We start from the raw sequence: 108,596 nt of genomic DNA on the forward strand, positions 1-108,596 counted from the left end.
CAAGCGTTTATGGATCTCGATTTTATGTTAGGGGATGATTCCACTGTGACACCGACAAGCAAAAAGAGAAAGAGAGGGAGAGAGAGAGTCGGGGGGGGGGGTTGTTGATTTCTAAATAAATGACCTGAATACAAACAAATAAATATCTATTGTTTCGTTTATGAAGAGAATCTAAGATGTGATCGGGAGGGGAGGGGAGTGAAAAAGAAGAAAGGGGAAACAGAGAAAAAAGACAATATTGTGCTGCCTTTCTCCTTAATCAAATAAAGTGGTGTAAAAAACACACACACACACACACACACACACACACACACACACACACACGCTCGCGCGCAGACACACAAAAGCATTTCCTTCCCTCTGAATTTCTCCTTGAATTATATGCCATCACTAGTGTGTGTGATTGCGGAATATTAAATTAAAGTGGGATAAGTCCGCACCGAGGCGGGCTGCGTCCAATCCGCAACTCATTTCCCCTGTTGTAGCACCGCATCACTGCGCTCCTCTCTTTTCAATGACAATGTGCCAAATCTGGGCATTTTGAAAACACTTTCCATATGCTATTATCGGATCGCTACTGAGCAAGAGAAAGACAGGAAAAAAGAAGGAAAACGGAATGCTTTATACCAAAGGTACCAAAGAGTCTACAGTTTTATATTGCTTTTTTTCCACTTTATGCTTTTTTGGGGGAATTTAAAAAAAAGAGGTAAGAAGAGGTACATTTTGGAAGTTTTTTTTCTCTCTCTTTTTTTATACGAACGTTTCTTTTTCTTTTTTTTTTCTTTTTTTTTTGGCGCACCGCTGCTGGGTGGCTTTAAGATTCACTTTGAAAATATGGAGACACTTTATGTTTGAGCTTCATTTGTTTTCATGGTTTTTCTCACTTTTTCGAGTTTCGTTGCTGAAACAGTCAAAGGTTGAAAGTCACTTATCTCTGGAGTGTCCCGTCTGTAGAAATGAAGTCTACGTTCGGTAATTTTTTATCGGTTTTTATTATTATTATTATTATTATTATTATTATTATTATTATTATTATTATTATTACTCATTTTGAATGAAATTGTTTTAGAACAGCGTGCTTTGAAAATTATACATTTTGTCTTTGATTTAGGGCAGTTCTGCCAGTTTCTTTATTCATTTGGCTTAAAGGACAGTGTTGAGGGGAAAACTGTAATTTTGTGCTTTTTGGGTGGATTTGGTGTGTCTGGTGTGTGTCAGACGTTGAAAGAGTTGCACATAACTTCTTGTCTGCTTTATGGGCCTTTATAATTTGACGCTTCCTTTTGCATGTGCTCTTCCTGGAGGATCTGTGGGGCAGGCTGCGGGTCAGATCTGGTGTTTTTGTGTGTGTGTGTGTGTATGTGTGTGTGTGTGTTTTTTTTTTTTTTTTTTGGTGAAGCAGAGGGGTCAGCTCTGCAACCCCATGAGGGCGCCGACGCATAGGACTAAAAGAAGGTGTAAACCTGACTTTGATTTCGGAGGAAAAAACAAAAGAAGAAAAGATCTCCAGGTGTTTGTACGTGAATGCAAAAAGAAAATGACAACATGATTACTTTTATGACTTTTTTTTTTTTAATCAGCCTCAGCATCAATTGAGTTTTCTAGTCTGATCTCAGAGAACATATTGGTGGATTGACAATAGTTCCATCCCGTGGCATCTCCCAGTGTGTCAAACCAATATGGTAATGTCTCCGGACAATTCAAAGGTATTGATCTCCTGATGTGACAGAAGATCACTGAAGGTGTTCAGGGCTACCTTTTAAAAAGCAGTTTACAAAACAGACTAAAACACATTTCCTTTTAGGGTTTTCTTTTTTTTCTTTCTTTTTTTTTTAGCAAGTACACATTTACTGGGATGCTTAGTTTTAATTCCTGCTGATTTACGAGGATATTTCTAAGACGACAATTTTCTTTCTTCTTTACACGGTACACTCGCGCGCACACATGTACTCTCTGCCTCTCTCTCTCTCTCTTTCTCTCTCTCTCTTTTACACACAAACACACACACTCCCACCCACACTCTCTCACACAGATGCGGGAGTTTACTGATAAAATCTATAATTAATTGAGGATCGTACTGATATGGAAATGGGGCAAAAAATATTAGTTAACGCGCCCTATTGTCAAGCTGCGTCCGGAGAAAGAGCATCGTCTGCCGGGAGAGAGGGAGGGTGGAGACCAGAGGGGGGTGGGGGGGATTTACAAAAAAAAAGAAAAAAAGAAACGCAAGATGTTAAGATAAGTGCTAGCCTGTATCAGCCGTCTAAATCCGCTTTGCACTTTCTCATTTTCTAGGAGAAAACAAGCAAAAAAATAGCAAACGCATCTCCGCAGAAAATGTGGACTGTGCGCACCAAGTTAATCACTATAAAGTAGGAAATAAGCACATCCTCTCAGAAACGTAGAAAAGCACAGAGAGAGAAAAAAAAATCACGCCGTTTTATGTAAAGTCCTCCATTTAGGTGTTACAAAGTCGCAAATGATAAATAGGTCCTTTTCCTGCAGCTTTTGGGTAGGCGCACGCAATGGTCCCTGCGGACTCTATATGCGCGTTTCGCTGCAGCAGCGGGGTCGACTCGACTCTCCAAGCCGTCTGTGAGCGACGCCTCCCAGGGCGGACGGACTAGAAAACCCCCCTGGAGGACAGGGAAGCAGCTGCAGCAACAGCAGCCACGGCAGCAGCAAGCGCCTTGGATCCGGGTGGAAAGTGACGCCTCCGTTCATCACCTCGACCCACCCACCCCTCTTTGTCAGAGACCTCTCTAAACCCAGAATAAACAGCCTCGGGTCGGGTCGGGCTCGGATCTCTTGGCTTCTTAAGGATCCAGTTGGTGTAAGTGCAGTGCAGTCAATGTGGCTGCAAAGCAGACCCTAGTACTTCACTTGCCAGCAGCAGCCTTATCATCACATCCCAAGTCCCGGCTCATGCAGTTCAATTCACCCCCAGCTTCGATTTTTTTTTCTCCATGAAGGCGAACAAGATCTCTTGATTTTCTCTCCCGTTTGAGAATGTGAAAAGTCTTCCTCTAAAGCCCCCCTCCCCTTCACCCACCCCCCCCCCAAAAAAAAAAAACCTCTATTAAGGGACCCGATGGGGGGAAACACAGTAAATGGTTTGCATTGAAAAAGAAAATACGGTCAAATAAGCGGGTCACTTTGATAGAACAGTAAACATAAACCGAGCTTTGAACACGTAGGGGGATTTTTTTCTTTTTTTTTTCTGTTTTTGGGTGACCCCATATTGGATCTTTTTCAATTTGACTCTATTGAACCCACCCGGGGCCTCAGCGGTCTCGAAAGGGCACAAGATGTCTTTCAGACACGCGGTGGATTAGTGTGAAGCTCTGTGGCTTTGATTTTTTTTAAGCTTTAATAGTCATACATGTAGAATTTACACAATACGCAATTTTTTTTAATTTTTAAAAAAAAATTTTTTTAGAAAAATAAAAGTAAAAGGTAGGATATAAGCTTAGATACACGAGTTTTGTCACATGTTTTGGTATGTGTTGATGTGCGGCACAGGCCAGTTTTCACCGTCCGATTCTGTTTGATTTCTTATCTTCACTCACATTATCACTTTTACTTTAAGTCAGGCTCCGTCTGTTTTGTCAGAATGCTTAAAATGCAATCAAATAAGGACATCAGTAAGACCTCAAAAAAGAAAAGAAGAGAAGAAAAAAAAAACAACATCCACATAATCTGCAGTCAGTCTCATTCTGAGCGTAATTCACCTGTGGTGTCATAATCAATAAAAATCAAGCTGATGACAAACAGCAGTGCGCAAACTTTAAAGGTAATCTCATTCTCGGAAAAATAAAAATAAAAATATTCTAAAAGAATCATCTTTTTAAAGATGGTTTTCAATTGTGGGATAAAAGCGGAGGTTGACTTCTAGCGTCAGGGTGGTTATTATTAGTAATAGAGGGAGGCGTTTTGTCCATTGTTCTACATGTGATTTGGTCCCTCAGAGAGCAACTGCACAAAAGGGATTTTCTGAGCGCATGGACCTCTGCGGCCGCCAGGGCTCCGTGTGCGCGTCATTTGCAATGTGGAGACTGTTGATCAACTCACTAATTACACTTCTCTCCTCTCTCCCTCCCTCTCCGTCTCCTTTTTTTTCCTTTTTTTTTTGCTCCCTCCCTCTCCTCTCTCTCCTCTCGCTCTCTCTCTTCTCTCTCTCTCCCGTTCGCCCTCTCTCTCTCTCTGTCTCTCTACCCATTCCCAGAGTGCATATCGGGAAATAGACACACAAAGACATGCGCACTCAACTTAATCAGCCATTTTTTTAAACAGGGCTAAAACGATAATAATTAGCAGAATAAAGACATATCGGATTTTCATTTCCTTTCCTCCGTTTCCCCGACCTCCCGTCCAACGAGAGAAACTGCGAGGCAGCCCCCGTCGACACGTCGTTTCCACCGCCACCGGAACCAAAATAAGGGATAGCTCTCCAAAAAAACGCTTGTCATTTGTGATTTTTACCCCTTTTTTCCCATTATAAAGTTGGAGGATTATTGTAATTTTCCACGTTTTTATTTCTTTTTCTTTTTTTTTCTTTTTTTTTTCTTGTTGTCTAATTTCGCAAGCCGCTGGATGTGACTGTTTTATAAAACCAGGAGCAAAGAGTGGAGCGGAGGTGACGCTTTTGGAGGGGGAAGAAAGTAAGTTTTTTTTTTCTTTTCCTTTCCACCTCTCCCTTTAACTTTTATTGAGTAGTTTTGGGGGTGCGTGTGTTTAAATTTAGGGGTCGGGTATCGATTATCTATCTGAGTGGAGGATCTTTGACACCTTGGTTGCCCGGATAACAGGTGCTGGGTGTTTTTTAACCCACAACACAGGGGGGGATATGGTGATGTTAGTGCAACTCCAGCGCTTTGGCTACAGTAAAAACAGGCGACTGTCAGGATTGGAGACGCTCTTTTTTTTTTTTTTTTACGCATGTGTCCGTGGGAATACGTGCCGAACACGACCGGTCTTTTGCAAAGTTTTACACGAATTGCAGTCCATCTCGAGTCGTGTGCGGATTTAGTGATAAAAGCGTGAGACGAGACGAGCGTCCCTGTGGCTTTGCAGTGCGGATGTGTGTTGCCTTTTTCCTGGAGTCCGATTCCTCCTCGGACATGTCCGCTTCCAGCTTCTTTCCCCTCGATGTGTCCGGTTTTTGTCGTTTCCACACATCGTACTGGCCCATTATGAGTCTTTAACCCTCAGAGAGCCCGGTTTGAACCGCCGTTTTGGATCCGCCGCGCTAAAAACCCAGTTTCTTTCTTTTCTTTTTTATACAAGTCGGCTTTCTCGCACTGAAGTGATCAGTTTCTCTCCCCCGACACGATCCTCTCTCATCTGCGAGAGTGCAATTCTTTGAAAGCAACCGGACTGAAATGTTTTATTTTTTATAAGAGATCCGCAACTTAAGCACACGGTATTTGCTACTACCTGCTGGACTTAGAGATCGGTCTGTGTTTTTTTTTTTTTTTTTGTTACCGAAGCTCGGGCAGCTGCGTCGCCCGGAAGGGGGAGAGCGATCGCCTGTCTCCTGATTGCACGGAGTCCCTTTAGAGATGACTCCTGGTGCTTCTGGTTTTCCCAAACATTGGCATTTGCAAAAATCAGACTTCATTCTCAATTTACACCATTAATCCCATCAATAAATTTAAACAAACTTTTTTTTAAATAATCATTCTCATTTAGCTTTTGTTGTTGTTGTTGTTGTTGTTTTTGTTTGTTTGTTTTGTTGTCATAAAAAGTCACGAGTTCCATGACTATCATTTTATTACACAAATTCACCTTCCACCAATAGTCCTGGAAGATGCTGGTTGCAACACCTTCTTAAAGTGTTGTTTAGTAATATTTTACAGGAGGGAATAGGAGTAGAGATGTGGATTCTCTGGCGTTTTTGCGTCCTGGTTGCTGTTCTTTCTTTTCTTTTCTTTTTTTTTATATCTCAAAGGGGTGGTCAGTGACAGGGGGTGGGGGGGGACATCGATCGCACAGGAGGTTGGGAAAAAAACACACACACATACACACACACACACACACACACACACACACACACCAGGGCCAAGGGTCTGGTCATTCTCCACCGCGGCTATGCAACGGTCCAAAGAGAGTGTGTGTACGGGAAGAATGAGTAGTCGCTCTGGGTGAACGATGCGCTAATATGAGCGACCTTATTTTTATAGGACTGTTTTTGTTGTCCTTTATTATTCTCCGAGTGTATCTACTTACCCTCAACAATTTCTCTAATTATTTTAGACGGCTTAACACCGGTGAAATGTGTTTGATTGGTGGATGCTTGTAGTTATTCAATACGAAACCAATAATTTTAATAAAAACAAAACAAATAATAATACAAATGTAGAATAAATAAAAGACAGATTAATAATAAAAAAAACGGTCTCCTGTCACAGTTAGCATAGTTGTTGTAATAATAGTTAATAATAATAATAATTATTATTCTTAATATTATTACAAAATTTTAATTTAAAGATGAAAACAGAATTAACTCGACGTCTCCTCTTCCACATCGTCTGCATGATTTTGTTGCATTTGCCTGCTTGTTTATTAAGCCAAGGATTGATGTTTATTAGACAGGATTAGATCCTCAGTTCAATCAGACAATCCAGCTCCATTTGCACAAAAGCCTCTACTTCCACACGAAAACACGCAGGCCAGGCCCTGATAAAAGAATTAAAATTATTATGAAACGAGATGATCCTGTCTAATTGCAATGCATTTCATCAGTTAATGATGGTGTTGTCTCACGCTATATTATTCCATAATAAGACATTTTCTCTCCCCCCATAACCCCCCTCGTTTTATTTTTATCCTTTGTCTTTCATATATATATATATATATATATATATATATATATATATATATATATATATATAATTTTTATAATTGTAGAATTCCAGGCCTCTTGTTTTTGTTTTTCTGTGCTGGGTGCACTTTCAAAGACTGACTGTGTATCTCTTTTCTTGTTAGTTAAGCAATTCACAACATTCATTTTACCCATGGCAGAAGGAGGGATTAAAACACACACACACACACACACACGCACGCACGCACGCACGCACACGCGCGCGGGCATATATAGTGTAAAAGATGGGCAGACAGCCCTCGAAGGACAAAAGCTGTTGGCTTGAAAATGCTTCTTGATTATTAAAAGCTAATGCATTTCCAGCATTGCAGCCTTCATTAAGGGTGTGGATGGAGGGGGGCAAGAGGGATGAGAGGGTACTGGGAGGAGGAGAGAGGGAACGAGAGAGAGAGAGAGGGAGAGAGAGAGAGAGACAGGGGCTGAGTCTGTCCTATAACTCCTGGGTCTAAGACACATGCAGCTAGAAGATTGGCTCGGGCCTCTCCTAGGGGTCGACAATGTGTCATTTCCACCCGGCTAGATTGCCCTCTGCCTATCTGATATTAATGTGCAAATCAATATTTCAGGGATTAAATTTCCCTTCTTCATTTTTTATGGTTTCTACCTCAATAAGTCTCCCGTCTAATAGAGGAGGCTGGATGATTTAGAAGCCGTTGCTGCAGAAAGAGACAGAAAGAAATAGAGAGAAGCTTTGCAACAAGGCTATCGCTGCATTTTAATGTTCCTCTTCGTGGATCCCCCCCTCACCCCCATAGGCCTTTGGTAAAGAGGGGGTATATCGCTGCTTTACAGTGTAAAGACGGCCAATTTGACTAAAAAGGCAGAATAGGGAAATAGGAGCATGGTTGAATACTTAAGACGCTGTGGTAATCCGAGAAGCAGGTATTAGTAAAGGGGGAGCTTCCCACTGCCTCAAAAAGACACACGCGGAGCTACATCCGAACCTGCATTACCAGCTGTCATGCTCCAGTGAGCAGTATAGCTCACTACACGCTGGACTGCTGGAGCAATATCCATTTTTTTTTTTCCCCTCCTTCTTCTTTATTTTTCATCTCTTTTGAATAGGCAACCATCGACACCCACTGGAGAGATTTACTCTCCTGCATAATAACATCTGGCGTGCGCGTGTGATTGAAATGAATAACTCTGACACAATGACCTGCGTATGATTATCGGGGAAGGGAGGAGCGTATTACCATAGCCATAATGCTGCATCTCATTTGAGAGTCAACTAAATGAGCTTGGACCTTCTGACTACCAATAGACATTCATTAAGGGACAGTGCCCATAGAGGCCTCTGTCTGGCTATAGGTGTGTGTGTGTGTGTTTATTTAATTTGCCTTGCTGTGCCATCTGGTGCGTGCATCGTGCACGCATGTGTCCGTGCGTGTCCGGCAGCAGCGCAGTGTGAGTTTTCCTCCATTCAGCCCAGATTCTCCCCTCATTCGCCCTCTGCTGCAGAGCAGTGTGGACTGTTTTAACGTAGCCTCGATAGGTAGAGTGTCAGCGAATGAAAGCAAGAAAAAAAAAAGAGGGAAAAAGAGACAGAGGAAGAGGCACAAAAGAACTCTAATTGTAGCTCGACCGCTTGGCTTCCTCCCTGATTCATGGCCATTACAATGTGAAAAGCACAACCGCCTGTCCTCCATTATCAAAACGGCAGGCCTACACACTCTCACATCCAGGCACACATGCTCCCTGAAGGGAATCATGTTGTTTTTTTTTTTCTTTTTTTCTTTTTTCTTGTCTTTTATCAATAGCTCCAATGACTGTTGTCCTTCCTGGCACCTGTTTTCTGTGGTTTCGGTGTTGGGCAAGTCCAGTGTGTTCCGTACGTAAGAGGTGTTTGCTTTTATGTAAGGGTGGAGATAAGTTCTTCAAGTTTAAACTTCAAGTACCTGCACTTGTTTTTCTTTTTTCTTTTTTTTTTTTTTTTTTTACAGTTAGCGTAAATATGTCCCGTTTCAAGCTGTCTCTTTTATACCTCTTCTTCTCCCTTAGATTTTCTTTTATGCAACATCTATTACGCAGCCTTTCAAAATGCAAACTTTTTGATGCAAAGATATTCAACCTCTGAACCTTTTGTTTGCACTCGTGTGTGCGTTTGTGATGGTTGACGATGTGCAGTAGTCGTCGTGTCAGGGTCTTCTGGCCCAGGGAGGCCTGAACAGGGGAGAAGCTAAGAAGTTCACTGCAGCTCAGCATCATGTCTGAGAGAGGGGAACTTCCTGTGTCAGCCCTGGGGCACCACTACTAACTCGCAGTTTCTTTCTATCACACACACACGCATACACGCGCACAGACTCGCACACAAGCAAGGCACGGCGGAGGGTTAAAGACTTGGAACGAGATCAAGCTCGTGCATAGCTCCCGGGGAGGGTACTTGTGAATATGCGAGTTTTAGTGTAATTAGCACTTAATTATATTAACATATGCAAATTGTCAGGCGGAGAGCTTGTACTGCCGGTGGGTATCGGCTGAGATACAAGTGCGTCTATTGTACCACGGTGGCAGAAAAGAGAATAACGGGTGTGTGTAAGGCAACAGGCCAGCAGCAAGCAGCCAGTCCCCAGCGCTAGCACCTAACCAGCTAGGGTCATTTAAGTCTATGGATGGCCACTTTGCCAAATTTCATTAGTCGCCATGACGACATTTGTAATTGTCCAGACTAATGTCCTTGTCCCTGATCTGTCATCGGTCGGGATGGGTGCACCGACCACCCTCCCACCCCCAAAAGTTGGGGGGGTGGAAAAAAGGCCTGATTGTCCGAGATTAAACAAGTCCACACCGACTCTTGCTTACAGCGTTTCGCTACTGTGAGCATTTGCATATTCAAAAACACTCTGTCTGCCCTGCGAGTGTGTGTTTGCATGTGTGCAGGCCAGTCTGTCTGCATGTGGAGACAACATGTTGGGACGGGGGAACAGTAGATAATCTGCGTGCCACATATGTAACACACTTACAGACCATGTAGCAAGACAAGTGAGAAACGTGTGGGACCGGCGTAGCCCTGTGTGGTGTAGTGCCGCTGAATTTGTTTTATGGGGATTTCACAAAGCTGAGACTCTGGCTAAGGAGGTTTTGGAACAGAAGAACAAGGACGAGGAGTTCTGCCTCTGAAACTTCCAGACCCTCTCTTCATTTCATCTAAATATCTAATTACAACACATTAAAAGCCATACCTCCAGCTGAGCAGCCCGACTCCCTTTATTGGGAATAGGGTGGACAAACATTTCATGTGCTGTGCTTTCTGATAGCCAAAGGTGGATAGAAACTAGGCCTAGTTTGGTGCTACTAGTACTTGCATGCTAATCCTGTTTTTTGACAGGAACGTAAACTGATATAATTGCTTTTCAGAGGCAGGAACGGCAGTTTATACAAGTGTGAAAGCACGGGAAAAGGGATTAGCATTATTTTGCATAATGCTGGGCAGGCGCTGAATGGGGCATTGAACGCTTGACTGGGTGACAGAGATGAAAGAGAGATGAAATGCTCTACCCCTTTGCTCTTTCTCTCTTCCCTCTCTCTCCTCCTCTCCGCTTGGCCCTGTCTCCCAGGCCGCTACCAGTACTTGACTGTCTGTGTCGGGGAGAACCCCGGAAACACAAGACCAGTGTTTTCAGGTGTTTGTTCAGACTCCAGCAGAAGGAAGTTGTCATGTGGAGCAATATGTATGATAATAGAGTAACAGTGGAGACTGGTAAAATCCCTAAGCCTCCATATATATACTAAACTGGATCCCTAAAGCACTGGAGTGTACAATTATGTAGTGGATGGTCGAGGCTCAGGTAGTATTTACATGGAAGGAAGGGAGCGGCTTTCGTGGATCAAATCAAACTACACTGCTCTTACATTTTTCTTTATTGAGATGTTTGCCGAGGATTTGGTGGGATATCATCCAGACTGAGGCAACTGTGAAATTTCGAAGCAGGTGTGTTTTATGTGATCGCCCGCGAGTGCGCGTGTGCATGTGCATGTGTGTGTGTGTGTGAGCGAGCTCGGAGGGACTGCCAGGGTGGTTTAAAATCGCCACCGTGACTACCATATGACCCAGCTCGACATAGTAAGTAATTTATGATCAACCGTCATCTTCTGGTGTATGGAAATGATCCAGGGTTAAGGGAGGGGCATGAGGTTAGACGGTGGAGAACATGAGCAGCACAAAGGCCGGTGTGGCCTGTTTTTGTTGTCTCTCATTGGATGGGATACTCTTTCTTTGACCTTTTGCACGCCTTCCTTCGCCTTTCATATGCTAATCCCCCGGACAGACCCGAGGAGGAAACACGCTGGAGCTGAGTGGAAGAGGACAAAGACTTGCTCTCTTATTCTCTGCCTCCTTTCCACGCTATATCTCCTCTTTTCTTGCCTCTTCCCCTCTCGAGCAACTTGACAGATTTTGGCTTGAAAGGAAGTGAGTGCTTAGTGGATGAGAAAGGTGGGGATGCCATTCTCGCCGTGACCCACGCCACCTGTGAGGATCAAGTGTGCCGCAGAGATCCTGAGTTATGTGTACGCGGACTTTTATCTGGAGTGGCCCTTATGGTGTGTATTGACATTCGGTAACATTGCGAGCCACGCTGCTGGTAGTGCTACAGCACAGGCCGAGTCAGTTAAGGAGAGATTTGTTGCTTTTCTTGTAGCTCCAGTCAGATTGTTGTAAAGGCTCTATATTTTTCCCTGTCTCTCTCAGCTTTGGCAACTTCTTTCAACCAGTAAAAGAACTGTCTCTGGCGGGGTAAAAGGATACTAATATAGTTACTAAAACCCTCCCCTAACATAATACTCCAGTGCACCACTCTTCAGCATGACGTGGTTTCAAGGCTCTTTTGACTCTGTTATGGGAAGGGGGCATGTTATCTGTAGGAAATGTAATTTTTGTCCTCATTGAAATCGTTCATTATTGAGCGCGGTTATCTAAATGTTTTTGTTGCTGTTGGTCCAGCGCCAGCCAGGATTGCGTTACCCTCTCTCTCATGTCTCCATCGCTCTCCCTCTCTCTCTTTTTCTCTCATCTCGACAGGCCTTCATTGGTCTCTTAAGGGAAAATAGAAAGTGGGGGATTTTTCTCTACCCTCTGTGCTCTGTCCCGTTCTCAGGCTCTCCTGCCTATTTTGCATCGGCCATCCCATACAGGATATTAGCCATGGAAAAACACGGGTCTGAGTATTTGGAATAATATGTTTATTCTTTTCATTTCAAAGTGGAAGTGGGGTGGGTGGGGGGGATTTCGGAGGGTGGGGAAAGAACAATCAGGGCCGTGTGTTTGAGTATTCTATCTGTTTGATCTGAGGTCCTGAGGGCCTCGGGGGTGGCAGAGATTCTCAGGTTTAGGTCAAATAAAATAGACTGATGGAAAAAAATGAGGCCTCTCTCTTGTGTTGCTGATTGCTTTCTCTGGGTGTCCTTTTGGTGTGTCTGTCTCATGTTCTCCTTTGCTTTTTGTCTCATCTCTCATCAGTGGATGTTCTTCTTTTCCTCTCTGACAGGTGCTCTGATACTGGGAGTGAACTGTAAATTACCAGGCAGTTTGAATGCAAAGAGAAACTGCTAATCTCATACTGCATATCATAATATACACAGTATAATATGCGCTGCTTTAATTTAATTTACATTCAAGTCAGTTTATTTTCACAAATTATCGAACATATGAAGCAAAAGCAAAAAGATATGGTATTCGATTCATTTACGACTAAAAATCTGAAAAGAAGTGTGCAGTTGTGTTCAAACCCCCTTACTCTGTTCCTCTAAATAAAATTCAGTGCAACCGTCTGCCTTCTGAGTCACGTAATTAGTAAATCAAACTTTTTTGGTGTGTAAATAATTCTCTGTATTAATCCAGCTGTTCTGTGGAGACCTTAGGAGGGAGAAGGAAACTGGGCAGGGTCAACAAAAAAGATGAACGGAGTTAAATGTAGGCCAGTCTTAGAAATAAAAGTGACAGATGCTAAAGACTTAAACTTGAACAGCAGGAACAAAACACTGAACCACATTGGACAGGTTTAGATTTAAGCATACCCATCTGTTAAAATGACCCAGTCAAAGTTCAGAATCAAATCTGTGGCTGGACACAAAAAGAGCTCAAGCTATTTTGCTACGAAGAATAAGCGGGATATTTTCAGATCGAGGGCCGAATGCGAATCGGTTCAGTTTAAAATTTTCACCGTAAAATAGAAAGTAAAGACACGTATTCATGTTAAAATTCTGGAAGAATACAGTACGTGGTATTGTGTCAAGATGTAAAAAAAAAAAAAAAAAGTTTATGCCGGCCAGACTGTCAGGCTCTGACATTGATTGTCCTCTGCAATTCAAAATACATTCACTGTGAAGGACACTTCCTCAGCTCTTCAACTCCATGCGAGAGCCTCAAAGTCCTTACCTCACATATATTCACCAAAGTGTTCAGCAGCCTTTTATTTTAGAAAGGTTTGTCCCTCCTGTACTTACCAAGAAAACAATATGCGGTACAAAAGGTTATATGCCACGTTCTATCGATTGCTCTCAGAAGTATTTTCAGAGCTATGAAAGCTGGCAAGATAAAAACAAAACCATGACAAATATGCACAAGTACTTCATTCAAACAGAGGAGGCAGCAATCTCTGAGCTTGGAAGGGGAAACAATAAAAAAAAAGTTGATGAATGACTAAGTCTCTCCAGGTTTGAGAAAAAAAAAAAAAAAACACCCCACAATAGCATAAGACATCTCATGACAAATGATACATTCTTTTCCCCGTTGGCCAAAGACAAAGGAAAGGATTGAAAAGGCAGAGAGCCCAGTCACAAGATGTGTGCGCATTAATAGACCTTAAGGAAAGACTGAAGTCTGAGAAAACACGGAGACTGTGTCAATAGGGGATAATCATTAAAATGTATAAATCAGATAAATCCTGCTTTCTTTTTAATTCACTTTTTTTCTTTCCTGTATGTGTCGGTGTTTGAATTTGTTTTGCAGGTTTGTGACATGATTGACATTTGGTATTCCTGAAGGCAATTGCACATGGATATCAAGGCCATTGGCAAGGTTTGTCAGGGAATAAGTGGCTAATTAATTATGCATGACTTGTGGCCTTAAACAAACAGTGTAATGAGAGTTGAAATGAAGAAACTAAGGAATTTGATTTGGATTGCATGGAAACGCTTGTTCTGATTAGTATTAAATTCCAGATTCCACTGACATTTAAAAAAAAAAAAAAAGCCCTATGCATAATTTCAGGAATGTATTTGAAACGGCATTAAAATGGCGATATGACTGCGCATGATGTCCCTGCGAAAAAGAGTTTCTCTATGGTATCCCAAGGATTAAATTACAAATAACACTTTTCTATTCCAGTTGCTAAAATACTCGCTCGTAAAGGCCGCCCTAAGAAAGTCTGGTTGCGTCCAATTTGTATTTGCTGGATTAATAGCAATAAAATAAATTGTAAAACGATTTATTTTCCTTGTGTTGGTCTCAGTCTGTTCCAAAGCAGAGAAGCAAACATGTGTCTCCACAACTCCCCAAGGAAGGTTTAAGCCAAAAGTATCCCTCTCAGAACCCAACTTCTTTTTCTGGCCTGGCACCAGCTGTGGAATAATCTTAAATTATTTGCTTTTTCAGAAAGTGGGGGGTGGTGGGGGGAAGGGAAAAAAAAAGAGGGAGAAAGAGACAAGACTCCTCTTTTCTGTGACAGTAAAAGAAGAAGAGCAGAGCAGGCACTGGAATGTTCTTGTATATGAAATTGCAGGTATTAACAAGGCTCGTTTTGTCAGCGGTTTTCACTGATGTATCAGTTCTCTGCACCTAGACTAAATAGTGAGGGGAGTTTTGCTTTGTTTCACCACGGCAAAGATGAGCAGATATTAGAGAGGCTTTGGAGGAGCGGCTAAAAAAGCAAAGTATTTTGAAGAATGGACCTCTTCCTTAATGTTATACCTAAACAACTGCCACTGCGCGGTGATGGATGGTCTGTTAGTGTTGAGGCTGTTGGAGACCCTCACTTATCCTTTTAGCATATTTTGAAATGAGAAGCAGAACTTTTCATCTGCACTTGAAACATTGTATTTCTTTTTTTTTTTGATAAAACCTCATTTTTCTTTAGTATTCACATTCTATGGCGTTTGCGCATTTTGCTTGTCGCGTAAAGAACAACGCTGAGGGTTTTTTTTTTTTAAAACAGACAAGATGATTTAAATTTGATTCTATTTTGCTTATATATATATATATACATATAAAAAAAAAAAAGAAACCGAGGTAATGGGTCCAATTTTTTTATCTGGTTCTTTCTCAGCAGGCTGGCCTAGACGGGGTGTTTATTTGATAAAAGGAATATTGTGGCGTTAATCTAAAACTATGCTAATTACATGTGGCAGTTGTTTGTTTGTAGTGAAATCCAATTAAATTGTACACTTTTCCACTTCTCTGCTCTATTTTGTGTGTGTGTGTGTGTGTGTGTGTGTGCGCTTCCTTTTCTCTCGAAGCTCTCTTTCTATCCTCCTACAGAAAAAGAGCCTGTGATGGCATAAATAACAACTGAGCTTTGCTTGTGGGTTTTTTTCTTTTTTTGTGAGAAGAGGGCAAACTCACAACAGCTGTCAGAAAAAGGGGGTTTGTTTAAAAAGCAAATGGCTTTGGTCTAAAGTTCATTTGGAGACCTCTCTAATTAAATAGAGAGCCGAAAGCTTAAGTTAATTAGTAATTCCCTGGGTCCAGAAATTAGACCTGTCACGAGTAGTCAAGCTCTTGGAAAGCCCAAAAGGTATTGTGTGTTTTTCCATACACCCCCTGTTTCCTCTTCCATCTGTATGAGGCTAAATAGGTGTTCATATGTTCGTTTTTTTTCTCTAATGTAAGGTAAGGACTTCTTCGTCTTTTTTTTCTTTTTCTTTTTTCTCCTGTTGAAAAAGCTCGAGACATTAATGATCTTTTTGTGGCGTGTCAGAGAGGTGTTCAGGAGATGTTTTAGTCAGCGGCGCATAGCTCGTGGCGTCAGTCAGGATACCTGCCCTATGATTATGTTTATGAAAATAATGACAGGGCCAGGGTCCCGCCGAGTGCCGTCTTTAGAAAACAGTGGGGACCTGAACTTTAAACTTTGTTTTCAAAGGAAGCGGAAGATTTGCGGAGGATTCGGTAAGCACGTCTGAGAAATGACAGTAAAATATCCGGGGACAGTTTTTGGGTTCGTCTTTTCTCTTCCCCCTGGGACTGTATAATCAGCCTGATAAGGACGGGTTCAGCAAACATAAATCAGCTGACTGCGACACGCAGGAGAGACGAGGTGTCCCTACCTGCTTAGGCCATAATTGAGTAATAATAAGCATCTGAGACAGGCGGCAAACACACGGCTGCTGTAAAACCTGTTGACTTGTCCGGGCTTTTTCTGTCTTCAGACATATTTCCATGTTGTCGCTTGGTTCCGATAGAAATCTTTCACCAGTTAGCTCAACATTTGTGACATTTTTTTTCCTTAAAAGGAATTTGGCAACAAGTAGCAGGAGTTGCTACATTAGTTTGTAGTGCTTAATAATAGCCTTCGGAGAATCAGCAGGACCTACTGGTCTTGCAAAAGATATTTGAGAGCTGGAAAATTACATCATGTTTTTCTTTTTTTCTGCTTTCTCTACTCGAGGATATTGTGTCAAGTCATAAACATACACACAATCTTACATGCTCACGGTGTTTTGCAATTTTTATTTTGTAACATTAGCAGAGAGCCTGACTCTGGTGTTATTGAATGCAGCATAAACCCTGTCATTTATATTTGCCAGGTGAATATGAAATGCCTGCGTCAGAGGCTGCTTTCTGTGTCTGTGCACACTATCCTTGACTGACGTGGACTGTGTTTGCTTAACCTCTTCTGAGCTGCACCACCAAGGCCTTGTCGATTTAAGTGTGTGTGTGTGTGTGTGTGTGTGTGTGTGTGTGTGTGTGTGTGTGTGTGTGTTTGAGTTTGGGATTTCACCAGTGACAGCTTTCACTTTTTATGGTCTCAAATGTGTATTTCCAAACAAACTGGCTGAGAGGCAGGGTGAGATATATTTAAAAAAAAACAAAAAAACAATCAATGCAACTTAGTGATATTTGTGTGTTTCTATGCACCTCTAAAACATGTATTTTAGAGATTTTTTTTTAAGGATTTGTATTTAGCAGGATTATTAATTTCAGTGGCAAATAATCCCACACTGTCAACCCCTTCAGCCTGATGTGTTTTTGTAGAGAGGAGGTGTGTGTGCATTTGCATGTGTGTGTGTATGGTCTCATGATTTGGTCTCATCCAAAAGATAAGGCTATGATTTATGTAACAGCTTAACCCTCTCATATTGTGTATGTTGTACCTTACAAGAGCATGATGAGCAGGGTAGATTAATATTTATTTAGCACAGGCAAATCAAGGATTAAGCAGTCATCATTTTAGCACTAATCCACGTCTCTGGTGAGATGCAGAGACAAAGCGAAACAGATTAGCACAGACATAACACTGCAACACCGCAATTAGAAGGTGACTTGCTTTCGTCGGTTGCCCAGGAGTTGACAGTAGATGTGGAAAGATCTGCACAAACGCGCTCCCAAGTTGAGTTTTGCTCCCCTCGACTGCTAGCTTTTCTCATTTTCACAGCCGCCCCATCCATCCTGAGAAGAAGCCTTCACTGAAATTAGCAGTGGTTTGCCTGAATCACTCATCTGACGTAAATGCGTCTCATGATCGTTCCACTGTGTGAACACACACACACACACACACACACACACACACACACACACACACACACACGCACACATGCACGCACGCTCTCGCGCAGCCACACACCCAGATTCACTCGCGCCGACACATACACACGCACGGGCGATGAATACTTCTTTCTTAGCTCCAACCACGTGGGAGAGGGACAGTTTGCCTAAACTGTGCAAGTCTGTGTGCGCGAATGCGTGCGTGCGTGCGTGTGTGTGTGTGTGTGATTACTTGGAACTCTGTAAATAAAATTACATTCTTTGCTAATTGAGTTTTGTTGCTGTTCTGGAGATGTGGCAAAAAAGATGAAAGCTCCCTGTGTGTTTCTTTGGGATCGCATATTGCAAATGTTTGCATGTGTAAGCATGCGCTTGAGGGGTGCTAATTTAGTTTGTCCTTAGCGCTCTCCAGTGGTATCCAACCAGGCTGCCTTGTGTACCTGTCAGACTTTTCTCGGATGCTTCAGCCTGAAGACAGAACGTGCAGACAGTCGGAGGCTCGTTTGAAACTGTGTGCGTGGCTGAATGTGCTTGGGGGAATCCCCTCACATGACAAGGACGAACACCCACCCAATGAAGGGACCTGAAACAAAGCGAAACGGAGCTACTGCATATGGGTAGGAGTGGTGATGAGGGAGGAACAGGGGGGTCCATGCCAGCTGTTGGGCTGATTGAGGGGAAAAATAAAAATAAAAAGAAGAGAGATAAATAATGCGAATGAACGGGCGAGTCATGCTGCGACAGAGAAAGACGGGGAAGCAAAAAGAGAACGAATGCCATCCTCAGTTCCCCTTTGCCCTCGTTCCTCTCTTTCACCCAGCCCCTGAATGTTAATGGCTTTTCTGACCCCCACCCTATGAACCCCTCCCTAACCCCCCCCCCGTCCAACGTGCACACACATATATCCCTCCCCATGGACACTGCCGCATTGTTTGTGGTACTGCTTCTATTCTTTCAAACTTAATTACCTTCTTGGCTTTTGTGGCATCAGGGGCTGGAAGTTTTGCTCCCTGGCAGTGGAGGTCGTCACACATTCTTCACAGCACTGGGCTCCGTTGGAGGAGCAATGGGTGCGTGGGGCGGGGGGTAGGGGTAGAATGGGGAAGTAAAAATAAAAAATAAAAAAAAGTGAGAGGAAGAGTCCACATCATCAAGCTGCAAGCATCTTGCACTCCCAAGGTAGCTTAAGTAACCTTTGGTGCACGTGCACACAAGCATGCCTGGTTGTAATAGCCAGGACATAGGCTGCCCTTTGTTTGTGCGGTTCATTTCCAATCAACTCTAATTAACTAGAGAGTGTTTCCAGATTGTCGGCAAAAGAAAAATCCCCAGTTTTTTTTTTTTTTTTCACTCCGCTCGGTCTTTGCTGTTTTCACTTCGTGCGAAGGGAGGGGAAAAAGTGGAGGCATTAGCTATGTAGATTGGCTTCTCCTTTGATGCCAGAAAAAATCTTTAGCAAGGCCAGTAAGTGGGGACTGTGACCCAGCAGTGTCTCACTGTTTATTTTTGTGTTTCACTTTGAATTTAGTCTGAAATATAGCCTCTTCAAAGCCGCGAGGCCTGGGTATATATTTAAACTGGCCCGCGTAAGCCCAAAGTCCATTTGTAAGAATGTTAAATCCAGTCAAAGTTGCCTTTAATCCATTAAACTTTGTCTCTATGAAGCTGTGCGAGCGGCAGATAATCGCCGACACTGACCTTTGGGGTAAGCGGTCTACACAAGTATCGCAAACTGAATTGGAAATCTTTGGAGTGAATGTCTTGTTGACGTTTGGACAGAAGCTGCTGTAATCAGTTCTCAATCAGATCCAAAAAGATTCAAATAGCCATGGATTGTTAAGAAGGTCAATGATGACAACAACAACAACAAACAATAAATTCTGGTCTGCCTATGCATTTGCAAACTCTTCAGTACAACTTTATTTCTCTATTAGTTCTATAAATCTCATTTGTTTCTTTTCATCTCCAGTGTCAACCAGTTTTTTTTTTGTTTTTTGTTTTTTTCTCCCTAACAATGAAATATCAGCCTGAGGGGAGTTAGGTGTAATGTTACCTGAGCAACCAATGAGACCAATTTACTTGTCATCAACCTGAGGGATAGAACCCACATACCTGGTCTCAGAAAAGGATAAAAATGCCTCTTCTGTCCTCTACATTCTTCCCTCATAACCCCACCTCCTGGAAGTCTTGTCTTCCTTTCGTTCGTTCGCATTTAACAGTCCCGTATCGCTGTTGATGTCAACCCGGCGTTAGGTTTTTCCAGATTTTTCTAAAAGACATTTTAGCAGTGTGAGTAATTTGTTTAACAGGATCACTGTGTTAAAGTGGATCTTAAGATGTCTGGGCTGCCCAATGCAATAATGACAAGGTGGCTCTTGGTAATGAAGGCCCTTGCTCACAAAGGAGACACAACGGAGAGGGGGAGGGGGGGTGAGGGGTGAGGGGGGGGGGGGACAAAAAGGGTGTGGGGAGGCACTGCTAAGATCTACTGAAACTTGTGTCTAATATTACACCTTTAGGCCACAAACAGAGGCTGCATTAAAACCCTTTGTGTGTGTTAAGGAGCAAAGAAGACAAAAAACAGTTGGTCATGCTAAAAGCCCTAACCCCCCCGCCCCCCCCCGCCCCTCCTATCCTTTCCCATTTTCTCCCTCTCTCCTTTCTTTTAAGATTTTAAACAGAGCATTAGGCTCTCCTCTGTGATCATGTGCACATGTGCATATGTGTTTGCGCATACATGCACCGGGGCTCTTTGATGGCAACCGAAGCTTCTCTTGCATTGTGAGGAAGGGAGGTAATTCTCCTCCTCCTTTATCCAGTTCGTTTTTCATCCCTTCATCTTTTGCATGGCAACAAATAAACAGGTCTAATTAGACAGAGTAGGCCTATTCATGGCGCTGACAGTGGGAGATGGATGCGGCGACATTCATTCCGTCTCTCCCCTTTGTCTTTGGTTAATGCTCGGTGACATTTTGATAGAAGATTTGGTGTCGGACCGAGGGGCCACATGCGGGGAGAGGGCTAACCTTCGTGGAGACCTTAAAGAATGGACACACAGCTATAGTTTCACGCTGTCCTCTGACTTTGTTGTTTGACATTAGCCGTCTTGGGTCGCGTCGGACATTTGGCCTGGTTGTATTCTTACCACTCATTAAATGTGTTCTCACATTCCCTCAGCCAAACAAGAGTAAAAAAAAAAAAAAAGTACTTTTGAACTTTGCCGTCCGCCTCACAGATCAAGGATATGTCAAATCCCAGTATTTATAAAAGGCTGTAAATATTCACCACTGCTTTAATAGCACTTGTTGCCTTTGAAATAAAATGTCAAGACGGTAAGCGACGAAGAATTTGAATCCGGCAGATCGCGGCGTAAACAAAGACGGCAGTGTGGCGACACTGCAATTACAGGTTTGACATATAACAGGCTGTGACTCCGGCTAATGCGCGATAGCCTGACAAGACAGGGAAAACAGGAGGAGACCGTGACATCAGCACCTGCTCAGTAGCTCAGGTCTGGAAGGTTTGCATATTGTTGTAGCCCTGTCGTATCAGCGAATCAGCTGGACACGTAAGAATCTTAAAAAGACGTACTTTAGCATATTTGGAAGCCGTTATGCAACTTTGTTTTTGGTTAGACTATTGCATTTAGCTTCTGTAGCTTCAAGCTGAAATGGAAGCACACTATGATTAATTTGAGTCTAAAAGATGTAAAGTTGTAAAAGACTAAAATAAAAAAAGAAATCCCCTCCCACTGACTGCTTCTCGGCCTCTCAGGGGGCTACTGAAAAGCAGATGGAAGGATAAGGGAAAGAGCAAAGGGGCGGGTGGAGAAAAACAAAAGGCTAAGGAGTTTCTTAGCCCCTTTCACCCATCAGAACTTGCGGTGTCCAAAGCAGGCATTCCTGGGCTATTATTTGCCTCTCAGTGGATCTGATCTGCCACTTTAATTACCTTAATGTTATGTGTGTCTGTCTCACTGTGTGTGCGTGCGTGTGTAGGTGTGTGTTTGTGTCAGCCAGTGTCCGTGCGTATATGTGTGAAAGCAAGGGGACATGCTTAATTAAAAAACAGAGGTAGGAGCAGCTCAGGCCACCTCCTTTGTTCTCCTGTTAAAAGAAGGGAACTGTTTCTGCATTGTGGAAAAACAAAAAAAAAAAAAAAAGCCCTTCATTGTTAGTTTCTCTCTATGTATCTGTCTGTCTGTTTCTCTCCTGCAAATGAAAGTAGTCTGGTTGGTTAGCAGAGCGGAGGAAAGCCAGTGGGGGAGAGAAACAGGAATGTTTCTTAGCTGGTAGTAATATGATCTGCCTTAAAAGAAGGACAAATGGGTACTGCTGCTGGAAAAGGTGTGAAAGCATAGACACTGAAGAGCAGTTAGAAGGGAGCCGACTACAAGTACTTTGTGGATTGGCGAATGTCGAGCGTCTTTGTATCTAAAACTCAACTTTAACTTCAGATAAGCTGGCGATGGACTTGTCTGGTTTGTTTACTATCAAGAGAATGCAATGAGTTATCTGTAACCATAACAGCACACTCAGCTGAAGAGACAAGACGGCATAATACTGAGTTCACAGGAACAAAAAAAAAAAAAAAAAAGATGAGAAATGCTTATTGTAGAATAATCCACTCCAGGTTTTACTAATCCATATATTGTGGTTTTTAATTATGGCTAATTCTAACTAGGTCCTCGTGCCAGAAAAGCAATCAAAATGCAGCTTTTTTTGTGTTTTCACAGTAGATAATTTTTTACATAAATTCTACTTGCATTTCGAGCTGTGCTTTTAAAATTTTGAAATCGAACTGAAATAAATACAGTCAAGCAGTTTAGTTTTCTTTTGCTAGGAGTCGCTTATACAGACCGCAAAGTTTAGCATTGCTTAACCAGCCGAGGTCTTCTGACGATGCTTACTAGTTGTTTGTCTTCTTTGTTTTAGAAGGTGCCTATACTGCTGCCGCTAAAGAAAAACAAAAAAAAAAAAACATTTAGTGACTGTGGAGACTCTTTGAATGCTCGTAGTATACTGTCAGCCCAATTACATCTTTAGTAGTGTACTCCATTAAAAAAAAAACCCTCAGAAACTTGTTTGTTTTATGCTTCAGAATAAGAGTTTTGAACATAGGGGACAGAGTGTGAAGCCAGAAAGAGTTAGTTTGTGTAATCTCTCCGCAGTCACATGCAGAAATATTGAGACATTTAATCATTGAAAGATATTGTGCCATATTTAACCTCTTCCTCTCTGAGAAACTATGACAACTTTCAACATGTGGAGTCAGTCATAGTGAATACAGAATTAATAGGTGGTTTATGGGCCCGTTTGATTATTCTGCGTTTTTATTCATTTTTACTTGAACAAACGCTTCTTGTTAGCTGTTTGCCTCGAAAGAAGCGAGAGTCAGCGAGCACACCCAACTAAAAGCAAAAAATGATATATTTAACACTAAACGTTTGTCACAACGTGTTCTGGTCATTGTTAGTGCTTTATTTATGGAAAAACGTTGCGGGGTCAATTGGAATCAGAGGTAAGAAAAATAATTGACTCTTATGTTATTGTTGGCAGGCAGCGCACATGTAAACAGCTCTTAACCTGTTAGCATTAGGGGGGATGATGTGTCAGTTCCAAGTGCTTTACACACTGGCTTAACTGGAAGACATAATTCCATTCTTAAAGAGATGCATAATTCATAAACCGCAATGTTTTATGTCCGAGCTACAATTCAAAGAGGTCGCTCCCCCGATGAACTAAGAAGCAAAATGACACCACTGACATGTAGTAAATCCTGTTGTATGTGTCGCATTACCCATCAAACCCACTGCTGGGGAGAGGCTTTACCCACAATCACATGTTAAACAGGCTCTTTGGAAGACAGACGCTGGAGAAAGATATGAAAACAACCAACTGTGGGTTTGTGAGACATCACGAAGAAGCACAACATTTTATTTTAGTATTTCTGGGATGCAAAATAAGACTGATGTCAACGACAACAACAACAACAAAAAAAGTTGAAACAAATTGTTGGAAGCCGATTTTTTGGTCAAACGTTTTTCTTTCCGTACACCACCAGCAAAACATTTCACTTGTATTTCAGACAACCACGCAGCAAAGTCTATGCTACGCTGATACATCAGTGTAGGGACTTCGTGCGTGCGTCATTACCATGCGTGCTTGTGGCTTGATGCAGTTGCCCCGTTTCATCTCCTTGTATTAGAATGCAAGGCTAATTGCTGCTAATGCTTTTGCAATTACAATTAGAGTTAACATAAAAACATATGTGTTTGCATGTTGAGGTACGTGACGTGGCTGACGACAGCAGTTATCGTTGCCTAAAGCAGAAAAACAACAGAAAAAGGTTATTAAAAACCTATCCCTAGATGTACACAATATATGTGTACATATATATTTTTAGATACATTTTTTTTAATACTGTTGTGTTGGGCTTTTAGTTCTTGTGCTTGGTAGTCGATGATGTCATGAACATATTACATGTTTACTTCTTTTCCTTCTGTTGCATCCACGCGTAACTGATTGGCGCATTGCTTGTCTCCTTTTTCGTATTTTTGTCTTTAATCTGACAAACATAAATATGCAAAGTGAGACAGAAACACAATTTCTCTAGCATTAGTGGTCCAATGGAATTACCTCTCGGATGTATCAGATTAAACCTGATTGTAGCAAACGTACGCACACACATGCGCCCTGAAATGATTTCATTCCTCACGCTTTTACTGTCCCTCCCACCAGCTTTGTTTAGCCCTGGATTGTTGTGGATTAATCCCCTAATTGCTTTGTGGCTTTGTTATGAGGAAAACGCAGTCAGAGAAAAAAGAAAAAGCGAGTTAAGCAGCAGGTGGATTGGGTTAAAGGTTAACATAGCTCTTTAAGGTTTTCTTTTAAGGGTAGCTCATTTACACGCAAGCTTAAATGAAAGAAGCCTGGTACTGTATCAAGAAAGAAAAGGAGCAGGGATAGTTCTCATTTAAAGCAGGTGTCTTAATAACAATGTATTTTAGTCGAAATATAGTTATGGATCTTAAGCTTTTTGACAGAAATTATGCTTGTGATTACACCATGTAGTTATTTGAGTGAGTGCTGCTGGATTTTGGATGATATTTTCTGTGTTGTGTGTTTGTTGGTGGCTTAGCATTTGTACCTTGTTGTGAAAAGCCAAGGGAAAGATGTGAAGCGGGGTTGAAAGATGGGCTGCAATCCAAGATTGATAACATCTCACTGGTATTCCAAACATCATTCCTCATGGAAGCTGGTCCTTTGTGCTCTGCTCATTCTTTGTGAATCTTTACTTCAAGTTGTCCTAAGTTACATGAAAAACAAGTAATTATTGTAGGTGGAGATCATCTTTGATTTCTGTTTTTGTTTCTGTAGTGTTTTGCTATATAAATAAATATATACTCTATGTTGTGCTTCACTCTGGTCAATGTGATGACTTTCCTTTGCACATTCTCCATTAGTAACTCCAGACTGGTGTTGTTCTTCTCCATTTTTTATTTCTCATAAAGAACAAGATTGTTGTTTTCTAATTTTTTTTTCTTTATGTCGTTTTAAACTGTCAAATTGTTTTCAGTAATTGAACAACAGCTAGTTTTGAATAAATTCATCTTATGCCTTCTACATGTAGATGTACTGTATCACAGTTCTAAAACACAACTTGGATGATAAATCTTCTCTTTTCTTTCTCTCTTCTTAAATCAGGTCCCTGTTGGGCTCGATGAGATGAGATCCCTATGTAGTGGTCATCATGGCAACTTGTGACTCTCCCCCTATGGTGTCATCCCGGCAGCAGGACTATGGTGGCCAGAGGTTGGATGCTGCTGCTGAGGACAACTCAGTTGTCTCCACGGAGACCACTGTCACAAACAGCACCAACAACCAGTCGTCACCTGTTGCCATTGGAGAGTCGGAGAATGGCCTGGGAGGGCCAGTTGTGAGTCCGCGTAGATCAACTACTACCCCTACCACTGTCAGTGCAACTATCGACCCTGTAACTGATCAGAGTCGGAGAGAAAGCTTTACTTCCGGTAACAAAGGGAGTGTTACCGGAACATCACCAGGAGTAGGAGGAGGAGCAGCTCTGGGTTCGGACTGTTCTGCCCCTGCCACATCCCCTGTGGCACCGGCAAAGGAGATCCCCTGCAACGAATGTTCTAATTCCTTCTCCAGTTTACAAAAATATATGGAGCACCACTGCCCTAATGCCCGCCTGCCTATTGCTGGAGATCATGAAGAGGATGAGGAGGTTGAAGGGATGATGGGGGAGGAGAGTGAGGATGAAGGAGAACGTGAGGTTGGTGCCGCAGATGTAGGGGATATGAACAGTGAAATTGAGATGGAAGAGGATAGTGATGTGGAGAACCTGTGTGGCGAGATCATCTACCAGCCCGATGGCTCTGCCTTTATCCTGGAGGACTCCAAAGAGCAGCGTGGCAACCAGGGGGGGCTCTCTGGGGCTCTTCAATTCAGGCGCCTGTTGTCACCCCAGACCTTCCCTAGTGCCCAGGGCAACAGTGGCCAGAGTGGCCTCAGCCCAGGAGGGGAACGGTTGGAGCAGCCCGCTGCACCCATGTCCTTCTACCCCCAGATCATTAACACCTTCCACATCGCCTCATCCCTTGGGAGCAAATCACTAGCGGCTGACCACCCCTCCTTCCCAAATACCTCAGCTGGAGGGCTGGCGGGCGCTGGTCCTGTGTTGCACAGTTTCCGTGTCTATGACCTCCGCCACAAGAATGACAAAGACTATCTAACGGCGGAAGGTGCAGCCAAAAACTCCTGTGTGTCCAAAGATGTCCCCAACAATGTGGACTTGTCCAAATTTGAGGGCTGTGTGGCTGATGGGCGGCGGAAACCTGTTCTGATGTGTTTCCTGTGCAAACTGTCTTTTGGCTACAGCCGTTCCTTCGTGACACATGCTGTCCATGACCACCGTATGACCCTGAATGAGCAGGAACAGAAGCTGCTGAGCAACAAGCATGTTTCTGCCATCATCCAGGGCATCGGCAAGGACAAAGAACCTCTTATAAGCTTTCTGGAACCAAAAAAACCCCCAAACGCTGTGCTACCCCACTTTCCCTCACCTGCCAACTTCCTGGGGCCAGACACGGGGCTCCGTGGCTTGTGGAATGCTTTCCACAATAGTGGGGAGAATGCAGATTCTCTTCAGGCAGGGTTTGCCTTCCTGAAGGGCAGTGCCAGCAGCTCCTCTACTGACCAAACCCCCAGAACCCAAACCATGCCAAAGGCTGAGACCAACCCAAACCTCGGGGGAGGGGCTGGTGCCCACAGGACCCTCAGTGGGAGTTCTGCCGCTGCTGCCACTGGTGGTAGCCTAGAAAGTCGGAACTCTGATAGTGACTTCAAAGGCCACGTTAGGGACACATGCACTTTGCAACCCAATGGGCCGGACCTGAGCCAGTACCCGCCCATTAAGCGGGAACCCGGTACAGTGGGAGAAGAAAGTCCAGAACAGGATGAGGATGCTTATTCACTTGGTGGAGGAGTCGAAATGGAGGCAGATGAGGAGGAGGAACAGGTCATGACCATGGCAATGGCGAGCCAGCGGGCCAACAGCACCAGTAGCAAAGATTTCCCTCTCTTAAACCAAAGTATTCCCCCCCTTTCCAACAGTGTGCTTAAGTTGAGCAGTGAAAGCAAAGGCCCTGCATCCACCTCGTCTAATGTCCTGCCTGTTTCTGAGAAACTGGAGATGGAAAAGAGCCTTCTGTCCACTGCCCTATCAGCTGGCAGAGAGCGTGAGAACAGCAATGACTCAACCACTGATGGCCTAGCAGGACGGGACGGGTTATCACCATCCTCCAATCCACTTGACATGATGATGTTGCGCAGAGATGATGAGAGTCCAGGTCCGCTACATCAAAACACAGGAAATGCTAGCACACCTGGAACTCCAGGGACTCCAGGTACCCCTGGTCCAGGTGAAGGGTCCCCAGGCAGTGGGGTGGAGTGCCCCAAATGTGACACAGTCTTGGGATCCTCTCGGTCTCTAGGAGGACACATGACAATGATGCATTCACGCAATTCCTGCAAGACACTAAAGTGTCCAAAGTGTAACTGGCACTACAAGTACCAGCAAACACTGGACGCTCACATGAAGGAAAAACATCCGGAGTCTGGTGGATCATGTGTGTACTGCCGCACAGGACAGCCTCACCCTCGTTTAGCTAGAGGCGAAAGCTATACGTGTGGATACAAGCCTTTCCGTTGTGAGGTCTGTCCATCCTTTATTTCATCTAATGGATTTTGTTTGACTTATTTTTCTATTTTTTTATTTAAAATAATGTATATTTGTGTTTACTTCTTTCTACCCTTTTTGACAGTTTGACCATAACATTTCAATCTGCTTACATGACATGTGGTTAAAGAAAATTGGGTAGTTTCTACAAGGTTAATAAGTGAAATTTATTTTTAAGGTGTTTCATCAGGCATGTGTCAGTTAGGATATGTAATAATAATAATAACACCACAGTTTTCAAGACAGTCCTCAAAGGAGAAGACACAAGAAAGTGCCTGTGTCAACAAAGCGTACTTGAGATAATCTAAAGCTGGTCTCAATTTAACTGATTATTCATTCATCAGATACCTCTCGGTGTTTGTCATAAATGCTTTGAATGTTTTTTTTTGTTGTTTTTTTTTGAAACAATCCCTCTCTTTTAGGTATGCAATTATTCAACTACCACCAAAGGAAACCTTAGCATCCACATGCAGTCAGACAAGCATCTGAATAATGTGCAAACACTCCAGAATGGTGGCAGTGAGGCACCATATAATCACAACCATGCCAACCCAGTGTCTAGTGCCAGCCTTGGTGGAAGCTGCAGTGCACCCTCTCCATCAAAGCCGAAGCAGAAGCCCACTTGGCGCTGTGAGGTATTGGAATAAACAGAGCATCATTGTAGCATAGTGGTAGGACACATGCCAATTAGCTTGTTGCACTGTCTGCACAATGAGCCAGTTATTTCTCTGTGCGTCACTGTGTCTATTATTTATTTTTCCCAGCCAGATCATCTGACCTCTATAATAAAACAGTGTCTTATATATTTTCAAGCGATATCTAACAATTCAAAACGTAGTATCTTTGCACCAGCACTATTAACGCATGGATAAGTTGTGTTTTGTCGGCTACTATTGAAATTTTGCCTCGGATTTCTTAAGTTTCCATTCCAGACGTCATGCAGCCGTAACTCATCTCTTACTTGCAAACTGTTTGTTATGTTGCAGTGCCAAATAATGTTGAGGTAACCAGTCATGCTAAATATGACACCTTCATTTGTTCACCAGGTGTGCGACTACGAGACCAACGTCGCACGGAACTTACGAATCCACATGACCAGCGAGAAGCACATGCACAACATGATGCTGCTGCAGCAGAACATGAAACAGATCCAACACAGCCTCCATCTGGGCCTGGCCCCGGCCGAGGCAGAGCTCTACCAGTACTACCTGGCTCAGAACATGGGGCTCGCTGGGGTTAAACTGGAGAATCCAGCTGGCAGCGGTGGACCAGATGCCCAAATGATGATTAACCCGTTTCAGCTAGATCCTGCAACTGCAGCTGCTCTTGGATCTGGCCTAGGTGATATAAATGTTGCCTCATCAGATTGAGATTGGCTTCCCTAACAGCTCTTAGAGATGAGTCAATTACAAACCCAGAAATTCCCTTTTTGAATTGTTGTTGCTCATAAACTTCACTTTTATGATTTTTTTTTTGTTGTTCATTGTTCCCACAAGCAGTTTTTATCTGTAGTATCTAATTTATCTGATGGCATCTTGGTTTGCTCTTTTTTATCTATGTGTGTTTCTTCTAGTTGCTCTTCATCAATCTTTGTGCCCTCTCACCTTCTTTGTCACGTTCCATCGTTTTTTTTGCCCAGGCCCCCTTATGCTTATCCTTTCCTTGATTTCTTTCTCTCTTATCTCTGCTCTCATATGGTGCCTCTGTCATTGTCTCCGTTCTTTGACCCCTCTCGCTGATTAAAAAATGATTATGAGATGCCACACGAGAATTATTCTTAATCTTTCATTTGTAATTTTCTTAAATCAGCTTAATCCACCCCTCTCTACATCACAAGCGCCGTCACCACAACATACACACACCGTCCAACCTTTACTCATTCTGCCGAGATAGAGTCGCACACGCATGCACACGCACACACACGCGCGCGCGCGCACACACACACACTAACAAACAGCAGGAAGCGGATTCCCGTAGGAGTGAGAGAGATTTAACAATGACCCTGCAGTGCTGCACACCCACTCCCTCCTCTAGTGTGGAGGTCACAGCCCAGCTAGCAGATGTACTCTCAGTGAATTACACTGATAACTCACAGCTCCCCATAGTGAGTGCAGATGTACATAGGTATAAATGGTGGGAGCAGGAAACTGATTCAAATTCAGATCCATATTCAGCATAATGCATACATGCATGAACGCATATTTTCCGTTTCACCTTACCATTTAAACCTGCCTTAAGTTAATTTTACTTGGTGAAGTTCTGTTTGTTTACACATCAACTAAGTGGACAAATTGCTTTGTTAAACAATCTGTTTAGATGTGATATCTTAAATTAAAAACCATGATTAACTTTGGTAACATGCAGGGAGGGACAATGAAGGGATCAAACGCACGAGTTAATTACATTTGCATGAATTTCAGATCTCGTTTTTTTTGTCCCAGGGTTTGGCAGGCAGAGGAAAAAGGAATGTGTGTGTGTAACGCATTGATCAGCTTTTTCAAATCTTTGGTTGATGCAAGAAAAGCCCGCAGCCCTAAAACCATTGTGCCACTGTTGCTGAGAGCAGTAATTAAAGCTACCTGATGAGCGAGTTAGCAAGTTGAAAAGGATGATTGTAATTGATCCTGATTCAATCCTATTAGGGTTTTTTATAGACAAGACTTTGTAAGTAGCCTTAGTTCTCTGCGAGGCTTTATTTTTATCAAACCCCTTTGTGCAGGAGAGGCCTGCATGGGTGAAGCTTCTTTTCCGCTCTAAATTTAATTTAATAAAAAAGCGTATCTTCCTTTTTTTTTTTTTTTTTTTCCCATACGCATGTTAACCTTTTCACTCTCACCTCAGCTTTTGTATGGCTGGCATATTTCTTTTTTTCTTTTTTTCATTTAACCTGTTACCTTTCTGCGCTGTGGAAAAGCAACGTTTACCTTTTTACACTGTCTTAATTCATATCCGGTTCGCTGCCTAACTTGTGTTTTCACTCATTTTCTCTGTAGTGAATAATGACCTATCAGCAGAGTTGCGCCTTGCCAGCGGTCAGCTGATGGCAGACGATCTATCCATGGTGTCTTCAGGTGGAATGGGGGGCATGTCCTCAGCAGACCCTTCCCTCTCTGCCTTGTCGCCACCCATCAGCGACCCCTCGCTGCGCCTCTACCAGTGCGCCGTGTGCAACTGCTACTCCACAGACAGCCTAGAGGCCCTCAACGCCCACATCAACGCGGAGCGCGCCCTGCCTGAAGAGGAGTGGCGCTGCGTGGTGGGTGACGTCTACCAGTGCAAGCTCTGCAGCTACAACACGCAGCTCAAGGCCAACTTTCAGCTGCACTGCAAGACAGACAAGCACATGCAGAAACATCAGCTGGTGGCGCACATCAAGGAAGGAGGCAAGGCCAACCAGTGGAGATTAAAGTGCGTGGCCATCGGCAATCCGGTGCACCTCAAGTGCAACGCCTGTGACTACTACAGCAACAGTGTGGATAAACTGAGACTACATGCCACCAACCAGAGGCACGAGTTCGCCATCCGCCTCTACAAGGTAATGAAAAAACAAAAAACTCTTTTCTTGCAATCAGTTATGGAAAAATCATGCTCTTTCCAAAGCACCGGGATAAAAAGTCCCAGATGTTATTGATCACATGAGAAATATTTCTTAAATAAAATAGATTTTACCGCTTGCTTCCATTGGAGGGACTGGTAAAGTGCGGTAATACGTAATAAACTGACAGCTTTTTGTTTTAAACAAACCCTTCCTGTCCTCTTAAGTGCATCGTCACACAGATAAAAAGTTCCCATGAGAATGGAATGACAAAGATAAAAAAAAAAAAAGGTCACTGTGAGAGTACCGAATCAGATCTCCATTTGATACAGTTCCATTTCCTGCTTGCTGTTCAGCTCCTTTACACACACGGTCATGTAATATCGGTGATTTTAAATCATCCTACATAATTGACCACATTCAGCTATCTTTGATGTAATAAATAGCTCTAGAATTATTAAAAAATAAATAAATAAATGTAACGTTAAGCATAGCCAATGCAAATTAGTTTTCTGCTGGGCAAAGGGGAAGGCAAAAATGTTGTGAATGTTACTCTTGATATTTAATCTGCGTTTTAAATTTCTGTACACAAAAATAAGCAGTTTGAATGCAGTGTTTATGTTTGCGAAAACCGTTTTTAAAATATGCATTATTAGTGGAATGGGCTTTTTTTTTTTTTTTTTTTTTGCCTTTATCTTGATGTATCATGTTCCAAGTATACATAATGTGTCTCCTTAGCAGACAAACATTCTTTTTTTTTTTTTTTTTGCTTGAAAAGAAGAAATGTTAACTAATCATTTACTGATGACATGCTTTATGGTTTATACGTTTGCTAGCTATTACAGAAGGACGCAACACAGCAGGAACTCAGCTAAATAAGTAATTAAATGTTCTACACTTAAAGGAATAGAGAGCTTTTACGAAGAAATTCCAACATGTCCAGTATTTGGCAATGTTTTCGGGTAATTTGAGCTGTGAGACGTCTCCTTCAGCTTAATAGGGTGTTGCTACATTTCCGAGGCCTCAACGTACAGGATAGGATCAAGTGCATTACAATAATGAGGTCTCCTTTACAGCAATATGCAAGATTGGGCACTGAGATGCAGTTGTGTGTAAATGTGTATATGTGTTGTTACGCCGTAGATGCAGGAAGAGTATATAAACATGAATGAGTGATAATTGGCTAGAGTTTTATTTAGATGATTTGCACAACTTTAAATAATAATAATAAAAAAAGAAATCATCGTTTTTTTAATTTTCATTTTCATATCAAGAGGTGATTTACTATATTTAAGCTAAGGCACACAGCATAATGCTGAAGATGCACCACTCAGAGATTTGTTACTGCCTTTTTAAAGCTATACTGACTGTTCTATTCAGAACTATATTTACCGGTATTTAAAATATTGTTTCGTGAGCAGTTACTAATTATTTAGATTAGCAGCAGAGGCTGGATCACGCAGTGTGTGCGAGACAGCAGTAGCTGTAAATTAGGGTTTTACTTATTTAAAACGAAAACAAAATGATTACGGGTGACGTTGTGGACTGTCGTTAGCATCTTATATTAGCAATTAGTGTTTTTAGAATTACTAATGATAAACACCTGTCCGTGTGTATATTCCCTTGAGAATGTACGGCGTCTTTACTGCCCTGCTTTGATTTTTTTTTTTTTTTTTGTGACATTGAAATATTTCAGATCGTCAGACATATTTCAATATCTGACAATGATAAACCCAGGAAATCCAAAGTGCATTTTGCAAAAGATTAATATTTATCAAAAAGCTCATCATGGTTCCACTCTTTTAAAATATAATCTGAAATTTCATCAATACATATCTCCAAAAGAAAGCAGCAGAAGTAGTCTAGTCAAAGTTTGACACAATGCTAAAACTCAGCCTGTTTAATGCCAGAGAAAGTAATTAATTAATGAATAAAACAGCAAAAGTATGAAATGGGAAAGGGACAAAATTGTCAGAATTTATCATTCCATTTGTTGCAGCAGCCTCAACGAACAACTACAAGATAGTAAAAAAAAACAACAACAACAAAACCTTGCAGATACCAAAGCTTTGAGTCTTCTTCTCTTAGTAACACCTTTAATAACGAACAGTGTTGTATTTCAAACAGTTTTAGTAGCACTTTGGCATGGTACATTCAGCAAACAGAAAAAGCTAGTGTTGATAAGTGGAAATTGGCTAATTATGGTAAACCGATTTTCCCCCACCAGCCAAATTCGCAATGCATTTCCACATGTGAATCACATTTCTTTAGCTAAATACTCAACAGTCATTTTGTTTTTTTAATTAGCCACATCACCCATTGAATTTTACATCAACATTTTTATTTTATTTTATTTTTTAGTTGTTTTTTTTTTTTTACTTTTACTGAAATATTATTCCTTTTTTTTAAGGATTTGCATTTACTTAGGAAATCTCTTGAGTCCTAACTGTATTAGACTAATTGGCATTCTCAGGGCTATGTAAAACAGTCTTTGCTAACTTCAACAGGATGTTCATATTAACACAAGATTGTCAACAGTCTGGCAACTTGGCATGAGATGAACTGGAGATGTCTCTGCTCGGGGGAAATTGAGAAATTCTTAGCGAACGTGCAGCTTTCACATTATACTACATTACCTTAGGCCACAGCATATTGAATCAGCATGATTAGTTGACTCAAATCACAATCTCCTTTTTGTCAAAGGAAGACTTGAGCGCTAGTCCATGTGTCTTTGTTTCCACACATGTACAAGCATTTAAAAGAGTGGAATCACGTTGGACTGCCTTTTCCGCTGAGTTCATACGAGCCACTTTTAGTTACCAAGGTTACACTAAATATTGGCAGCAATTTAATCATACAAAGAGGTAACAATATCAATGTAATGTGTACAAACTGGAGAAGTCTTAGAGGTCTGTTCAACTTTTTCTTTTTTTATATTCAAGACAGTTTGCAGAATCAGGAAGTGCATTTTAAGACACGCAAACGCCAGCTTTGCCAAGGCAAGTGAGGGTCATCCCAATGTCCCCTGAGTGCACCCGAACGCCCCTGTACCTCATCTACCCACCCACCCACTCCACAGGCCTCAACAAATCTGTTCCACAGATGACGCTTTTAATGCCTCTGGCAGAAATTCCACTATTTTACCCTTGGACATGTGGTGGTAAAACAGAGAAAGAGAGCTAGAAAAAGTGTAGACGGGGCTAAGTGAGCTGCAGAGCAAAAGCGGAGGGAAAAAAAAAAATCATTTCTTTATTTGACCAGAAAAACACCTCTCCTTTTATGTATTGGCAGAGGTGAGAAGCACATGGGGATAGAGGTAGCTTGGCCGCACGCATAAAAGATCCGAGTGTTGACGACTTTACCATCTGGCTTTTTGGAAACAGAGAATATCTTTATGGCATGGGAAACCATTTGAAGATACAAACAAAAAGCATATTCAGGAGATTTTATGGCCGCTTTGTAGCAGCCATTGAGTACTTCTGAGGGGAAGTGAGAGTTTGAAAGTCATTTTTTCTTTTTCTTTTTTTCCAGACTTTGAAACAGCAAAAGGGAAATGACATTAGCAGTTCATGGACATCAAGTCATCTGGTGTCCAGGGCACAGCAGGTGGCGAAGGAGCTCATAGGCCTTACATGGAAAAAAAACAAAGGCCTGCTACTCACCACTTATCGGAAATGTGGGCGGTCTGATTGGCCCTGCATTATTCATCATGGGAATAATTGCAGCCTAGAGTTTAAACATTGTATTTTTGCATTTAGATTTTAAACAGCGTCTGTTGAACCTTACTTTGAGGTTATTATTACAACTGTCAACCGCGTACAAGTTTCCATCCCTCTAAGAAAGTTGACAAAGCAGGAGGTGTTATGAGAAAGTGTCTGTACTACCAGCCTATGAGGTGTAGCGTAGCATGTCCATAGCTGACCTGGCTCGTTTTTAGTTTAGACTCGAATATTATGATATATGGCTTCGTTATGAATTTCGCTAACAAACACTGGCCTTAATGCACACGGAGTTGAGAGTAAATCTGTCAGTGCCATTCACAAGTGCTGCCTGGATAAGTAGGGGGTTTAGTTTGAGGTGAACATATGTGTTTGTGTGCATGTGTCCCAATAGGGCTTTGAGGTTGAGATCTACGTTGTGCTTGTCCCTGGGTCATTAGGAGTTGAGAATGTTCATGGCCAATGTGGCGCAGTCGAGGACCACACACACACACACACACACACACACGCACACACACACACACACGCACGCACACACGCATACACACTGTTTTAGAGACCATGGCACCTGTTTCTCAGATGGCTATCCAAATAAATCCCAAACGGTTCTAAAACCACTTCTACTCATTCCAAGTTTCCGTCATAATTCAGACGGAAATGGACATGCAGGATCCACACCGTTTTTCCATAATTACTTTGTTTTCCTTTTTATTATTTTTTTAAATCATTTTACTCTTTACTCATTTTCTCCTAATCTCCTTTTAAACTAAGCCTGAAAGAGTCTTAAAAAGCTTTCACAGTTTTTGACCAACATGGACTTGAGGGTGCTAGTCATTTTTCCCCTGTGTGCCTTTTTTCATACTTTACCAAGTTTATTTGTTTCATCTGCTGCCAGACATTTTCTACCAAACAAGCATCAGTTTATACCGTACATGGGCACGTTGCGTACCGGTTTGGACAACTGAGCATTTAGGTAAATGTTCTGTAATCTAATCGTAGTCAACTGTATGGAAATGGAACGATTTGATTCCATTGAATTAAATCTTGCACAATGAGTCTCCCTTCAATTATTTTGGTTTGATGAGGGGTTTTGATGAACCCCCGTATTTCATAAGAGTCAGTTGTTCCAAAGGGTCATAATTAAAATTCAAAGAAATATGGCATCTGATAAAAATGTGGTAAAATAATATACAGTTAAATTAAATTAGAAATGAGTTGAGAATATAACTATATATAACTCTATATATCCATTCCTCACTTTACTGACAGTAAAAAAATAATAATAATAAATAAATAAAAAGGTATCCAATGGTTTTAGTACGCAACTATAACATGGTTTACTTCCAAACACAAAATGAAAGGAGGAAGGGAAAATTACAATGTATGGCTGTGAGATAAATATATGAACTGGCAATAGTTTGAATTCAACTGGACTCTCAAGAACATTTAGATATATTCTTTTGCCATGTCTCTCCCACTCTTTGTTGAGTTCCTTTCATTCTGCCTCCCTCTTTCTGTCCAACTCCTGGGGAGTGGTAGGTAGGGCATCTCATTACCTATGATCCTCTTGGCAACACCATGGCTTGGAGTCATGGGGTATGGCTGAATTAATCTAAAGGAGTGATAAGAGGAGAGAGAAAGGAAAGGAGGCTACATTTTTAGATCAGGCTTTCTGTGTTTCACTGTATTTTTTTTTTTTTTTTTTTCCCTCGCTCTTGGCCCTGCCTTTGAATTTAATTTTTGTCCATCTAGCTCAGATGGAGGTAGCTTTGCTTGTGCATCAGCGATATTAGGTCCACCACTGGGGCCTGGACTATTAGCAGGGGTCAAGCCTGTCTCTCTCATTTAAAAATCAAATGGCCCAATATATATGCAGCTCAAATTATTGGACTGTCATTTGGACTTGTGTGATGGGGAAATGGACAGGAGATTGACTCCCACAGATTTGCATAAAACATCATTGTGCTGGTCCGTATAATAGAAAAATGTCTGGGTCTATTTCAGACGCATGGCCCCATTTATGGCACAGGCTCTCAGCCACACACACACACACACACATCAGTGTACTGTATATGCACATGCAGAGGTGTGGTACTACATAGATTCATACAGACACTCACAAATGTGGGTATCAGGTTACTGTTTTTCCACTTGAGTCCACGTACGCCTGCTCCAGACACAGGCTGTTGATAACGGCGTCCTTGTCTTGCACTCCTAGACAGACGTAGAGTTGATATTCTCTTCAAAAGGGGAATCTTGTCAGACACTTCACGCAAGATGCTACTTGACTGCAAGATATAGATTTTCATCTTCTGTCACGGAGACATAGGATGGCATGAAAAGTTCAGAGCTGTAAACCCGATCAGGCAAATTTTCACACTTTTTTTTTATTTCTTTTCCAAGCCAAAAAAAAACCCAAAAATGGTTGTCTGTTTAACGGTTGCGCTTCATCCCTCTCTTCGGGGCAAACTGATGCCGGCTGGTAGATTAGTCAAATAGTCTCCTGTTTCACCTGCGCTGTGATTACAATGGAAATCTTTCAGAGGTCAGGGGGCGGGGTGCTTGGGGTGGTGGCTAATTAAAGCATAAAAGCAGGTGTGTGTGTGTGTGTGTGTGTGTGTGTGTATGCTGTGCCAGTGGCTTTGTGTTTGAGACAGGTTTGAATGGACGAACGTCCCCACCCTCGCCCGTCTTCTTAATAATCCTCATAGATATTAATAAGAGTTGCACCCATTCTCCTACTAACGCCTTTACCAGATGGTCGTGTGAGCTGCTGTGTGTGTGTGTGCGCGCGCGTGTGTGTGTAATGTCCAGCTTTGATCCGGCTTTTGGCTGACACTCATAAATGATGCTTAATTACCCTAGCCACCCCCCGCCCCTCACCTCCTCTCTACCTCTTGACTCCCCAGTGAATTAGTTCAGGCTGCAACGTAAATGCTTTTTGTGTTTTTGATTATAAAAGGTGAGTTTCTGTCTTGGCGAAACGGAGAAAAAGACACTGCCGGTTTTCTCGGATTAATAGCCAGATGTGATCCTTTTAATAACCATTCCCACCCCTCACTGTGGGTCATTTGGGCTGTGTCCATGTGCAGGAGACTGTGAAGCAGATCTGGGCTGACAGGTATGGGAACGATAGCAGAAGGGGGTGGAGTGGAGACAGAGGAAGGACGAGGGTGGTGGTGGGGGGGCGGAGGGGGGTTGTGAAGGCCTTGGAAGCGGGGGGGCGGGGGGGCGGGGAGTAGTGTCAGGGATGCAAGAACAAAGAAGCTGGCAGGAGTTTGTCTTTGCTTTTCTGTCTCTTCCCCGTCTCCTTAACCCGCTCATCCTCACTATATCCTGGCCAAAATACACACTCCCCTCCTCCACATTCAAATCATACACCCCCTTGCTCAAACCCATTTTGTATATACCTCCGACTCCGTTCTATCCCTCCGTTTCTCTCGGGGTTTGATTATCTTGCTTTCACTAAGACAACAGACACCGTTTGTTTAAAAAAAAAAAAAGTCATAAAGAAAGAAGGTGCTTTGAGCACAAATATGACCCCTGGTGGCATGTTGTCTCCACTTTTGAAGCATTGATTTGATCAGACCAACTTCAGACAGATCACATGGCAGGGAGATCAGATGAATTCTTTAGTGGGAGTTAATTAGATTTACTGTTGAGATCACCTGACATTAAAACGTGCGCTTAATTTGTATGGAAGTTGTCATGAAATTGTTCGATTCGGCTGTTTCAAACGTTGCATTAGCTCTGCAATTGTATTTAGATAGCACCATCATGCTCTAACCGCCTTATGATTCTATCAGGATATTGATATGGACAAAGTTGAACTGAAATACTCCTCAACGCCCTTCCAAATCAATAATCAATCGATTGGAGGTAATTGTGCTACTCCCTTGGAACAATCCCAAGTCACTCTCTTTCTGGGCCCATCACCACCACCACCACCATCCCCAGTCTCACACTCTCTCTGTCATTATCAGCAGCATGTGTAGCCGTATTCGGCATTTCAGCATACCAGCTGTAATTGATTTTAACCATTAGGTGCTCAGTGAATAGATAAGTAGTGGGAGATATTCGATTATACGGTGAGAGAGAGGGAGACAGGGATGAAAAGAGTGTGGGGAAAGAGGAGGGAGAAGGATTTGGGGATGTTGTCAGAGAGCTGTGGAAAGGGGAACTGACCTGTCCTGCTGTCTATCCGCCTCTACCACAGGCCCTCCATCTTTGCAGCAGCACAATACCGCTGACCTCCTGTGAGTTCAAGCAGCTTAGTTTCTGCGAGGTAATCCCTAATGCTTTGAAATAGACCTGATAGAAAGCCCACTTACTTGTTCAGGATTAATGTGGTTTGTGTGGGGGTGAGTGGGTCCCGAGTTCTCCACACATTCTGTTAAATTAACCCATTGGAATTATTATAGTCCACTCTAATTGTGGATGATAGCAAGTGCTGTAAACTCGCACTACCCTAAGAAGTCGGCTGGTAAATAAGGATCAGCAAACTTATGTGACGCTTGGTCTGTCACGTCTGACTGTTTCTGCTGGGATTTACCTGCAAGTGGTTGGTCCGCAACAAAACCTCGGTTGCGCCGTCGCTTACAGGAGAACGTCTTGAATCCGAGTGCTTACGATTCGCCACTCTTTCCTTTCTCATCTTTTCCTCATTTTGGAAGCGCTCTAGGTTAAGACTGGGAATAGGAGCGGAGGGGGTGGCGGGCAAAGGCAAACATTTGAGTAATCTTCAAAGGCCCCATTGGTATGTTGAGTGGACGCTGGTATGCGGACTGTGGCTGAGGCTTTTTCAGGGCAAAACAATATCTTTCTTTTCGACGGCTGGGGCCTGGGCAAACACCACCAGCCAGGCCATTCTGCCCAGTGTAGCCAGTGCTATTGGCTTAACCCCTCCAGTGACTCCTGCAGAAAACATAGAGGTCCCCGTGTTCCTAGCGCAGCTCATCGTTACGGGTTTATGGGACTGATTGGAACATCCGAAGGCTGCTTCGACTGTACGTTTCCGTGGGTTTATGTAAGGAGTCGGTAAATGTTCTCTCAGTGTGCTCGGTGATATGCAGTTGCTATATAAATCCTTGAGTTTTCAAAGAGGTGGGCAAAATAGACAGAGATGGCTGCCTTTTGTAAAGAGAGAGATCAAGTGTGCCATCTTGTAGGTCAACTGCAAGGTATTTGATTTCCTGTGGAAATATGCAAAATAGCTCCACTGAAGAGGCGCTTTCATTGTGCTTTTTCCCTACAGAGCGCCACTCTAGCATGGGCTTTACATTTTTGCTTATTTAAACGCCGTATGCCCAACAAGCGACACAGAAAAAGCGTCAGCCATCTTAACTTTACTTGAATGTGCTGAAGTGCAATAATCACGGACGTTGAGAATTCATTATGAGTTGATTCCAAAGAGGCATCTATTGGAAGTTATTTTGTAGAGTCGTTCCGTGTAAACATATGCAGTGAAAAGTCTGTAAAGTGTTAGACGGAGCGGTTGTTTATTCGAAAACCTTATGAAAAGCAGTCTGCCATTTTCTGACAATTTCAAAATGAATTCCCTTTGTCCAGTCATCGCCAGCCATTTTCTCACAAGGATCCACCACGGGGATAATTTCCCCCATTTCTCTGTCATTAGCAGGCCCTGGTATTAGGCTTGTGTTTTGTTCCCTGTACCTTTTGTTTTGTGCTAAGTAAAACCATGCGACAGGGTAGGGGCTAAATGGAAAACAATACTCCCCTTCACAAGCCCAGGAATGTGTAATTAGTGATTTGAACCCAGCTATGCTCGTCTAGATTCTCCCCTATCTTTCCCTCTCTCTATCTTTCCACGTCTTGTTCTTTTGTTCTTTCTGTCACAGATTTTCCTGTTTTGCTTCACGTCGGCCTATGTGTATGTCTCTCATTGTTTTTTTCTTCTTCTTTGGATACTATGCAGCAGCAGGGCTTCATAATGTACAATGCGAACAACAGGGCTTTGCAAAAAAAAAAAAAAAAAAAAAGCAGTGCTTCTTCTTTTTCTGAAGTGTTTTTTTATTTGTTAAATTGAACAAAAATACCAAATTTGAAGCAGTGTAAACAATGTCTCTTATACTGTCGCCCAAAAACGTAACCCTCATTTCCCCCCGCCCCCATCTTTGACCTCTCCTTGGTTTTTTTCGTGATATGAAAATAGTTAGGCTTGTATGAAAACCATACAAGCCTGTGTGCTTGGAAAGTGTTGAGGAAAGAAATGCACTCCAACTAGTAGTTCAATAATCAAGGATTTTGTGATCTCTGTCCCAATGTGAGTCAATGGAGAAGATAATTGCAGCCGTTGATAGTGTAGGAAAATGGTGAAGTCTGGTCAGTCTCACCTGCCAGCGATGGAGACAAGCGGCAGCTTTTAGACCCTAATGGGCTAAGGTCAGGATGGTTAATAAGGACTAAGTGGCTGAGCCACGCTGTCTAAATCTAATGCTAATGTAAATACTGATCCATTTCCAAGGGGTGATGGAGGTGAGTTGACTTTCAAGACTCCATACACACATGAGCCAATGAGGAAGAATGCACTCAGGTGTGTCTTTTTTCAAAGATAGATTATTTCCATTTGCATGGCATATAATTGGTGTGATACATGGAAAATGCAGTCCATGAACTACAACCAATAACCTTAGTATTTTTACAGCATTTCTTTTTGTTTGTTTGTTTGCTTATTTGTGAGAAAGATCAGAAGAAACTAGCACCTCATTACGAAGTGGAATAAACAGAACAAATGGTTTTGTTTTAGTTTTTACAAATAAAAATCTGATGTGAGGCATGATTTGCATTTGTGCAAAGCCCTAAATACATTCCAGTGAAACCAGTCGTCATTAGAAGTCAACTACTGAGGAAATAGGGTCCACATGTTTCATTTAATTTCTTTATAAATATGGCTGTTATGTGAAGGGGCACAGAGGTCACAAATCTTTCTTCATGTAAAAGCATGAATAAGAAAGCAATAAGCCACGAAAGAGACGCCACAAGAAGGTGCTCTTTGCAGATGAGACCAAGTGTTATTTTGGCTTGAATGCAAAACACTATGTGGAGGGACATTAACACTCCTCACTACATACAACGTATTAACCCCACTGGTAGCTGCATCATGATTCTTTTTTTCAGAGGTTGCAGTTAAATTGGACTGAGTTGATGAGAAAATGTGTGAAACTAAGTCCTAGAAGTATTTATTTGTTGATTTTTTTCAAAGATGGGCAAAAATAAAAATGCGCTTCAGATATTTCAGCTTTTATTTTTTTTCATTTGAAAAACTTTCACTTTACAAATATTCAGTACTATATATCGGTAGGTCAAATAAAATCCTGATGAACTTAAAAACTGAGACAAAATGTGCAAAGGAGTTATTAATATGCTGTTAAATTTCTTATGCTCTGGTATGGGTTGGTTTTATGGGATATTGTGTTTGCCTTGGCTAGAGACAGTGTAAGAAGACAGATATATAGTAATTCAACCAGAAGAGAGGTTAGAGGTCAGAGAACTATGGCCTTCACCCTGGATGTCAGGGCAAAGATACTGTACGTTAGGGCTACAAGTGTGTGTGAATGACTGCGTGTGCATGCATGTGTAGGAGTCAGTGAAATAGAAGTGGCCTGCATGTTTGTATAATTTTCAACAAAAGTGCGTTACCGTTCTTTGCTGACAGGTAGCAAAGTAAACCGGAGACAGACTGGGAAAATTAGATAATATTTAGAAGTAATATTCAGCAAAACTTATTATAAATGACATTGTGATAAGTCATTAATTTCTTTGCCCAAAATAAAGCTCCTACTTCGCTTTGGGTGACCGAAGCGACATTCACCACCCCGCCGGGTCTCGCAGACGAGCTCCGAAACCCAAATCACATGGTGGTTGCTCGGAGGCAGAGCCGAGGAAAACAGGAGAGGCAATTGAGCAGCACAAAATATTATTCTCTGCATTTCTGAAAACGCCAGGCAGTGAAAAGTTCAGCAAAAAGCCAAAGGTTGGGACGTTGAAACGGTTTTTGTGTCACTTCTGTGTTTTGAGCACACATTATAGCTTTTAAAAGCAAAGAGAGAAAGAGAGAGAGAGAGAGGGGTAAACTTTGAAAATGTGTATACAAATTCAGCAGTTTATGCGCCGTGTTGTTTTTGTGCCTGCGCAGTGCCAAAACAATGTCAACATACGTCTGTTACCAGAGTGAAGCAGGGTGGCACATACCTGGGCCTTCAGTGTATCCTTTCAGCGGTGCAGGCTGCCAGCGGTTCCATTGGCAATGATCTTGTGTTACATCTATGTCTTGGGGGCTGAGTGGCGGTTAGCAGTAACATGTGTTAGGGAGGTGGTAGCACTGATGGAATTCTACTCTTGGCAGTCTTCCAGGCAGTGCTGGTATGTGTTTAAAATACTTTCAAGGAACAATGCACGCTTTTGTAGTTTACTGGTCCAAGTGGGGCTGTTTTTGTCTCTGATGGCCCCCGGGGGCCCGAGAGGGTAGCACCGGAAGCTGGTAGCGCTTCTAAAAGAAAGGTATACTCAACAACAAGCTCCAGGGTTCTGCTAAAAAAAAAAAAAAAAAAAAAAAAACACTGATAAAAGTCTGTAAAGAGGCTTTTTTTTATTTCCACGGTGTTCATGTGTACGCTTTCAGCAAACTCGAGACGACGGCAAGAACGCTGATTCTTTACGTATAAAACGTGTACGCACATGCTCCGACACTCACACTGGTTATTAAGACACAGCTGCTGTTGAAGAGCATTCTTACTTTCAGTATGTATTCATTAGCTGCCTGGTTCTACACTTAATGACAGGAGAGACTCATGTTTGTACTGAATGCGCTAATTTGTCATTTGGTTTATGGAGGAAAATGCAACCCCACTGCTCTGCGCTGCTTTCAAAATATGTTTATGATGGTGGCGAACAAATCACAAGCACACAAAAAGACACACACACACACACAAACAAAAAAAAGCAGATTGAAATTATAGACCAGTGCCGAAATACACTTATGAGGTAAAATGAAGAGTGGAAATTACCCATGCATAAAAACCAAACACACAGAGCCAGAAGAATGGATGGATTGAAACCTTATCCACACACACACACACACACACACACACACACACACAAACTCGCGTTTTTGTGTGCACGGAGAGATAAAAGAAGTTGTGAAAAGATGTCTTTTGGCTTGGCTTATTAAGAATTCAGTTAATGAGGCAGCTTTGTCACCCCAGATAGAACAAATGGATATCAGACAGCGGCGCAGAGACTCTCCCCACAAATCCTCGTGAGTGAGTGAGCGAGCGAGCGAGCGAGTGGAGAGGAGGTGCGTGCGCGCATTTTGTATGTGTGTGTGTGTGAGGAAAGGTGTTTTGTAAACATTTCATTCTGCATAATGAATGCGGTCCTCTGTCATCCACACATAAACAGACACACAGCAGCAGCAGAGGTAAAAAAGGAAAAAAAAAAAAAAAACTACACAGGGGAGCCTCCTTTACCTGTCATATTGGCTCCCCTCCCCTCGCCTCACACACGCTGCAGTGAGTGCATGCGTGTATGTGTGTATGATTGAGTGTTGACAATATTGTGCTTTTGACAGGCGAACAGGAACTCACGAGAGTTGTAATTTGTATTTCATTTATACGATGGGTGTGCATCCTCCTCCTCTGTCATCAGTAGCCATCTGCGCCATGTGTAGGTTCACCCGGGGAACGCTGTTTAGCTGATCTTCATTGGCCCACAGGGAGTGTTAGCTTATTTGGTTGTTTGCCAAACACTAATCCACAACAATTAACCACCAGCCACTTTGGAAAGGTGCCATATTGACATCGATGGCCCTTTTTTTTTTTTTTTTTTTTGAGCCATTCTACCACATAACACACAAAGACGCTCAATACAAATGTTCGTGCAGCGCATTTCCAAACAGACAATCCTTCCACGGCATAAATTACACACACATTGCGAGCAGACGCACAAAGACGCAAATCCAGGAGCAGAAACAGTGTGTTTGTGTGTTTGAATATGCGTTACACAGCCCACGCCTGGCAGGAGTCAAAGTGCTCCTTTAAAAGTTCATAAATCATGGATGGTTCTGGCCTGTGATCACCAGGCCGCCTGCGTTTCTGGCCCGCAGAGTTCCACGGAGCGACAGACAGCCTCTAGTTTTGGTCTTAGACAAACCCTCTGGAATGTGCTGATGGGGAGAGAATTAATATTTAGCCTAAACCTATCCGGCAGCCTGGTTCAACACCAAGTATATCATTCGACTGCTCCCAGCTGACGCCTCACATCCTAAAAACCTTACAACATAAGTTGAGGGATGTGTGGTGTTTTAGACCGCAGCTGATGGATATGAAAATGTTAATTTTGACACTGTGAAAAAATCTCTCTGTGGCCATGCCTTAAGGGGTAGCTGTAAATAATAAGTTGGTCTTTCAATAAGAATCTTACTGGAGGCATCTGCATGGAACATGACTGCCTTTAAAAACAGTTTTACAGCATTAATCCTGGTCTCTTGTCTCTATAGTAAAAATAATGTTTTAATGCTGTTTTTATTTTGATTATGTAAAGCACTTTGAAATGCCTTGCTGCTGAAATGTGCTATACGAACAAAATTTGATTGACTGATTGATTAAATCTAAGGTGTACAAATATACGTTCTTAAATGAAAGCATGATTAAGTGGTGAGACAATTTAAAAATGCACACTTAAGAAAAATATTGTAGTTTTCCAGTTTTGTTTTATTTTTTTTGCTCTGCCAATTCCGATTTGTGAAGAAATGCAATTTATACCACTTTATTGATCTTTTTAAAGGAAGAGAAAATGACTATGGAGTGGACATCGCACAGTATTCAGCATTTTACTTTATCAACAACATTAGAGGTCATTACTCTAAAATTTTCAAAGACTTTCCAAATCTTACATGATGGACACAATTTAAATTTTGCTGAAGTCCGTTTACCCTTCGTGTTATCTGCTGAAAATCTTGCTCTCTCATAGTCGGAGTGAAAGAAAGTACAGTCTCCTTTTAGAAACCAGCTTCTGAAACCTTATTATGCTGCCTCTGACCTGGTAGCTTCTACATACAGCCTCAGCAATGAGAAACTGCAGAGTTTTTACTGTGTCGCATTTCTCGTGTCATAATAAAAAGATTAAAGGTGAAGATATTACTGGTTCACTTTACGTAAAACACATTGAAAGAGTGTCCATCGAGAAAACTGTAGTGGCATCTTTTTAGAGTCTAGATTCTTATTAGAATCCATTGCCGTGCTATTTGGAGTAGTTGATAAAAATTTTGATTTCAACAAAAGCACCGAAAATGTATAATATTCTTGCCTTTGCCAGTGATAAATGCTTGTTTGCTAACGCAGCACACGTGTGTGGTTCCTACAGAAAGGCTCAGCAGTCCGGGTCTCCTGTAAAAGAGGGAGGGGATGAAAGAAAAGAAGCAAAGAAAGAGAGGAAAAGCAAAGGAGGACTCCTTTCACAGAGAAACAAAGATAGCTGTAATTAATGGCCCTGAGCTCTGGACTAGGGGAGCTTTCTTCTGACAACTCCGACTTAATTAAAACTTAAGACTTCTGAAAGGGCCCTCTGACTGCGAGGGGACGTCCCACCGTCTCGTGAGAAAAAACCTCGCTAGATTCCCTACAAAAGGAAAGAAAGAGGGAGAGACAGAGAGAAAAGATGTGTTAGCGGCTGTAGCTATGTTGCTAATCCCTGTTTGTCAAAGGGAAAAATGGGAAAAGGGGAGGGGGGTGTTGAACTCACACACCTGCGCCTCACTCCTCCCTCCACACACATGAACATCCAAAGCACACACACACGCATACGCACACACCCTCCTCCTTCACGTGCATCTTTTTTAAAGTCTCTCCTTGCTCTAAATGAAATGATGCAAGAATATGAAAATATTACCTGTCTAATTTTTAATTGCACCATGAAAGAAACATCTTCCTATAGGAGGATATGAGAGCCAGTTCCCGCACATTCACACACTCGCGCACACGCACGCATACCGCTGTACGTATTAATTAATGTATGAAGCTCTGCACCTGTTTCTCACAAAGCACTGTGAATAAATCTTAACAAAGTAGAACCAACCTTCATGAGCCACCTCTGTGTATCTGTCTCCACGCTTTGCTCTCTTCTGCTCCCTGCGTCCGCGCTCTCCGTCCTCCCCCCCCCCCCCCCCCCGGCCCCCCTCCCTCAGCAGAGGATCAGATAATAAAAGCTTGGCCTGCTCTTTTGTTTTTGTGCATTGTTCATTAGCCCGGCAGCAACAACAGAAGCACACTTGATATGCTTGGCTTGACTGGGTGTATGGGAGCAGGGCAAGGTGGGATGGGTGGTGGGGGGGGAGGGCAGGGATGGGTGAGGTGGAGGGGGTTGGCGTGCATGTGGGTTCATGCACCTACACAACACAGAGGGCGGGACAAGAGGTAGGGGGTAGCTTTGCATGGCTGCAATGCCATTAAAGAGGCAACTGGAAAATTAAGGGCTTGCAACTGACAGCACACGTTGAATGAGAAACCCCCACAGCTGCCGACAATGAGGAGAGCCGGACAAAGTGCATGTGGCAAAGACAAAACACAAACCCGGACTTTAAAAAAGAAAAAAAAAAAAAAAATCTTTAAAGTCTTTCAATCACAGGAAATGTGTGCGGTTCGTTATAAACGTCTGCGCAAGGGGCCGCTTTTGCGGGTTAAGCATATTAACCAGGACTCGGTGTTTTTGTGCGACTTGCTAATACCCGTTCCTCTGCTCTGTCCCGCAGCACTTGCAGAAGCAGGACAGCGCCTACAGTCAAGAGTCATGTGTCTACCTCTGCACTCTGTGTGACTACTCCACCAAGGCCCGCCTCAACCTGGTGCAGCACGCCCGCTCTGCTCGCCACCAGCAGAACGAAGGCCTGCGGAAACTCCAGCTGCACCAGCAAGGCCTGGGAGGGGATGACGATGGACTGAGCCTGCATGAAATGTTTCAAGTCAAGGAGTACCCCGCCAGCCCAGGTCTGTGCTTCACGCAGTTAAACCTGCTTTCTTATGTTTTAGTCGTTCCAACTTGGATTTATTAGGTTGTCTCAATGGTAGCTTATCTTTTACATACTTTCTTTTTTTTTTTTAACGTGCATTTTTTTTTTTTTTGGTTCTATACACAGTTTTGTCAGGAATTTTTTCTTTATTTGCTCATATTGCCCATCTTTTCTTCTAAACATGGACTAATCAGAGTTTTGTGGCCAGTTTCCAGCCTGTGGTTTTTGTAAAGGTTTTATCTGCCAATACAGATTTTGGCTGGTTCCTATTTTTGTTTGAGGAGAATAATGTAATACAAGACGCATTCACTGTGTTCTTTTTCTACCACTTATGCCTAAGCAATCATTGACATCACAGTTTTTCCTGAGAGACAGTCGCTCTAGGTAAAACTTATTGTTTTACCCTTATATCTCTTTATTAAATTTAAAGACAAACACGCTGTGAATTTGTATGTCAAACTGGGGAACTCTGGGATTTTCAAAAGCCTGCCCATGTTCCAATTTCAGCATGTTCAGTGACAGATAGCGGTCGGAATCCAAAAGGATAAAAAAGAGGAAATGAGCTCTTCTACCTTCAGCCTTCCTGTTACCTCCTTTAAATTTCTCCATCTTTCCATCTCTGTTTCTCTCTTTCTGCACAAACATAACCGCTTTATTTTTTTTAATTTTCTTTTTTTTTTTTTTTAACTAGATTACCATCCTTCGGTTTCCCTCGGCTTAGTTAAAAAGAAGTCACTGAAACAGAAAATTGACAAATTCAACCCTGCTCCTCTCAGTCACAACTTCAACACACTAGAGTTGTCGGCGAGACCCGGCTGTGATTTTGTTTACTGATTGGGTAAAGTTTCCGTCATCCGCCCCTCGGTCTGCGACGATGAAGATCGAAATCAGCTGATTCCGATCAGATGTCAGTTTCTCAGTGCACCTTTGTGTGTTTTTTTTTTTTCTGTATTAATTGTTACATGCTCCTGCCTTTATCCCCTCTTTTCTTGGGCCTTCACAACCAGATCACGTCTCTCGATGCAGACCCGTCCGTTTCTCCCTAATCTCCCCAAAATGAGCATGCTGTTCCCATTAGGCTGCCGCACTTATATTTGAAACACACAAGCACACACCGTCCCATGCGTAGGGACATCCCAGGCCGGCAAGCAGTCGGCTTATGAAATTTCACCTTGGGAGGATCTCACAGAGGAAGGCCCGTACGCACACACACACACACACACACGCATACGCACGCATGCATTGCTGACACACACTCTCATGTATGCTATGGCTACACAGTCTCTCCCTGGAGTGAGCTTTCATTTCCTTTCTCATGACCAAAGCAATTTGGCTTTCATTTAAGAGTCTCCGTCCTGCCAGCAGCTAATAAGTGTAACAGAACTGTAAAACATTCAGAGAGACAAAAAAAAGGAGGAAAAAAAAGATTAATCGTTTTTTTTTTTTTTTTTTTTCCCTTCTTTGAGTGGGGGTTGGATGGTTGGTGAGGGGTTGCAGGGTGTAAGAGGAGGGGGCTGTGCTTTAATTTAAACCAGAAGACTGAGTCAGGGTCCATTATTTAGTCATCCCTATGTTAATGCTGCTGGGAGAAAATGAGTGCTTAACTTGCTTTTGCTTTGCTTGACCTGAAGGAATGGGTAGAGTGAGGCGGAGTGTTGGTGCAGGGGGGTCGAAAGGGGGTCCCACGTTTCCAGCAGAACTTCTGCACACCATTATGCCATCCATCCATTTTGTGCGTGTGTGTGTGTGTGTGTGTCAGTCCATGTGCATATTTAAAGCAGTGCACCCCAAAGTATCCTGTTTATACTGTGCCTTTACTCCCAAAAACAGATGGAGGCTGAGACTCACTAATATGTATGAATCAGAACACACACTCACACGAACAGGAGAGAGGAGAGGAGATTTCAGTCCTGAAATAGGAATGATGCTGGCGGACGTTTGGTTTTAATTACACTTGGATCAAAGCTTTGGTGAGAAACAGGGTGCAGCAGCAAAACATGCTTAGATAAATCATTACCTTACATTTTAACTTGGCCCCGCCATCCCTCCCTCTTTCTCCCTCTCTCCTTTTTTGTCCTGCTTGTTGAGTCTCCCTCCGACTCCTGCTCATGTCCATTTTTTATTTATTTATTTTTTTTCAGTCCAAACAGAAGCTTTAAGCCACTTTTAACATCACTGGTTAGGTAACACAAGCGGGTTTTGAGGCTGTCAAAAGCAATGTTTGCCTTCTGCACCTCTCTCTCTGATAAAATGCGGCACATTTGTTGCTCGGACGTTTGCTTTCGCCACAACTTTGAAGACAAACAGATCCAGATTGCAGCACACAGGACGCTAAATCAGGGTTATTTAGATGCATATTTTGCTGTGTATTTTCACTGAACAGATTTTCACATGGTTAATGTTTCAGTTGCATTATTGTATTGGCATAAATACTCAGTTCTGGATATAGATCAATTAATTATAAAAAGCAAAGTCTAACTTAAAAAAGAGAAGAAAAAAAAAGATTAGATTTTCTGACAATTTCAGGCTAAAATTCAGAATGTCCTCTTTTGTTTGTTTTGTAGAGAGACCACTTCAGTTGAGTCTTGACTACATATTTTGTTTTACTGCTTGTGAAAATCTAAAATGGATTTACTGCCAAAAGCTATTTTGGAACTATTAAATGTTTCTCAAATCTCAAATTGTTCTTTACAAAAATCTGTCCCTATTGTAGAATGGTCTAGTTTAGAGTTGATCAGTCTCAGTGGCTCAAATTTCGACCAGTTACCAAACCGTCAAGCTTTGATGCAGATGCTAACTTTAGCAACAAAAGTGTCGCAGTAACAATACCCAGATACGGTATTTTCACATTCCCTACAAAGTACTTCACTCATTTATTCTGTCAATGTTTCTTTTCTCCACGGTAAGCCAAAACGCTGCCACGTACGATTTAAAAGTGGTGAAGGATCCCGGGGTGCTTTTGAAACGGTTTGTGGTCCAGTCAGACGATGATGTCTCTCTATTAGCCGACTCTGACAAACAGAACAGTGCCACTCAAGAACTACAGTACTTCCTGTTTTAGCATCGAAATAAGAGTCGCAAACAAGGATGCAACGAAATGTTGAGGTTAACTCTCTCACACTTGCACCCAGATCCCGCAGTAATTAGTTATTTCACCAGAGGAAGTTGCATCTGAAAAGCGTTTAACCAGACAGGACTTGATCAATACGGTGAGAACTAGCGGCATGAGGTCTCATTACTCCCAGACGGAGAGTTGATTGTAACATATAAGGATCACCTTCTTGTCTTATAAAATTAGTCTAGTGGGTTTTTTTTTTCTACAAGAATTCACAAATTTTGCTATGATAAAATATCGTTGCAGTTTACTGCTGTATGTATCCATAATGATAGATGATGTAACTGTTTTAAAGGTGGCAAAAGTTTCTATAGTCGGCAACATTTTTAACCAGTCTTGGGTTTGAGGGTGATGCGTGTTTTTGTGCATGTGTGAACGTGGGCTGTTAGTTTTCTGGGGCTGCAACTCCTGACTCGAGCATTTTCTGTTCATTAGAGGCCGGTATGAAAAAGATTAATTTAAGTGCTGACCGGTATCTTTCTCTTAAAGCCTGGGACTTGGAACCCAGCCAGATAATTATAGGCTCATTTGGGAATAAGAGTTCTAATGCTCTGGACTTTATGTACATGTGAATGGCTTTCATTAAACAATTTGGATGCAGATTTTATGGCCCAATTAGGGATACGGCAATGCGGAGACACTGTAAGGGTAAAAAAGTGTTTTCAAAAAAGACAGCAGCAACACTAGTGGTGCATTGTTTGATTATGTTTGTGAGTACTGTTTTATTTATTTTTGGGGGGGGAATTTCACTATTGTTTACCCATTTAAGTCTAATTTTTGGAAATGCGTCTCAAGATAAACACAGTTATGTGAATGAACAGTGCAGGGAGTGAATAGCCACTGTGCACACGCTAAAAAGTTTTCATGGTGATCTTTCATCTCGGTCCCTTTCATACAAAAAGCCCCACTGTGTTCACATTTCTGAGCTAAACTGTCTCTTTGTGTACAATTATAAGCGATGAAGTTAAATTGAGTTTATAAAAAATGCCAGTTTGCATCAGAAGAGCGAGCATAAATGAATTCCCTCTCAACATGGAGGACGCGGATGCCATTTTTCTTTGAGGGTCGTCCAAAAGTGATTAGAAGAATTAGATTTTTTTTCTCTCTCTCTCTCTCTGTTCTGCAATGAACCCTGAATGGAGCTGCTTAGTGTAATTCAAGCAACCAAAAAAAAAAAAAAGACAAGAAAGGAAAGAAAACTATGATAAATGGCAAGTCATGGGTATTCCATCATCAGTTTCATAATTTCAACAATTTGTTTTAGGTGGATTTTTGGAGACATTAAGACTCTCTGAAGTTCGGTTGTTGCAGTGATTTTTCTGTTGTCGGCTCCGTTTCAACCATTTCACCATTTGTTTAGCCACAAAAGCACATCGCTACGAGGTGCAGTTGGCGTGTGCATGTGTGAGTGTGTAACCTCGACCATTAGCCCTGCTCTCCATCATGTGTAAAGCTCCGCATAAGTCAGACCGAGCAGAAACATGGGGCCTTTTCTGCATACTTTCTGTCATTTCCCCCCCTTCTGTGTTCCCTCTCTCCCTCTCACCAAAAAAAAAAAGAAAAGGAAAACGAGATGGGATCTTATGGAGGTAATTATTTCAGAGAGCCCAGCCTGTCATCCATACTCCACCAACCCACCATCCACACATCTCCATCCCGCTGTACCACCCCATCCACCCACCACCCGACATGCATTAAAGAGGGAGGGAGAGGACCCTCTTTGTCTGATTTCCCCCCTTTAAACAAAAGACCTCTTCTGACTTAGAGAGACCAACAACACTTTTATCATGTGCACGACCCCTTGTGTGTACGCGAGTGTGTGCATGTGTCACAGTGTTTCTGTGTTCCGGATCCCTTTGTTTTTTCCTCTGAGTGATAAGGCTCTGGGACATTTTTTTATTTTTTTGTTTTTTTTTTTGTTTTTTCTTTGGTCCTTGTCAAATTAGTGTAGCCGCGCCAACCATTTACATAGCAGCTGTAGGCTAAAAAACAGAGCCTAATGCACTCCTCTTATCCCTGCGCTTGTGTGAGGATATAGGCGTGTTTGTGTTCATCCAGAAGGAAGTGATGGAACAGGGGCACAGCAGAAGTGGGCTCCAGCACACTCCACCCAAGCTGCATCTCGAGCTGCGTCCGAATCGCTACGAACACATAGAAACGATCGTCTGATTCTCGTTGTTGGAACGAGCTCTGCTGTTTCCACAAGGAGCATTTTAAGAGTCTTGACTCCAAAAAACCTTTGAGGTATTAGGTTTTCTCTCCCGCCTTACTTTCACTACTTAATTTCATCCTTTTTTCTCCCTCTGGGTGGTGGAGGTGGTTTTTGTCATTCCAGTGGTTTTTGTCTTCTTTTTTCTTTTTTCCGTTTTGGGCAAGGTCTCTCCTCAGACAGAAGTCTATTTCCAGGGTTTGTCTCAGTAATTTGTGGCCATTACATAAACATTCACAAATGCCCACTAGAGTGACAGAAATCATAGAACATACTCCCAGAGCTAAATAATTACCAGCGTTCGTACAGGGGTGGCCATTTTGTCTTTATAAGTTTACCAAGAGAGGATTAGATTATCTTCTAAATATCAACGTTTTTACTTTGACAAATATATTAAAGGGACAGTTCTGGAATTTTAGCATTCTGTTCAAAGCTTTTAAGCAATAATAAGTCAAAATCCACTGACTTTCACTGTGGTGCAAGCAGTAGCAAAGATTACGTAGTATTTCTGTTAGCAAAAGCTGTATGAATTAATTAGTATGTGGAAGGCTGGATATATGTGTTTTGCACAAATAATAAAAATAGTTTTCATAATTTTTTGTGAGTAACAAGAGTAAAAAAATTGCTGTACTCTGCTACTTTAGTTGATTCTTCTAAAAAAAAAAAAAAAAAAAAAAAAAACAAAAGCCAGGGACTGATCCAAAGTCAAGTTTCCAAATGTATATCTAGATCCGCATTACATCTTGATCTGTATCTTGTATCCCGCAGCAGACAACCGCCTTGGGATTTTGACTTGGTAGCAATGCGAAGGCTGAAATGAAAATAGAAGCCAAGAATAAGGTCCACCTATTTCCCTGTAAATCCATTGTAATCTCAAAAACATCATGCTAATGCAATTTCATGAAAATTTAAACGGTTGTCATGTTTCCGTTGGACAGTTTTTTGCATAGAAAGTGATAATTGTTGGCACAAAGCATTGCGAACAATGCTATGTGCAAACAATTAAACCACTATATCATTAATATTATTTTATTTTATATTTTTTTGTGTGTGTTTTACTTTAAATCTGACAGTTACTCTAACAAGAAGCACTTTAAATGTCTTGTTTTTTTGTAGCTTACGTTTCTAGCAGGTGTATTAGCGGTGACGCACTACTTCCATTTCCTGTTAAATAATCATTGACTTCTGTGTATTCGCCTACAACAAAATTTCCATTGGCTAAAGACATCTAAGGCCTAATTTATACTGGCTTTGCAGTCTGTGAGTCTTCTGTGACATCAATGAGGAAATCTGTTCTCCACTTGCTGGGGTTCTTTAGGAGCATCTGCGGATGTTTGTGTCCAGCGCAGGTATTTGGGACCATGTGCACAGCAACAGGGACAATGATAATGTCAGTCGGTGGGTGTCTCCAAACAAGCAGCAGATACGGAAAACTAACATCAGAATCAAGAGCAGGAGAAGAAAAACGGCAACAAAAATTGTTTTAAAGAAATACAATGAGAAGAGATCTCCTGTTTTCGCAGTGTGAATGATTTATCTTTCAGGGACTGTGATGAATTACTTTATTTCTTCTTTTCAGATTTATTTTTATTCCCTTTCATTTTATTTTTCTGAGCATGGGTTACATTAACTAGCACATTATTGGCCCCAGTTACTCATCAGTAACATCTAATCTAGATCCATATTTTAAAAAATGAGATATTCGCTGAAGATAAGTCATTCACTAAAATCTTTGTGAAAATTATGGCCTTTGTGCATTAGTTTTTATGACATTGTATGCTCATTAGTTGTGCCGTCCATTGTAATGAACGTTATACAATTAGCAAAAATGTTTTTTTTTTTCCATATTTATATGCTTAAGAGGAGGAAAAATCAGTAGAATATATTTTTTTAGATTGTTAAAAGCATGTGAATGGGTTAAAAACCTTTTAACAGCGCCTTACTTCACTGTCCCCTTAAGGTACACAAATATTCTGCCTGTTTGTCAGCTTTGATTCAAATGAATTAATTACTGAAAGCCTTTCTGTCTCTTCTAGCGAGTTTACGGACTGTAAGTCCACACATTTCTGTCAGATTCGTTCCTCCCATCATCAAAATCTTGGAATGTTATTTTTGCATGCCCAAAAGGAGCCTGAAAAAAAAACAAAAAAAACAAAAAAAAACGTAGTCCCTGATGAGACTGAGGGATCTCACTCCAGAGGTTCCTTTTTTCAATCACTGTGCAATTAGTTGGAGACAATGTGCTGCATTTTAAATCATTTGTCAAATCAAAATGAGACACATTCATATATGTATATTATTATATTTTCGTCAAGTAGCAATTTAGCCCATATTTCCCAAAACCATATTCTCTTGCAGTGGGAGTAAAAGATGTGGTCACTTTTTGAATAATTCCATCCAAGCAAATTATAATTACTTTGTGGTCTGTGTGTGCGCATAGAAGAAAAAAGGGCAGCGGCCTGACTTGTGCTTCAGGGGGAAAAAAAAAAGAAAAAAAAAAAAAAAGAGCTTCATTCACCATAAACTATTTTTGAAATGGTGTGTCGGGGCGGTACGGGCTCAGGCCGATTGTTTTTCTTTTGGAGCTGAGCAGCTCTTTGGTGAAGGGGTATTACCCGAGCTAAATTGTTCCCTCATGTTTTCCGCCAAGGTTCTGTGCCCACCACACTGACAGTTATAATTTGCAGAAATTGCACTGATTATCTGAATTAGCATACCTGACCAATGCCACATTAGCCTTATTTACAATACAAAGCCATGGAACTCTGAGGACGCATACTAAATATGACTTAACCCTTTGAAGAGGGGACTGGCGTCACGGGGCCATGGTGTCTTTTATATTGGTGATATCACAAAGAGCTCAAGGCCCCCGCTCCATATGGAACTGAAAGCCACCGAAGGCTCCTGGAGCAGGAAGCGGTCTATGTAAAGAACCACATTAAAATCACAGGGTCATTGCACCTTTATCCTTATCCGCAGGTTCTTTTTGACCTTTCGCTTTCCATATATATATATATATATTTTTTTCACCTTTTAGCTGTTGTTTCCATCTTTCTTTCCTTTTTTGACTGCACACCACCCCTTCGCCCCCCCTCTTTTTTTTCCTTCTTCTCTCTCACCTCCATTCTCTTCCCTCCCTGATCCCCTCATACACCCCCTGTCCATTGACTCTTAACCACAGATGGACAAAACAATGGGCCATGTCACACAGCATTAAGACAAACAATCCAGTGATGGGAGGAGGGTTGTGTGGAGCTGGAGTCACGGTAACCAGGCAATGCACTCGCAGGGTCCAAGCAGCCACTAATCTCTGACGGCAATGATACAATTCACAGATGAACATTGAAAGAAGTCTATATGCGGCAAAGGAAGAAAAAAAGAAAGAAAAAAGCAGTTTAATCAGACCAGTCCGAAGAGGTAAAAATTGTCCCCTTTTGCAGCTATTTTTCCTCACTCTTCTTTCTCAATCCTTTACCTCATCCATCAATAACAGTATGGAATTGATAGCAGCTATTGATTACCAATAGGCTAAGGCTAATCGTCGCTAACCAAAGGAAGCTTTGCAGTAACAGCAGCTGTCAGAGGCTTGTTGTGTTTTTGTGTGTGTGCATGCGTGCCTGTGTGTGTGTGCGTGCTTGCGTATGTGTGCGTGTGCGTATGACCCTTCAGGGTTTCACCAGCAATAGCTGTGCCTCTCTATTGTTTGCTTACAGCAGGCTAATGGTCTAATAGCAAGGCATAGTATGGGGGGGTGGGAGAAACATTCAGAATCCTGCTTCTCTTCCCAGAATAAGAAAAATTTATGTTTTGTCTGTCCAAAAAGGGAAAAAAAGGGGAAAAAAAACAGAGGTATGTCAAGTTTCACCTCCCTACCTATCTGAGCAAGACCCATCTCCCTCTCACTTCTTTTCTTCATCTCCCTAATAGGAAATTTGAGCACACTGTGCGAGATTAAAGCAGAGAATCAATGCCTTGTGAGCAATCATTTCCAGACAAATCTCTTTCATCTTTTCTCTCCCCCCCCCTGAAGTTCTCTCGTTCGCTTTTTTTTTTCTCTCCCACCTCCTAATGCTAACAGGGGGTCCTGTGTCATGACATCCCTTTTGCTTTTATCATGTCCTAATAACGCTCTGAAAATAGAGAGGGAGAAAGAGGAACGTGACAGAGGGTTAAAAAAAAGGATGCTGGGAAAAAAAAGAACAAGAAATAGATAGACTGATAAAAATCTATTGAGTGAGCATGGAGCTTGATTTGTGCTTTGATGTGGATGTCTTTGTGCAAATTAGACAAATATGCCTGCTGCTTTAGTCATCTTGAAGCTCTTCCTGAGGCGCTGTCTCGCTTTGCTTTTCCTCAGGTTGGAAGGAACGGAGGAAAAATGAAGGACAAGTGCATTGTAGGTCATGAAAATATAGATTTTTGCCAAATTTAGGTGACTGCACTGACAGAATGAGATATGCTAATGAGGAGTTGTTACATAAAAACACAACATGAAAGAAGTGCAGTGTCTGGGCAAAAGTCGCCGTACACATTGGACGTTTTAACGTGTTGCAGCCTCGCAAGTAAATCATATGGAAGGAGATGCTCTGGTCAGAAGAGACCAAAACAAAAATGAAAGTGGTTTCTTCTGCCTTTATGGGGAGAAATATGAGACCAAAAAGTATGCCCCCATGTCTCCCTGATCACACCATCCTCAAAGAGGAAGATGGTGATGGCAACGTCATGCTGCAGGGACTTTTCTGATTAGCAGAGGCGAGGAGATTGATCAGATGAAGCTAAATAAAAGGGCACAACAAAACCCTACTGATAACAACATAGCGAGGGGTTCAGAGGGCCTCTTCACCTAACCCGGTAGAGCTTCAGCTTACAGAAGAATGGGCAAATACTTCAGTCTCTAGACGTTCACAAATTTCTGCGACTTACCCCAAAAGACTTTCAAGCTGCTATTTTGTGTTGATCCGTAACATAAAATCCCATTAAAATATCTTTATGTTTGTGATTACTGCTTGTGAAAATATCTACAACAACAACAACAAAAAAGAAAGAAAACATTCAAGAGGCATGAATGCTCTTCAAAAGGACTGCAGCCTTTGGATGATGGTATATCTCCCCGTTAGACGCTGTGGACGGTGCGAACGTTCCACGCGCAGCACACGCACACGTCTCGGCCCGGCCCTTTGTTTCAGAAGCAGGTTAATGGGGAGTGAGGAAGAGGAGCATTGCAATTTTCTGCTCTTTAGGCACCAGAGAATTCTCTTCGGTGTAAGAGAGACCAGACTCTCGGTGTAATAGGCATTTTACACCCTCATCACCCCTCGCGCATGCACACAAATATAAACCTGTGGAATGAAATAGGCATTCTGTGGTGAGCATAGCCAGTCCCTGGAGTGCCAGTAAGTGTTAGACATGCATGGAGTTGGCAATGAGACAATCAGCATACTGAAATTGAAACCTTGTCTGAAGTCACACAGGAGAGGAGAGTGGAAGAGTGGAGAGGAGAGACGTAGTCTGGAGGAGCAGAGATTGGAGCAGATGGTATGAGAGAAGAGAGCCACCGAGCAAGTGGAGAGGAGAGAGACAGAGGGGGAGGAAATAGGAACTGATGTTTGTTTAATTGCCTCATAAGTGATGACACAGATAATTATGTCGAAAAAGGAGATGCTCCTCTTAGGCAGGGCCAATGAACAGTTAGATCTGTTTTAGTCATCTGTGCGTGCACGCTCGTGTGTGTGTGTGTGTGCGTGTGTGTGTGTGTGTGTGTGTGTGCGTGTGTGTGTGTGCGTGTGTGTGTGTGTCATGCTGTCTGTCCCTATAGCCCCATCAACTGTCGTCCCCTCCAGCCACATCAAGTATAGGACACCATTAAAACCCCCGTATGGTTTGTGTCACATCACATCTCTCAGCTTAATTAAGAAAAACAGAAATAAAATGCACCCACAAAGCACACTCATCACTCGGAATCATTTTAATTACTCTATAACATCCAGATTATTAATATCTCTGCTTCACATACCCGGGGATATGAAGATGAGCACGCTCAACCTGATTTCCTGCCGATGCGTGTTAGCAAGGGGTAGGGGCAGGGGGTCTTTTTTTTTTTTTTTTTTTTTTCCTGTGTGTAAGCGACGCTCCCCTGACTTCATATCTAATTGTCTTTTTTTTTTTTTTTTTTTTTTCCCCTCAATCGCAATATTCTGCCATGTGCCGACTGTACGTAATGAGTCAGGGCGTGTCAAAGTACGGGCCTGAGCTGTCCGACTGAGTTAAGCTCTTCCTGTCTGCTGTAGAAGCCTCCGGCTTCTGCGCTCGCACACTCGCACAGTATCAATGTGGGAGTTCCTGTATCTGACACGAGATTAAGAGGGCCAAGTGGAGGAACGTCGAAGAGCTGCCCTGTTGCATTTGCGAGAGGGGAAAAGGACCATCCTGTCACACGTGCGCGCACACGCAACAACACACAGGCCGAGCATCCTGCGCTGTAAGTGAGCAGTAGCCTGCCTTGCATTATTCACAGTGGCCGAGTGATCGAAGCCCGGTTCAATAGCACTAAAGCGGCGCACGCTGGAGAGATTTGTCTTACAAAACCTTGACACACATACACAGGCGCACATATGCTCTCACACACATTGATTTTTAGGTGGTGGGAATCTCTCAGGCTTTGGACGAAAGACAGGGACGTAAGAGGGGCTTCCCCCGTCAGAGAAGCCCCCGCCCCGCCCTCCCCAAGCAAACTCTGCGCGCCCGCTACACTCAGTCACATAGAGAGATGCGGGGGAAAAAAGCTGTAAGGAGAAGCTTAATTCTCGCAAAATAAAGACGCGGTGATGTCCGCTGCGAGCATTAATATTAAAATGGAGGGGGGGAGAGAAAAAAAAATGGGAGAGGAAGGATCTGTTTCTTAGATCTGATGTGGTTTCATTTACTATGAGATGAGCTGATGGTAAAAATAAAAAGCAAGGAAAAAAGCCTAACTGATCATATTTCTTTTTTGCTGAGTCTCCTCTTTTGCATTTTACCATCAGGGGGCTTTTTGCAAGCAAGGCAGAAAAGAAAAATCACGCAATGCCCGATATGTCACATCTTTCCTCCGTGGTGTATGTTTTAATGTTTTCTCTCTCTCTCTCACTTTCTTTTTCTCTCTCTCTCTCTCTCTCTCGCTCCCTTTTTTTTATTTTATTTTATTTTTTACTTGCCGAAAACTGTTTAAACTTGAACTGAAAAGCAGTTTTTTTTTTGTTTTTTTTTTATCATACGTCTGTCACTTTATTCAGTTCCCCAATAATTTTCTGAGACTCAAAGTCACTCCAACTCCAGCTGGATTTTTTATTTTTTTTATTATTTTTTGTTTCCTCTGGACAAATTAACATATTGACAAGTAAGCACTTTTGCGTCTGTAAACACAGAGGTACAAACACACACAGACACACACCTCAGTCCCCCTGAAGACATGTGATCAAGCAGACCCAATCCCCTGTAATCATCTGGAGCTCCCACTTGCACCCACATATTGCTCCGCTTCAATCCCGAGTAATGGTTTGGGGCAGGGGGCCGAAGCGGTGGGCTTCTTTCCCTTAGCCCCAGTGTCTTAAGCTGCCATTGATTAAATGTTAACTGATATACTCGGCCCTGGCAATCTTGTTAGAGCCGGAGTAGGCAGGCAGCTCGACAGACAGTTTAGGACCTGCACCCTCCTGATCAATAGCACAGATAAAGATTTCATCCATCAATGGGCTCCCAAAACAAAAGGTACCTGATACCTGATTAGGCCCATGGGGACACACACACACACACACACACACACACACACACACACACACGCACACACACACACATAGATTTGAACATGAAGACCTGCTCTCACATGGCTGAAGGAGATGAATATAAAATAAAAATGAGCGTAGGCTTTTGTGGATTTAGCACAAAGCCACTCGCTCATTCGTCGCACTCTCTTATTTTGTCCAAAATAATACCGCGAACAACCCCATCTAAAGTCAATCTATTCCACAGCTAATGGAGTAATTATAATAGACACACACGCATGCACACACAAACATATGGGCAGTCAAGCCTGCAGATACGACAGCTCTGACTTTTCCCGGATGAAGGTTAATTACGCTCCGTCAGTCGACTTAGGTGTGTTCATTTTGTTTGTCCGTGCAGGTGCGGGGTCCACGCGTCTCCTCTGAAAACGGCGCGTGTATTTGGATCGGGCGCGCATGCCAGAGGCACCGCAAAGTGGTCGGATCAATGTCTGCAATGTCTGGGCGACCACCACTGTTAAAGTGTATCAATAATGTTTCCCTATCTTCTTTCCGAGCTATTGTCACAGGGCGGCTTGAAAGTCCAAGCGGAGCTGCAATTAGGACTTAATTATTAATCAATATGTGGGGTCATTTAAATATTGATTTTCCCTTTTTCCTCAAATTGTTAACATAGTCCACACCCTGCCCATGCTATTTTTTTTTTTTTTTTTTTTGGTTACATCTTCAAGAGGAATCAATACTTTCCTTAACAGTCAATCAAGGGGAGCTTTTGCATTGCCGGAGCTATAAAAAAATAAATAAAATAAAAAATAAAAAAATAAAAAACACAATTGGATCTTTGAGAAATGTTACAACCTCTCAGATTCCTTATATCCTTTCTCATAAAACTAATAACACTTTGCAGCTCTGTAATCATTGTCTCACTTGAGGAGTTTCTCTACGTTACATTTGGGGTTGCAGAACTGACATTTTCTGTGATGTAGCAGTGTGTGTCAGACAGCCTCCATGCAAGAATATCAGTCCAGCCTTATAACCTGTGTTTCATTTGATTGAATGATAAATTTGCTGTTTTTTCACCCTCTTTTGTTATTATCTTGCACAGCCATTGCAAGCGGCAGAAAGATTTTCAAGTGGCATGTCAGGGGGCCGGAGGTCTAATGCATGGAAACATGGAGCTTTCTGTTTTTTGACGGCTAGCAGAGATAAGGTAGAGATATGGCTCTTGCACTGGCTCAAATCTAAAACAGATCCCACTGAGGGAAGGGTGGGGAGTGGGGAGGGAATGAGAGTTAAGAAAGTGAAGGAAAGGAAAGAGGGAGAGAATGGGGGTGGGGGGTGTAGCAAAAAAAAAGGGGAATATTGTCAATCCTCTAAGTGTCTAGCGGTGTCTCTCTTTCTTTTCCTCTTTCTCTCACTCTTTCACTCCCCCACTCTCCCTCAGTAATCTGATTTATTCGAAGCATATGTGTGCTGCTCTGTCTTTGTCTGCTTCTATTAGGGCCAGTGGGGGCCCATATGACATTGTTTAGCCAGTAATGAAATGGACATTTTTTGCATGTTTTTGAGAAAGTCAGAGGAAAGCCAACACTCCTTATTTGTAACAGTCTGCAAATGCCATCTCCAGGGCAGCTCAGTATCATCTCCGGCCCTGTGGTGTGTATTTGTCTGTGTGTGTGTGTGTGGGTGTGTGTTGTTAACATATGTGGTCATGCATTACAAGTTCCATGTGGATTTTTTTTCCCTTTTGGATTTTTATTTGAATTACATGGATATATATATATATATATATATATATATATACTTATTTTCTTTCCATATAGGACTTTATTTTGTAATTTTTCCTCTTCCTCTTTACCTACCTACATAAAAATACAACAATTTGTATTTTTATGTAGGTAGGTAAAGAGGACAAACATATTAAAAGTTTCCCTTTAAACATTCTTGTATAAAAAGTTGTCACACATGAAATGAAGAGGTAAAAACAGTTTGCCATATATATATATATATATATATATATATATATATATATATATATATATATATATATATATATAAATTCCCTTCTCACCCTCCGCGGTTCCTCTCTGAGGCCCTGGTATTTCTCCAGTTTCTCGTGCTCCTTTTTCCTGATGTTGTAGTCACTTGGTATTGCTACATCCACCACAACGGCTTTCCTCTGTTCTTTATCCACCACCACAATGTCCGGTTGGTTCGCCATTACCATCTTGTCTGTCTGGATCTGGAAGTCCCACAGGATCTTAGCTCGGTCATTCTCCACCACCTTTGGGGGTGTCCCCCACTTTGATCTCGGGGCTTCCAGTCCATATTCTGAACAGATGTTCCTGTACACTATGCCCGCCACTTGGTTATGTCGTTCCATGTATGCTTTCCCTGCTAGCATCTTGCACCCTGCTGTTATGTGCTGGACTGTCTCAGAGGCCTCCTTGCACAACCTACACCTTGGGTCTTGTCTGGTGTGGTAGATCTGAGCCTCTATTCCTCCTTAGGCAAGACCCTTGGAGCTATATAGCCTACCATCAAATGTGGCATATACCAAGGAGATGCTCTGTCCCCACTGCTGTTCTGCATAGGCCTGAACCCCCTCAGCCAAATCATCAACAAGACTGGCTACGGATACCGACTCAAGAATGGGGCCACAATCAGTCACCTCCTCTACATGGATGACATCAAGCTGTACGCCAAGAGTGAGCGAGACATCGACTCACTGATCCACACCACCAGGATCTACAGCACTGACATTGGGATGTCATTCGGACTAGAGAAGTGTGGCCGGATGGTTACAAAGAGAGGGAAGGTCGTCCACACAGAAGGGGTCTCACTCCTAGAAGGAACAATAGCAGACATAGAGCACAGCTACAAGTACCTGGGAATACCACAAGCAAATGGCAACCTCGATGAGGTCACAAGGAAAGGAGCCACAGCCAAATACCTCCAACAAATAAGGCAAGTCCTGAGAAGCCAGCTCAATGGCAAGAACAAGATCCGTGCAATAAACAGCTACGCCTTACCAATAATCAGATACCCTGCCGGAATAATTAGCTGGCCAATGGAAGAGATAAAGGCCACGGATGTTAAGACTCGGAAGCTACTAACCATGCATGGAGGGTTCCACCCCAAATCCAGCACCCTGAGACTGTACACGAGCCGTAAGGAAGGAGGCAGAGGACTAGTGAGTGTGAGAGCCACTGTCCAGGATGAAACATCCAAGATCCATAAATACATCAAGGACAAAGCCTCAACGGACGATGTGCTCAGCGAATGTCTCAGGCAATGGGGAACAGAGGACGAGGTGCTGGAGGAACCATCATGGGAGGACAAGCCCCTACATGGGATGTACCACCGACAAATAACTGAAGTGGCTGATATCAGGAAATCCTACCAATGGCTGGAGAAAGGGACAGCACGGAGGCCCTCATCCTGGCTGCACAGGAACAGGCCCTAAACACCCTAAATATATATATATATATATGTGTGTGTGTGTGTGTATATATAAAAGAATGTGTTACTTTTTCAAAACAAACATACAAAAAAAATCAAATTAAGACTACATGTAGAGATGCACCAATCAGGCTTTTCCAGACTGATATTCATTTCCGGTTTTCTTTGAGGTCAGACTATTAAAACAATTTTAATGAGTTTTTTCATAAGTTCTTTTGTGATGATTGCTTTCCTCTGCTTCCCAACCAACAGGATTACAGCTTTGTTTGTGATGGCCCTGAAAGCAGATGGTTTGATGCTGTCAAAAACAGGACAGTAGCCCAACGGGATAAAGATCTGTTTAAGCATTATCCATTTGGCCACTGCCCGTCACAGGCCTATTTTAAGCAGAAACACACACGTACAAAAGACGCAAGACACACACACAAACACAAAAAAACCCATTCTTTCAAACCATGGCAGCCATTTTATTAGATTCCCCATTTTCAGGGCTTGTATTAGTTCCCGGAAAATAAATAAACCTTGAATGCATGACAAGGACCAGTCTGGTCAATTCGAAACTATATCTATCCAGGCCGCATCTTTGTTTACCGGTGTAGTGATTGATGGAGAGATAGAAGGATAAATGGAGACACGGAGAAACAGATGGACCGGGCACACGGATGGATAGCTGTGTGAAAAGATAGAAAAATAGATAGACAGATAGGAAGATGGGTGGATAGATAAATGGATGGACAGATGGATGAGTAAAACAGGCAGATCTCGTTGCGCTGATAGAGTTGAGCAGGTATGCCGAGAAACAGCTGCTTTCTTCATTAGGTTCATCTATCGATCTCGGACCCTTGTTGCGCGCGTGTTGGGGCGTGTGTGTGTGCGTGCGTGGGCGTGTGTGTGTTTGTGTGTATGGGCGCGTAGTTTGAGAGCAAGAGAACAGAAAGACAGGAACCTCTGCAGATAAGTGCTGGTAATAGAACAGAATGAATTCTTATCACAGAGATGGGGAGGCCATTAACCCTCAGCTCCTAGTTCTCTCCCTCTCTTTCTCTCTCTCTTTCTTTCCCTCTCTCTCTCCCTCTCTCTCTCCGTCGCTGTCTGGTCCGACTCCCTTTCCTCCTGTTTCCTCCTCCTTCCATTCCCCGGTCTGGACGTGACAGGGTCACGTTGCCGACTTTGTGTGATATTTCCACTGCATGTGTGACTCTCACTGAGCGTGAGTGCGTGTCTGTCTGCGTGTGTGTGTGTGTGTGTGTGTGTGTGTGTGTGTGTGTGTGCGTGTGTATGTGTGCGTGTACGTGTGCGTGCGTTCTTCAGCTGCTGCTGCTGCTGCTGCTGCTGCTGTGCAGGCTGCCCCATCAGCCAGATGTTTATAATCAGGGGCTGGATAAATATTGGACAGAGGAATTATGAAAAAAAAAGAGAGAGAGAGAGATGGGAAGAGATGAAACAGAGGAGAGGAATCTTCTTTTAAAATTATTCTTAAATCCCTCGGTAAGCTTGCCATGCCGCCTCTTCAATTCACCTCCTCAGCCTTAGGTGCTTCAAACAGCTGAAATGCAATATGGCTCTTGTGTAAGATGCAGGTGTGTGTGTGTGTGTGTGTGTGTGTGTGTGTGTGTGTGTGGTGTCTAGTAGCCCTGCATCTCTATTGTATAAAGCCAGGTGTTGGTGCATCACTGTACCTTTTGAAGCCATATTTTTGTCCTGTAAAAACCTTTTGTATTTGCCATTAAGGAATCATTAACATTACCACACCAACACACACACACACACACACACGCACACACACACGCACTCACAGTGCCCACAGCTCTGAAAATGAAATCCCTCTTTACGCAAAACAACAGTTTCTTTCTGCACAGCAAGCAAGACACGCAAGCCTTTAATCCTGGCTATGTTTATTCATATGATTTCCTTTTTTCTCCTCTTTTTAGGAGTAATAGGTGTTTTGTTAGTTGCCTGCAAGACAGCAGAGCGGGCAATATGAGGAAAATGAAAACACAAGAAGTGTCCCAGGAAGTTGTAATTGACAACAACAAAGCAAATTTGGAGCTGCTGATACAAGCACATTTTGAACACAAAAATCTTTTCTTTTTTTTTTCCCCTGCCCATTCTGTCGGTTCAACTTATTGACATTCACACCAGGAGCGAATTAAATGTGACAATCCTATTGTCTTGCTTTCACAGCCTCCCTGAAACATTTTCTGTTTTTTTTTTTTCTTTTATTTCTTTTCTTTGTCGCTGGTGTACTAAGTTCTTGTGTGTTTTTCACCCAACAAACGGCCGCGCGTGGGCGGAAACACGTGCGCTTGCTCGCGCTGCCGTGTTTACATGTTAGCATGCGGGCTGCGGACGCTTGTGCATGAAACGCGGCGAAAGCTGCGTGGGAGCAAATGTGTGCCGTATGCATGGGGGCTCCGTCGGTTAGGTGTGTGTGAAAAGCGTGTGCGGCGAGTGAGTGAGTTTTTCCCAGGCCCTGTGCAGGAGCTGTAGACCCTCTCCGCTAGGTTGATGTTTAGTATTTTAGACATGCTACATTAACAACATCTGGTTAAGATCTAAATGCTTGTTAAATGCGCTGAAATTCGGGGGAAAGGTACAAGGGGAATGAGGGGAAAGGGAGGAGGGGGATACAGAGGGAGAGTAGGGTAAATAAAGATTTGAGGGTGAGAGAACAAGAGGGAGGGAGATCAGTAAGTCTGTAAGGTTATTACTCTGGCAGTATTACCACTGGCCCTTGACTGTGTGGGTGTGTGTGTGTGTATACATGTGTGTGTGTATATGTATGAAGGCCTGTGACTGTGTGGGATGGTGTAATGTTTCAAAGCTTTCCCCTTAAAACCTAGAGGCCAAACTAGAGCCACGCGCGCGGCGCAGGAATGTGACATCACAGGGCCCCTTCCTGCTCTCTCACGCACACATATGCACAAATAGTCTCACAGGGGACATGACCAGAGTTGTAGAAAGGAATCAGCATCAACATCAGGCCTAACTCAAGGAGACACGGCAGTCAGGGGTGCAGCCCAGAACATTAAGGCTGTATTACTACCACAGATACACTGGACACAGTGCATCTAGACTTTATTAAAATGTATACACAGATTAAAAAAACAAAACAAAATAAAGCAAAACAAAAAAACTGTACAGTAGAATCCTGTGTATTTATTGCTGCTTTCCTCCAATTACAGCTTCAGCTGATGCTCCATTTCTATGGCATCTCCGGCTTAAAATAAACAAAACGTTGAGAGAGAATTATTTCCCCCTCCTTTATCCCTTTAATGAGCCCCATCCTAGCCCCGAGGAAGCAAATCAGAGGTGGCCGAGCTAAGAAAAATCAGCCATTTTGGAGCGTCCGAACGTCCAGCTTCCTGGCGTGGCATCACTCTGCAGTTTGAGTGCTTGTATGACTGAGTCCTCCACCGGGCACATAATGACCCAGCATGGCGGTTATGGGCCCTTAGGGGCAGACGGGAGGGGGAGCGAGTGGTCTCAGAGCAGGTCATTATATAGCTAGAGGGCACGCTCGCTCGCACATACGCACACATGCACGGAGAGAGTGCTGACACTTTCAATGCATTCCTCATTGCTTCTGTCTCCCATATGTCCATCGCTCCATTTTTCACTTTCCAAACATCTCATTTAATGTATTGCTCAGCGCCTATCTGTGTGAAGCTCTTTGTTGCCTTCAGAGTTAGAGTAAGGGTCTTCTTTCTTTTATTTTCTTCTTCTTTTTTTTTTGCGAAAACGTAATAGGATGTATTTTAGATTTCATGTCAAGCACCCGCCCAACGTTTCCACGCCGACCTCCAATTAATAGTTGCAATTTTAGACCAGACTGTTTCAACTTTAACTATGATCAAGAGTCACTTAGTTATTCTTCCTCTTTAATAGTTAAATATAGGCTTGTGTCAGTTGCAGGGTAATCAAACCCAGGGTCTGTGGTTAACTCAAGCCCACCGGCCGGCTTTAATGTTCCGACTGACCCACATCAAAGATAGTCCCACCAGGCTGCCAAAATCACACCCCCTCCACATCCACAGCCTGGACTGGTCTCTCTTTCGCTCTGTTATGTGTCTGCGTGCTTGCGCACAGAGGCAGAGGAAGGTGACTGCGAAAGTTTTGCTCTGTCCTCTGGTAGCGATTAAGTTGATGGTTAAGAGTCCCCCCGTCTCCTTCAAACACACACACACACACACACACGCACACTTGCATATGACGTCTCGGATTCAAACACACGCAGTCACTGTCTCTCTTTCCTTTGCTCTCTCTCTTTCTCTCTCGCTTGATCAATTTCGCGCACACACTAACAAACCGAAACACACGCACGGGCAGGGACCAGCACACACGGGCGTAAGCACAAACGCGGTACGTAACTGTCAGGGTCAGTCGGAGGGCAGACGTTGGGCTGATGTATGGAGAGAGCTTGTCTGGGAATGTCCTCAGTGTGGAAGCACATTCCCTGGATCCACACAGACACACCGCAGATATCAGAGAGTACGAGGAGAAAGAAGCAAAAAAAAAAAAAAAAAAAAAAGGTTGATTGGGCCCAGATGATCGCCCTGTCTTTTTTTCTATTATACAGTTTTCCTCACCACTCCTGTTCCTTCTTCATCCCTTTTTGTTCATTTTTATGATTCTATTCCTCTTTTCTTGCTACAGGTATACTGCCCCCTAGAGGTTGGTTGAAAAGGTGTTTTAGTAGTATTATCATCTCGGACAGACTTCCTTTTGACCTCTGTGTTGGTTTTTTTCCTTTGCCTTCATGTAGAAAAATAAGAGAATAGTTTGCTATCTGTCAACTTCATAGAACCATTTAAAAATGCCACTTCCTTCTTTTAAATGTGATGTCGAATAAAGTTTATTTTTTTACATTAAATAGGGTTTTATGTTGAGATTTAATAGAAAATTATAGTTTCTGAATATTTACTGTTTTTATTCAGATCAGATCTTAAAGATTTTTCAGAACGGTATCAAGAATCAATGCAAAACAATGCAAACTGATTCTTAATTAACAAAGCATATGTATATTTACATTACATGCTGCTATTACAGCATGTAGTGAAGTTCAGTTTCGCCTTTTTTTTGTATTATTTACCTTATTTTCTCTTCCAATATTGTATAAAACATGATGCTCAATATGTCCGCTCCTGGCAAGTCAAGTATGCAGAAAAGATAAAACAGCCACAAAGGACATCCAAGCAGTACGCACGCACAGCAGTTCCACCCACTTACACACACACACACACACATGCACACGCAAATTTGCCGAGTATTCTTCTTCTCCTCCTTTATATGTGAAGGTGAGGTGAATTAAAATACAAGATGGACGCTGCAGCAGCACCAGCAGTGAAAATTGCAATTTCTGCAGCCCGGGCTCTCCCAGCTGACAGGAGATATTTCATCTCCGTTGTCACCAATGTATTAATAAAACATCAGGAGCAGAGTGCTGTCCCAAACACACACATACACTCACAGACAGACTGAGTGTGTGTACATATGTGATAAACGTGCACAGCGCACACATGGACTAATGCAGAAATATAACAATGACTGCAACACACACACACACACGCAAACACTGCAGCAAATTTCCCCAATAATCACATGCCAGCATCTGCCATGAAAATTTCATGCTGTATATAATGTCCTCTTAATGTGTTGCTGCTTAAAGCAATGGCGCCAGTGCTTAGTCTCCGTTTGTGTGTTTGCACCATGTGTTATGTGAAAGGGTTAATCATATCGTGTTTCTTAGGCGGGGTTTGGAGACCCCGTGTTGCCATCGTACAATGACCAAAAGTGATTGTATGCAAATGCAAGCTGACCTCAGTGCGCCCATTGCCTGACTTTTGTGCATATTACTCTGTGTAAGTCCAAGTGTGTGTGTGTGTGTTTGCGTTTCATAAAATATGGTTATTAAGGCTTCGCAGGATTGATGAGCACAGCTTTTTTTTTTTTTGAAACACACTCTTGCACACAGACACATAACAGTTTAATACTCTGGCAGAGTGAGAGGTTTGTGGTGAGGGAGACCCCCCCCCTCTCTCCATGCCTCTCTCTCTCTCTCTCTCTCTCTCTCTCTCTCTCTCTCTCTCTCTCTCTCTCTCTCTCTCTCTCTACCTCACCCCATTTAAAAGACATGAAATTTTTAACGGTTTTTGTGTGTGTGTATATATGTGTGGGTTAACACAATAGTGTATGTGTGTAAGAGTTAATGTCTGTTTGCAAGGGTTTCACTTTGATTTTGGACTGGTGTGTTCCACTCCTGAGATGGAAGAGTTCACTATCTGAAAAAAAAGAAGAAAAAAAAAAAAAAAAAAAAAAAAAAAAATATATATATATATATATATATATATATATATATATATATACGTATGTTTGAGTGTGTGTCTGGTTATCTGGCCTCTCTCAGACTGCTCAAAATTCATTACAAAGTGACATCAGCCCAGCCGGAGACAAATGATGGCTGGATGAAAGGGAGCGCTGGGGCTCGGCTAGGATTAGTGTTAGCTTGTGCTGGCGACACGTATACACACATACACACTCATACGCATACACAAACACACATGCGCGCACTTTAATCCACTGGCAGAACACTGCAGATACACAGAATTATCAAACAAGGGGCTGAACTCGCAGAGATGGGCAGGCTAATCTGCTAATAGTACAGAGCTGCATGTGTGTGTTTGTGTGTGGATGTCTCTATGAGTATGCAAAAAGAATAAAATATAATCTATCTGCATATTGTATATAAGAATGTGAATTTTCTGAGTTATTTTCTGTGTACAGTAGCTCGGAACATGACTTTTTACAATGTGAGCATGCAGTGTTTTTTATTTCTATTTTACTGCATTCTTAATCTAAACCTGACTTTTGAATAATTTTTTTATGTGACAAAGAAAATAAAACAAGCAGAAATTAAAATAATTCTCAATTAAAAAATGTTGCTATCATCTACTTTTCAATGTAATTTGATTCAGATCAATCTATCGTTCTACTTCTTAACAACCAAAAAGAAAACTGAAAATGAAATATAGCATATCTTTCTTTTAAAATATTGTCACAGAAACAAAAAAAAAAACACTTTTTTATAGTTATATATGTTATCCTAAGGAAAGATATATGTACTAAATGTGTTAAAATTGGTAGTAAAGTGGTAAATGTTTATGTCTAAAGTCAGTTAGATTGTAACAACTACATAAAAAATGTTTTTGTTAGCAAACTGGTAATACAATATAATTAATCTAGATTTTTTTTTTCTTTTTCAAAGCCTTTTCTTATGTTTTCTTTTTTCTTAAGATGCATACAGATATTGGAAGCTGCAGGATTGAAAAAGAAAATCAGTACCAAGGCATAAGTGGACGATTCACCCTACGAAATTGTATTGAGTCAAAATAGTCATTTTATAATATATTTTTAGTAGCTGTGACCAAGTACTGCAATTTGATTTTAAATAGTTGTTTTTAAAACCTGTATGAATGCAAATTGTCCACTAAAATCCTTTAAATGTAAACTATTGTAAAAGTTGACATGTTTGATGTCTCTTTCCAAAAAACAAAACAAAAAAAAAGGAAAAAGAAAAAACTACTTTATATCGACAAAAGAACACAGCTGTGTTGGGATGAAATTATTTTGAAACATTTATTACAATAAAATGCATTTGAACTCTTTTTCCTTGAGGACATTTGTAAATGAGGGGCACCTTCCCTGCTTGCAGGCCATGAATAGATTATGTTTTACTTACTAGAAGTGGCTTTGCAGGGCTTTAGTCAGTAAAGACTCTCTTCTGGCAGCTGTTTTACTTGATAATATGGTATACCATCCATTGTAGAGCAAATTTGAACTTTAAACGGTAAAAAAAAAGGTTATTTGAGATTAGCTGTAGATGAACAAGAAGCAATATTTGCAACAACACAAAACTATTATGTAGCTGCACATTTTCCATCACTTTTGTAAGAGAGAGAATGATGGGTAATGAATTCTGTCTGTGTTTTCAGAAGAGGCTGCAGAGGAAAGTGAGAGACCTCTTCGATCCTCCTCCCGGCCTGGACTCAACCTGACTGACCGAGATTTGACGGAAAGCAAAAGACCCGAGCGTAAGCCCGCACACGAGACGCAAAATAAAAACTTAATTTGACATAAAAAGCCACCAAGGCACGAGCCACTCTTCATCTATATACCCTTCACTTAAATAACATTCGAGTGTGTGCGTAACATGTGATCGCTGCTTACAAGCCGCCATGACCTGTTTTAATCGCTTCCATCTGACAGATAGAGGAGGAAAGGAGGGAGAGAGAGAGAGAGAGGGTATAAGAAGAGAGAAAAATGAAGAGAAAGAGAGAGGGAAAAGTTGAGTGTTGTGGATATTACCAGGCAGTGTCCAGGCCCTAGATTATTTTTTAATCAAATCAGTTTGCGTGCTTGTAATTTATAAGCGCCTTGCATTAATCTTTTCTCGTTCTTGTGCCCTCTCCGATGACATATTAATTTTTCATAAGCGCAGGATTAGATGGGGGTTGTGTATATGTTTTTCTAATATTGCTCTGCATCCCTGCAACCCTTAAATTAGTTTTTTTTCCCCCCTAACACCCTCTCCCCCCCTTGCATTTTTCTTTCTCTCCTATTTTTTTCCCCCTTTTTCAATCCATAACTTAATTGTTGTCCAATCTGTGACCCTTTCACCAGTAATACCACTGACAGAAAAATAGCACAAGATAGGAAAAAAAAAAGAAAGAGAGAAGAAGAAGGGGAGGAAACTTTTTGTTCATTTGCTGAAATAGAAACATTGTGAGCTGGGAAGAGGCCACAATCTTGGCGTTTGTGTTGTTTTGGGTAAGGTTCAGGGTTGTGGTCAGGACAGTACCGGCTTTGTTTGGTTTGATTTGTTCAAATAAGAATTCATCTGGTCTTATGTATGAGATGGAAATCCATGGCTGGGGATGAATATTGCATGGGATCTCTGAACACCTTTTTTTCCCCCCCCTTTTCTCATTGCATAGGGTTCTCATTTTTCCTCCCCTTACAAATGTCTCTCATTTTTTCATTTTTTCTAACCTCACCCCCCCCCCAACCCGACTCACAGACACACACGTACCTACTAGCTCCCACCCTTTATCCATCTGAAGCTCCCTCCTCACCTTCTCTTCCTACCGTGCCATACCTAGCTCCATAATGTGAGGCTCAATGAGGCAGAAGGAGAGCTGAGTGAGGCTGGGGCCTATTAGTTTAGCTAGTCATCTATCTTTTAGCTCTATCATTCTGACAGCCCCGTTTGACCGACCGGTGGGGAACCACCACCCATGCATTTGCTGCTGCATTTCACCCAGAGTGTCATTTAACAGCCCCGAAGACATGCAAAACAGCAAAGAAACACAATGTCCAGGTCCCCCCCCCCACACATCCTCCCCCTCCTGTTCAAAGGCGTGCTTTCGTTCTGTATGCACGTGTCCTTGCATGCTGGTTGAGCATAGTGAGGTCTGTTTTACAAGTAGGAATGCGTGCCAATTGTATTTTTTGTGAATAACTGCTTACAAGAAATGCCTTGGGGGCCAGATCTTAGTTTGTCAGCCAAGCCAAATATAATAGTGCTAGTGTTTTATTTTGTATTTGGATTAACAGCGGTTCGAGAAAGTCGAGTCGTAGAAAAAGCAACGGCCATTGTGTGTCAGCATTAAATCTTGTATTCTCCCCACCCAACCCCTTAGCAAAGATCTTTTCGATCACCTTCAAATTTTAGGTCGGCTCAAAATGTTTAGATTAGTCAAAGGTCGGTACAAGATTCTCATGGAATGATAACCCTTAAGTAAAAACACCATGATATGACTGTACTCTAGAATAAAAAAAAAGGACTACTGCAGTCATCTGTGTCATTTATTTACAGTTTTATTTCTTTTTATTCATTAATAAAAAAATATAAACTATATGCCCTACATTATATTATATATTTTTGTTGTTCTGCTCCATAGAAAGTAACTCTGGCAAGATAACAAGCAAACAATAGCTGGTTAGTTGGGCTGACTGCTGTGGTAGCCAGCTGCTTTAGGGACATACTGCTCTTAATATTTTTTTTTTAATTCATTTTTTATTTAACTATTATTTTACCAGGAAATTCCTTGAGATTTTTTTTGTTGTCGGAAAACCACAAGCACTTAGAGCTGCACAATATACTGACTTGTAATGGTTTTCACAAAATTGATGAGTCCAAAAATCTCAGTCAGAAAGGAATGCTTGGATGTAATATTTGGTGACATGCATACAAACTCTGCTTCATAATTATATGTTTGACCACTTGCAGGAACTTTCTTTGTCCACAGCTGATCTAGAGCTCGGTAATTAAGATGCTGAAGCTCAGAGAGAGTGAAGAGATAATGACAGATCAATGGAAAAAAAATTCTGGATTTAACAGCAATTGATAACATCATCACAATGCAAAATAATATGGCACTATCACCTTCTCCTAATATTGTGCAGCCCCAGTGTTATCTTAATCAATGGTTCCTTTTCCAAAATTAGAACCGTGCATGTCTTTCACAACAGAAATACAACGCATAGGGTAGGGAGCACAAACCGCCCATGAACAGATGAAATCTGTGAAGACGCCTTCTAAAGCAGCTTTTATTTTCTTATTTTAATACTTCAACACCAAATGCGCCATAATGTGTATTAATTGACACTGTGGAGACCGTTACGGTGCTACCACAGAATCTACAGTCTTCGTTATCTTTTGAATATACGCTTGAAAATATACAATGTTTTGAAAAATTCTTTTGGGAAATTATTATTGTGCAAATAATTTTGCAGAATAAGAGTCACTTTCCACAGAAAAATCCTGAAATGGGTAAATCTGCGAACACCGAATCACTACTAGGCTCGGTCCACTGCGTAGTTAAACAGCCATATGCGTCTTCTTTCCAAAATAGTGAAACGTTTAGTAGCCTTCTGTACACCAGCTGACCGGCAGTGCACAGCAACTGAAAAAGGGAGGGCTGCGTTGCCGTGTTTGATGCTTCCTAAAACTACAGACGACTTGTGTAACTATGGTGTTATCTCTGACAAAAAATTTAAAAAATCCTTTGCACACCTTCATATATAAAAATATAACCAACCCATGCCTAGTTTCAATTGGGGTTGTGACCAGGGGAGAAGTGTGTGCGCTTCATCTCCAAGACAGAGCAGAAGAGAAAGATAGAACAATAATAAGAACTGGAAGGAAAACACTGTTTCTTTTTTTTTTTTCTTTTTTTTTAAATAAAATGTCAGTTTACATTAACTATAATTCCTGTTACAATTTTCATGCAAATGCTCTTGATCTGGATTACTTCCAGATAGCTTTGTGCTGTGTGTGTAGATGGCACATGTCGCCGCCATAGCTCAGGGGCCCACTTCTTATAAATAACCAACCAAACAAAGGCTCCAGCATAGAAATGAGCCTGTCAGGCAGCCTCAGAAATTAGACATCTCCAACAGATTCAGATTAGGACAGAAAGTACTCATTGTTCCTACAGTCAAATGTTATGTACTAATATTGTGAAGGTGAAATGGGGGGGAGAACAAAATCTTCGGCAGAATGCTCCATAATTGCTCGGTCATATTCTGAATATTATCAGGGATTTGTATGTGCATACATCTTGCGAATTTGCCAAACTTGAGAGCAGCGATGTGCTGCTTTTCTGATGAGATTAAAATATATTAAGAAAATTTGCATGTTTAATTGCAGGCCTGCAGCAGTTCCTGTGTGTGTTTTTTTTTTTTTTTTTTTTTTTTTGTAATGACAGCTTGTTGAATGTCTCATACAGTTTGTCAAATGTGACAAGACCTTGGTCATATTTATATCTCATTAGATGCGGAGATGGAGAGAAGAAGGGAGGCCAGTCATTAAAAAAACACAAACTATAAAAGACAGCTGCTGTTTAATAGCCTTTCTTTTTTATTTCCCCTCTCCCTCTCTCTCTCTCTCTCTCTCTCTGAGTCTCCCGCACTCTCTCTTTCTCTTTCTCCTTCTACACTTTCCATTTTGCTCCTTTCCGAGTCTATCTCTTTGTGTACTTCCCTCCGGCTAGACCTGGGCCTGCTGAGTGCTTCGGTGGGAGTTTGAGGTTCAGAGTGTGTTGCTGTAATGTTATCAGGTGACCGGAGGTCAGCCTAATGCGTAACCCCAGAGCAGTAGGCCAGTAAATCATGCTAGTCGGCCCTCCCCGGCCCGCTTTGGTCGGCTCTGCCTCCTAGATTTACTGCTCTGTAACGCTAGCCAGTCTGCCAGGGATCAGAACAGCTAAATTGAATACTAAATCCATGCCACCCAGCCCCCTTTACTCCATGTGTGTGAGGTTTTTTTTTTTTTTTTTTTTTTTTTTTGTGGTATTTTCATAAAGGAGAAAGACATATATGGAATCAGTGTTGCATTTTCTATGCTTTGGTAGATAAAATCGAGAAGTTTTAGAAAAACAAGAAAGTTTGTGGCAGATTTTCATATGAAGTCACATTAGGAAAGATGTAAGGGTTTTTACTACATGCCCACGTAAAATCTAATTCGAGTCGGGTTCAGACTAAAAGCGTTATGATGTTGCTTTGTGTTTATATATATATATATATATATATATATATATATATATACTCTGTAATTCTTTCTATTTCAATGTCAACCATGCATTTTTGCACGTGTGTGCATGTGTGTTTACATGCAGCTCTTTAAACACCATTGACAGTTGCAAATAAAGATGGGTGTTGTGTGTTCCACTCTTTCCCCCAGCAATGCAAAAGGGGCTTGAGTGTCATAAATCACTTTTTGATTTATCTAATCAAGCAAGGTCCTGCTCTGTGCAGACATTTGTCACTGGTGGGGTTTAGGAGAACAGGGGGGGTGGGGGGGGAGAGAGCTAGGGAGTTGTTTGGGGCGGTGGTTGGGGGTGGTGATTTGAGTTTGGGGTTTATTTTGCCAATCCACTTCATTTGGTGAAGGGATGATCGGAAGCTTGGACAGGAGGGGGATGAACAGTCATTAAATGTGGTTTGCAGACAAAGAAGAGTACCATTCACCATAAGACAAAGGTTTTGTTTTTGTTTTGTTGTTTGGGGGTGTTTTTTTCTGAAGAATTAGCAATGTTATGATTGCTACACACACTGTTTCATAGGCAACTACATCCTTGGCCTTATTCTGCCGTTTAAATTCACTCCAATGTTCAAAAATGCATTTTTCTTCACCATTGATGGAAGCCCTAGGTCAAAAACGCAAAAACCCGGAGGACGGGATTTTATGTTGCAAATGCTAAGAAAAAAAGAACAACTGCACACATTACACAAACATACATTTACATTCAGCATCACAGTAATCAATGGTGATGTGCGAGGCTCTTTTCCCGAGCCACATTGTAAATGTGTTCGCAGGCTCTCGGCCGACAATCGCCTCATCTCCTTTCTCCTGGATGTAATTTAGTTGCAAATTGACTGGAAGACGGGGCCAAAAATTGAAAGTTGAAATTAGAAATGGTTATAATAAATGTGGGAGGCGGGGATGCAGACTTTGGTAAGGTCAGGTGATGCGACTGCCGCTTCTAACCCGGGCCGATCTGACCAATTGGCGTGTCAGAGTCCCTACGAGACGTACATATGCACACACATATAAATATATATGCATGTATACACACACACGTGCAGGGGCCATCACGAGCAGTTGAAGACAAAATTACCTCGGTCTTCTGAGCTGCAGAGCAATTCTCGGATGTTCTTGGAAATTCACATTGTGCCCTTGTGTCCCCCCCTCCGCTCCCACCCTCCCCCTTTCCTTTTTTTTTTTCTTCTAGACCTCTCTCCCTCTTTCTCTCTTGTCACTTTCCTTGACAGGCCAATATTTCAGGCTCCAGATATAGGGGATTACAAATAAAATAAGTGGAACGCCTACTTAATGCAACAGAATTAAAATGCATGAACGGGCCAAAGGAATTGATATGCGTCCAATACAAACACGAGCCACAGAATAATATGAAATACAAAATGTTTTTTTTTTCTCCAACCCCCCCCCCACCCCTCTCCATGTATCAGTGCTTTGATTTCCCCTTTTTTCCATTTGTGCATCTAGCGTGAAGCGTTGATTCGCAAGAGTGAGGCTCACATATTGCCTTGAGTGACCAGACGAGGGAGGGGACACGAAAGAGGGGTCCGGGGTGGGAGGGGGTGTAGCTTAGGGAGAGGGGGAGGAAGAAAGCAAGTAAAAGGGAGGGAATGAGGGAGGGAGAGTTGCTGTTGCTGTGTCTTTGTGTCGAGCAGATTGGGTAAATTGCAGTGGCAGAGTATAGCAGGGCCTGCACGGCTTGTATCTTAGGATGAGGCTAATGAAAGATTTATCAGTGGCTGCAGCATTTACTAAATACAACCAGAGGCTGATCTCTCAACACTGAGCCCTGCTGTTTACGTCTCTCGCACACACACTTACATGCGCACACACTCACACATACACACACACTGCTACTGTACCACCAGCCGTGACCGAGCCCTGAAAATTTTGCATCTCGTACAGACACAGGAGTTGTTGAGGCAGTCGGGGAAATGTATATGAACTAATGAAGTGTATAATATTACCATAACATTTAATGTATGTCGTGCTGTGATAATGAGCCTGACTGGGTTTTTTCCTCATTTTACATGTCCTCGGGGCTGCACCACGTCACTGTATATGAATATGAATTATACAATTTGTGCTTGCGCCCATGCTAATGTTGTTTTAGAGTCAAATCATTTTTTGAATCATCACCTATGCCCCACTGAATATTAATTGGAAATACGTGCTCACATTCACAGTATTACTTGTAAATCAATAATCATTTGATCAATTTCGAAGGTGAGACAGCTCCAGCGTTTCATAGTGTCAGCGTATTTACTAAAATAAATATTAGCTAGGCTTATGCTGTATATTTAGAGTAATATTGCAAGATTGCCTCTTTTATTGTGATGGATTCCATGTTCCAGCTTAGATTTATACTCTTGTTGCTATATGTTTGCGTTGGATTTCAGTGGCATAAGATATGCTGTCTTGAGTAAATAACACTTTGGCATCATATTCCTACACATCTGATCTTGTTGCAGCGCCTGAACCACACCGCAAAAGCACAAAATTGTCGTGAAGCACAGCAACTCTCCAATAGCGTACATGCATTACAGCTGCTGAATTTGTGTCATTCAAATGTTGCTCCTTTGACACAATAATTACATTGTTTTAAGTCCGTGCCATGCTGTGCAGATGTTTCATCTACACACATGAAGATCCAGTTATCTCAGCATGCAGAATGTTAGAAATGGCTTCAGCTGAAGCCTTTTACCCACTAATAATTATCTGACAGTTGGAATCACCATTGTCTAGATTTTGAACTGAGTATTGTTTTCTGTTCCTATATAGGTGGGTGATTCCCTAAATAGGGTAAAAGAATAAAACATGATATTGACGCCCCGACTAAAATACCTTATGCCCATTCGGGTGTAGAATAATTTTGCACCCTTTGACCCAATACATGCTATGCAAAACGACATTCGTGTGTCTGAGTGTTAAACAGACAACAGACATAAAGTAATTGATTATTTGTTTCTGCCTTTAGGAGCTAATGCCATGTCCAAAGAGGTATCCAGTATGGGTAAACATTCCCTCCTGGCAGATCGTCAAATTGAAAGTCCACCCAAAAGGCCGAAGTCTGCAGAGGGGAAGACGTCAGCCAGCGAGCAGGTAAAGGTGTGCAGAAAATCAATAGCACGCCGCAAAGTGTTGGGGTGCGTTTCCTAGCAACTTAAAGATAGTCCGTTTTAAGTTGATTATCGAAACGTAATGTTTGCACAGGCCAGTGGGGAACCTGTTTTTAAGTTAAACTCTAGCCTCATATAGCAAGTACTTGGAGGAATTTGTCAGTGCATATACAGAAACCTAATGGCTAATGAGGCAGCTTCTTAAGCCCTAATGAAATCTAACCTTCACTGTCACTGTGGGATGAGCTAATGGGAAAATACTTAACTGTAAGAAGCAAAAATGCTAAGCCAAGCATTTGGCAATTGCTGGCGCCAGCTTTCATTCAAAGGGTTAAACGTAACCCTCCATTCCCTTCCTGACAGAGCTTTTTAACATCAAGCACAATAGGCCAGCTTTTGTGTTCTTAAGTGGAATACCAGCACTAGCCTTAGGCATCCCTCTCTGCTTCTTTTTTTTTTCTTTTTTTTTTTTCCTTTTTTGCATCTCTTTAAATTATATGTGTTTTTAAATTAGATTATGAAGTATTAGCCCGTCTGGTTCTGGGTCCTGCAAGGAGGGAGGATGTTCTCATTTCAGAAATGGATTCTATTAAAACAGGTGATAGAGACGTAGCTATGCTAAGAGTACTCCATCTAATGAGGGCAGGACATAGCTCAGGAGAGTACACACCTTTATCATCTCTAATCTTCTGAGTAGAAATTCTGGCCAATCATGTTTTCTTCAAATAAAATTGCGTGACTTGCCCTAGATTCCTAAGTGAATTACGTGAAATATGGTTGATCTACATTTTGTCTGTGTTTATGGTGGGCTTTTGAATTTAAAGCAGAGGTGAAAATCATGGATGGGTTAAGCAACAATTGATTAAATAACACAAAAACTAACTCAACTTAATTTTGCTAATGTTTTTTGAAAATCTAGGTCAGTTTTGAGTTGAGATTCAAAAGGATATAATCAGGCGTTCTTGTTTTTCAGGTTCAACAGTGCCCATACTGCAACTACAGCAGTAAAGACGCCAACCGTATGCAGCTCCATGTGATGTCCCAACATTCCATGCAGCCTGTAATCCGCTGCCCACTGTGTCAGGACGTCCTAAGCAACAAAATTCACTTGCAGCTGCATCTCACGCACCTTCACAGTGTGGCTCCTGACTGTGTGGAGAAGCTGATTCTAACAGTACGTGAAGTTGATCATTATGAATGAAATTTCTCTGCATTTAGTTGTCAGTTGAATGTGATTGAACTGATTTTGCAGGTAAAATGTAGATAAAGGACAGTTAGTGTAGCTCTAATCTTCCGTTTGTTAGGATATTGTCCTAAAGACTTGTTTTCCATGATCTCAGTGTTTTTGTTTACACAATTTCCATGTGCCAGTTCAAGGATGTTTACTAAAGATAAGAATTTACTGTAAATACATTATTTTGTCTTTTTTTTTTTTTTTTTTTTTTTTTTACATTTTGATTATGTATGGAATTTTATGCAGTTTATTTTGTATACATATATTTTATACAATTATAGTAACTGTTTTCATTTCATTAACTTGATAGGTTGTCGGACCTGATACACCCACACCAAATAATGTAATGCATCCCCAGACCGGACAAGGGAAAACCCCGTCATTAAGCAATTCCCCAACCTCTCTTACTGATGGATCAGGTTCGGTTAAAGGTGAGCACAGTACAGTGTCTGAATTATATTACCCCAATTAATGTTTTTTAAACTATTACAACTGATGTCATACTCTATTAAATTATTATGAAATTAAAAAAAGAACATCCATAAGATGGTATAATAAGAATCTGTGAATAACACTGCAATTTGTTTTTGCATCTTGTAGGAAACACCTCAAAGGAGGACCAAACCAGTCAAGACAAGAATGAATTAGAGCAACAGGAACTCAAGCCCCCCAAAGAGGCTTCAGAGGCCCCAGACTGGAAAAGAACCACTGGATTAGGACATGATAGCAAGTCTCCTGATAACCTACAAGACCATCTCAGTGAGCTCCAAAGACTTCAACAGCAACAGCAGCAGCTTTCCGTTTCTGATCGCCATGTCTATAAATACCGTTGCAACCACTGCAGCTTGGCCTTCAAGACAATGCAGAAGCTTCAGATACATTCTCAGTACCACGCTATCAGAGCAGCCACCATGTGCAGCCTCTGCCAGCGTAGCTTCAGGACATTCCTAGCCCTCAGAAAGCATTTGGAAAATGGGCACCCTGAACTGAGTGAGGCTGAGGTGCAGCAGCTAATAGGAAATCTGCCACTGAATGGTGACATCACAGAGAGTGAGGCCAGGGCCTTGGAGGAAGCTCAAGCCTTTGACCATGACTTGGACAAAGATGATGAAATGGACCAAGAGGATAAACCCAGTCCTACTGGAAGTGACAGCAGCTCTCTGCTTGATGACATGGGGGCAGAACCAAAACGGACCCTACCGTTTAGAAAAGGCCCCAACTTTACAATGGAGAAATTCTTAGACCCCTCTCGACCTTATAAGTGCACCGTATGTAAAGAGTCCTTTACCCAGAAGAACATCTTACTGGTCCACTACAACTCAGTTTCCCATCTACATAAACTGAAAAAGGTTCTCCAAGAGGCATCAAGTCCTGTGCCACAAGAGACATCCAACAGCATTGACAACAAACCATTCAAATGCAATATTTGTAACGTTGCCTACAGCCAAAGTTCAACTCTCGAAATTCATATGAGGTCAGTGCTCCACCAGACCAAAGCAAGAACAGCCAAAACGGACATGAGCAGCAGTGGTGTCACTGGCAGCAGTGGCCCCACCCCTGCAAAAAGTCCAGGTCCAAGCGCACAAGGGAACACTAGCAACTCTGACAGTGCTAGAAGTGGGACTCCTTCTTCTAACAAAGAAAACTCAGTTGAACCCAAAGAAACCAACAACAGCAGCAACACAAAGACAACACCAACTACTGAACATGTTTCAGCACAGGCAAGCAGCCACCAGTCAGCACAGTCTTCAGCCCAACTGCAGCTGCAGCTTCAGCACGAACTCCAGCAACAGGCAGCCTTCTTTCAGCCTCAGTTTCTCAACCCAGCTTTCTTCCCTCATTTCCCAATGACTCCAGAAGCTTTGCTCCAATTTCAACAGCCTCAATTTCTCTTCCCCTTTTACATACCAGGAGCTGAATTCAATCTAAACCCAGAACTCGCTCTGCACTCAGCAGCAGCTTTTGGAATGCCTGGCCTGACAGGGTCATTCCTAGAAGACTTGAAGCAGCAGATGCAGCAGCAGCATCAGTTGCAGCAGGCTCAAGCTCAGCAACAGGCTCAACAACAGCATCAGGCTTCTCAGATACAATCCCAAATTCAACATCAGAAAAGCCAACAACTGCAGAATAACAAATCCAAAATGGAGCCTAACACCATATCAGTTTCCGAAATACACATGTCTGCAGAGGCTGAAGACCACTTAGATAAACAGGAAAGTAGAACTAAAATGGAAAGTGCAGGAGATGGAGTGAGTGATGGAGTAAAAGAAAATAAGGATCCCAAAAAGTCAAAGTTCCCAGAGCCATTGATCCCTCCTCCACGGATTGTGTCGGGAGCAAGGGGCAATGCAGCCAAGGCTTTATTAGAAAACTTTGGTTTTGAGTTGGTCATCCAATATAATGAAAACAGACAAAAGAACCAAAAGAAAAGCAAAGAAGGCATTGAACAAATAGACTTCAGCACTGATAAGCTGGAGTGTGGCATGTGCGGAAAACTATTCTCAAATATGCTGATTCTCAAAAGCCACCAAGAACATGTGCACAGTCACTTTTTCCCATATGTTGAGCTTGAAAAGTTTGCCCAGCAGTACAGAGAGGCCTATGACAAACTCTATCCAATAAACCCTGCATCCCCTGAGACACCTCCACCTCCACCTCCTCCTCCTCCTCCACCACCAACTGCTCCTACCCCAGTACCAACTCCTCAGCCCCCATCTACGTCGATGACCAAACCTCAAACGCCTGTACCATCACCAGTTCCTGTTCCTCATCCAACTACACATCAAACTACTCTCCAGACCCAGCCAGCCCAGCCACCACCACCACCACCTCCTCCTCCACAACCCACTGCCCCACCTGCACCACCCCAAGTGCAGCTCCCTGTTCCCTTAGATTTGCCACTTTTCCCACCTTTGATGATGCAGTCTGTCCAGCACCCAGGTCTGCCCCCTCAGCTGGCATTACAGCTGCCCAGTATGGATTCTCTCTCCACAGACCTTACACAGCTCTGCCAGCAGCAGTTGGGTCTTGATCCAAACTTCCTCCGTCAGTCTCAGTTCAAGCGACCACGCACTCGTATAACCGATGATCAGCTTAAGATACTCCGTGCAAACTTTGATATAAACAATTCCCCTAATGAAGAACAAATTCAGGAAATGTCAGAGAAGTCTGGCTTGCCACAAAAAGTCATAAAGCACTGGTTCCGTAACACTTTGTTCAAAGAAAGACAGAGGAGTAAAGACTCTCCCTACAACTTTAATATTCCTCCAATTACTACATTAGAAGATATAAGAATGGAGCCCCAGGTCAGTGCACATGAGTACTACAGAACTGACTCAGCCATTAACAAGAGGTCCTCTAGGACCAGATTCACTGATTATCAGTTGAGGGTGCTGCAAGACTTTTTTGATACTAATGCATATCCAAAGGATGATGAGATTGAGCAGCTCTCTACAGTACTCAACCTGCCAACACGAGTCATTGTGGTGTGGTTCCAAAATGCCCGCCAAAAGGCTCGGAAGAGTTATGAAAATCAGGCAGATTCAAAGGACAATGAGAAAAAAGAGCTCACCAATGAGAGATACATTCGAACCAGCAACATGCAGTACCAGTGCAAGAAGTGCAACATTGTATTTCCACGCATCTTTGATCTTATTACTCACCAGAAAAAGTTGTGCTACAAAGACGAAGATGAAGAGGGGAATGAGGACAACATCAGTGAGGAATACACAGATAATCCTGAACCACCTCTATTCAAGGCAAGCCTGGCACCTTTAGAGCTACCCAAACCATCCCAGACTGGTACTGCGACCAGTTCAGGCTCAAGCTCCCCTGTGATGGCCTCACCTCGTGGACCCATGGGGAAAGCATCACCAAAGCCAGATATTTCCCCTGAAACAGAACTGAAACAATCTGAGATCCCCCCTTCACCAGTGATGAAGTCGCTACCGGAACCAAGACCATCTAAGGCTTGCACACCTCAACCACCCCCCCAAAAAGCTCCCCAGCCACAGTTGTCAAGACCCCATTCTCAGCCACAAGCAGCAACTGTACCGTCAAGTCCACTTTCGCTTGCACTTTCCTCGCTCACAAACAGTCTCCCCCACCAGATGCTCCAGTACCAGTGTGACCAATGTAAGATTGCCTTTCCTACAGTAGAGCTGTGGCAAGAGCACCAGCACATGCATTTTTTGGCAGCCCAGAACCAATTCCTCCATTCTCAGTTTCTTGAAAGACCCATCGATATGCCGTATATGATATTTGATCCAAACAATCCCCTAATGGCTAGCCAACTGTTATCTGGGGGGCTCTCCCAAATGCCATCCCAGAGTAGCTCAAGCATGGCTACAGCTGTAAGCTCTGGGTCAATGAAGAGAAAACTGGATGACAAGGAGGAAAATGCTAATGACAAAGATGGTGGAAACAGTAGTGAAGAGCAACACAGAGATAAACGTTTGAGAACCACCATTACACCAGAACAATTGGAAATCCTTTATGACAAATATCTACTTGACTCTAATCCAACAAGGAAGATGTTGGACCACATTGCACGAGAAGTTGGCTTGAAGAAGAGAGTTGTGCAAGTCTGGTTCCAAAACACTCGTGCAAGAGAGAGAAAGGGGCAGTTTAGGGCTATAGGGCCCTCACAGTCCCACAAGAAATGCCCCTTTTGCAGAGCGCTCTTTAAGGCTAAATCTGCTTTAGATAGCCACATAAGATCAAGACATTGGCATGAAGCTAAACAAGCAGGCTTTAGCTTGCCGCCAAGCCCAATGATGAGTCAAGACAATGAAAGAGGGGAAAGCCCAAATAAGTATAATTTCTTTGACTACCCACAGCTGCCCAGCAAGACAGAGCCAAATGACTATGAGTTGCCAACCGCATCCTCAACTCCAGTCAAACCATCTGAGGCTCAAGTAAAAAACTTCTTAAGCCCTTCATCCTTAAAAGCTGAAAACTGTGATGAAACTGAAGGGCCTAATAATAATTCAGCAGAAGCTTCATCTTATGATCTCAGTAAGATGGACTTCGATGAGACATCATCAATTAATACAGCCATTAGTGATGTCACAACCGGAGACGAGTGTAATAACAATGAGGTTGAGAGCCTAACTGCTAATGGAGGAGACAAGATGAGCGACAGCAAAAAGGGCCTGTTGCTAAATTCTGACGCTAGTAATGAAAGGTTTCAATTCAGCATGGTGAGTCCTGCCCTCAGCTTCTCTGGAAAAGACTGTGACTCCTACTTTAGCTCCAGAGATGACGAAATGGATGACAACAATGACAGAAGTGAATCGTCCAGCCTCGCTGACCCCAGTTCTCCCAGTCCATTTGGGGCAGGCAACCCTTTCAACAAATCTGGAAAAGTCAACAGTACTGGAGATCGACCAGGCCACAAACGTTTCAGGACCCAGATGAGTAACTTGCAACTGAAAGTACTCAAAGCGTGTTTTAGTGACTATCGCACTCCTACAATGCAGGAGTGTGAGATGCTGGGCAATGAAATTGGACTTCCCAAACGTGTTGTCCAGGTTTGGTTCCAGAATGCCCGTGCTAAAGAGAAGAAATTTAAGATTAATATTGGAAAGCCATTTATGATAAGTCAGGGTTCACCAGAGGGGCCCAGGACTGAGTGTACACTGTGTGGTGTGAAGTACACAGCCCGGATGTCTGTGAGAGACCACATTTTCTCCAAACAGCACATCACAAAAGTGCAAGAAACTCTAGGAAACCAGGTGGATAGAGAAAAGGACTACCTAGCACCGACCACTGTCCGTCAGCTGATGGCCCAGCAGGAGCTGGACCGTATGAAGAAAGCTGGGGATGGACTCAGCCTACCTAGCCCACAGCAACAAACTTCAACAGAAAACAATAATGCACTTCATGGCCTCAGCCTACCTTCTGGCTACCCAGGATTGTCTGGCCTTCCACCAGTCTTACTTCCTGGAGTAAATGGGCCGTCATCACTTCCAGTTTTCCCTCCCAACACACCTGGTGAGTTACTATGACAAACAGTGAAAAAAAAAAAACTGACTAGAAGCTTTATGAACTGAACTTTATCCTGCACTATTTTATTGTACTATATATAACTGGTTATTCTGTATCACAGATATGTTTGTCAAAAATTTTACTTTTTAAAGCTATTTTAAATTCAAGAATGGTGATAGGGAGTGCATGCATTATGTTAGCAGCAAAGCCGAACTGCTTTTTGGTAAAGATTTGTCTTACAGCAAATTATCTATATATCACTTTGTGTTCCCCCTATTTTAGGTTTGGTATATTTAGATTATAATATTTAGAAATCTTTAAATTATTTTTAAAAAAAGCGCATGTGACAGTTTTGCTCCATAACAAAATCGTAACAAGAGATTTAAAGACTCAGCCAGTGACAGGATCTTTATCTTATAACATCAAATTTCCAAAGTGATTTGGGGTTGAATATTGAATTGTTGAATATTTCCATATTTATATACCACTGTATTTCAGCTTTAGCGTCTCCAGGTGCTGGCATGCTTGGGTTTCCTACACCAGCCACTCCCTCTCCTGCCATGTCTCTCAGCACTACCCCAACCAAGACTCTTCTGCAGACTCCTCCTCCTCCTCCTCCTCCTCCACCTCCACCTCCTCCTGCTCCTTCCACACCTTTGGCAACAGTAAACCATACAGAGCAGCAAGGCAAAGATGCAGAGAGAGACAACAACAAGAAACCAGGAGACAAGCCACCTCAAATGAAGATGAAGGACAGAGAGAATGACAGCGGCTCGCGCCCCGACACCCCTAGCATGGCCAAAACAAGGGAAAGACTATGCCCAGTGCCAGGAAAAGCAGGGAATGAGACTCCCCTAGATGCTGCACAGCTTCAAGCACTGCAGAATGCTCTTGCTGCAGGTGATCCTAGCTCTTTATTGGGGGGCCAGTTCTTGCCCTACTTTCTTCCTGGATTTCCCAACTGCTTTTCTCCACAGCTTCCCAGAGGGGTTCAGGCAGGGGGCTATTTTCCACCACTGTGTGGAATGGAGAGTCTGTTTCCGTATGGACCTGCGGCAGTCCCACAAGCTGCCATGGCCGCTGGTCTCTCCCCAACCGCTCTCCTGCAGCAGTACCAACAGTACCAGCAGTCTCTCCAAGATTCCCTGCAGAAGCAACAGCAGCAGCAGCAAAAGCAACTTGAGCAGCATCAGAAACAACTTGAACAGAAGCAGCAACAGAGACCAACCCCCGTCAAGACACCTCAGAGCGTACAGAGCACCACAACTAATTCCTTCAAACCAAAAGAAGCTATAGAATCTAAGGATGACAACAAAGGCTCTTCAACAGAAAGCACAAAAGAAGAACCGAAAACAGAAACCAAACGTATCACGGATTTTCCAGATGCTTTTATCGTACCATCTGTCAAGCATGAGTTTATATGCAGGAAGTGCCAGATGATTTTTGCTGACGAAGATTCAGTGATACGTCATCAAAAGTCCTTCTGCTACTTCGGACATCCTTTTACTGACCCGCAAGAGACAGTGCTTCGAAAAGCAGTGAGCAACTACACTTGTGTTGCCTGCAATGTGGTTGTTAATGGGAATGAAGCACTTGGCCAACACCTTCAGTCGAGCTTGCACAAAGAGAAAACAATCAAACAAGCAATGAGAAATGCCAAAGAGCATACTAGATTATTACCTCACTCTGTCTGCTCCCCTACTCCTAACACCACATCTACCTCGCAGTCTGCAGCTTCTTCGAATAACACCTTTCCTCATCTCTCTCGCTTGTCCATGAAGTCCTGGCCAAATGTCCTGTTCCAGGCCAACACAGCCCGGAAAGCTGCTTCCTCTTCCCCGTCTGCCTCCCCCCCTCCTCCCCTCTCCTCACCCTCAACGGTTACCTCAACTTCCTGCAGCACCTCAGGGGTTCCAACCTCACTACCCACCGAGAGTTGTTCAGATGAGTCTGACAATGAGCTAAGCCAGAAGCTGGATGACTTAGATAATGCGTTGGAAGTCAAGGCTAAGGCAGCCTCTGGCCTAGACGCGAGCTTCAGTAGTATCAGAATGGATATGTTCAGTGTGTAGGAGTGACAAAAGGATCCCTTGCTTAAAGAAAAAAAATAAGACTTTTTAAACTGCAGTTCCAAAGTTTCTCTTAACCCAAAAAAAAATTACAGTACCAAATGATTGACTCAGGATTGTTTTTCCCATATTGATATGCTGGCAAGATATTGATTGATTTTTGTTATGGACAGAACTGTTGCAGATGCTTGACTGAGCTTATATTGTATACAAAAACATGGAGTAGGAAAAAAATCTCACAAGCTCCCTTTTAGGGGGCCTGTTTCAAGCCAAAAACTCTCACGATAGCAAATTGCACCTCAGCTGGATTGTTTTCCAAATGCTAGCATGTACTGTATGGGATGACGATCCAGAACCCTCAAAGAGAATCTCTCTTAGTTTAGATAGGTGTAATTCAGTAGCTTTAAATTCTCAGGTCAGAACATAACATTTCTCATTTGTTAAAACAGCACCAAGCCTGGGTACACTTGGCTTATAACCAAAACATGTCAAGCTTTATCGGACGCATTTCCTTGATGTGTATAGAGTACCAAGAGACAATATTACTGTTACAATGGACGATGTGCATATCCTTTTAGTTTTACCCTACAAAGACAGTATGGGTTTGCCACTGAGGGAATTTAGAATGGTGAAGTAAATGTGTATGATGCCCCTGTGTTTGCCAGTTTGTATTACAGCAAACTGTATCTATTTCCCACCCCTGTTTTTTCTTGTAGTATATACTAATCTGTGCCAACTCTTACCTTCTCACTTTTACCTCTGCTCACACCCTTTTCTGAAGAGGTAATAACTCTAGTTTTGATAGACTCTCGGATTATGTGAATATAACATTTTTCATTTGTGAATTGCTGTACTGTTACGGTACCTGCTTGTGTCTGGACTATAGTGCACTTAATTTGAATTTATTTGTCTTTTTTTTTATTATTTGAGTAGGTCATTTGTTAATTTAATAGATTTTGTTTGTATGTATGTGTTTTAATTATTATTTGTGTCAATTGCAGCAGCATATTGGTCCATACTTGTTACAGGATTAATGCCTAACAATCGAGAGACCTATTTAACAATTGGTGCATCAAAGAAAGCAGTACTGTATACTTGAAACTGTTAAGGTACAAGTTGGTCACAATGTTAAAAAAAAAAAAAAAAAGGTATAATAATTTGCTCTACGTTGGCAAACATGCTGCTTTAAGAGGGGGGACAACAGCATTTTTTGTTTAATATTAACATTTATTTTTTATTTTTATGTATGTGCAAGATTCAAAACAGTGTTAAACCTGGCCACTTAGTGCTTAGGTTAACGTCCTCCCATGATCTACTACAGTTGAAGTCAACATTGACTTTCCACATTTAGTAACATTTGAAATTTTTCAAAGTATTACCATATAACATTTGCTGCTACTGTGTAATCTTAATTTGCTTGCCATAAAGTCTTTCAACTTTCAACCAAAACTGATCCATTGATTGCTTTAGTTTTTTTTGTTTGTTTTGTTTTTGTTTGTTTTGTTTTATTATTATTATTATTATTATTATTATTATTATTATTATTATTATTATTATTATTATTATTATTATTATTATTCTGTGGAACTAAGAATGTGAAAGCTGTCAAAGGGTGTTCAATTTTTTACGAATCACTTTCTAGTTTGGTAACCAGTGTGATTCATTCCAAAGTAACAGAAGGCTATTTGTATGAAAGAAAAAGGCTTGTGAACAAAGAAAGCTAAGCTGTTGTACATATTCGTAGTTGGCTGTGCATGGTACAAATTTATTAATATGAAGAAATGCAAAAATGTATTGCTTTTGGTATTTCCTATTCTGAAATGAGCAAGTAGCATGTAATGCAACTGTTTGACAGGTTAAATCAAATCATGCTTAGTTATTGTTTCAAACAATGAAATCAAGTAACATTTCCTCCTATGTTTTATATTTGTAAAGGTGTTTTTTTTTTTTTTTTTCAAAGTTTTAAGCAAGACATCAGTTTTTAATTTTCTGTGTGAGCTTTTCAAATGTCATTATTTAGATTTTTAGCATTTTACATTTACTTTATTCCTGAAGACACTTTTCGATTGTGTTTCATGTGAGACATCCTGGCCTCCCAAGGTGCAATTCTGCCATTGTACAAACATAAACGACTGTCCTGATTCCAAAGGCTTTCACAACTCTGGCTTTTTTGCCTTTCCCCACTTTGTGGCTCAGCATTATAAGACTGAACTGTCAGCTAGCATCATGTGCTAAGATGCTAGCATCAGACAGGACACTTCCCACATGAAGGACTGGTAAAAGCTACGAAACCAACAAAAAGGATGGTCTAACAATATAACTGTACATATATATTGCAACTGCACAGCAGCCAAAAAGAAAAAAAAAAGAACTTTTTTTTTTTTTTTTTTTAATGGATGGATTGTGTCATGTTTATGGGGACAGCCTTCAAAAGGTTGAAATTGGAATTGCTCTTCTGGATGTCAAAGGGATTTTCATGGCGCAATCATATCCTACACAATATGTACTCTACAACATCTGGGTTACATAGGAAATGCACCCTGAGGTTTTAATAAGAAGAAGCCCCTATGGCTAAAACTTTAAATAAACTAAACCAAAAATGTTATTGATGTTTTATATATAGAGAGTAGTCGCATTAGTTTTTGTTACTGTACTGTTTGAGGTCTCAACTGTACCGTATCACGGTAATAACATGGTTTTGAAACCTTTTTTTTATTTTGTCACAGACCTGTTGTCATAGTTGAAATGACGTTTATTGTAGATGGTATTTGAACAACTTCTGGAAATAGTTCATCAAGTATGTTTGTTGCTCATTGTTGTGATACATTAAAAACTGTATCTGCAAACCAGTTCCGTCTCCCTACATACTTATTTCAGCAAAACCGACGTTTCAGCCATCGGCTCTCTTTCATTGGACTGGATCTATAAAAATTGTTTGATATTTTATTTATTTGGCTGTTTTGTGCTGTTTCTGCTAGTTTTCTGTCAAGTAAGTATAACTGGCAATTTTTATAGGGATATATTTAGGTTTTTGAATTTGAAAAGTGTCTGCTCCCTGGTGAGATAAAGCATATTTATGTTAATTAAACTGTTAACTTTTGTGTTTTTATGACTGCATCTAAATAATTTGGAACAAATTTCCCTTTCAGCTAAATTACCTCTTACAAATCTTCAAATCTTTTTTTTTTTTAATCAAATATTTATCTTGCATAGATTGAAGCCTATTTAATTTGTTATATGATTTTTTTTTAATGTTTGTATGAGTCATTGTGAAGACACTTATCCTATTCTGAGACACTTTCTTAATCTCAGTGATATACTATATAATTCTTGAAGGATATTTCTCACCAAAACATTCCTCCTAAAATGGACTCAAAGTTACAGCAAGTGGCTGTTTCAAGATAAATGTTTAAGACCTTAATGAATCTGGAGAACTGCATATGAAAATCAACTAAAACTGTGTAGGGCAGTCATGCTCTAAGAAAATATGCTAAAATTAAGGTTATACAGCATAATTCTACAAGCTGGCTTGTTTTAAGGGGAGTTTTGAGTGCAAAGATGTTCGGAGTAAACCAAGCTAAAGATTTATTGATGTTACAAACAAGAGGACCTGTTGGTGATTAGTGTTTCAGACTGAAAATCCAATGGAAGGCAATTTTATTTTATTATGAGAGCAAGACGTTGCACTGTCTTTAAACTCCAAGATTTGTTTGTACCGGCTGCAGTGAAAGGGAAAATGCTCTCCTTACTCTACGGTAAGTCTGAACAGTGCAGTGTCGGTGCTTAAAAAAAAACATAATTCAGAAACTGCATTAATACATTTAAGGCATTTAGAATGGCAACCTTACTTGTGTGTGTGTGTGTGTGTGTGTTCCTTTTTATTTTCACTGATTTCCTCATTTTATTCGGATTATCTGCAAGGGATTATCTGTCACTCTAGCTTTTTTTCAGATTTGCTTCTCCACTTCTGCATATTGTCATGCTGCATTATCAGATTTTGGCCAATCTTTAATCGTAAAACAGAACAAGCTGAAATCATCGGCCTTCGGTCGCTGTGCTCAACGGTTAGCAGTCCATGTACAGTGTTTGAAGTAAACCAGAGTATTTATCATTCAGTCATATCACGATGTATAAAACACTATAATTGAGAGGGTGTGCTTTCAACTTTATAGGATTTTAATTTTATATTGCTTTTTCAATTTAGTTGTGTAACGTGCCCAAGTGTTCTTCGGCTTTTGTTTTTTACCATTCTATATATGTTTACCATGCCAACATGGTAAGGGACTCTCTATCGACCATTACTCGAAATTATCTAACAGTTGCTTCCTTTCTCTGGGCTAGACATAAGCAAATACTATGGATTTTTGCTTGCAAGCTGATTCTGATCAGTTACAGCTCCTGACTCCACATAGTAGAGTGGGGGAAAATAAAAAAAATCAAAAAAATCCGCCATGATTAATGGCAGTCATAGATTAACAGATGTACAGCCACAGCAGACAGCATTGAGCATTTTTCATTACTTGAAATTGGTGAAAGAACATAATATTTTTACCCTAGATTTCCTATTTGATAGATCGATGGACAGCTATATGAGAAATTGCTTCATGTCCCGACTTTATATCGCTTTTAGAATTCTATTAGGAGGCAAAATGGATGCTAGTGTCAGACAAGAGGGTGACTTTTTAGATGTGAGGTCAACAGAGGCTGTCACATTAAAAATTGCACCTCAGGAAAACCTTAACGCAATATATCACACCCTGCCAGCCAGACGTGTCCGCCACTGGTGTCAGGGTCACGGAGAAAGCCGACATTCACAAGTTGTTAAATCCACCTAATGAAATTTCACAAGGGCAACAAAAATAAAAAGGGAGGATGAGGTTCCTTTCACTCGGAAGGCATGGTGGATCTTATTGGGCCTGAAAGCTTTGGTGTGTGGCAGCAATGAAAATTCAACAACACGTAAAAAGCCTCAGAAATGGCATTTTTCTCCCCCCTCTTCTGTATTCACCTTTTGCCCTTGACGAATGTGCTTGAAACACAGGGTGCAACTGTTCTGCTGAATGGCCCTTTCCTGTTGCTCTCCCCCTAAAATGTGGGCAGTTGCCAGGTTAGCCCACCCCTCTTTCGTATTATGGGATTGAATTGCGATTGACCTTTGTGGAGAACAATCGCTGAAGGCTTTTCATTTTTCTGCCCTTCTCAGCGCCTAGAAGAAGGACCTCTTTACACTCTGTTTTTTCCTGTGGTCTGCCAGGATTTTGAGCACTATCTGGTTTGTGTTTTTGTATGCAAAGCAGCATAATTTTGTCTTATTTAAACTAAAGAAATTTAAGAAAATGAAACTTTCTAATAGAGCTTTCAGAAGTTGACGGCTGTACTGCAGTGTGGGCTACGAACCACTGAATAAGAAAGAGTATTTCATAATTTGGGCACAGCATTGCTAGAGAGGCCACTGCAGTGAGCGATCTTGCCCTGAATACACGATAAAAGGTTTACTGTAAATTCTAAATGGCGATTTTTGCTACCCATACATCACTTATGACCATTAGATTCCACCCTCTCACTACAGCGCAGCTTCCTGGGAGCAGCTTTCCAGATGATACAGTACAGAAGCTGCAGTGGAGGCATATTTGGCTTTGAATAGCCTGCAGCCAATGGATTTTCTCTGGATAATACAATGTTTGGGACGGAGAGGCAGGGATTAGTCCAGACGGATACATCCACCACCATCACTCCCCGCCCCCCCACCCTCCTTCACACACACACACGCATACACATACCCAATCTAATTAGACTGGAATCAGTTTAAGATGAAAGCAAGCCCTAGCATCACCGCACTAAATACTGGAATTAGTATTCCCCGCATGGGAATTTAATGATGGAGACCGAAAATCCAATCACATTCACTCTCAGTTTAGCCCCTCATGCATTGGGTCTGGACAATGACGACACGAAAAACAACAACAACAATGATTTGTTTGTCAATAGATATTGAACAGCATCACATCTGAGGCCACTCCTGTATTGGCATAACTATGCTGTCGTCATTTAACAAGGATAAACAGTTAATAATCAGATGTTCAGACAGTCTGTTTCAAATGAACTCCACTGTGACATTCCGACTTCTGCTGGGATCATAACAGAGTCGGATGCTGACAAATGAAAATGGAGAATGTTTCAGGGTGTGTCCACTGTCTTGTTTGCTTGTTTAATAAAATGTCTGAAGCGTTAAATTATGACGGTAGAGTCCAAATTAATATCGGATGTGAAACTATGCTCAGGAACAATGTCTGTTTTGTACTTCATACATATCAAATCTCATATCAGTCATTTTTCAAGGATTAATTATACACAGAGTGTTGTAGTTTCTGTTTTTAATTTCGTTGATTTCAATCATTGTAGCTTACGGCTAATTAAAAAAAACAAAAAACAAATACAGCTTCTCAGAAATTTATTATGGTTTATTCAAACAATAAAAAATGAAATGCTAAGGGAAAGGCTGCTGACTTTAAAGTTGTTAATCAGAGAGTCATTAATACCATTCACAAGGGGGTTATTAAGCTTCTTACTGAAGAAGCTGGTTTTGCCCAGAATGTTGTACTCAAGCATAAATGGCTCTGTGGAAGGAAAAGGACAATGAGAAAAGGTGGTATGCCAGTAACTGGGGATAATGGTGCATTTTTTGCACTTGAAGGTCAGATTTTCCAAGGTCCCAGTTCCCAGAAAACCAACAAACAACCCCTGAGGTCAGATTGGGAAATTCAAGATTCACTGAGCAACACAGAGCTTTGCATGCAACATGAGTGTGATCATAAAGAATGAAGTTATACATAAACTGCTGTAAAATATCTACTTGTGAATATGCTTATTTTGTTTCAGTATATAACATTTGGAAACAAATATTTTGTATTCATAGTTGTTGGCACCAAAACTGATTGGAACTTTTTCTGCTTTTCCATTTGCAACTAGGATGTGCTCAGTTTGGGTGTGAAGTCATGCCAGGCACTAAGCACAGCAGTAGTCTTGACAGGATTATGAATAAATATACAAAGTATTATCAAGATAAACAATGTAGATGAGCTGAATGTCCCAATTAAAGTAGCTAGGGATTCCTTAGTGCTTCAGCAGATCCACAGGTGGATTGCCTCCATGCCATGCTGCACTGATGCAGGAATTCCCACAGAAAGAGTCCAAAATAACCATTTACTGTAGCATAGTACATTTGCATGCTTTTCAGTTTACTGACATTAACTTGTAATTTTTTTAAAATTCATCTTATGTAATATTATTGTTTTTGATTAACAGAAATTGGTTGTTCCTTCACCTTCATTTGCAGAAATGACAACTTCAAACATATTACTTTGTGTTTAATGACTATATCCAATAATAGAATGCAGTTACTGAAATAAGTTCACTTTTCATTGATAACTAATTCAGTGCATTTCTTGCCTTTTAGAAGCACTTCCCGTATTAAACAGTCTGGTTTTGACATTAAAACTTTGGTGGCTGCATGCAGAAGCTGTCAAACATCTGCAGAGTATAGAGCATTAGGTAGCAACTATTATTTTACAAACTTTGAATGCAGATTTGCTTCTAAAATAGAGCAACTATTTACACGCTACATGCTCACCGTCTCTTGAATTTGCCCTTGTTTTTTTTTTTTTTTTTTTTTTCACGGCTAAGTATATGAAGCCAAGGGAACTCTATATTAAAACCACTAAAATGCGAGCCATACTTCAGCGTCAGGTTGGTGATTAACGGCATAGACTGGAAATAACTCCTGCACCTGGGTTCCATCAAGCACACAATATTCCCTACACCTGCGATTCATCCTATTCCACCTGAGAAATCAGGAAGCCATTGTCCCCTGTGCACAAATACTCAACATGAAATCTTATTATTTATTGCTAGCTCTATTGGGGGAGTATGCACCTAAACAGAATGTTTTTTTTTCTGGTAAACAGATGTAAAGCAACTTTTCAGCCTCTCTCTTTTTGTGATTCTGCAAAACTTTGTTGTGTTAACCCATTGGGGGGGATTTGAGTGTGTTCTTGTTGTTATTGTGTTGCTGGTAGCGCTGGGCCGGTGGGAAAGAGTGCAACGATATCCTTTAGCGGTGAAAGTGCATATCATCAGCTTCTTTCATGATTCCAGTCACATGTTGACAAAAGCCACACACAAAACTAACATCTAAAAAAAACCCAGCAGTCTAATCTATTCTCTATAACTTTGCTTTGGCCTTTCTGCCTTTAATGTTTACTGTTGCAATACCTCATTTCTAAAGTACAAAAGGAAAGAAAACATGAAGAAAATGGAGAGGGCAGGAGTATACTTGCCTTGTTATTGCGGATAAAGGATGCGATCACTGCTGGCATTTCCAGAAGATACAAAAGCCAACTAACACGTATTTTAAAGTGAAAGAGAAGGAGGAGGAGGTGTGTGGAGGGGAGAGGGGGGGAATATAGGCCCAAGAGAAAAAGAGAAGGAACCACATACAGACAAGCCAACAGGTTGACAGGGACTGACTGGCAGGGACAGGAAAGAAAAAAAAAAAAAAGGGAAAAAGAAAGCAAGAAGAGCCACTGATACAGACAACGAGATGAGCAAGTGATAAAAGTAACGTGAGAATGAGAGGAGCAGAAAAGAGGAAAGGAGGGGCAAACCTGAGAGAAATCAAACATGGGCTCAGCGTAACTGAGGTGCGTTGGCAAACGAGCATGTTATGGCAGCCCGCTGGGACTTCCCCAGCAGATCGTGCTGCTTCCCAATCTGTTCTGAGGAGCGGCACAGCCCCACATGGGGACGTGTGAAGGCGTCAAGATGGGATTGCTTAAGACAGATGAAACAAGGTGTTTTTGATGCCATCTAGAGCGGACAAAAGCCTGATTTCCTGTTTTGCCTGTGACACAAAGGGTGCTGTGTAGTTTGCCGAACAGTTCAAGGCTTTTTGTTGTCAGGGCTGTAAATAACTAAACACAAGAGAGGAGAAGTTACGAAGAGCTGGATCCACATGCCAAACACTGGAAAAAAATGTGTGACACGTTCTCCTTTTTCTGCCGTTTACAATGCTTAACACCTGTGACAAACACACTTAGTCTTTTTTTTTTTTTTTTTCCTTCAGCGTAAAATCAATCAACATCTTGAAAGTTTTGGCCCCTGATTAGACTAGATGTTGGCTTGTATGAATTCCTCATTGGATAATTAAAGCAAAATACTACAGAGTCGCAATATTTACATGAAGGCTTAAAACATGGTTAATGTATTCAAACTATGATCATTTCTTTTTTTAATCTTTTTTTATAAATCACATCAATTTTTTATTGTATTCTGCTCAACTTCAGGAAAGCAGATGAATGACAAAACCTGAATGAATAAGTTTTGTTACCCTTTATAAGGAGGACCTTCATAAGGTATTTTATAGATGAACATGCTTGGATAGCAGTTAAAAATCAATGAAAAAGTCATTTAAATAGATCGGTACCAGTTTATGTTTTGAAGATGTTCTTTATGTTCATTAGCTTTGCCTTCGTTACCTCCCGTCCCTGTGAATCACCAGAGTCTTATTCTGGGTCAAACATTTGTTTGAGCTCTCTGCTTCAGGAATGTCCCATATGTCTGATCTTTGTTATATTTAATAAGTCATCTCTGGTTGGGAATCTCCCAACCCATTGTTATTACTTACAGAATGAGTAACTGGGCTTATTAGTGTTTCTATACAAGTTTTATACCTCAAGGGGGGGGAAAAGTCCATCAGATCTGATGGAATTACTTCAGAATCCATGTTGTTGGAATCAGCTGAAATTCACTTGTCTAGCTTAGCGTTTGCTAAATCCAACCTGAACCCTCTTTGTGTCAATCCCCAGCTATCAGGCAGAAAATGAGGCTCTGGCTGTTTGCTTTAAGCAGGAAAATAGGATGAATATCTGTTAAATTTAAAAATAGTTTTCAGGTGATTACTTCCTAGAATATCATACTTTAATTTTTTATTTATTTTTTCCTGGGAATTAAAAATTAAATTAAAAACTCAAAAGGAAAGTAGACTCAGTTGGGGAGCAAATTGCAACATTCGTGATATTTCCAGCTGGCGCGGTTTGCTTTCACACTACACTGTGTCGAACGAAGCAAACCCTTTGAGCAATCGGTTTACCTCCTCACCTGTGTTGGTGGTGAACCAAGAACCACTGAAGGAAATAACACGAAAACCCCTGAGTAAGACAACTTCCTTGTTCACAAAATGCAAACAAAAATGAAGTGGCGTCAGATTTCAATGTTTGTTGGATTTTTGCACAAGCTATTTCTCCCACTGGCACTAGACGTCTGCGTTTGTTTTGGTTGTGTTTACCCAAAATGCACTGCAGTTTAAAGTCCACTTTGTGCTTTTGGAGCAGTTTATGGTTCGTTTGGCATTTACACATGCATTTGAAGAACACCAGAGTCCACTTCAGCTGAATGAAAACCTAGGATTTTAGGCAGAGCAGAGTTCACTGTTTTGTTCAATTTCATATTCGTACCTCCCCAAAACAAAACAAAACTTTCTAGTCAAACAAACTAGGTTTCGATGAAAGCAGACCAAACAGAGCTGGTTTGAATGCACCCTTAAGAACCTACCTAATTGTTCACCTTTTAATAACTAAATTACAGAACAGCTGTGTCATTTTGCAAATTCAAAACCGTTACTTTCGAAAACCTTAATCTACCTTGGTTCTGGTAACCAGCCTATGCCCACTTTTTCACAGCAGCCTCTTCAAAACACATTCACTGGAAAACAGCAGAATAACAGATTCTGGAGTAAAACTTGAAATAACACTTTAGATTGGAAAAAAGTTGCTGATGCCGGGTTTTAACAAGCCACGCTGAGTCAATGGGGAAATAAGAAAGCAATGGAGGAGGGAATGAGCAAAGTTTAGAGGGTTATGGGATATCTCTCACTTTTTTGTTCACATGCACACATGTACAGGGGTCGCTGACGGAAAAATCATGCCATGAGCTGCGGAAGAGCAGGGGCTGAAGAAATGGAAGTTAAATGTAAAGTGACATTTTGCATTCCCCAGATTATTCACAGGCACCACTCTGAATCAAAATACTCTGCAGCTTTGGCGTTCATCAGTGGCAGAACTAGATTTTCATAGAAGGGGTGGGCAGAGGGTGGGCAAACTTTTATCAGGTTTACCATAATGCTAATAAGGACGTATTTTAAGATACATGGTAAGAATCTAAATAGAAACTGAATCCCTATTTCTCTAATGACAAAGTTTAACCCTCGTCTTCTAATGCCTAACCCCTTAAAAAATGTTCACTGAGGTGTTCGATCAGGTTTTAGAAGGGGGGGGAGGGGGCAATGCCACCCTGGACACTCCTCCTGGTCTGCCACTGTTATCATACACACTGGGCTTAATCTCCCAAAGAAATAAATACAAGAGAAAGAAAGAAACCAGCATACCTTTGCATTTATAGAATCGTCAACAAATGCATGAGGAAATGCGTTTACATCAAATTGGCTCAGACGCTGGCGGATTATTAGAGTCCTCTTTGTAAATCAACTCAGCTTCTTGGCAGGAACATTTGTAACAAAAAGCTTTTTTAATGTCTAAATGAAAATTTTAATGAGACCCTGTGTTGCTTTTCCTTTCGAGTCTTTAAGAGCTCTCTAAATCATTAAAACTTGCTCTTTCTTTGATTTCAAGGTCATTTGAAAAAATAAGGCAGCTTTAAGTGGCCCTCGGACCAAAAGTGGCCTATATGCCAAAGACCGCAAATGAATGTAGCCTAATGCTTTTTAATTTGCATTCATCTTTAAAAACATAGATGAGGCATCTCCAACTTATAATAGGCTGAGATGGCAGTTGGAGGCCTTCTAGTCATTAGCGGCAATGCTCTCCTCTAAAATGAAGGCCTTTCTCATCTTGTTTCAACTTGGTCCCATTACTTCAAAGATGCATTAGCCTGTTGTCCATTTCTTGTTTAGCATCATGCAGTACTTCAGTCTAACTGCCTCTTTGTGTGCCCACATGCCGCATGTTCAAATTGGACTCACCTCCTTGTATGCCTTGCAACATGCAACAGCATTTTATTTTATTTTTTTTTTCTGGAAGCGCATGCATCAAAAAAAAAAAAAAAGAAAAGAAAGAAAGAAAACAAAAGACGCCTGAAACGGGGACCTTTAGGACGAGATGACATGCATTGTTTGTTTAATCATGTGCTATGAGAGGATTTTCTGTAATTATGTTGTCATCCGCCTGCTCTATCTGCGTAACGCTGGGCTGCTGCAGCCTTCCACATGAGTCCACACTTCCAGCTTTAACAAAGCTGGGAGAGAAGTTTATTTTAATTTTATTCTTTTTTTAAAAAGCGTTTAGAGGGTGAAGCTGTGTCATTTTACTTTTTTTTTTTTTTGCACCCCATATCATTGCATCCAATGTTTCACCTTCCAGAGCACATAAAGTCACAACAAGGTGCATTTACAGTTTTTACTGAATTGGTGAGACGGCAAATATAATTATGTTGTACTGAAATCAGCAAGCAGAGTCTGTCTTATTTTATCTTTTTTTTTTTTATTTCCATCACCATTGCGCATCCTCAGTGTCTTGCATGTTGCTGTCTTTGCTCGGTGGATTTCTTTTTGTTCAGTTTTCTTTATCTGCCTTGATTCCCTCCATGGGTGTGTCCTCTCATTCTGTGACGATATAGGTAGTGCGCGTCGGAGGAAAACGGAACATCTCCAGTTAAATTGGTTTTCGTGGAGAAACTGATGGATCACTCTGTGTTCCTGACGGGAGAGTGTAGGGGGTTGTTTATGCCACACGGACAAATACATGCATACGCACTTATGTACACACACACACACACATGCACACGCACACACATATATGCAAGGGTGAGAGGACAAGGAGATTGTTTATGCTGAAGCAGAGTGAATTTTTATGAGCTGTGGATTGCTGTTTATGGGAAAATACACTTTTAAGCTGCGAGAGATGTAATCTAGATTGTAGCATGACCAACAATGAATTATGGTTTTTGGAGCCAACAGCTGCAGCAGCATTCCTCTCAACCTCCATTTTCTCAGCACGCAAAATTACCGAGAGGCACCAACACAAAGATTAGCAGCGAAACGCTACCGCTTAAAAATATGCAAATAATAATAATAATAATAATAATAATAATAATAAAAACAACGCTGATGACTTCATAGATCGCTTAAACCAGACAAATTCATGTCCAGACTTTATTCAGAAACATCTTTCTGCAGAGACCTACAAAAAAAGTACAGATGTAATATTAATTTGCACTCAAAATCCAAGCATTTAGCACAAATCCAAACAGAGAACCAAAAGGGCTGGTTTTAACTTTAAAAATTAGTGTTTCTTGGAAGTGACGGATCTTCCAAGACAGAAACACTGTCAGGGATTACATAGAGCAGACCAGCCACAGAGACATGGGGAGCTAAAAATAATAACCTTGTTTTTCACATAAAGAATAAGAAAACTGTCAGAAATTTTAAGCTCAAGCACGTCAATAAAACATACGTCACCTCAGGCCTTAACACAGGGATTTCAAAAACTAACCTAAGTACTGAGTGTGATGGGAGGAAAAGTTAATCGGTGACGGATCAGGCCACTGAAAATCCAGGACAAAAATATACAATCAGAAACCCTGACACTGTTAAGACAAACTCTGATTGGAATTGTGCTAAATGGTGGCGTATAACTGATCACACTGGAAGAAATAAAAATGTAATAAACTATCAATTGCTGTGCAATTTTAAAAGGTGTGATGCAATCTAAGATAAGTTAGGACAACTGGTAACACAAAGGAAAAATACATTAATCTGCTGTGTATTATCAAATAATGCAATTACAGCTGGGTTAAGAAATAAAGTAAAAATGGTCAATATTTTCTAATGTCAATACATATTTATTTATTTTTTTATTTTATTAACTGCATTGTACATATGAAGCTTAAACGGTACATAATAAAAACAAGAGTTCACAGTTTTTGTTTCCTCTTACACACATAGAATAAAGGTAAAACATATCCCTACAAGATTTTTAATTAAGTTTGTTTCTGACAGGAAATGAGACAGTCATCTCTTAAAATATAAGAGAACATGAGAAGGAACATCAGCTTAGATTTTTAGGTTTTAGAATACTTTTTTTTTTAATGGCTTGTCTTTATTGTCAGTGAGGCAATCAATCTCTCATAATTACGGACTGGCTTTTTGCATGCCTTTACTTTTTCTCATGATTTATCATTTGTAATGAGCTCCAAGTCTTTGAGGTCAGAAAGTCTTCTCGCCATCACCCTAATTTTTGGCTCTCTTCACAGATTCTATTTCAGACGCTAGTCAGTACTTTGGCTAGGCCACTCCATCACATTAATATTACATCCAGGCAGAAGAAACTCAATTCAAGTCCAGTTTATTTGTATAAGACATTTTAGCAACAAGGCCATTTCAAAGTGCTTTCCAAAAAAAAAAAAAAAAAAGGTAATAAGCAATTACATTGAGAATATAAAATATCAAACAAGCAACAAATTTTAGATTTTCTCAAATGTCATCACCAAAATCATCATCATCATCATCATCATCATCTGGAATTAATAATATCAAATATTAGGATGAAGAGTACAATTAATAAATATTCCAGTTGTTATTGTTCATAGGCTATTTAAACCTAAATCTGCTCACAGGTGTGAATTATTTTGAGTTTTATATATACATTTATATATATATATATATATATATATATACATATATATATATATATATATATATATATATATATATATATATATATATATATATATATATATATATATATATGTATATATATATATATATATATATATATATATATATATATATATATATATGTATATATATATATATATATATATATATATGTATATATATATATATATATATATATATATATATATAGAGAGAGAGAGAGAGAGAGAGAGAGAGAGAGAGAGAGAGAGAGAGTCAGGAAAAGCAGGTTTCACAACAACTGTTAAATGTCATGCTTTGGTTTTGGTGGAGACCAAAATGCAGAGGCAAGGATTGCAAGACTGTGGCGAATGAAGAACTCAGAAGATGGGAACGGACTGTGTGCGTCCACCACAAGGGATCGGACAACAGAGCAACCGATCCACAGAGTTCTGCTGCCTCATTCTTTCACACACCTGTGCAGCGGATGAGTAAATGAACAGACGAGGAACAACTGTGGAACAAAATGAAACTAAGGCACAGAGGGGAAACATTGAGTAAACCAGGAGACAGACAAAACCAAACACTAGGATACCTAAAATTACAAGCATAGGAAAATTCACAAAAACAACCTGAAATACAGCACAAGTACTTAACTGAACTCAAAGTCCACCAGGCTGACATTAAATCATCTGATTAAAAATACACATCATGCATGTTTGCTCCTATTTTATTTAACGATGCTTTGAAAGTAATATATCCTTTTGTTTGCTAGAAATGGCAAATATTCCATTTCTTTAAATCAAATGTGACTATAAAATCTCCTGTTGTCGTTGCTGGTGGTGTTGCGCTGCAACCCAGTGATTTCAGTGAGTGTGTTTGTGTCTGAAAACCGAGTGAAAGGGTAAAAAAGAAGTAAAAAAAAAAAAAAAAAAAATCTAAATACCAAAATGAGTAATAGTGAAGATGCTGTTGTCGCATTAATTCCTCGTGTCTTTTCTCCTTCTTGGCCCAAGTTTAAATCAACTGTCATGCTATAACTGAAGCGAAGAAATGCAGTGGTCGTATATGTATGAATGAATGAATGAATGAATAAATATGATTTGCCTGTCTTGGACCCTCTCAAGGACAAAATCTTGTGCTCCCTTTGTGTCTCTTGTGAGCTGCACGCCTGCATCTCAGTCTCCGTGTTTGCCAGTCGTAGACGTGTGATTGTAGTTTTGACTCAGAATTTTCTTGTGTGTCTGCGGGTGTCTTCATCTGCATTTACAAGGGCTTGTGTGTTGCTACAGGATGTCCTGTAGGGCTCTCTCCTGCTGTTTTTTTTTTTTTTTTGTGGCATAATGACGATCTACTTCCCCCAGCAGTGCAAACACAAACAAACACCCATCTCTCCGCTGCTCCCCCGTCCTTGCCTCATCTGTGGAAGTCACATTCACATACAGCCGTTTGCAGGTGATGTACCCAGGAAACGCTGCCCTGTAATTGTGTCACTCTGTCTTCCTGTGGTGAGGTAGCTGATGGCTTGGTGCCTGCAGCCTGCGACTCACCAGAATTACCAACTGAGCGGCGAGTGGGAGAGGAGGGGCTCCATTAAAATGCAAAATCACCACTGCTGTGCACTGCGGCGCCTTGCACCCTCACTTTTTCTCCAAGGCAGCCATCTTATGATGGAATGAGTATGTGCTTGATGGTGTGTGAATGTGTGTGTGTGTGTGTGTGTCTATGTGCGTGTGAAAACGCGTGTGCATGTGCATCTCTATGTCCCTGCTTTTGATAGAGTGTAGAGTTGAGCCACGGCATGGAATGGTGAGATGGTGTGGTAAGCAGGTTTGTGTGCGGGTGTGTGTGTGTGTGTGTGTGTGTGCGTGCGAGGCAGGGGTGATAAATCAGAGCTAGGTAAAGGCTTTTTAATGCAGTGGACCCCTCTCCCAGCCTCCATCCTCTGTCAGGGCTCAGTAAAAGATGAGAGCCCCCTGGGGAATGGCACTAGCCCGCAGAATAGCACGGCTACGCCGCAGGTCACACACACATGCATGCAAACACACACAGGGATAGACGCATAGCCACTGACTGGGCCTTGTGAATGAGTGAATACATGAATAACTGAATCAACTGAATGTATGAATATATAAATAAAACTTTGCACAGGAACTACATTTATTGATGAACACCCCAGCAAATAAATGTGTTTTTCAAATGATTTCCAAATGAATCCCTAAATGATTTATGGCCGGTGATATTGCATTTAGATCAGAGAAAATATTTTTGCACAAAACAGAATGAATATTTGGTTCATTTCTGCCTGTGCTCCGAAGGTCAAACAGAGTCCCTCTCGATGATGTGCCTTGAGTCTTGAAGCGGCCCCAGGTTTCAGGGGGCCGGATATGAAAAATATGTGGAATTTGCCAACATCTGACAATACTTAGTCGGCAATATATCTCCTGTCTGATAGAAAAATGTGTTCTGAATTGCAGATACGCTCTCCTTTCTGGCATACCTTTTTAATTTGACTTTAAGGGAAAACATGCCAAGCTCCGAGAGAGACAAGGAGAGATATGACCACTGAATTTTGGGCAGACCTTTGCGGATGGGGCAAAAAAGGACTCCAGCAGCTTGGCTCAGAAGCTGAGCACAAACACTTGAGAACATAATACTTGACAACGAGCCCGGAGTGTCAGTGAGGGGCCCTACAGAGAAAACTCTGGCATGTGTGTTTAGAGGAAAAAGAAGAAAAAAAAAGAGGCAAAAAAATGCAAAAGATTTGATTTTTACTCAGGATATCAGATAATCTGGGATAACAATTTATGCCCCTCTTTTTTTAAAATATTATAAATTAGTTGGACTGTTAAACAGTCTAGCATTACTGTCCAGAGAAGAGAAGTGCACATAATTCAAGGCCACAAAAATCCTTTTGTTGGAAAACATTGTTTTTTGCTTTTTTGTTTTTTTAAATGAAATGAAATTAGACACCATCTGACAATGTAGGAAATATCTACATACACACATAAGTAGATTGTGGTGTAATTCAGGGATCCATTTTGGATCCCTGAAATAAATACATGCTTCTCAACGGAAAGGTTTGCTTTTTCATAGAGATGGAAGGACCAGACCAGTAAAAATCTTAGGGTGGCACAAAAAAAAAAAAAGAAAAAGAAAGAAAAGGTGGCCACATTTTTCCAGGAGTGGCCATGGCCCTTGATCTAGAAGAGGTGCAGTGCTGGATGGCTAATAGCATTTCACATTTTAATGACAGAAAGTCGCCGTAGGTCTTATCCATCTTATCTTGGATCCCACTTTATGCCCTTGACATTTTATCTTCTTCCCAGGTCAAGATTTTAGTTGTTATATTTAACGGCCATTTGGACTTTTATAAAGAGATTGGCGCTGTGATAAAGAATCATGTCTTAAATCTCAAAACTCAAATACATTCTCAATAACCACGCCATGAAGACAGCGATCACTGCTTTAATTGAACCCAGGTCGGACTACTGAATTCCTCTTTGTTTTGGCCTGAGTCAGTCTCTGTTATCTTCTGCTGCCTTACTTCTGACTGAAACCAGAATAAGAGACAGAATCGGCACTGTGTTTTTATCACTTATATTAAGTATAGACTTGATAAAAAAAAAAAATGTTAAGTTTTATGAGGTTTGGAAACCCAAAAATATTTCCCAACTATCCTTTCTTTAGATCATAGAACTTGGACATTCTAACATTCTAGATTAGTCGGTTCCAGATATTATTCTTTGACTGAATAAGTCCCAAAGTTCTGCGACAGCCTCCTCCTCTCTGTTAAATGTGGGTCTTCCATTCATCCCTTTACAAACAGCTTAAGCACATGTATCCACTTAATGCTTTGGAAAATTTTAATGTAAAACTTGTAGCATGATTTGTAACTTTATTTACCATTTCTAAACCTGGTTTTACTCATTTTATCTCATTCATCTTTACAGTGTTTTTAAAGATTCTTTTCACTCTACTTTGATTTTAGATGTGCTTCAGAAATAAAATGTATTCAACATAGAGAGGCAAAAGCTGTGTTCTATACACTGTTTACAATTTGACAGTGCTATCAGAGGTCATGCACAGGTGGTGCATGACCTCTGGTTTAAAAAAAAAAAATACACAAGTACTAAACTTAGCTGACATGTACCCTGTCTTGCATCTTAGACATTACTCCTCTCTGCTTTTATTTCCACGTTTAGGAAG

General features: G+C 41.5%; 1 protein-coding gene across 1 annotated transcript; it reads left to right on the forward strand.

The window, feature by feature from the left end:
* Positions 1 to 3,098: 3,098 nt before the first annotated feature.
* On the forward strand, positions 3,099 to 92,532 carry zfhx4 (zinc finger homeobox 4). The gene is made up of 12 exons (XM_014981664.2): positions 3,099 to 4,661; positions 25,292 to 27,824; positions 28,271 to 28,483; positions 28,895 to 29,189; positions 30,842 to 31,383; positions 47,869 to 48,103; positions 72,664 to 72,762; positions 80,251 to 80,375; positions 81,366 to 81,566; positions 81,937 to 82,057; positions 82,227 to 87,620; positions 88,113 to 92,532. The coding sequence occupies exons 2-12, from the start codon at positions 25,338 to 25,340 to the stop codon at positions 89,684 to 89,686; spliced, it is 11,286 nt and encodes a 3,761-aa protein (XP_014837150.2). The 5' UTR covers positions 3,099 to 4,661; positions 25,292 to 25,337; the 3' UTR covers positions 89,687 to 92,532.
* Positions 92,533 to 108,596: the final 16,064 nt, after the last annotated feature.

Source organism: Poecilia mexicana, unplaced genomic scaffold (genome assembly GCF_051168715.1).
Source record: "Poecilia mexicana isolate PSO_F unplaced genomic scaffold, ASM5116871v1 scaffold_20, whole genome shotgun sequence".
NCBI lineage: Eukaryota > Metazoa > Chordata > Actinopteri > Cyprinodontiformes > Poeciliidae > Poecilia > Poecilia mexicana.

Bases quoted from the DNA above. Each gene is read 5' to 3' on its own strand.
- zfhx4 (XM_014981664.2), top strand. From the start codon at position 25,338: ATGGCAACTTGTGACTCTCCCCCTATGGTGTCATCCCGGCAGCAGGAC. The intron at 31,384-47,868 runs GTAATGAAAAAA...TCTGTCCCGCAG, and splicing joins TCGCCATCCGCCTCTACAAG to CACTTGCAGAAGCAGGACAG. The intron at 48,104-72,663 runs GTCTGTGCTTCA...CTGTGTTTTCAG, and splicing joins GGAGTACCCCGCCAGCCCAG to AAGAGGCTGCAGAGGAAAGT.